The sequence below is a fragment of the Odocoileus virginianus genome, chromosome 7 (assembly GCF_023699985.2).
Source record: "Odocoileus virginianus isolate 20LAN1187 ecotype Illinois chromosome 7, Ovbor_1.2, whole genome shotgun sequence".
Taxonomy (NCBI): Eukaryota; Metazoa; Chordata; class Mammalia; order Artiodactyla; family Cervidae; genus Odocoileus; species Odocoileus virginianus.
Window position 1 is genome coordinate 34,813,531 of NC_069680.1, and position 129,113 is coordinate 34,942,643.

The following is a 129,113-nucleotide window of genomic DNA, read 5'->3' on the forward strand; positions in this document are numbered from 1 at the left end:
CTTGGAAGGAAAGCTATGACCAACCTAGACAGCATATTAAAAAGCAGAAACATTACTTTGCCAACAAAGGTCCATCTAGTCAAAGCTATGGTTTTTCCAGTAGTCATGTATGGATGTGAGAGTTGGACTATGAAGAAAGCTGAGCACTGAAGAATTGATGCTTTTGAACTGTGGTGTTGAAGAAGACTCTTGAGAATCCCTTGGACTGCAAGGAAATCCAACCAGTCCATCCTAAAGAAAATCAGTCCTGAATAATCATTGGAAGGACTGATGTTGAAGCTGAAACTCCAATTCTTTGGCTACCTGATGCGAAGAACTCACTCACTAGAAAAGACCCTGATGCTGGGAAAGATTTAAGACAGGAGGAGAAGGGGACGACAGAGGATGAGATGGTTGGATGGCATTACCGACTCTATGGACATGAATTTGAGTAAGCTCCGGGAGTTGGTGACGAACAGAGAGGCCTGGCGTGCTGCAGTCCATGGGGTTGCAAAGAGTCAGACATGACTGAGTCAGACTGGACTAAATATATGGAGAAATCCTTATTTTTTGCAGATGAGGATATTGAGTCAGAAAAATTGTAGTGTATCTGAGCTGTATTCAGAAAAACTGAATGCCTCTCTTGAGACAGAGGTGGCCAAGGAGATGTAAGTGGAAGTCAAGAGTAGAAATTCTAAGCATGCAGGTTAGAAGAGACTGACAAGTGGCCTGAGCCTCTCTTGTTCTCTTGTCTTTCCTCTTTCTAGCTGTGAGGATACAGATGTGATTGCTGGAGTTCCAGCAGCCATCACAGACCCTCAAAATGAAGTTGTGGGCTCAGGTTGACAAAAATTAGAGGACGTCTGTGTCCCTGATCTGTGAAGCTACCTACCATGTTTTCCTTGGGCACATATCTAACTGTAACCCTCTTCTATGTGACTCCAACCATTATGAAGTTTGGTCTCTGTTACTAGATGCCAAACATTGAATACATTTCCAACTGAAAAAATTCTGTTGATTTCTTTCCTCCCAAACTCCTTGCCCCTACTAAGCCTCCTTTGACAGGCCCTCCTCTCCCTTCTCTAAACAGTAGATTGATGTAGGTAGCAAATCCCACAGCTTAAAATATCATCCAGAAGCACTCAAAGTGATTTTAATAGCTTAGACTTCCCCCTCAAGCTCCAGACTCATATCCAACTGCCTGGCTGGATTTTCCAAATTGGCACATCCAAAAGAGAACCTGAATATTCCTCACCAAGTAGCCTTCCAACTCACTCCATTCCTCCTCATCAATGACCTTGTGTTATTTTCTTTGTGACTTTATCACAATCTGAAAAATCAGCTTATCAATTTCTAGTGTGTTCTTTAGAATATGTATCTCATACACTCCATGACAACATACAGGGATGGGATGGGGAGGGGGTAGGAGAGAAATTCAAGAGGGAGGAGACATATGTAACCCTATGGCTGATTTATGTTGATGTATGGCAGAAATCAACACAATATTGTAAAGCAATTATCCTCCAATTTTAAAAAAATTAATTTTTTTAAAAAAAGAATATGGACCTCATAAAAACAGAAATTCTGTCTGTCTTCACCCCTGGCTTCTAAATCATGCCAGCTCAGATATCCTGCTCAATTTACATGCACCTATCACTCAATTTACATGCACCTATCAGGCTTAGCAGGTGGCTCAGTAGTAAAAAAGATAATCCACCTGCCAGTGTAGAAGACACAGATTCAATCCCTGGGTCAGGAAGATCGCCTGGAGTAGGAAATAGCAAGCAACTCTAGTATTTCTGCCTGGAAAATTCCATGGACAGAGAAGCCTGGAGGGCTACAGGCCATGGGGTCACAAAGAGTAGGGGTTGCAATGACTGTGCAACGGAGACCATCAGGAATTCAAGAGTCAGGCCACTGTGACCAAGTGACAGTTTTTGTTTATCGTGTATCTTCAGCCTTCATTTTGATCTCTGACTTTTTCACCCAAACTGACATGCAGACATTTGTCAATTTCCCTCTCCACCCCAGAGTTCTTCCATTTGATTCTTCTTAAGTTATAACAGTACTGTGCAAGGTTTCATGTACTTTCAGAGCCCCTACATATAAAAATGTTTTTATTTCCTTAACATATAAAGTGCAAATTAGTGGTAATAAAACGTGATTTCTCTGAAAACTCAGAAGACATTTCATTGTTTTCTCATTTCCTGCTGTTAATGAATAATCTAATATTATCCTGGCTGGTGTTTTGTTCCATTCTGAGTAACATGTACTCTCAGATTGAATGCTTTTATAACTGTCTTTAAATCGCTGATTAAGTTGAAAGAGTATATCTATGCTTGTTTTTGAGCAAATTTGCCTTTAGATATCATTATTGATTATTATCTATAAAGTACACCTTTCCCAGATCAGAAAATTTTTCAAACATTATACCTTTGATCATTGCTTCTTCTGACTGCTTATATTTCTTCCTCACAATAGCCATATTATTCAAGGGTTGATGTACTTTTATTGGACTCTGTAACTACTGTATTTCTTATTTCCATCCCTTTGTCCTTTTTCAATGAATCCTAGAAAAGGAACTTAAATCTGCCCTTAACATTATAGCATGTTTTCTGATAGTTCAGTTTTTTCCTTTATTGCCACTGACAGAGATTTAAGCTCTCCTGTTGTGTGTCTTCTGGAAGCCTTTTCCTAATATCACTGTTGTCCTTTTTATCTGAGTTCACATCTCAGCCTGCTCTGTTTGTCATCAGCCTGATCTCTTCTAACAATTTCATACATTCTAATAACTCACTAAGAACATGAAATATAGATCTGTAAATTACTTTTTATTTCCTCCTAAAAAATCTTTTTTCAAAAGTTGTTTTTTCAAATGGAGTCAGTATATTTAGTTCAGAACTTTTTTCTTGGTACCCTAGTGGTTTGGTTTTTGGTTTGGTTGGGGGTTTTTGGGTTTTGTTTTGTTTTTTTGTTTTGTTTTGTTTTGTTTTTGTTGTATATTCATCTTGCACAAGATCTTGTTGACACAAGAGATGTAGCAAAATTTTACCATTTTTGCCCATCCTCTGATCCCCCAGTTCCCTGGAGAATGCCCCCTGGAGAGCTAAAGTTGGAAGGCAAAGTTGGTTCATATTCCATCCACATTGCAGGGCTTGGCGTCAGGTACTCACGTGGTGTACTGAGAATGGTCATGCTCTCCCACATAATGCCCCAGTAAACATGGGAAGGGGCTTAATTTTCTTCCACCCTGTATAAGGCACAGAAGATGAAATGGCTCTCTTTCTCCCTCAGTCTGCCAGCAGCACTGAACCTGTGAAAACCACAACTTTTAGGACTGTTGTAATATGCCTTCCTCTGTAAACTCCCCCAGATTGCAATGGGCAGGGAGGGGAGATGGGGCAGGGTACTATTCAACACCCTGCTGGGTTCAAGGGCTTCTTCAGATCTTGGTGGGGAGGGGATCACCAAGGCCTCTTCTCACTCACCTCTAGCCAACTGAGCCACTAACAATGAAAATGTCATCAATTGTGCTTCTGAATCTGTCTCATTGTTGCTGAAGATAATGGAAATCCCTCCCAAGGCTAGTGATTGTGGACGGTGTTCCTGTGAGGTTTTTTTGTGTTGTTTTTGGTCATTTTTTTGTACTTTCATGTATATTTTAAGGACAAGGTGGAAGAGAGATTACTCAGGGTTGAAACAGCCTCAGGTCACAGCTAGTCTCATTCTCCTTGACACTCTCAAAACACAGAGCCTAGAAGTTGGCGCCAGGTAGGTTTTCAGGAAGGAAAATACAAACAAATCAAGAGCTTGGACTGAAATGTTTGGGACCAGAAGCTACTCTGGAACCAGGCTGAGATCTAGGTCAGGCCTTGGGATGTAAAAAGTCCCAAGAGAGAAGGAGCAGTCAAAAGCCACGTGAAAGCACAGGCATGGTCTGTATGGAAGGCAGGAGATGAGTCCCGCACGTGAAGCAGACTGCCGTGGATGAGTCAGCTGTGGGAGTCAGGGGTCCAGGGCTCCGTGTGGCACTGATACTGGGCCATCTGAGATTCCGAGGTCTCGCACCTTCCTTCCAGGAGAAGGGAGATAAAAGCTGAGCTCAGATGTGCTGGGTAGACCTCAGGACCACAAGATGCAAGACTCAAAATACCCTAGCCAAGCCCCAAGAATCCCCCACAACATCTCCACCCATGAGGCTCTGGCCGCATGAGCTCCCGAGGCTCTTATTCTTAGCAGGACCAAAAACCTTGCCTCTGGGACGCCTGTTATTTCAGACGCTGGTCCTAGTTCTGCCTAGTTCTTCAGTTCAGAAGGGCTGAGGGCATCAGGCCTGAGGTCTAGAAGTCTCTCCATTCCCTTGTCCAGGTCATTAGGGAAAACAAGCTAGGAGAACTGACAAAACGCAGCAAAGCAAAGGATGCTCTGGGGCCACCTACCACGCCAAGAACTGGGCTGGCCTCGCTGTCTCAGCACGCATGCGCGGTCACCCCCACCCCGCCCTCCCTTTTCTGCCCTGAAGGGTAAGGCCTTGGGGGAAAAAAAACTTCCCCATCCCAGTTCTACTTCAGAAAATTGGGGACAAACCTGCCACGAGTGCAGCCAGCTCTCCAGCTCCCGGTGCATGGGTGACAGCGTCTCTCAGAGCTCAAACACTGCCCTCGTGCCACCTTCTATAGCACCTGGGACACAGGGACTCGGCATGTGTTTTCACGAAAGAATAATTCTTTCCTACAGCATTTCCAACTGCAATGAGTTATTCTGTAGCATATTCCACACACACCTTAGGGGGAGGTGAAAGCAGCGAAAGAGACTTCAGGGAGTGCCTTAAGTCCCCAGCTCAAAACGCCAGATGAAAGGTGAAGATATGGGCAGGTGGGGAGGTAGGTGGAATCACCTGCAAACACACACTTTCTGTGTTTCTCTTTCCCCTCCTTCAAGCTGCCCGCCGCATGCCAAGAATGCGCATCTACGTTAGACAAATGTTGTGACTTCCTACCTTGTCAGATATTGCAGAAGCTCCAAGACATAAGATCAAATCCATATTATCTTCAAAAGTCCCTCAGCACCCTGCACTGATCCTGGAGCCCAGACACTCAACAATTTTAAGGGTTACTGAGGCTGGGTGATTTGTAAGCACTCCAAATGTGTGATCTGGCCTCAGGAATTTGTCCTGGCACAAGGAAAGTGCTTTAACAATTTTATGATAGGAGAGAAAAGAGAAGGAAAAAAAAATGAGGAGGAGTGAAGAGGAAGGGGAAGGATGCAAAGACAGGCTTTAGAGAAACAGGTGTATTAACTCCTCACTGGTGGTTCCTAGAATCCTGGAAACTTTGAGGGAAGAGTTTCCTGAAAGGATCAACACAAGCTCTTCCCCTTCAGACTAACACCTTCCACATAAACAGTTTGAAAACAGACTCCTACCTGACTGTCAGCTTTATGTATGTATTCAGGCAGAACAAGGCACTACTCAAAATTCCTCTCTATTCAGAAAAAGAACTTCTTACTAAGCTCATGAAAGGTAAAAAGCTGAGTGTCTTGGGGAGTCTGAAGCTGGGAGGACAGTCCTGTGTGGATATGAAGGCCAGCTGTGCAGGGATATGAGAAAGAGAGCAGAAGAAGGAGCAGGTGTGGGGGGCAAGGCTGGGATGCAGACCTCCAGGCAGGTGGCCCCACAACCTTGCTGCAGGCAGCAGAAATCGAAACGTGCTTGCTGTGTGGACCTGCAGACCCCAGTGGAGAGGATTTCCCTGTCCACATCCATGGCAGAGCAGAAAAGCTCTCACAAAACCCAGAGCTGTGGCTCCAGAGGGCAGCGGGACTCACAGATGTAGCAGGGTCTATATTGCAGCCTAGAGAGTTGGGCTCTGGGTCAACTGCATCAACATATTGACAGTTTCAAGGGGGAGTAGAGGTGTCCACTTTCATTCATTTACACACACATGCACACTTAGCAGAATGCCAGGTAGTGAGCAGGTGCTCTCTGTGCTTATTTGGATCAAACTGAGTTGAGCTGAAATGACCAGCAGCTGGTGCTGCCACCAGAACCTATCAGAAGCTTCTCTAGATCACAGGGTGCCCCCCACCCATCATGTTCTGATTCCTCCCAAGCTTTACACATCACCAGGGTCCAGGGCTGGCAACTCTAAGCAGGGAGGAGGCCACCTGTGACCCAGGGAGGACTTGATTCCCAGCAGAATGGATCTGTGCCCTCACTGGGTACACCCTCTCCCGAACAGGGCCCAATATAGGCGTGCTCACAGGGAGGGCTCTGTGCCTGTCGATTTGGATCTCATGAGTCCATTTGGAGGATGATTAAAAGAGGGAGGGAAGGATGACACATTAAATAATGTAGAAAATGGAGTCTTGTTTACTTTAGAGATGGAGAAGACAGCTTGCCAATAAAACACAGCTTTCCATTTCCCTCTAGGATTCTGTTATTAAAAATAATCTGCAATGAACTCCCAGCACCTCTCTCACAAGGCCTTCCAAGAGCTTTAAAAATAATAATAATAAAGCATGCTCAAGAAGAGCAGAATGCATTCCAGCATGACAGCTGGACCAAACTGCCTCCTGCTTGGCTGGGGGGAGAGGAAAGGACGGCAGCTGGCGACTTCATAAATTAAGCACATTAAGGAAAAAATTAGTAAATGTAAGTCAAGGAATGTTGTTCCTCCAACTCTTCAGATACACCCACAAACACAGTCTAAACATAAACATCAACTCAGCTCATATATCCTCTCTTATATACACACAAGCACCACAGAGACACACATACACAAATGCAGACCCACAAAAACACACGCAGAGCACATCCTGACATGTAAAGACATGCAAAGCACACATTTCTTCACACATGGACACAACACAAAAGCAGTATGTGTACACACTTGAAAGTAAACACACGGGCACTTTTTGATTGACTTCAACTGTCAGTCTCAGGTGTGAAAGCCTGCAGGCCTCTGAGATGCATGGCAGTGGGCGGGGAGGTCAGATCCTCAACGGAATCTCATGGAGATGGATCAGGGCAGAACGAGGCTTTTATGGAATCATCTGGCCTGAAATGGTGAAACAAAAATGCCTCATTTAGATGGATGACACTGGAGCCCATTATACAGAGTGAAGTAAGCCAGAAAGATAAAGACCATTACAGTATACTAACACATATATATGGAATTTAGAAAGATGGTAACGATAACCCTATATGCAAAACAGAAAAAGAGACTCAGATGTATAGAACAGACTTGTGGACTCTGGGAGAAGGCGAGGGTGGGATGTTTCAAGAGAACAGCATTGAAACATGTATATTATCTAGGGTGAAACAGATCACCAGCCCAGGTTGGATACATGAGACAAGTGCTCGGGCCTGGTGCACTGGGAAGACCCAGAGGGATCGGGTGGAGAGGGAGGTGGGAGGGGGGACTGGGATGGGGAATACATGTAAATCCATGGCTAATTCATTTCAGTGTATGACAAAAACTACTGTAATGATGTAAAGTAATTAGCCTCCAACTAATAAAAATAAATGGAAAAAAAAAAGAAAAAAACAAACAAACAAAAAATAAAATATTGGGTCTATTTAAAAAAAAAAATGCCTCATTTATTGAGCACCACAGAAAATGAAGCCCTGTGGATTTCCCCCTCTCCTTTCCAATTCTGCTCTGAAGAATGCTCGGGTTCAAACTGTGCACAACAGTACCTAAGGTCCCTCTGGAGGGGCACACCCTGATTCCTTCTCTGAAAAGCACCCATCATTCAGACCCCCAGAGTGAGCCTGTGGTGGCCCAACCCTGTTCGGGTGGAGAAATGAGATATTTAGTAGCCTCTAGTGCTCGATTTTAAAGTTGATAATTTCACAAAATGTTCTTTGAAAAAACTGAAGAGATAACAGCCACTATGGAGAACAATATGGAGATTCCTTTAAAAACTAGAATAAACCTAACATATGGCCCAATAATCCCACTACTGGACATATACCCTTGAGGAAACCAGAATTGAAAAAGACACATGTACCCTGACATTCATTGCAGCACCATTTACAATAGCTAGAACATGGAAGCAACCTAGATGTCCATCAACAGATGAATGGATAAAGAAGCGGTGGTACATATATATGATGGAATATTACTCAGCTATAAAAAGGAATGCATTTGAGTCAGTCCTAATGAGGTGGATGAACCTAGAGCCTATTATACAGACTGAAGTGAGTCAGAAAAAGAAACACAAATATTGGATATTAACACATATATATGGAATCTAGAAAGATGGTACTGATGAACCCATCTGCAGGGCAGCAAAGGAGATGCAGATAAAAATAACAGACACATTGGAGGAAGGAGAGGGTGGGACAAATTGAGGGGCAGCATTGATATATATACATTACCATATGTAAATAGTCAGTGGGAATTTTCTGTATGATGCACGGAACTCAAATCCGATGCTCTGTGACAAGTTAGAGGGGTGGGAGAGAGGTTCAAGAGGGAGGGGACATATGTATATCTGCAGCTGACTCCTGTTGATATATGGCAGAACCAACACAATATTGTAAATTACCCTCCAATTAAAAATAAATAATTTCTTAAAAGATATTACAGAAAGCATTCATTAAAAAATAAAAGAAAAAATTGAATACCATGAGAAATAGACTTTGTAGGACGTAGCTGGCATGGCATACGTTTGTCCTTCTCTGCCCACAGCCCTACTCTCTTCCTGGTGAGGACACTTGTATTCCTTGAGGAAGGACCATTCGGGGCACATGACCAGTTTCTGCCAGGTCAGTGCCCTGGTGGGCTCAGGCCCCAGCCCAGTCAATCAGAGTCCTGCCCTTCAGGGGACAGGTTGAGACCCAAGAAAGGGACATTCTCTCTTTCCTCGAGATTTGCTAACACGGATGACAGGAGCCTGGTCATCTGCGGCCATGCTCTCCCTTCCCCACTTCAGGGAGAGGAGAAGGCGGCCAGAGGAGGAGCAGAGAGGCGGCCAAGGTGGCGGGAGCAGTGGCGCAACTCTGCTGAGGGCAGACAGCTCGAGTCAAGTGCCGGTCATCACAGATAAAGTCATGTCAAGAAAACCGACTCCATTAAACTCAAATCTTATTATCGCATTTCACATGGACATTAAAACCTCTCAGAGAGCAGCAGCTATGTGCGCTGGAGGTGAAATCGGGATTATCAGGCATTAGAGAAATTCTTTTGACAGGAGAAACCAATGTGAGGAAGGCGAAAGGGCAGACACTCAAAGTGGGGCCGGCCCCTGGGAGGTCTGAAATAGAATACAACACACTTTTCTGAAAGAGTGACAGCCAGTCCCCTCAGAGGCTGGACAGTCACATCAGCGAGGGCCTCCCGGCCATCAGCAGCTGGGTCACACGGCGGCCACGGGGCCGGCGGAGGTGGATGGGGGTGCCCATGTGGGACAGCATGGATGCCTCACAGGCTGGCAAGGCAGAGCCTCCCACTCGGCCTGTTGGGGGATTCGTTTGTGTGGGGACAGCTCCCTCTTTCTATTTCAGAATACAACCCATACTAAGATTCACATTCTAAAAGATGTGTTTTTTTTTTTTAACTAAACCATAATAGATCAATGAAATCATAGGATATGTCCACCCTGCAACGTAGAACAAACATGAAACTTTTATACATCTTTATTTCTAGATGTTTAAATCCAAAATAAATTGAAACAAAATTTTCTCAGTTTAATGTAATTCTACCAATACAATAGTTCCTTTCCTGAAATCAGTTACCATTAAATTTTATAGGAAACCCTCCTCCTATTATAAATGGAAGGAGCAAGTGTGAATGATACTATTTTTCTTTTGGAAATAATTGCTGTATTGTAGAAAAATGTGTTGAGAGCCTTCCAATTTATCTGGAATAACACAGTGAGTTAGAATTGATGTTCTCCAACGGTTTAAAGACTGAGCCTAGAGAATCAATGCCTACACACACATATACACGCACACACACATATGCACACACACACTCAGCCCTGTACTAGCCGCCATGGGGACATTAAAAATTAGTAAGATGCTGCAGCTGCTGTTGAGGCTTCCCACTGCTGGAAGAGCTAAAGTACACCCAAAAATAATTCCAGAACAGGCCTTTCTGAGGAGGGCAGAGCTGTTTCGCAGAGGAACTGAGTTCTGAGGCAGGACTTGAAGATGAGAGGACCCTACACAGTGGGGTGGGAAAGCAAGAGCCTCCTCGGGGGCAGGGACTGAAGTACGGTTTGTAACCAGATGGTGGTGGGTCCTTCAACTCCACACCTGGGAGTATGAATGCTACTTCATAAGCAAAAAGAAAGTCAGTAAAGACTTTTAAATGATGTTCTTGTGGCAATGTGCAAAGCAGACTGAATTGAGTGAGACGGGGCACATCCAAGTTATGGTTAAAGCCACTGACCTGCAAAGGTAAGGCCAACGGACAGGACAGGTTTCTCTCGGGCTGACTGAAGGACTGAGAGGAGAGGTCGATGATCTCCCAAGACAATGCCACTTACAGAAAATAAAAAACAGAGAAAGAGCCTAGGTAGCCTCAAGAAATCATTCTAAAGAGAAAAAGAGCAGCTCCCTTATCCTGGTGGGAAAGTTCTACCAGCAGAGAAAATGAGGGCCTGCAATTCTCCCTTATTGCCTTTATAGTCTCAGCTAAAGGACTTCCCTGGTGGCTCAGAGGTTAAAGCGTCTGCCTGCAATGCAGGAGACCTGGGTTTGATCCCTTGGTCGGGAAGATCTCTGAGAGAAGGAAATGGCAACCCACTCCAGTATTCTTGCCTGGAGAATCCCATGGACGGAGGAGCCTGGTGGGCTACAGTCCATGGGGTCGCAAAGAGTCGGACACGACTAAGCAACTTCACTTCACCAAAGAGCCATTATATCCAGAAAAGAAAAAGCATTAAATACAGAGTGAGTGAGAAAGGACCTCCTTCCCCACCACAGAATAGTGCCCAGATCCCAACTTTGCCATTCACTGTGCACCATTCACATACTACCATATGGGGCCTTTGGTGCATAGAATTCTCCTCCAGCAGAAAGAATCGGACTTCAGGACATGAGCATCACTTATTCAGGCTTGTCAGGCAAATGCATCACTGGTGATTCCAGAAGTTCATCAAAAACAATGCTTCCATTTCATCCTCAACCAATAAGGTTATCATATACGTTAACATCACAGGTTAAAATCCACAAAGAATGCCTTTATCTTATCGATAAGGCTTATTTTACTGACTGTTGCTTGAGGTAAATGCATATTTACCTAGAGATGAATCCATTTCATGAACCCCTATGATTGCCACACATGTGCTAGGAACCAAGGCCACTGGAGAGCTGCAAGGTCTGGCTCCCATTACTCGGGTCCTGACTCATGAAAGGCATGTGATGTGTTAGGGACAAGGGAGGCACCAAGCGTGGTGGTGACCAGCAAGTCCAGGAAGGGACACTGAGCAGGGGTTGGGAGACAGGTGGGGATTTGCTGGATGGATAGAAGGAGAAAGGCAGTTCACAGGGAGGACATGTCTCATGCGAAGGCCAAGATCTTGAAGAATTAAACTAAGGAAGAAGCAACATAAATAGAGAAAGGGGAAAAATACAGGACCTATCAAAGGAGAGTGGATTCCAAAGATCTTCCATAACAAGGGTTAAGCAGCTAAGGCATGAAGCATAACCCCAGCATGAGGGTTGAGGACCCAGAACCAAAAGTTATGCCTCTGGTTGAGACTCGCCTGAGAAATCTCATGGACAGAGAAGCCTGGTGGGCTAGAGTCCATGGGGTCTCAAAGAGTCAGACACAATGGAGCGCCTGAGCATGCACACATAGTCATCAGTAGTAGGGAGCTTTATGTCTTCCTCATCAGTCCTCCCCTGATGCTGATGCTACCTTCCCCATCCTGTAGATGAGAAAACTGAGTCTCAGATTAAAGTGACTGTAGTCACACTGTAGTCCATAGTCACACGGCTATTACATGGGTGAGCTGTGATTCCAATTTATCGCAAAGCACATGCTCTTTCCACTTTGCCCAGCAGCACCAGGATTGTTAAAGAGTGGGAGCCTCACACCTTCAGATTCTGGAAAGAGAAGAGGTGGGAAATGGACTGAAAATCTCCCATCCACTGTGGTAATCGGGGCATGGTTGCTGTCCTGGTTCCTGTGGAGCATGGGAAGTCAGAGAGAGACCGAGTCACTACAGGAGAGATGGGGAGGGAGTGACATATGCAGGGTTCTCTTGCCAGGAGCTCGACTGAGAAGATAAGACCAATTTCACACAGGCTTCGGAGCAAGAGCACTTGTGTTTTCTCCCCTTTGGGCTGCTATGGGTATTTTGAGCTTGTGCATGTTCATAATCTGTGGGGAAGGAGGCAAGAAGGAAAAGTTGAGGACTCAGGAAAGCAAGGGGATGAATACAAGAAGAAAAGAAGTATCTTAAGGAAAGGCGTGAGGCCTCAAGATTTAAGTAAGTGCTAGTCGCTTAGTCGTGCCCAACTCTTTGCGACCCCATGGACTGCAGCCCACCAGGCTCCTCTGTCCATGAGATTTTCCAGGCAAAGATACTGGAGTGGGTTGCTATTTGCTTCTCCAGGGCATCTTCTCAACCCAGGGATTGAACCCAGGTCTCCTGCACTGCAGGCAGATTCTTTACCGGCTGAGTTACAAGGGAAGCCCTCAAGATTCAAGATGAAGGAATTATCCCTGGAGAAGAGGATGATGCCTTTGCTTCCAAGACCCAAGAACCATGGGGAAGGTTGTGAGTTTGGAGGTAATGTAAGAGATGTGGAAAGAGAAGATGAAGGAGAGTGAGAATGGGTAGAATAGTCATTCTGGGAGACAGAAGAGGTTGCCAGACAGAACCCTGTGTGCAGTGGAGCATAAAGACCACACGCTAGTCGCTAAACAAATAGGACAGCTCTCCTGTATCCCTGACCAGCCCTTGGCTTCAGGTGAGCAAGAAGAGGAAGGAAAATTCATAGTTGTCTATTGGCAAAAGGTCAAGGGGGAGAGGGATCTGATAGAGCTGGAGTGACCTCAAAAAAACATTTACGAGAAGAGAGGCATGTTGCAATCTGTGTTGTAATGGGAATTGGCAAGATTTATATTACCAGGCGTCCAAGTGTTCAGTTTCGAGTTATGGTATGATAACTCTCCTTAAAGTTTTGTTTAAAGGTTTCTTAATCTTGTACCCCCACCTCTCTTTCAACACAGCAGATAAATACTAAATAGACAAACTTCCCAGTTAGCCTCAATAAACTGAAGAAAACAAAGCTGTCGGGTCGTCTAAGATGCTGGAAGGAAACATGACACATCCACGTGCACAGGCAGTGGTCACTGCCCACGCAGTGTCCACAAGGGACCCCAGGCTCCAGGGAACATAAGAATTCTGATGGTATTCTCCAGAATTGGTAGACACGATCTTCAGGAAGAAGAAATATCTTCTTCTGCGTTCTCCTTGCAGCAATATTTGTTCCTTCACCTGTAAAACAGGGTCCAGTACCTTTGGGAGCTCATGCCTCCAAAAGTCTAGCTGAACATGATCCCTTCCTTCTTATTGAGCAGTCAGTCATTTCTTCAGTGTCCTCCTAAGAACTCCTCCCCACCCCAATGCAAACAAAAAAACATTCCACTTAGTATGAGAGCTATTTAGAGAATGAGGGAGACCGATGTGGGAAAAAAGTAAGTGGACACTATCAGAAAGGGTATTCCAGGCTCCCAAGACTGGGTGTGGGCCCCTTCCTGGCTTCCAGATGGATGCCAAGCTGACCTCAGAGGCATGGGCCTGGAGCAGACAAAAGTAAAAACAAAGAAGAATGCCACTATTTGACCATCTTCCCAGAATCTTACATCTCTTAATCACAGTTTTAATAATCATCTGGTCCAAAATATTACTTTAAAAATGTGTTGAATATATGCCACTTTCAAAAAATCATGCAACTGCCACTGTGGAAAATAATATGCTGGTTCCTCAAAATATTAAACATAAAATCACCAGTGGATCTAGCAAGTCCACTTCTGCATATACACCCATAAGAACTGAAAGCTGAAGAGGTTTTTTATACCCATGTGCATAGCAGCATTATTCAAAATACCCAAAAGATAGAAATAATCCAAATGTCCATCAACAGATGAATCTATAACAAATGAATGGAAAAATGAAATGTGGCATATACATATGATGGTATATTATTCAGCCTTAAAAAAGGAAGTAAATTCTAATATATAACATGGATGAATCTTGAAGACATTATGTTAAGGGAAATAAGCCAGACAGAAAAGGACAAATATGGTATGATTTCACTAATGTGAGGTACCAATGTCTCAGTCTATTTAGGCTGCTATAACAAAAATACCACAGACTAGGTGACTTATAAAGAACAGAAACTTATTTCTCACAGTTCTAGAGGATGGAAGTCCAAGATGCTGGCTCATTTGGGGTCAGGCCAATTTCTGGTTCACAGAATTCCTTCTTCCCACTGTGTTCCCACATAGCAGAAGGGGCAAGGGAGCTCTCTGGTTTCTTTTTTAGAAGAGTGCTGCTAATCTCAGTCATGAGAACTGCACCCTCATGACCTAATCACCTCCCCAAAATTCCACCTCCGGATACCATCACATTAGGGATTAGGTTTCAACTTATGAGTTTTTGTCAGGACACAAATATTCAGTCTACAGCACTAAAGCAGTCAAATTCAGAGAGATGGAAAGTAGAATGGTGGTTGCCAGGGTCTGAGGGGTGGGATGATGAACCAATGGGAAGTTATTGCTTAATGGGTATTGAGTTTCAGTTTTGAAAGATGAAAAGAGTTGTGAAGATGGATGATGGGGATGATTGCACAACAATGAAAATGTATTTACTACTGTGGTTTATAATGGTACATTTTGAAATTTAAAAGTTTTTGACCCAGCAATCCCACTTCTGGGCATACACACCAAGGAAACCAGATCTGAAAGAGCCACATGCACCCCAATGTTCATCGCAGCACTGTTTATAATAGCCAGGACATGGAAGCAACCCAGATGCCCATCAGCAGACGAATGGATGAGGAAGCTGTGGTACATATACACCATGGAATATTACTCAGCCATTAAAAAGAATTCATTTGAATCAGTTCTAATGAGATGGATGAAACTGGAGCCCATTATACAGAGCGAAGTAAGCCAGAAAGATAAAGACCATTACAGTATACTAACACATATATATGGACTTTAGAAAGATGGTAACGATAACTCTATATGCAAAACAGAAAAAGAGACTCAGATGTATGGAACAGACTTGTGGACTCTGGGAGAAAAAAGTTTTTTAAAAGGTACATTTTGTGTCATGTACATTTTACCACAATTTGAAAAAAAAACAATTTTTTTTTTTTAGATCATGCAAATGATTCCTTTCCCTACTCCAAGACCACCAGCCATGCTTTTGCCTGAAGGACTGCGGGTTAGTAGAGAGCGCAGGGTGTTAGGATGTTACTCTCTCTGCACTTTCCTGCCTGGGATCTGACGACAGATCCCAGCAGACAGACGGGTCACAGCAGCATGGTCTGCTGCGGAGGTGTCTCCTGCTCAGGACTCAGCGAGAGAACCAGGAACCTCAACTCCTCTGGGACCAGCGCCACCTAGCACCTGGCAGCCAGCACACGCCGTGCACCAGGAGCAAGCCAGTCCACTATCTACCAGTTTCCCACCTGGGCGGCGAGCATGGCCTTGCATTTGTGATCCCTCTGCAGCCATCCTGCCCTGCATCAACCATACACATTCCCCAAATTCTGTCACTAGCTCCTGGCAGAAATGAGCAGGAGGGGCCGAACTGCTGCTCGTGGAAGGAGCCTGCGGTGTCAAGGTGAACAGAGAAACAAGGCAGGTGAATGAAGCCTGCGCAGACCCGGGCAAGGGCAAGGCAGTGGGGCCTTGACACACTGCTCTCCCACAGCGTCCCCTGCCGGCCAGAGCTGAGAGCGCAGCTCTTTCCCACAGCGACCACCAGCCAGCCGCATGTGTGAGCAACCAGGGGCGCAAAAGGCTCTTCTGGTTGACCTCCACAGGTAAATACAAACCCCAGTTCTCCAGGGGCTCTTGGCTTCCTGGTGGATATTGACTTACCTCTTCTTCAAAAGACCAGAAGTTGTAAGAGGTCTGGATACCGCATTTCTAGCGTCCCTCAATCCACAGGATGAACCTGTTTTCCCTGAAAAGAGTCCTGAACAATGAGAAAGAGTTAACTGGGCACAGTGGCAGTGAAGAAGGGCAACTGGGTGAGAGCCCCGTGAGCGCGGATGTGTGAGGAACCACACTAGGCAGAAAAGGCCTTGGATCCAGGTCTTGGTTCTCTCTTCCATGAAAAGGCTTTGTAGAAAGGAGTCAATGATTGCATATTATGCACACTCTCTGCAGACTGAAAGGAAGATGGGCCACTCAAGGGCAGGCCCACCCTTCACAGCCTGTGTGCATGCTAAGTTGCTTCAGTCATGGCCAGTTGTTTGCAATCCTGTGGGCTGTAGCCCAGCAAGCTCCTCTGTCCATGGGATTCTCCATGCAAGAATGCTAGAGTGAGTTGCCATGCCCTCCTCCAGGGAAGCTTCCCAAAGATTGAATCCATGGCTCCTGAGGTTTCTGAATTGCAGGCGGATTCTTTACCACTGAGCTACTGGGGAAGCCCCTTCGCAACCTGCACACCAATATTAACTGGAGCGAAGAGTGGACTCCAAACCTCTGCGCTTCTTCTTCCCCCAAGCTCACAGCTCGGTGACCAGGGCTGGACTGGGGCTGCGGGAGTGACTTGGGACTTCTTTCTCCTTATGGGAGTCAGCCAAGAAAAATCAAGTTGGCCAGGTCATGCTCACCTCCCAGACTTTCATCCCCTTTCATCCCTGGGTCTCAAACCCCCGTTGCCCCCGCCTCCTCGCAGGGCCCCTGACTCCAGTAGTCCTATACGCACACCCTCTTGCCCTCACCCCGGCTTGAAACTGGACTTGCTATTGAAGCACTTCCTTAATTTGCCCTGAAAGACCTCACACTCCCTCCCTCCATCAGTTCTTCACTTTCACCCATTAGTCCCACTCTGCATACTCACTGCCTGCCCCTAAGCAGCTGAATGGCACTGGGAGAGATAGATGGCATTCCAAATTAGTGACCACAGACTTCTTGAAGTGGGTCCCCAGGGCTGTTTAAAAATAAACCCTCCTGAGGTCTCTTTTCACACTTTGGACCTCCTTACTGGCTACTCACTCCCTCTCCTTGCTCATCAACCTTCCAGCACTTTTCTCAAATGCTCACTCTGTAACAGCAACCTTGTTTTTGATTTCCCTGAGAAAACAGAAGCAATGAGATGAGGTTTCCCACCCACCTGCATATGTGTCCATCTATTCTGCTGCAAATCTTGCCTCTGAGTTCTTAAGGACCATTCTCCATCTGTTGAATGTACTCTTGTCTATTCAGTCACACTCAAAAACCTTCTCGGCCTACTCTAATTTCCCCTGTCTATTAACTTATTACAGTAAAATCAAATATGGTAGAATTTATCTGTCTTAGGAAGAAACCCCCTATTAGAATTACACCTAATAGAATGGCTATTTCAAAAAAATTAAATTAAATTAAAAACAGAAAATAAGGGTTGGGAAGGAAGTAGATAAATTGGAATTTTTATGCACTGCTGGTGGGAATTTTAATGATGCAGCTGTTGTAGAAAACAGTACAGTGGTGATTCAAAAAATTAAAAATAGAATTATCTTGTAATCCAGCAGTTCTACTTCAAAAAGAACTGAAAGCAAGATTTCCAAGACATATTTGGAAATATGCATATGCATGTTCATAGCAACATTATCCACAATAAACAAAAAGTGCAAACAAGCCAAGTGTCTATCTACAAATGAATGGGAAAATAAAATATGGTATATACATACAATAGAATATTATTCAGCCTGAAAAAGGAAGAAAATTCTGACACAAGCTGCAAGATAGAGGAACCTTGAGGACATTATGCTGAGTAAAATAATCTGCTTAAAAAAGGACAAACACTGTACAGTTCCCCTTATCTGAGGTACCTAGGGAGGTCATAGAGACAGAAAGTAGAATGGTGGTTGCCTGGGGCTGTGGGGACAATGGAATAGGAGGTTACTGTGTAATGGGAACAGAGTTTCACTTTGGGAAGGTGAGTTCTGGAGATGGATGGTGGTGATAGGTACACAACAATGTGAATGTATTCAACATCAGTGAACTGCACACTTAAAACAGTAAATTTTATGTTCTGTGTATTTTACCACAATAAAAAATAAAAAAAGAAACCCCCATCTTCTTCCAGCTACTGCCCCCCTCCCCAACTCTGCACAATCAAATTTCTCTCTTGTGACATTGTGTCACATTTAACTTTTGCCCCACAATTTGACCAAAACCACTTTGACAAGGCCAGTAATGGTCACTTTTCCTTCCTCATCTTACTAGAGTTCGCAGTATTTGATACAGGTGATTACCCCACCCCCTCCCCCACTTTTCTTCAGGCCCTCTGAGTTTCTCCCTACCCCACTGGGCATGCCCACCAGGCCTCCTGTGTGTCTCCAACCCAGACATCCACTTCAGCCCTTCATCTCTGCCTATGTGCTGTCTCTGTCAACGCTCACTTCTGAGGGATCTCATCCACTCTCACAGGTTAAATATCACCTATATACTAATGATTCATAAAATACATTCCTCTCCCATTGAACTTCTCACCTCTACCCCGCCCTTACATTTCCAATAGTGTACCAGACAGCTTCTCTCAAATGTTGAAAAAGTGTTTGGAAAATCAAAAAGCAAACTCCTGGAATATTATTCAGCCATAAAAAAGAATGAAATCTTACCATTTGTGACAACATGGATGGACCTGGCAGATGTTACACCAAGTGAAATAAATCAGAGAAAGACAAATTTCACTTGTATGTGGAATCTAAAAAACAAAACAAATGAACAAACAGGACAAAACAGAAATAAACTCACAGATACAGAGAACAGGTGGTTGTCAGAGGGGAAGAGAGGGGAGTGCAAAGTAGGTAAAGGGGAATGAGAGGCACAAACTTTCAGCTATAAAATAAATAAGTCACAGGGATGTAATGTATAGCAGAGGGAATACAATGAATAATTCTGTAAAAACTCTGTATGGGGACAGATGGTAACTAAAATAATCATGGTGATCATTTCATAATGTATAAAAGTATCAAATCACTGTTGTACATCTGAAACTAACATCATATTGTATCTCAGTTATAATTTAATTTTTAAAAAAGCAAACTCCTGATTATCTTCCCCCCACCCTCCACAAAAAAACCCAGTGTCCCCTAGATCTTCTTTTCCTCAGTAAAAAGCAACTTCTTTCGGTTGCTTAGCCAAAATCTCATTCATCTTTGAAGGCCCTCTTCTCCTCCATCCCAAATTGATCTGTTGGACCTGCTTTTAGAGTAAATCCAAAACGTGGTCATTTCTCATCACCTCCATCACTCTCAGGCCCGTTCAAACCACCACAGAGTGCCACCCTCCCTTCCCTGAATCATTACATGGGCCTTTTCCCTCCTCTCCTGCTTCTGTCCTTACATTTGCTGCCCTTCCCCAAATCTCATCACAACACAACAGTCAGAACAATCTTTCTAAAGCTTAAATGAAATCATGTCACTCCTTTGTTAAAATACTTCAATGCCTTTCTTTCAAATTCCTTAAAAATGACCCAAATACTTAACTGTGGCCTGAAGTCTCTCATCACTGACACCTCCACCCCATCCCACTCCTCCTACATCTCCTGCCAGGATTCATCCCAGCTCCACCACACAAGGTCTCGGGCTCCAGTCTCGGGAGGCCTTCACAGGCTGTCCCCATTGCTTGGAACATGCTCCGGCATGTCTCCTCCTGGATATCTTATTCCTTCAGGCCTCTGCTCAGGCTACCTTCGCAGTTGGCTTTCCCTGACCACTTGATTTAAGATTGCCAGCTCGCTCCCTCCTCATTGCCCCACTACTTTCACTCTTCTCTGCTCTGTCTCCAGGGCACTGATCACTTTCTCTCATTTGATAAGTTTTTACTCGTTTATACATTTGTTTTCTTTCTCCCACCCACTCCATCCCTCACTGAACACAAGCTCCAAGCAAGCCAGGAATTTTTTTCTCTGTTTTTATTCCGTTTGTTGCCCCAAATCTGAGACCAAGAGGAGGGCCTCAACAGATCTTTGTTCAACAAATGCATGAATAAAACATGACTCTTTTTACTTTCTCTCCTTTATATCTTGTTTCCTACCATTTCCATCACCTTTTTTTTTTGTTGTTGTTCTGATTTATAAGGATCCCTCAAGTTCTACTCTTTGCCTCAGATTTCAGAGTCCATTTGTCACTCCTTACTTCTAGTGAGTTTTGTTTTAATTTGGCCCATTTGGGACTTTTTAAAAAAATTTTCCAAGAATACTTCTTTATTCTCCTACTGCTCTTTGCTTTGCCTACACTTGTGTTTAATCAAAGCAATGGCCCCTACACACCTTCTGAGACCACAGACCTGAACTGAATAGAGATGCTTCTGTTTTCTGCATTAACTGTTTGGGCTGGGGTCCTTTGATTGCCTGGCCAGACCCCTCCTTATGCACTGCTGGCTTACAGAGCTACCCAGTGGTTCTGTGTGACCCAATCACATTCATGAACAGAGGCCTTGATTGATCACTTGGAGCCAGAAACCAGACATCGGGCTCCAAGTCCTTGCTCCCACTGGGAGCCTCCCCACTGTCCACTGTGCCTCACCAGTGCCTCACAGCCCACTCGCCTGGTATGGAGGTAAAATGGATGGTCCTTTAGCTCCCTTTCCAGATTCTGCAGTTGGTGAGTCCATGAGCAACACACTTAATAGCATTAGACAGCTACTGGATAATTTTCTTGGGCTTCCCAGGTGCTCAGTGGTAAAGAATCTGCCTGTCAACGCAGGAGACACAGGAGACCCTGGGTCAGGAAGATCCCCTAGAGAAGGAAACAGCAGCCCACTCCAGTATTCTTGCCTGGGAAATCCCATGGACAGAGGAGCCTGGTGGACTACGGTCCATAGGATCGCAAAGAGTCAGACATGACTGAGGATGCACACAGATAATTTTCTTACCACCAAGATAATTGGCAAGGTAATTCAATTCCTCATCATCACCACCACACAACATTTATAAGGGACTTTGCCAAGCACAGTGTGGAAATCACAGTTTCAAAAAATAAAAATGAGCACTATATCCAAAGATTTAGGTTTGTCAAGAGATATGATCCTTGTTTCTATAAAGCTTAAATATTCATTATATAGTATTTCAGTTATTCACATCTGTGGATCAAACAAACCTAAACTTAGTGGGTAAAAACAAAAACCACTTTATTATACCCCTTGATCTCTTGGCTCAGAAATTTGGCAGTGTTACTGGGTGATTTTTGTTCCATGTGGCATAGCAGAAGTCACTTGATGGTATTCAGGTGCCAGGTGACTCTTGACAGGACCAAGTTGGTTTCACCCACACATCTATCAACTTGGAATAGATGGGGGAAAGCTCAGCTGGTATGGTCAGCCAAAGCTCCCACACCTGCCCTCTCCAGCAGAGCTGTCTCTGGGCTTCCCAAATGGTGACAGAGAATTCCAGAGTGGATGTTCTTGTTAAACAAGGCAGAATGCATGACTTTTTATGACCAGTCCCAGTCTCAGACCTAGACCTCAGTCATAGCCTCACTTCTCCTACATATTACTGTTCATAGCAGCCCACTCAGATTCAAGAAAAGGGAATGTCAGCAAGAAGAATGTCAAAGAATTTACAGCTGTCTTTTAAAATCTCAACAGGAAGCAATAATACACAGAAAGGAACCTCCTTAAAAGAACTATCTTAAAACAGAACTTCTTAAGGATAACTAGACCTATATGTGAATGTTTATAGCCATTCCATTCATAGTCACTAACAACTGGAAATAATCCAATGCTCTTCAATGGTTGAATGGATAAACAAACTCTTGTACACCCATAGAATGGAATACTACTTAGCAATAAAAGACACGCATTACTGATACACACAAAAACTTGGATGAATCTCAAAGGTATTATGTCAAGTAAACAAAACCAGTCTCAAAGGTTACATACTCTGTGATTCCATTCATACAACATTCTCAAAATGATAAAATTACAGTGACAGAGGACAGTTTGTGGGTGCCAGGAACAAGGATGAAGGAATGGTATGCCTGTAAAGGACCAGCAACAAGGAGTTTCTGGAGTGATGAACAGTTCTGCATCCTGACTGCATTGAATATATACATGTGTTAAAACTCACAGAATTGTACACTCCCCCAAAAGTCACACTTCCTGTATGTTAATTTTTTTAATAAAATAACTTTGAGTCCAGTAACAGCTACCTTGTTACACTTAAAGCATGAGCACCGAAGGAATCCTGAATCGGAGACTGATCAGTTGTGCGGGGACCTGTGTGCTGGGGAGGGGGTGTAACCCAGTCTCAAGCTCTCTGCCCTCTCAACAAGGGCTCACCCAAGTCATCCTGACCTGAGTAGCCACATCCCGCCCTGTCCAACAGGCAAGAGAAGCAGAGGCACAGAAAGATTCATGAAGCTGCAGAAGTCACAGGCCAAATTGGCAGCTCTGGTTGCCAGTAATCTCCTGCCGACCAGAGCTCTTTATGGCCATGTGAACACCTAACAGCAGGCATGGGGCCACCAGGAGAAACTCCTCCACATTCCTCCTAAAGTTTCATTTTTCGGCAATTAAAACATTTGTCAAACAGGATTTAATCCTAATATTTTAAAGTGCTATGTCAAACAGATTTGGCTCAATATTCTTAAACGTTCTGTGAAATGGCTACTCCCAACAGTAATTCAACTATGTTACCATGGCTTTAAACAAAAACAGCAACTAAAAAGATCGTATTTTGATGTACCAGGAAAAATCATTTTTGAACCACAGTCATGAATTCCCTTGCAAAAAAAAAAAAAAAAAAAATTAAGTCCAACTGTAAGAGAGCTCCCTAAAATGAAGCAAATCTGTAAGTCAGAAAACGAACAAATGCAAAGGAAAGTAAATATATGGCATTAATATGAAACTGTGAATGAGAGTGGTTTTTTGGGAAATCCTCAACTCCTTTCACCTCCATTTCTATCCACCACATTTTCTTGGGTTTCCCCTTTGGATCAGGAGTAGTCTGAAAAAATAGTGCTTATGGTAGATTCAAACTGTAGACAGGCATTTCCACAAGTCAAAATATATATGTAAACAGGATAACTTCACTGATATGAAAAAGCATTTGCTAAACATTAGAAAAAAATTGTGGGCTAAAAAAGTGTGGGGAAGAAATGGGGAAGCAATGCATAATGTTGGCAAGAGGCCAGGAGGAGAAAATGGTGCCAGGGAAACCCGGTGCCAGAGAGAACGTGTTGGTGCACGACATGGCGGGAAGCCACACAAACACACCGAAAGTGACATGCCCTTCCCTGGCCCATTCAGTCTGGTGGTCCAGACTCTTGGACATCATGCCTCGACTACACGCAGATGAGAAGATGAAAATTTCCCACCAGCCACCAAAATTGGACCACTTCATCTCAGGCTTCCCCTAAGGCCGCCCTTGCTACCTTCCCTCCCTGGGAACTCCCGGAAGCACTCACGTTACCACAACATCTGTGAGAGCTCAGGTTGGGCCTTCTCCTTGGCCTCAGGTTTTCATTTTATGTATTTGTTTGCTTGTTTATTACTGAAAAATAAAGAATAAATGAGGAATAAACAGTCTTCAAAGAAACCAAGTTGTGCCCTTTGTTCTTGGTCCCCGCCTCATCTTAGAAGAGATCTGCTTGCTACCAAAGGTATAATTAAGACTCTTCTACAAATACTTTCGGTGACCCAACACAATGTAACATTCAAGGAGGTGGGGCTGGGGGGTAGGGGAAGACAGGAAATGGCACAAGGAGGGCCATATTGTGTTGATGGGAAGCTAAATCAAGAAGAACATTTACCCTTCACTGTGGTTCCAGCCCAAATAGCATCATTAGCCAACCGGTAAAATAACTCCTATAGGAATTACAAAGATAAAATAGAACAAACTAGTGTCCTGGGTGGTTTTTTCTTTTTTTCTTTCTTTTTCTTTTGCAGCACAGCACCACAGGGATCTTAGTTGCCTGATTAGATAGCAAACCCTCACCCCCTGCATTGGAAGCAGAAGAGTCTTAACCAGTAAACTGCCAGGGAAGTCCCAGTTTGCCTTTTTTTTTTCCCCTGGAAGATTTTAATATACCTCTTCCAACATATGCTTTTAACAGATCAAATAACATAAAAATGAAGATGAAAAGGATTAAAATAACATATAATCAGTCCTTGATTCAGAAACATTTTGCCATATATTTCAGAATACTACTTTAGAGGAGCTAACAGTTAGTCATGTTTTCAATTCCAAATCTTCTTAATAAAACTCATCTCGCTGCTCAGCTTGCCTATGCCATCTCCTGGAGAGACACACAGCAATAGCCCAATAGTATCCAGGAAAATCTACACAGGGAGGCAGTGTAGTGCACAGTCCTTGGAATGGAACTGATTGCACCTGGGTCCAGCCTGTCATTAACAATGTGATCTTGGGCATCTCTCCCCACTTTGCTCAGTTGCTCAGTTGTGTCTGACTCTTTGTGTCCCTAGAGACTGTAGCCTGCCAGGCTCTTCTGTCCACGGGATTTTTCAGGCAGAAATACTGAAACAGGTTGCCATTTACTCCTCTGGGGGAACTTCCCAACTCTGGGATGGAACCCAAGTCTCCTGTGTCTCCTGCTTTGCAGGTGGATTCTTTACCACTGAGTCATTAGAGAAGCCCCCTCCCTACTTCAGTCCTATTTAAAATGTGGAAATGACAGCCTTAGCCTCAAAACATTTTAGAGTCAATTGAATGAAAGCTTCTGGTAACTGCTGTTTGAAAATACATACATAGAGTTTAAGCCTGTCCACACTGGGAATAATAGAAATATTTATTGCCAACAAAGGTCCATCTCTCTAGTCAAAGCTATGGTTTTTCCGGTAGTCATGTATGGATGTGAGAGTTGGACCATAAAGAAGGCTCAACACCAAAGAATTGATGCTTTCAAATTGTGGTGTTGCAGAAGACTCTTGACAGTCCCTTGGGCTGCAAGGAGAGCAAACTAGTCAGTCCTAAAGGAAATCAGTCCTGAATATTCATTGGAAGGACTGATGCCGAAGCTGAAACTCCAATACTTTGGCCACCTGATGCGAAGAACTGACTCACTGGAAAAGACCCTGATTCTGATTGAAGGCAGGAGGGGAAGGGGACTACAGAGGATGAGATGGTTGGATGGAATCACCAACTCGAATACATGAGTTTGAGCAAGCTCCGGAAGTTGGTGATGGACAGAGACGCCTGGCATGCTGTAGTCTATGGGGTTGCAAAGAGTTGGACATGACTGAGTGACTGAATTGAACTGATTCCTTTTGGAGAATATGTTAGAGGTAAAAGCCAAACTTTTAAAAGACAAATTACTTCTAAATTCACAAATATGAAATGCTGTACAAATAAAATATTTATGAGTGTCCAACAAAGAGTAAATGCACAGTATATATTAGTGACGATAACATGATCAGAGGCTTAAAAACACTATTTAAAAAGAAGAAATGGTTAATTTGAGAGATTTGTAATATTAAGGCTGTAAGTAAGGGGGCATCAAAAGGCAAGTAGGAAAAGTCCTACACTCAGAAGATTACAAACAGACTTCCCTGGTTAAGAATCTGCCTTGCAATGCAGGGGACAAAGGTTCAATCCCTGGTCCAGGAACTAAGACCCCACATGCTTCAGGGCAACTAAGTCCATACCTGCCACAACTACTAAACCTTCACATCACAACAAAAGATCCTACATGCCACAACTAAGACCAGAGGCAGTCAAATAAATAAATTTTTTTAAAAAAAGAAAATTATAGAGAATAATTCTCACTCTGTGTTACTTGGGAATTTTAACATGCATGTAAGAAAGCTCACCTCGACCTGGCTCAAAAACAATTAAAACACAGAAATGGAGGTCCAAGAGTTAAGACAGCCCTGGAAGTGATTGACTCAGGGACTCTCTGATGTCATGAAGATGAAGCTTGTATCTTTCTGCCACAGTGTGAGCTCCATCTCCTCCTTATGACTGCAGTCATAAGGCTGCTACATGCTTCTTCATCCTTGCCTAAAGGAGGCCCCACTATTTCAAGTATTCTATTCTAGTTTCCTGCCCCAGAGAGCATGGTCAGGCCAAGAGCTAGTGCCAGTCCACAGAAAGAACTGAGTTGGGTCCTCAGCTTCATCCCAAATGGTAGAAAACAGAAAAGGGGGAAAGTTCAAGTGATAATGTGGGCAATAGTAAATGCTGAATAGTTAACCATTGGGTCTGCTGTCTCCCTGAGTGGGTTTTTCAAGAGGCAAATACTGAATAGCTCATTAATAGTGTTCATGACACACAATTGCTAGTCCTTTGAGAAATTCACCACATCCAAGGGAATGAATTTTGCCCAAAGGATGGTCACCAAGCTCTTCTGTCAGAAACCATTTGCTGATCCACAGAGATTAACTGGCTTCTCCTGTGATCCCTTTTGGCCCAGTGTTTCTGTGCTGAGTACCACGAAGATACAGGTTTTTTATTCCACTGGGCTCAAAATGGAGATGTGGCTCAAAAGGCCGTGGACTTGCTGTGCCTGAGACCGATATGGGGTCAGAAGGTCCAATGCTGACCCACGCCTGGGCTACACTCCATCCTTTGTACTTCCTCAAATTAGCAGTCTTGATTTCATAAATTACACAGTTTTCTCAATCTATCCAAAATTCTGACAAAACTTTTTTTTTACAAGCCTGGTTTATTTCCAAAGGTGAAAAAGTCTAAATTATAAAACACTGCCAATGTCTCAACAAAAGTAAACAAGGGAGAATTAGGTGAAAAATCATGGAAGTTTATAAAAACTCCTACACAGAATGAAGACTCCCCAAGGGCACTTTGTCTGGTTTAAATTAATAACTTATGCTATGATTAAAACACCATTTGTAGGAACGCTTCAGCAATTCCACATAATGAGAAAGGTCAAGGCTTGGCCGCATGCATTGTATGGTTTGGGGCTCTGCTCACATTCTTCCACGCAGAAGGAGAGCTCTCCTAACTTTACCTGGAGGCTGTGTGCTATCAGCACAGAAGCATGTACTCCTGGATTCTCAGGAACTTCTATTCCACTTCTAGCCTGGGGTTAGCTATGGCCCCTGCACCTTTTTATTTAAAATTCACAAAAACAATATGAATATTCCCAAAATATAAATAAAGAGCTGAAGATAGAATAAGATATTTTTTAAATGACAGGCAGAATCACTCAGAGAATCAGGGCTTATGGAAAACATTAATTTAACTCCAAGGCATTTATTACCCTCTTGGGAACAATGATGGGTCATTGTCACATCTGTTTAGTGGCATCTATTTACTTTTTCAAGCAACTATGCTCAGTGGTGGCTCTCAGAGAGGAGTTTTACAGCTTCTCAAAAATGTTTTCTCTGGCATCTATCTGGGATATCACAAAGTTACTTTTTTTCCACTTTAGTTACAGGGTGAATAAAGTTAAAACAGATTTCTTTTTGTTGAACTATCCTTGCATGCCTTGAACAAACCAGTCTTCATCAGAAAGCACTATTCTTTGTTTAGATCTTTGTGGCTCCATGGACTGTAGCCCACCAGGCTATTCTTCATTGTTAGATTGGTTAACATTGCAAATGTGATTTTGCATTCTTGTTTATGAGGGAGATTAACCTATATGTTTCCCTTTTAATGCTGTTATTTAATCTAATGTAGGATGAGGGTTATGTTCACTGTTTAGAAAAAGATGAGGACTGTTTCATCTTTTTCTGGGTTCTGGAATAGATTAAATAATAGAAATTATCAATCCTTTGAAAGATAGTGACTACTTTAGTAGTACATATTTTTTTTTACATTTCTCCCCTAGTTTGGGGGAATTTCTGTACCCTTCTGGAATCAAATTTAGAAATTTAGTTTCCCAGAATTTGTTCTTTCCATCTAGATTGTTTAAAAGCTTTTATAGAGGATTCCTTCTTCTTCTTTTTTTTTTTTAATTTTGGCCATACTGCCCAACTTATGGGACCTTAGTTCCCTGATCAAGGACCAAACCCATGCCCCCTGAAGTGGAAGCATGGAGTCCTAACCACTGGACTACCAAGGAATTCCCATGGATTTCTTCTTTTTAAAATTTCTTAACTTTCACGAAGCACACTGAGTTTCTCAATCTTCACTGCTAATATTCGTCTTCTCTTTTTCTCTTGACTACTGTCAAGAGGTTGGTCTGTTTTGGTATTTTCAAAGAATCATCTTTTTTCTTTCATTTATCTTCATTAATTTGTACTTTCTGTGTTTAATTAGTCCTTCCCACTACTTTATTTTGTTAAGTTTGGCTTTTTGGTTTTGTTTTTTACCTTCTTGACTTTTCGCCTTATTTTTTTAATCTAATAAATACATTTTAAGGGAGGGGGAATTCCCTGGTGAAGCCAGTGCTTAAGACGCCACACTTCCACCGCAGGGGTCATGGGTTCAATTCTTCTTCAGGGAATTAAGATCTCATATCCTTTGTGGTGTGGCCAACGAAAAATTTTTTAATAAAAATAAAAGCAAGAACACTCTTCTTGAGTTACATTTAGACACATCATGTCATGCTGTTAGTAGTTTTCACTTTTAAATACACGCTACTTCCTAATTGATATTTTCTATAGTCAAAGTTGTTCAGAGGTATGGCCAAAATGCCTGTAGGCCTCCTACAGGCACACCAAATCACAACAACCTATAAAACAACTATTTATGAAGACAAACTGAAGTCTAGCAAAAAACATTTTCCACAATTAAAAATATAAAAAAGGAACTAGAACTAGATGAGTAAAGGGGGTAGAGACCTAGTACAGTCAAGAATCATTCCCCTGGGTGAGTGATCCACATATGGGAGATAATCACAATTGCACAGGTTCTCTCCAAGCAGTGAGGAGTCTAAGCCTCACATCAGGGTCTCCAAGCTTTGGGCCTCCTGCACCAGGAAGACAAGCCCCCAGAATGTCCAGCTTTGAAGGCCAGCAGGGCTTGTATATGTGAGCCAGAGGACTATAGGAAACAGACTCTGCTCCTAAAGGGAACACAAAAACACTCACCTACCAAATCCCAGTGCAGAGGCAGTAATATAAAAGGCGCTTAGGTCAGATCCACTTGCTGATCTTGGAAAGCCTCACAAAGGCAGACGGCAACTGGGACACCCCCTGTGGATAGATGATGGCAGCTATTTGAGGGAACTCATTCTACCATGAAGACACTGGTGTTGACAAGGGAATTTCTGTAGTCTCCCCGCTAGCCTATAGCATCAGAGGGCCAGCAACAGTCCCAAAATCCCCAGGCCAAGCAGCTAGCCTTTCAGAGACCTGGCCCCTTCTACCACTGGGCCAGCACCAGCCCAGGGACCCCCCCCCCCCAACCCCTGCAGCCAACCACCCAAGAACTGGTCCCACTCACCAGTAGGCAGGCATCAGCCTGGGGCCCCCTAAAACCCACAGCCAACCCTGGAACAAGGAGACTTCCACCAGTGGACCAGCACCACACCCAGGATCCCTCTGGCCCTGCAGCAAGCCCACACAGGGGAAACTGCTAAGAGAATATAGTTCTGATGACCAGAATAGAGAATGCTGCTGGGTCCTCTAAGAAGTCTCCTAGGGTGTGGGGGAAGATCCAAGGGTAAGGAGATGTATGTAAACATATAGCTGATTCACTTTATTGTACAGCAGAGACTAACACAACATTGTAAAGCAATTATACTCCAATTTAAAAAAATAAAGAGGGATTCCCAGGTGGCACGAGTGGTAAAGAACCTGCCTGCCAATGCAGGAGATGCAAGAGGCATGGGTTCAACCCCTGGGTCAGGAAGATCCCCTGGAGTAGGAAATGGCAACTTACTCTAGTGTTCTTGCCTGGAAAATTCCATGGACAGAGGAGCCTGGTGGGCTACAGTCCATGAAGCCACAAAGATCTAAACAAGGCCACTTCTGCAAGATCAAAAAACATAACCAACCCACCTACTATACAATAATAAACCCAGAGAATTAGGCAAAATGAGGCTACAGAGTAATATATTCCAAAGGAAGGAACAAGATAAAACCTCAGAAGAAGAACTAAGAGAAGTGGAGATAAGAAATCTACCCATAAAAAGTTCAACATAATGATCATAAAGATGCTCAGCAAACTTGGGAGAAAAATGGATGAACAGAGAGAAGCTTAACAAAGAGTTAGAAAATAGAAGAACCAAAAAGAGCTGATGAATACAATACTGAAATAAAAAATACACAAGAAGTTTTACTAAGATGATATGGAGAAATAAATCAAACTGGAAGACAGAGTGGTGGAAATCACCAAAGCAAAACAGAAAGAAGAAAAAAAATAATATTAAAAAATGAAGATCATTTAAGAGACCTCTGAGACAACATCAAGCATACTAATATTTACATTATAAGGTCCCAGAAGGAGAAGAGAGAGAGAGGCAAAGAACTTATCTGAAGAAATAATAACTAAAAAAAAAAAAAATCACATAATCTGGAAACGAGAACAGACAACCAAGTCCAGTAAGCACGGAGAGTTCCAAACAAGATGAACCCAAAGAGATCCTCACAAAGATACATAATAATTAAAATAGCAAAAATTAAAGATAAAGAGAGCCCCTTAAAAGAAGCAAGAGAAAAGCAACTAGTTACAGACAAAGGAATTCACAAAAAACTGTTCTCTAACTTTACAGCAAAAACATTGCAGGACAGAAAGGAGTGGACCAATACATCCTAATTGATGAAAGGAAAAACCTACAACCAAGAATACTCTACCCAGCAAGGCTTTCATTCAGATTTGAAGGAGAGAGAAAGAGTTTAACAGGCAAGAAAAAGACCAAAAGAGCTAAATCAACTTAACAGAAAATGTTAAAGGGACTTCTCTAAGTGGAAAAAATAGACCACAACTAATAATATAACAATTACAAAAGAAAAAATTTTATTGGTAAAGGCAAACATAGGGTAAAGGTAGTAGAACAACCACTTAAACATTAGGATGGTTAAAAGTAGTAAGACAAAAGTAGTAAGATCATCTATATAGTAATTAAGGGACACACAAAACCCAGAAATGAACCCACACTTATACATCAATTAATTTATGACAAAAGAGCAAAAGTATACAATGGGGAAAAGACAGCTTCTTCAATAAGTGGTATTGGGAAAACTGGACAGCCACATGCAAAAGAACCAAAGTGGACTACTTTCTCATACCATCTGTAAAAATAAACTCAAAATGAACCAAAGACTTATTAAATGTAAGATCTGAAACCATAAAACTTGAAGAAAACATAGGTAGTACACTCTTTGACACATCTTAGCAATATTTTTTTTTTTGACATGTCTCCGCAGGCAAGGGAAACACAAGGAAAAATAAACAAATGGACCATATCAAACGTTTGAACAGTAACATATTACCAACAACAAAATGTGTTGATAAAGAACATGGTATTGAAAACGAATATGTATCTTGTTTATTAAATATTAGAGCACATAAATTATATTAATTGTATTATTCAAATTATTTGACTTCTTCAATATTTGTTTTCACTATCCTGACAATTTTCTGAAAGATATGCAAAAATACTCATAATTAATGCATCTCAGTAGGTTTTTTAACTTTTATAATATGAACAACAGCCCCAATAACTATAAAAATGCAAAAAAGTTAAATAAGATGGATTTATAGATGGATAGCAGAAAGATGGATAGGTATTTAATAAAGCAAATAAAACAAAATGTTCATTGTAGACTCTTGATAGTTGCATATTCAGGTGTTCACTGTATAATTCTTTCAACGTTTCTGTTTGAATATTTTCATAATAAAATGTTCAAGAGAAACAAAATTTTAAAACCAACTTCACAGATGTGTACTTTAAGAATGTCCACCAGCTAAAGTGCTCAAAGCAAGTTAACTTGTCTTCATCACCCACAGGTATTATGGAATGAAGTTGATAGAAGAAAAGGTAGCACCACTGTCTTACATATAAACACTCAAACTTAAAATCTAGCTAGACCTTTTCAGGGGTGGCAGGGAGGACGGACAGAGTGCCATGAAGGCCTCAGGCACAATTCAAGAGGACAAGTTGGCGGGGCGACCCTTCCTGACTCCCAGACTCCGCAGGCCGCTTTTCTATCACATGCGCATGAAACTCTCTGCGCCTGAGCACGTTGTCGCCAGGTCCCCCTGCTGGTACTCTGCGTCTCAGCTGAGGAAGGTGAAGTCCTCAGGGGAAGCGGGCTACTGTGGACAGGAAATCCCCGCCGCCGGTGAAGAACTTGGGCATCTGCTGCACTATGACTCCCACAGCGGCACCCACGACACGTACCGAGAGTACCTGGACCTGATCACAGCTGGAACCGTCACCCATGTGCACGTGGCCCCATGCCCAGGACCACTCAGTCCAGATCATGAAGGTGGAGGAGGTCGCAGCCAGCAAGTGCCACAGACCAGCAGTTCCTCGACTGCCAGATCAGATTCCTGCTGCCCCACCCCGGCCTCCATCACCTGCACAAGCCAGGCTTTACCACCAAGAGGCTACCACCTTCTCTTAGGTGCAGGCCTTCTCTGTCCCTAGGTCAGTCCAGATAAAACTCACTGGGAAAACCGAAAAATAAAATCAAATCTAGCTGGAATGGTATCAGCAATTAACACTTATTTAACCTTTACTCTGTGCCAGAACATGTATTATCTCATTTTTATCTTCAGGACAGCCCCTATGAGGCAATAACTAATATGTCCATTTTATAGGTGAGAAAACTGAGGCTCCTAAAAGTGAAGGAGGCTTTCTAAGTCTGGACAGCCTCTCATGGGCAAAGTCAGAATTCACACTCAGATCCACGTGACTCTAGGACTAACGTTGGTCAGCCATAAGACTCTGCAGACCTGCTGTGTCAACACAGCGGCCACTATTACAAGCAGCTGCTGAGCACCAAAAGTAAAGGAAGTCTGAATTGAGATGTGCTCAGAGTATAAAAGACATACCAAATTTCTAAAACTCGAAACAGAAAAAAGAAAAAATATTTCTGATCATTTTTAATGTGTGTTGAATCAGTATTTTGTATATATTGAGTTAAATAAAATATATTTTTAAATTAATTTTAACAATTACTACTGTGAAATGGAATATCTCCTACTATATCAATAAACAAGGATGTAACAGTCATCAGTGATTTCAGGCCTCCATATGTGAATGAGGACTCCCAAAAGAGAATACAATGCCTGCAATCCAGCGGATGCCACAAACGCTCACGGTGATTGCGGAGGAGCTGGGGGTGGGGGGGATGAGAGAAATCAAAAAGACAGGACACTGGCCCCAGATAGCTGAGATGTATATGAAAGAAATGACTTCGATCATCCCAGACTCTTGCATTTTCCCATACACTAGTCAGTTCAATTCAGTTCACTTCAGTCGCTCAGTCGTGTCCGACTCTTTGCAACCCCATGAATCGCAGCACGCCAGCCCTCCCTGTCCATCATAGAAGAGCACTAAACTCCTTAACTTGATATCTGATTTTCCTTACAAAAATCTATGATGTTCAGACTGCCTGCCTCTTTTGTTGCAAACCTGTATACAGCCTGACACTGTTCTCCGCCTTCTCAGAGGACTCTCCCAGGGCTACCTGAAATGCTATTTCCAGAGCTTGGAGTCCTAACATTCCCACCAAATAAAATAATTCTCTACTTTCAGGTTGTGACTACCTTTTTAGTTGACACTAGAAATGTCTTAATTGTATTTGTAGCTCACATTAAATTTCTACTGTATGGTGTGGGTCTACACCTATCTGACTCTGAAATGAATTGTTCTGCATTTCTTTCCTCTGTTTGAATCAAGCCTCCTTGTGACAAAAATAATACAAAAGGGGTTGGTGAAAAGAATCACCTTAAGCACACATTGTGCCAGCTTGAGCTCAAAGGAAGGAGGACAGTATCGTCAAAGGAGGGGCAGGAGGAGCAGGCATGCTTGGACTGGCAGGCAGGTGACATGGAAGTACTTGTTTTAGCTATGGAGGGGTTCTCATGTGAAGATCAAATAGACCAGCACATACTAGGCCTCTCCTACATTACAAAAGACCATCCATTGTGGGGTTTGCTGTTTAGTGAATGCCTGCTACATACACATTTCTCTAATCTTGCCTAGATTCACAGAGGTTCATGGTGGTTTAATAACATTGACTTTCCCTCCACTGCACTGAAGTGTCAAAAGAGGTAAGAGTAGAACCCCAGAGCAAGTAAGATAAGGCAATGCCTCTGCTGATACACCTGGCCCCTTGTCTCTGGAGCCCCAGAGCCCTGTGGCCCCGTCACAGAAATCTGAGCTCACACTCAGGCCAAGACTGGACACGTTAAGGGAAGTAACAGTGTTAGGTATATTGGTGCCAGATTGTAAATTCCTTTGGAGTCCATCCTGAAGGAAACGGGAAACCACTGAAGGTACAGCAATGGGAGGCAAATTAACATCAGGTTGGCAAGAGGGACAGCATCATGGAATTTAATCGAAAAAGACTGAAACCTTTGCTAGTTTTCCAGGAGTGCTTGCCAAATGTGACACTTTAGCAGGATGGGAGACTGCTGCATACCACCAGAAAGGGCCTCTGGTGAGACTTCTGACTCCTTCCTCTAGACATTGAATTTCACCCTAACCCCATTTCTAATGTCCTTTCCATTCCTAAAATTCCCTGACCTTGTCATGCTGTAATGCCATGGTTGTTTTTTGTTCATTTTTCCATATGTTTTTGGAAAGGAACAAGCGATAGAATATTTAGTGTTATATGTAACCATCCAAATGCACAACGAATATTTCTGTTCCAATCATCCTAGCTACATCCTCTGTCATACAGAAAATAATATTACATCCATTCTATGTTTCAAGACAAATGAAATTGTCCAAAATTTCACAGATGTTGTGGTTGGCAACCCAAACTAAATTGCTTTTTTAATCTCTTTTTAATTGAAGTGTAACTGATTTACAATGTCGTATCAGTTTCAGGTGTACAATGCAGTGATTCCATAGATAGATACTCTCCTTCATATTCTTTTGTTATTCATTATTACAAAATATTGGGGTTTCCCTAGTAGCTCGGTCAATAAAGCATTCACCTGAAATGCAGGAGACCTAGGTTCGATCCCTGAGTCAGGAAGATCCCTTGAAGTAGGAAATGACAATCCACCCCAGTATTCTTGCCTGAAAAATTCCACAGACATAAGAGCCTGGTGGACTACAGACATGACTGAGTGCACATGCATACACACACACAAAAATACGGAATATAGTTCCCTGTGCTCTACAAAAACTAAATTGGTTTTAATGAAATAAAACAGCCAAGAGTAGAATGACAGAACACAGTATGTCCTCTAACCTAATCCTTGAAACCATTCCCACTAAGTTGCCAAAGTGGTTTTCCAGACTTGTAGATTGCCATCTTTATCACAACTGCCTCACAACTACACTCACGATAGAAGGCATTCACACGGTATGAGGAGTTCTGCTGGCTGCCTTTCATAATGACTTTCTAACACAACTCTGCAAAATGGGCCTTAGGGGGCCCTCATTACACTGACAGGAAAGCTCAAGTTCAGAGACTTTTGTCCCTCACCCTAAAATAGCATCTCTCCAGAATCTCCTGTCATCTAAGACCTCCACACAGACACCCAAATATTGAAAGAGAGTTTTCATATGCCCCACCCTCACCCTGAATTCTCTCAAAGCTGAAAACACTCTGCTCCTTCTACTATTCCCCATGATTCTGTATCCTTTCTTGATCCCAGCCACCTTCCAGTGAGCTCTCCCCGCTTATGTCCCACCCTCCACCCCTATTTCTACTATTGCTGATCTAATTGGCATCCACTCCATATCTTCATCCAATTTATTGGCAAGAACGAAGAGCAGCACACAAGGAGGACAGCATGTGTACTCAGCTGTGGAGTCTGAAATTCCCAGCTTCCGGGGTCAGTTCTGCCACCTACTAACATTGTGATTAGAATCACAGTACTGAAAACTCAGTTTCCCTGCCTGTAAAGTAGAAAAGTATCTGTACTCCGTCCCAGGAAAGTGGGGATACAGGAAGGATTCAACAAAGGAAAAAGTCAAATAGGGCAAAGGCGAGAAGTGACCTTGCCTGGAGAGAAGACAAGCTCAAATTCCAGTGCGCTGCAGGAAAGGTTGTACAGTGTAGCATTAAAGAACAGAGTCTCCAGCCAGCAACCTAGGTTCGAGTCTTAGGGCTGCCTTGGTTTCCTCTTCCGTTTAACAAGGAGAATAAGTGTATCTACCTCACTTAAAGAAGCTGCCTCATGGATCCTGACTAGGAGCCCCATTAAGACAAAACCCAAATGTTTTCAGCTAATTTGTTAGTGAAGGAGGTACCTATAATTGGAATACAAGCTTCAGTACTTGAGAAGGCTTGCTTCTCAGAATTCATTTACTTTATCAGTCAAAAAATATGAGTTTTCACTGCTACATCTAAAATGGATAACCAGCAAGGATCTACTATACAGTACATGGAACTCTGCTCAATGTTATGTGGCAGCCTGGATGGGAGGGGAGTCTGGGGGAGAACAGATACATGTACATGTATGGCTGAGTCTGTTTGCTGTTCACTTGAAACCATCACAACACTGGTAATCAGCTATAGCCCCATACAAAATAAAAAGTTTTTTTAAAAAACTATGTGTTTAGCACCTTCAATGTTCCAGATATTATTCTAAGCCAATGCAGAAAAAACAGGCCTAACCTCATGCAGTTTACATTCTAGTAAGAATAAGCAGTAGATAACAAATAGGCAAATCATATAGTACGCCAGAAGGGCTAAGTAAGCACTGTAGTATAAGAAACCAAGCGGCACAAAGCGGGTGGGAAGAAAGGTTGAGTATTAAGGAGAATCAAATTAGACCTCATGGAGAAAACGATATCTAAGCAAAAGCTTGAAGGAGTACATCTGGGGAGGAATATTCCAGCAAGAGTTACTCTAAAGCATGAACATTCTTGACGGATACATGCCTGGTGTCCCAGAGGAATAGCAAGGAGTCCCTGGGGGAGAAACAGGAGTGAGGGAGGGACCGAAGGTCGCAGAGATGCAGGAGCCAGACTTGGAAGGACATGAGGACAAAGGGATGGATTTTAGCCTCTGTTCTAAGTGAGCTGAGCAGATTTTGAACGTAAGAGGTCCTCGAGTGCTCTGACATTTTAAAAGGATCATTCCAGTTGCTCCATTGAGAGGAGGCTATAATACAGCAAGGGTGAAGGAGGGGAAGCTGTTTAGAAGCTCTTAGAATAATCCTCAGGAATGAAGTAGCAGTGTCTTGGCCTAAATGGAAGCAGAAGAGGAGGTAAATGGTTGGACTCTGGACTTCCATTTTACATTTTTTTTATCATGATAAAATACATATAACATAAAATTTACCATCTTAACCTTTTAAGTGTACAGTTTAGTGGTATTAAAAACATTCATACTGTTGTGCAACCATCACCATCATCTATTCCCAAACTCCTTTTATCTTGCAAAACTGAAATCTGGAGATCTTTTGAAAATGAAGACAGCCAGACTTTCTGACAGATGGTACATCTTTGATCCGATATTATATCTATATCGAACAGAACGTGGCCCAGGAAGTCAACCGCTGGGCTGCGGAAATTACTTTCACTGAACTGATCTGTTGAAGATTTTCTATAGAGAACCCAAGGGCTTCAAGTTTAGGTTTTCAGAGTATGGCTACCTCTTGTGTACATCCAACTCCACCTTATTATCCAGAAGGTCATGGAGGATCTCCCTCACACATTGTTAGAAATCACCTAAGAGTTTACGCAGGATTAAGACATGGTGGTACAAGAGGTAAAGAACCTGCCTGCCAATGCAGGAGACATCCCTGGGTCGAGAAGATCCCTTGGAGAAGCGAATGGCAATCCACTCCAGTATTCTTCCATGGTCAAAGGAGCCTGGCAGGCTACTGTCCATGGGGTCACAAATAGTCGAACATGACTGAAGCAACTTAGCATGCACAAGACATCAGCAGATGCTCAAATTTGTCACCAAAGGAGTTTGAAAGGCTGGATATCTTCTGCTAGGTCCAGGAATCATGGCTGGTGTATGGGCAGACAGGGATACTGAAACAAAAACCCATCTTTGCAACTAGGGCTATAGCAACTGCAGCCAGGCCTTGGGCTGAGGAGAAATCACTTTCCCCAAAAACATCGCTCCCTCTGGATAGAGTACTATGGCCTGGAATAGGACCCATAACCTCTAACTCCCAAGGTTCTCCAGAACCCACCATGCATCAGCAGCCCCTGGATCTCCCACCCCATTCTGGCCCTGACTCACCAACTGCTTAGGTATGCACACCCAAAAATACAGTGATAGCTTGGAGCCAACGCAAGTCCCAAAGGACTAATCTAGGGGTTGGGAACATTTTCCTGTAAAGGGCGAGAGAAAAATATTTGAGGTTTTGTGGCATCTGTCACGACTTCTCAGCTCTGCTACTGTAGGTCAGAAGCAGATAGAGTCAATATGTAAACAAATGAGCATGGCTGCATGCCAACAAAGCTTCATTTGTGGATACTGAAATTTGAATTTATATAGCTTTCTCAGGTATCAAAATATCATTTTCTTTTGATTTTTCTTCCAACCATTTAAAAATATAAAAACCATCCTTGTCTTTCTGGCCAAACAAAAACAGTGGCTGGACTATCTCATCAGCCATAGTTTGAGAACCTTTGGACTAAATCATGTGTCTTGAAGAGCCTTCGTGATCACCAGGACAATTCTGAGGACCAGACCTCACTGCCCTGGTCCCATCTGGCTGCAGTGGAAGGGAGGCCCCAGCACCCCACTCCCTCAGGTGCAGCCAAGCTGGGCACCAAGGTGCAGGTCTTGCTCATGGTGGCTGTCTTTCTGCTGTGGCATCAGCTCAGATGTAACAAGGGCACATCCACTGCTAATTCAGAGATGCCGCACAAATGAGAACAAGGCACCTGCTCTTCATGACACTTTCCTGCCATCTGCTGGAAAATCATTATAGTAATAAGCAGATCCACCCACATCATGAATTACAACAGCACTCACTTCAAGTTTTGCAATGATCATCTGCTCAATTTAAGCAGTGGCCCTGGGATTGGGAAATACAGAAGGGGAAGCAACTAACTCACAGGAGTCCCAGACGATGTCACACAAATGACAGAAAGATCTCTGTTCCACAGCTTTCTAGAATTTGGGGAAGGGAAGGAAGGAAGGAAAGAAGAGATCTCATTGCTGTTCTCATTCATTGTCTCAAGGATTCACCTACGATGAAGGTGTTTTACAGAATGCCCTTCTCAGGTAAATGGGAGTCCCACCAACTTGCCTCCAGAGACCCTGGAGAGACAGAGAGGGGAAGAGGCCATCAGCACCTGCCGACTCCAGCATATTGCATGACAGTCCTTCTAAGCCACAGCCAGGCCACACAGCACTGCTGCTGCTGCTGCTAAGTCGCTTCAGTCGTGTCCGACTCTGTGTGACCCCATAGACGGCAGTCCACCAGGCTCCTCTGTCCATGGGACTCTCCAGGCAAGAACACTGGAGTGGATTGCTGTTTCCTTCTCCAATGCACACAGCACTGAGGTTCTATTAATTCTGAAAAGACTTGGCGCAGAGAGCCAGAAGAACTTGAGTGAGGCTAACCTTTTCCACTGACCTTGGGCCAACACCCGGCCTCCTCCTGCCTCGGTTTTTCTGTTCCTTAGAGGACAGCACAACAAAATGTTGCTGTGTCATAGAAGTTATGTGACAGTTAAATGGACACCTTTTGCACAGCATTACCATTAGAATGTGCAATCCCCTGACCCAAAGGCTAGAGTGAGAACAGGAGGTGAAAGCAAAAGAGCTGGTTCTGCTCATGTAAAGTGTAACAGGAAAACCACGAAACACTAGAAGATAGTCGATAACATGGCTCCAGGCTTTCAGGACTTAGCAACAAATCCCCAGGTGTCAAAATGAAACGGGAAAAGGGTCAGAGAATGAGATCATGGGATATTTTCAAAGACTATAGGGTCCACCATTCCAAATTTAAAACCAAAACCTTTGCCATTTACTCTAGGGAAGCAGGAAAAGAAGAAACAGGGGGTTTCTTTTATTTCTCCCTGCCCCCCCCCCCCCCCAGTCTCTGGACATTTGGAGCGCTCCCAGGCAGGTTGGGAATCCAAGTCAAGAGTTCCCACGGCAAAACAGGTGTGCGCACGGTGAAGGCTTGGGAAGCCTAAGGTGCATGTCAGCTGGAATTCACGGGACCCGGGATGCAGAGAGCCCCTTGTCAGGCCAGGGGTAGGGGTCAAGCAGAAAGTGCAAACATCAGACCCAGATCTGGTTACTCAACTGTCCAAGGAAGAGCCAGCAGATCCTGGTGTTATGACAGCTGCACAGGGCAGTTCAGCACCAGCACGCCGCTGCAGAGACAATGGGTCTTTTGTGGGCAAAGGCCGGTGTGGGGGATGTAGTGTGAGCGGCAGGAGGCCCTAGAGTGTTCTCCAGGACCTCAGGAGGGAAATGCTGCGTGGGAAGGGCTGAGTATTGTGGCTCACCCAATCCCATGTCCACCAGGAAAGTCAAGGCCCTTGATCAGCTTTAAAAACTACTTTCCATCTCATCTCCTGACTAAACTTCCATGTTGAAGCTTCTATCTAGGAATATGAGGTTTCTCTGGGAAGACATGTTGTGAAGACTGCCTTCTTTGAGCACAGAAACCACAGGCCAGTGTTCAATCCATTCTGACCCATATAGGAAGGGAGAGCCCCCACCTGCTCACCCATCAGCACTTTCTACACAGCCGCCCCCATGGTACCACGTGTGCGGTGGTATTCAGGCCTGTTCCTTCCAGCTATCAACCCAAGGGTGAGGCAAGGGGGTGCCAGCCAGTTTTAAAATCTAAAATGGCTGAACCATCACTAACTCGGCAGAATTAACCAAGAAGTGGTTGAGTTAGGCATAAAATGGAAAGAAATTAGAATGGAATTATGGAGAATACTTACATTTCTTTCATGCCCAAGTCTAACTGGAAGCTGTGTATGGGTCACTACAAACGCATTTCCCCCTGATCTGCGAGTCTGTTTAATCAGCACCCTCAAGCGGCGGCGTCAGGAGGAATCCACTTCCACTGCCGTTTCTCACAGGCCGGACCTCACCCGCGGTGTGGATGTCAACATCCTTGTGATGAAGTTCAAAGAAAGTTGAGCAAGCAAGTTCCACTGGATCCACTTGATCGTAACACATGCTGTTTTTTAAAAGAGTTCCTTTGGGATGGAATAATTGTGCTTGGAAAGTCAATAAACTTCAGTTCATAAATAAAGATAACTGCGTTCCAAACCTTTTCAGTGATTCTGCAATGTAAAGCCCGATGCAGTCAGGAAAGAGGCTCCTAAACGTGCCTGCCCTGCCCCCTGCTGGAAGCTTCCAGGAGAGACGCGTCTCGGTCCACAGCGGGCCCTGTTGCAGTCGTCAGAGCTCCCGGCGAGCGGGGTGCTCAGAGCCCGCCAGGCGTCGGCGCTTCCGCTGCTAACGCATGTCTTTATAAAACTCTAGCTAAGCGGTCTTCTAAGTAACATCGTTCTTAATTCTTGGAAATCACTGTGTGACAGACGCTCACTTGGACTCAGCGAGCTCCTCTAGGACCCTCCACAGGGTCTACGGACTACAAGATGTCCAGGGGGTACACCAGCTTGCCAACTGTGGGTACCAAATCTGAGCCAAGGGGCTGCTCAATGAGGTGTTTTGTGTCTCTGTGTGGCAACACGGGGTCTGCTGCTTCTGGGGTCCACTGTGGCTGTCCCCTTTTCCATCCACTGACATATAAGCCGAAGAGGCTTCCAGGCAGGGAAGGGGTCCAAGGTGACTTCTGAGCCACAGGGAGTCCCTGAGACCAACTTACTGGGAGGATTCAAAATCTCTAAGTGGGCAGGAGTACCTCTAAGGGACCTCTAGAAGGGAGGGGCACCAACCGAAGCTGCTGCAACAAGAGAGAATAGTGTAAAATTATCCTAACTGGGGAGGGCGGGTAGGCTTTAGAATACCACCCAACATTAAATTGCAAATATGAAACATCTTAAATGTTCAAAAGTTTGGGAATGCTTATGTTATCATTAATAATAACCATTTGACTGAGTGGGCAATTTTTATTTACCACTATGACCACATAAGAGTTGACTCATTGGAAAAGACCCTGATGCTGAGAGGGATTGGGGGCAGGAGGAGAAGGGGATGACAGAGGATGAGATGGCTGGATGGCATCACCGACTCGATGGGCATGAGTTTGAGTAAACTCCGGGAGCTGGTGATGGACAGGGAGGCCTGGCGTGCTGCGATTCATGGGGTCGCTAAGAGTCAGACACGACTGAGCGACTGAACTAACTAACGACCACATTGTGCCTTTAACATAAATGTTCATGATGCTTTTCTCTGTTTGACAGAATTAATAACAAATTTTTCCTCTTTTTTTCAGTATTCTTCTATTGCTCTATTGTTCTTCTCCCCAAAACATCTTTTCCTGAAAACAGAAAGAACATTTGGGAAAAAGAGAGGATATATGAAAGAACAAGTCTCTCAAGCAGACAAGCAGGTTCGAGTGCTTGACCTTCTGTCTGCTTCCAAAAGAAGCGTCAGGTGGCCACACAAGGGCTCCTGTGGCAGCAGTGGGACAGAGAGCTGGGGGCTCAGACCCGCTGTGTTCACTTCCTCAGAACAGAATGGGATTCTGTACATGAAAAGAGGACAGCAAATGCCTGAAAGGAGAGCCTGAGGAGTGGCAGAGGGAGCTGAAAGGGGATATGGCAGGCAACAGGGTGTCCAGTGGTCAGAGATATGAACCTGGGGCTGGACCACAGAGGCTTTGTGGTTCCACTTCTTGCCTTGGGGGTTGTGGCATGCTCATCACCATGGCTCCCCTGATTTAACCCCCTTCCTCAGGAGGGTAATTACCTGCTTCTTAAAGCTGTGAAGGGGAAACACAAATCACCACCCATAGAGGGACTTCTCTGATGGTTAGGTAGTTAAGAGTCCCAACTCCCAGTGCAGGGTGCCAGGGTTCGATCCCAGATCAGGGAACTAGATCCCACAGGCCCCCACTAAAAGATCCTGCGTGCCGCAACTAAGACCCAGCACAACCAAATAAATAAATATTACATCACCCATAGAGCACTTGGAAGAGGGTCCACACACAGAGCAAGCACCTAGTAAGTGTTAGATGACTGTGTTTAGCTGCAGGCACCCCTGAGGAACTTTGGAACAAGCTGGGGTGTGCCGTTAAAGACATGCATTAGCCTCTGCTATGTCCTTTAGATGTATCACAGAAGTTGTGGCTTGTCTTTGCCTTCACAAATTCTGTGCTGACAAATATGAACACAGTGTTAATGAAATTTTTTTTTACTGTCTGTATTATTGTAGCTAAATATACATGCCAAAATTAACCATTTTAACCATTCTTAAAGATACAGCACAGTGGCATGGAATAAACATTCACATTGTTGTAAAACCATCAGAATTATTCATCTCCAGAATTTTTGCATCATCCCAAACTAAACTCTGTACCCATTAAACCCATTAAAACTTCCCATTTTTCCCTCCCTGAAGCTGCTGGCAACCACCATTCAAATTCGTCTCTATGAAACTGACTGCTCCAGGTACCTCACATAAATGGAATCACTCAATATTTGTCCTTTTGTGACTGGCTTCCAGGTTATCAAGGTTTACCTATGCTGTAGCATGTATTAGAATTCCTTCCTATTTAAGGCTGAATAATATTCCATTTCAGGTATATACACATCTTGCTTATCCATTCATCCATGGATTGACATGTGGGTTGTTTCTACTTTTGCCTATTGTGAATAATGCTGCCATAAACATTGGTATTCAAATGTCTGTTCAAGTCCGTGCTTTGATTCTTCTAGGTATTCACCCAGAGATGGAATTGCTATGTTGACTTTTTTGAGAAGTGCCATATCATTTCCACAATGGCAGTGCCATTTTACATTTCTACCAACAGTGCACAAGGGTTCCAATTTTGCCACATCCTCACCAAAATACTTAACATAAATGTATATATAATGGCCATCCTATTGCATGTGAAGTAGTATCTCAATGTGGTTTTGATTTTAATTCCCCTGGTGATTAGTGATGTGTGCATTTTTTGTGTGTTTAGTGGCCATCTGTAGATCATCTTTGGAGAAATGTCTATTCAAGTCCTTTTCAGTCCTTTTCCTGTTTTATAGAAATATTTTACAAAGGCTAATTTATTATTTTTTAATTATTGGTGTTTTTGTGTCCTATCTAGGAAAACTTTGCCTACTCCAAAGTCATAAAAACAATCTCCTATGTACTTTATTTTTTATTTTTAGGGCTATGATTCATCTTAATTTTTGTGTATGTAGTGAGATAGGGGTTTAGTTTCTTTTTTTTTTTTTTAAGTACAATTACTCAGTGTTAAACACTGTATTTATTAGAACTTCTTTCCCAATTGGGTTGATTTGGTACCACTGTAGAATGTTAATTGACTGTGTGAGTCTGTTTCTTGACTCTCTATTCTGTCCCATTGGTTTGTCTATTCTTGTGCCAATAAACACTCTCCTTATACCTTAGTTTATAATAACTCTTGAAATCAGGTTAGATAAGTTCTCCAACTTTGTTCCTCTTTTAAAAGATTGTTGTAATTATTCTAGATTCTTTGCCGTTCTCTGTAAATTTACATCTTAAAAAGTCTTGCTGGGGACTTCCCTGGTGGTATGAATCCAGGTGGTACGATATCCAGAGTGGATAAGAATCCCCCTGCCAATGCAGGAGACATGGATATAATCCCTGGTCTGGGAAGATTCCAAATGCCTCAGAGCAAATAAGCCTGTGCCACAACTACTGAGCCTGCACACTCTAGTTCTCCTGTTGCAACTACTGAAGTCCTCAAGCCTAGAGCCTGTGTCGGCAACCAGAGTAGCCACCACGATGAGAAGCCTGCTCTCCAAAACTAGAGAAAACCCAGGTGCAGCAACAAAGACCCAGCACAACCAAAAATAAAACAAAATTTTTAAAATAACTTAAAAAGTCTTGCTGGGACTTCCACTGAGCCTATAAATCCATTTCAAGAGAAATGCCATCTTAACTGAATCAAAAAACATAATATATTTCTCCACTTATTTAGGTCTGCCTTAATTTTTCTCAGCAGTGTTTTGCAGCTTTTAGTATAGAGATCTTGTGTGTATTTTGTTAATTTCTTCGTAGATATTTGATGTTTTGACACTATTATAAAAAGTGCTCACTTCACTTTCTAATTCTGTGTTGCCATTATGTATGAATACAGTTGTTAACTGTGTCCTGTGACCATACAAAATTCAAAGTATTTTCTAGTGATTTTATTTTTATTTTCCACAGGATTTTCTACATATACCACCATAACAGTGGCTGATGACACTTTTTTCCCAATCTGCATGCTTTGGCTACTCTAGGGTTAGAATGAAGAGGAGAGGCACTGGTATTACTGAACAAAGTTTCATGTACTCCCTTACTAAATATTCTTTGAGTATCTGCTACATGTATGACCCTGGAGGCGGAGGTGATGGAATTCCAGTTGAACTATTTCAAATCCTAAAAGATGATGCTGTGAAAGCGCTGCACTCAGTATGCCAGCAAATTTGGAAAACTCAGCAGTGGCCACAGGACTGGAAAAGTCAGTTTGCATTCCAATCCCAAAGAAAGGCAATACCAAAGAATGCTCAAACTACCGCACAATTGCACTTATTTCACACACTAAAAGTAATGCTCTCTCCAAGGCAGGCTTCAACAGTACGTGAACTGTGAGCTTCCAGATGTTCAACCTGGATTTAGAAAAGCTAGAGGAACCAGAGATCAAATTGCCAACATCCACTGGATCATCAAAAAAGCAAGAGAGTTCCAGAAGAACATCCACTTCTGCTTTATTGACTATGCCAAAGGCTTTGACTGTGTGGATCACAACAAACTTTGGAAACTTTTAAAGAAATGGGAATACCAGATCACCTGACCTGTCTCCTGAGAAATCTGTATGCAGGACAAGAAGCAACAGTTAGAACTGGACATGGAACAACAGACTGGTTCCAAATTGGGAAAGGAATACATCATGGCTGTATATTGTCACCCTGCTTATTTAACTTATATGCAGTGTACATCATGAGAAATGCTGGACTTAATGAAGCACAAGCTGGAATCAGGATTGCCAGGAGAAATATCAATAACCTTAGACATGCAGATGACACCACCCTTATGGCAGAAAGCAAAGAAAAACTAGAGAGCCTCTTGATGAAAGTGAAAGAGAAGAGTGAAAAAGTTGGCTTAAAACGAAACATTCAGGAAACTAAGATCATGGAATCCAGTCCCATCACTTCATGGCAAATAGATGGGGAAGCAATGGAAACAGAGACTGTATTTTGGGGGGGGCTCCAAAATCATTGCAGATGGTGACTGCAGCCATGAAATTAAAAGACACTTGCTCCTTGGAAGGAAAGTTATGACCAACCTAGACAGCATATTAAAAAGCAGAGACATTACTTTGCCAACAAAGGTCTGTCTAGTCAAAGCTATGGTTTTTCCAGGAGTTGTGTATGGATGTGAAAGTTGGACTATAAAGAAAGCTGAGCCCCGAAGAATTGATGCTTTTGAACTGTGGTGTTGGAGAAGACTCTAGAGTGTCGCTTGGACTGCAAGGAGATCCAACCAGTCCATCCTAAAGGAAATCAGTCCTGAATATTCATTGGAAGTACTGATGCTGAAGCTGAAGCTACAATACTATGGCCACCTGATGCAAAGAACTGACTCATTGGAAAAGACCCTGATGCTGGGAAAGATTGAAGGCAGGAGAAGAAGGGGATGACAAAGGATGAGATGGTCAGATGGCATCATTGACTTGATGGACATGAGTTTGAGTAAGCTCCAGGGGTTGGTGATGGACAGGGAAGTCTGGCGTAATGCAGTCCATAGAGTCAGACACAATTGAACAACTGAACTGAACTGAACATGTATGACGCTGCTCAGGAATGAAGAGGTTCACAAATGCCCTGGGTCAAGATCTTGCTCTCATAGTCAAGAGGAGACATGTATATAACTTGCTAATGTAGCAGAGAAAGGTGTAAGGATCATAAACTGCATACTGACAGCACTGTGGGAGGTCTAAGGGAGAGAGACTAGTTCTAGGCCCACTGGGTAACATGAAACCCTTACATACACAGACAGTCTTATGTTTTCAAAAAGTGAAACATTACTACCAGAATTAACCTTCACTGCTCCATGACACAGGCAAGATCGTTGTCATTATTTGAGTCATTGGAAGTGATCTGCCCAAAGTTGCAAAAGGATGGGTTTGTGACAGGTGTGTGACTTTTATATTGGTACACTTTCTACCATAGGGCCAAAGATGGCCCTTGGAAGTTATTTAAAGATTAAAAAATAATCTTTGGGCCGGAAAGGAACTTTGATAAATTTCTTTTCTAATTTAGCACTGCTATTCTCGAAGGATTGTTTGCCCTCTCAGGGCATGGACGAGTTAGAAGCCAGTTAATTCTGCCCTTCTGAGTCTCTGAAGCACTTTCAGCACAAAGAAGAGAAGCAAAATCCCCCCCCCGCCCACCCGATGCTCCAGGAGTGAACTTCAAATGCAACCTGAGCTAGCAGATTTTCCTGTTCAGAAATCCATTATTTTTTTCCTGGAAATTACATCCATTTGCTAATTCATGCTCTAAATTACATGTCTTTTTCTTTTCTTTTCCCACCAGGGCTTTAGGATCCTCATTTTGATGTCCCTGCAACAGAAGGTGGGCCTCCCTGATGGCTTCGCTGGTGGCTCAGACTGTGAAAAATCTGCAGGTGGCACAGTTGGTCAAGAACCCACCTGCCAATGCAGAAGTCACAAGAGACATGGGTTTGATCCCTGGGTCAGGAAGATACCCTGGAGAAGGAGATGGCAACCCACTCCAGTATTCTTGCCTGGAAAATTCCATGGACAGAGGAGCCTATTGGGCTACAGTCCATGGGGTCACAAAGAGTCAAACACGACTAAGAACTCATGCACTCGGTCCAGTGGAAGGTGGGCAAACCCAAGTCTCCTTGATCCCTTCTTTAACTAACACTTACGCAGTCTGGCTCTTCTTGCACTCCACCAGCCCCCCCACCACAAACCCCATGATGCTGCTGCTGCTGCTACTAAGTCGCTTCAGTCGTGTCCGACTCTGTGCCACCCCACAGACGGCAGCCCACCAGGCTCCGCCAATCCTGGGATTCTCCAGGCAAGAACACTGGAGTGGGCTGCCATTTCCTTCTCCAGTGCATGAAAGTGAAAAGTGAAAGTGAAGTCGCTCAGTCCTGTCCGACTCTTCGCGCCCCCATGGACTGCAGCCCACCAGGCTCCTATAGGGTCTGTCAAATAAACAGCCCAGGACTCATCCAGGACTTCTCAGCAAAGGGAGGGAAAAAAATTTTTTATGTTATTGTGCCCTCTGGTGGTCATAAGTGAAACCAAAGACCCCAAAATATCTATTCAGTTCAGTTCAGTCTTGGTTGTCTCCAACTCTTTGCGACCCCATGGACTGCAGCACGCCAGGCCTCCCTGTCCATTGCCAATTCCCGGAGATTACTCAAACTCATGTCCATTGAGTCAATGATGCCATCCGACCATCTCATCCTCTGTCGTCCCCTTCTCCTGCTTTCATTCTTTCCCAGCATCGAGGTCCTTTCAAATGAGTCAGTTCCTCAGATCAGGTGGCCATAGTATTATAGCTTCAGCTTCAGCATCAGTATTTCCAATGAATATTCAGGATTGATTTCCTTTAGGATGGACTAGTTGGATCTCCTTGCAGTCCAAGGGACTCTCAAGAGTCTTCTCCAACACCACAGTTCAAAAGCATCAATTCTTTGGCGCTCAGGTTTCTTCACCGTCCAACTCTCACATGCATACACTACTACTGGTAAAACCATAGCTTTGACTAGACAGACCTTTGTTGGCAAAGTAATGTCTCTGCTTTTTAATATGCTGTCTAGGTTGGTCATAACTTTTCTTCCAAGGAGCAAGCGTCTTTTAATTTCATGGCTGCAGTCACCATCTGCCTTGATTTTGGAGCCTCAAAAAATAGTCTTTCACTGTTTCCATTGCTTCCCCATCTATTTGCCATGAAGTGATGGGACTGGATTCCATGATCTTAGTTTTCTGAATGTTTAGTTTTAAGCCAACTTTTTTCACCCTTCTCTTTCACTTTCATCAAGAGGCTCTCTAGTTCTTTGCTTTCTGCCATAACGGTGGTGTCATCCGCATGTCTAAGGTTATTGATATTTCTCCTGGCAATCTTAATTCCAGCTTATATTATCTTTGCCATACTCTTTCCTAATTAAGTATTGTTTTTACATATTGATCTGTTTTTCTTCATCAGATTTTTTTAGTGAGTTGTGTTTTTGGGGGTTTATAACTTTTACCTTTTGTGTTATCTAAGTTATTTCTCCTTTTATTAATATTATTTTTGTCTTACACATTTTTGAGTCACCCTTTCCAAGTAATGTAAACTGAATTTTTTTCTTCCTTTCTTTTTTCTTTATCAAGGATAAAATACATTATGTGAATTTTCTCTTGAGTATTGCTTTGATAAACACTACAGAATTTTAGATAATTTTATATGTTGTTAGTTCAGTTGTTATTTAATAAACATTATGTTGCTATATTCTTTAGTTTTCCACTCTGACCAATTATTACTTAAGAAATAACTGGACAAGTTTTAAATGGCACAATTTTGTAACTTCTATAGAAGCATTCATTGTTACTAGTCTTGCTAAATTGGGAAAGGGGTCACTGCCTGTAAGATTTTTCTTCATTTTTTGTAATGTATTTATTCTTTTATATTATAACAAATTATAATACTTTGTAAAGATTTCAGACTCTGGGAAGCTCTAGAGCTCAGACTCTATCAGTTAATTCTATTTTATTGTTTTATAATCTATACCTACCTTTTGACTTAATACAAACTGATCATGGTAAACAAGTTTCTAAAGAGCATATTTTGTCAAATATTCCTTAATTCTAAATGTTATGTCTTTGTTTCAAATATAACAGATAACCTGGGCAGCTAAGCTCCCACCTGCAGTCGCATTCACATCTTAACCTTCTCGTTGCTTGGGAGGCCTCCCTACATAACGGGCTGTGCTCCCCCATTACACTTACTCAGAAGGGACATTATGAGAGGATAACACTCACACACACAACAAAGGGCGCCTCCTCTTTTTGTGTCAAGCAGCCTCTGTATCCTAAAGGGAACTTACGGCAGCCCCACTAAATAATACCAAACAAAATAATCAGCTCTATATATGAAAGGCTCAGCAGGAAATGATGGCCAGGCCCATAGCCCTGGAAACATGCAAATATATACTAAGTGCAGGGCATCAGTTCCCACTACAAAATTTCCCTCCCATCTTCTGATTTATAAGCAATTCCATCAAGAGGCTAAATGGAGAAAGGCACAGCTAGTTATATGCTAGAAATAAGTGGCAAGAATTTAAAAATATTGGAAGTGTGCATAAATAGCTCCCTTAAGGATAAACTTTGGCCACCTGATTCGAAGAACCAACTCTTTGGAAAAGACCCTGATGCTGGGAAAGACTGAAGGCAGGAGGAGAAGGGGATGACAGAGAATGAGATGGTTGGATGGCATCACCAACTCAATGTTTGAGTAGGCTCCGGGAATTGGTGATGGACAGGGAAGCCTGGCATGCTGCAGTCCATGGAGTCGCAAAGAGTCGGACACGACTGAGTGACTGAACTGAACTGAATGATAAATAGTTTCTATTTGAATAGCTGAAGGAATTTTGAGGTTACAAAAGCTAAGATGCACACACAAGGCATTATTAAGCCCAAATTATTAGTGTCCTGAATTTATAAATCAGGTAAGAGTAGTGAGATCAAACAGAAGACATAATTGTGCAAAGAGACAGCAGTAGCTGCAGAGAACAGGAATGGCTTGTCCAAGGAGAGGCCAAGATGACTTCCAGCTCTGAGAAACACCTGGCAAGTCAAGAGACTTGCATGGCTCTAATCAAGGTACTAACAACCCTCCAGAGAATTGCACTAAGTCACAGACCCCTTTCTTTCTGGGGAGTTCAGCTACTCAAGCCTGCCCACTGAGCAGGAGGGGTATAAAGCCAGCTTTCTCCCCAGCACTGGCCTCCACATTGGACCTAGTGTGATGGTTTCAGGGGGATGGGAAGACTGGTTAGTTCAGTGAATGAACGGGTGAGATGGGGACTCATTAGGGGGTTGCATTTCTCATGGGGGCTGGAGTAAACACAGACTTGAGGCATAGTGAAAATTATTCTGATAAACTCCTCCAGGAGGGCAGATCCCCATTCTACCACTATGGACCCAAGGGCTTTGTTGAGAATATGGCAGCAAAAGAAGCCCTTCCTTTCCTTGAGTATCATGCCATCTCATGAAAGCTCCTGGGGCAGCCCCTCCCTTCAAAGGAACCAGGAATCCTTTCCATGTCAATAAATCACTTTAGAATTTACTGCAGAATTCCATAGCTTTCATTTCATATTTAAGATACAATTATTTCATTTTCCCTTTTCCTAAGGAAAAAAAAAACTGTAGCAGTCAAATGTATATTTTTAGGACTTTTTGACACATATTAGCAAATATATAATCAGAACAACTGTCTCAATTAACACAGGGATGAAAAAATCTCTATTTCCCTAGTCCTCTTTGCAATACTTTGCCATTCATTAGCTATAGGGAAAAGTTTTCTTTGTTTCAATTAGCACTCCCAAAAATTAATAGGGTCTGAGTATTTTTCCTAATTCTATTTTTATGTATGTATGAATTGCTATCCTTTGCCAAATTTCCATTGAAATGTTTTCTTTCTCATTGATTTGTGCGGTCTCTTTAAATATGACAATTATTAATATTTTCCTAACATGTGTTTACTTCATTTAATGATGTTGCTGACACATAGCTATTGAATTTTAATGGAGTCAAATCCAGCAATCTTATTCTTAATTGTTTCTGCCTTTGTTACCATGGTTAAGGAAACCTTTCCTATGCCAAGATTTAAAAAATATTAAACCATACATTCTTCTGGGTCTTTTATAGGTCTGGCTTTTACATTTTACATGTAATCCATCTGAAGGATAGGAGTTACATAAACTTTTACCTTTTTTTTGCCAAATGGTTTGCCTTTTGTCATAGCATCAGTTATTGAACTGTTTGTCCTCTGTAGTGTTTTGAAATGCATGTGAAGTAAAATAATAGTTTTTTTACAATTTTTAAAATTTACATTGCTGACACCCTCACCCAGCTTCCCTCCTCCCTGTTGAGTGTGTGTCTTAAGATGCAGGCAGTGGTTGAGGACTCGGCCCCATGTAGGATCTGGGTAAAGATTGCTAAGTGTGTGTCAAGGGGATGGTGGGTGGGTCTCACATGGGTCTCATCAACTCCATTCCTAACTGCTTTCCCCTCTACATTCTATTCAATGTGTCTAATTTCCTGAGACACCTGAAGATTTGTTGAGAAAGGTGACCATTCCCCCTTTATAGTCACCTTTTCCCACAAAGATTTGTCATCTACTTTCACAATAGGAACTGAAATGTCCCAACAACTACAGCTGATCCTGACCTCAACAGAACTAACAGGACTTCTAGGTGCTGGGTGTTGTTTATCAGCAGGGAAAATGACTCCCAGGCCTGGGGGTGACACACACAGTCTTACTGACAAAGTCTTGGGAGAGAGGGGAGCAGAAACACTCATACGGCATCATTCAATCAGGTGCAAGAACTGGCCCTTGCTTTGGGCCACCTGGGCTTTGAAAATTAAGTATCTGTGGCTGTGTAGAAGGAAAAAAAAGAGCGGTGATTGTGCCAGCCCCCTAATGCTCTACCCTTTTCTCTCTCTGACACTGGAACAAGTAATGAAGGAGGCACCACAGGGAGCCCTGTGTTCATGCTAAGAGGTCTTTTGGGAGTGGGGCCTACAGGGCAGTTTCTCTGCAGAAAATTCTCTGTGAGAAAGCTGCTGGCCCAGGTTTGCAGGAAGGGGGTGCATTCTTCTCAACTAGACTGTCAGCTCCCTTCCTAGGAGAAAGGAGTCTGCCTTGTTGACATTTGTGTCCCCAAAACCCAGCACAGTACCTGACATTTAAAAAGGGCTCAGGACATCCAAGTTCAAAGAACTTAGGTAATGATGTGTTGTTAGTAATAGTAATAACTAACATTTAGGAATCAACTTATTACACTTTGTACACTGTATTAAATTAAATGTTTTGTTTAACAGGTGGCTTTTTGGTAGAGAACACGGACCTAGCAAAAGGAAGCATTCCTTGTGAAACCCCTCATTCAACAAGATAGTCTCTGAGTGGGAGCTCTGGAGCAGGGAGCCTAGAGAGAAGTACACTGAGGAGAGCTCCAGGATGAAGGAAAACAAGGGCCATTCCAAGGGGGAGGAAGCCAAGCAGTCTCAGTCACCATGAACTTTAATGCCAGTCATCCCTGTTCAAATTCCCTCTCAGAGGCCAGGATCCTATAAAAATCCATTTGAAGGTGGCCTAAAGCATTTAAGAGAGGCTTTATCTCACAGCTTCTCAAAATCAACCCTTGCCCCCTCCCGGTATCATAAAACAGGACCAAGGATTTGACTGCCTGTGCTTGAGTGGCTCGTCAGAGAAGTCCCATGAAAAGAGCTCTTGCCCCGTGTACTGAGTGATTCTTCAGTTCAGCTCAGTCATGTCCCAACTGTTTGTGACACCATGGACTGCAGCATGCCAGGCTTCCGTCTCCTTCACCAACTCCCGGAGCTTGCTCAAACTCATGTCCATTGAGTCAGTGATGCCATCCAACCATCTCATCCTCTGTCGTTCCCTTCTCCTCCTGCCTTCAATCTTTCCTAGCATCAGGGTCTTTTCCGGTGAGTCAGTTCTTTGCATTAGGGGCCAAACTATTGGAGCCTCAGCTTCAGCATCAGTTCTTCCAAAGAATATTCAGGACTGATTCCCTTTAGGATTGACTGGTTTGATCTCCTTGCAGTCCAAGGGATTCTCAACAGTCTTCTCCAGCACCACAGTTCAAAAGCATCAATCCTTCAGCACTCAGCTTTCTTTATGGTCCAACTCTCACATCGATACATGACTACTGGAGAAACCATAGCTTTGTCTAGATGGACCTTTGTCAGCAAGGTAGTCTCTGCTTTTTAATATGCTGTCTAGGTTTGTCATAACTTTCCTTCTAAGGAGCAAGCATCTTTTAATTTCATGGCTGCAGTCACCATCTGCAGTCATTTTGGAGACCAAAAAAAAAAATAAAGTCTGTCACTGTTTCCACTATTTCCCCATCTATTTGCCATGAAGTGATGGGAGCAGATGCCATGATCTTAGCTTTTTGAAAGTTGAGTTTTAAGCCAGCTTTTTCACTCTCCTCTTTCACTTTCACCAAGAGGTTCTTTAGTTTCTCTGCGCTTTCTGCCATAAGGGTAGTGTCATCTGCATATCTGAGGTTGTTGATATTTCTCCCTGCAATCTTGATTCCAGCTTGTGCTTCATCCAGTCCGGCATTTCACATGATGTACTCTGCATATAAGTTAAATAAGCAAGGTGACAACATACAGCCGTGACATGCCCTTTTCCCAATTTGGAACCAGTCCATTGTTTCAAGTCCATAACTGTTGCTTCTTCATCTGCATACAGATTTCTCAGGCAAGGTGGTCTGATATTCCCATCTCTTGAAGAATTTTCCACAGTTTGTTATGATCCACACAGTCAAAGGCTTTAGTATAGTCAATGAAACAGATGTAGATGTTTTTCTGGAATTCTCTTGATTTTTCTATGATTCAACAAATGTCAGCAATTTGATCTCTGGTTCCTCCGCATTTTCTAAATCCAGCTTGGACATTTGGAAGTTCTTGGTTCACATACTGTTGAAACCTAGCTTGGAGAATTTTGAGAATTTCTTTGCTAGCATGTGAGATGAGTGCAATTGGGTGGTAGTTTGAACATCCTTTAGCATTGCCTTTCTTTAAGATTGGAAAGAAAACTTACCGTTTCCAGTCCTGTGGCCACTGCTGTTTTCCAAACTTGCTGGTCTATTGAGTGCAGCACTTTCACAGCATCATCTTTTAGGATTTGAAACAAGAGTAATTTTTAGGGCTTACAATTCATCAATGCTTCAGACACATAGTTAATTTAAAAAAATCTATTTATTACCCTAGAAAATACTCTTTTCTCTCCATAATTCATGGGGTACATGCAGAACGATTGTTTTTTTCTGAGTTGACTCACATACTAACCTGCCTTTGCTCTGAAGCAATATGACGGGGCTGGGGGAGGAGGCTAGCCAGGACCCTGACCCTTTCAAGAAGCCTTCACCTAGCCACTGGAGCTGCCACCTGATCCTAACCTTGGTTCCCCACCAGGTAAGAAACCTGTCCAGAATCCTGCAGCTAGTCAGTGATGGAGCTGACAAGCAAATTCGAGAGAAATCCAAACCTGATCTCTTACAGGTTATTTCAGGTGCAAATTCTCACTGACAGTATCTGAAGGGCATAGCTCTCCACCAGATTGAACTACCTTCCTTTCCTACTGTTAGGTAGTCAGAACAGGAAAAAGGAGTCCAGAATGGCGGTGGTTAAAGGACAAGGAAGGGGAAAGCCCGGGAAAGAAGAACAAAGGAAGGTCTGAGGACCGGAGTGAGAACCACAGGTAAAACACACAGCCCTCCTGGCTAGCCCAGTTTACACAGGAAAGGCTCAGGGGGAGGAGAAAAAACATATAAAAAGAGGGGCCAAAATTGGGCCTGGGGGCCTCTCTTCTGTTTTTTGGGTCGGCATGGCCTCATGCCGGGAAGCTGTATTTTCCTTTACTTTCTAGATAAAACTGAGCTGTAACATGTACCTGTAACACTGGTCCATCCATCACTTCAAATTTTTGTTGCCAGGAGACAGAACCAAGGAAATTACACACTCCCCCGACACTACGTCTTGGAATTCTCCAGTGGTGTTTCAAATTCTCTTCTCCCACAGACTTCGCTTGAAATATTTGCTCCTTCCCTCAGAACTCTAATTTCAGAACACTTAGTCTTGGCTCAGGGAACTGCTCGACACAAAACCTAAGCACCCCAGGCTTTATCAACTCATTTCTTCCCAACTGTTTCCTTCCACAATGCCATTCAAGACCCCTGGCTCGGAGGGTGGCTTCACCAAGCTGCCATCCCATGCCTAGCTAATCTGAGTGGCCATTTGGCGCTCTTGGTCGTCGCTCTACGACCGCGAACAAGTCTGCGCCTCTGACTCGGTCCAAACAGGAGTGACCTGAGCGCCCAGCGCTCGCCTAGACCCGCCGAGCGGGTCGCATCGCCGAACTACGTTTCCCACAGTGCTCGGGGAAGCCGGGGCCGCCAAGGCACGGAGCTGGGGCTGGCGCGGAGCCTCCTGGGAGTTGTAGTCCGGTCCACTCGCGCCGGCGTTCCTAAGGGCTCGGTGCCGGCCTTTGTCTGTCTGCGGTCGCGCGCGGCTGTGGTGAGTGAGGCCGCTGGCTGGGTCAATACACCCAAACAAGGCAGGGCCCCGCCTTCAGGCCGCCGCCTCCGACCCCCACCCCCTCGCGTCCCTGAGCAGGCCTGACCAGCCTGGAGCCTCCCCAGAGAGGCCAGCTGCGAGGCGAGAGGTCTGCGGCCCGCAAGAAAAGGTCTAGCTGGACCGGAGAGCGGGGTGCTGAGGTCCGGCGCGGGTCCGGGTGGGGAAATCGCTGAGGCGGGGAATGGCAGTCTGTCGGGAGGAGCAGGGGCCCGTCTGCTGCAAGGCAGGGCCGGGAGTGCGGGAAGGCCCCGCACCTGGAGACGCGGGAGGGACCATAGGCAGGTGTGCCTCTGGGCCCGCGGGGAGGGCTTCAGAAGATGGAGACGGGAAATGCAGGCTCTAGGCTGGGTGAAAGAAAGAACAAATTCCTCTGAGTAGGGAAATAGGAAAGGAAAAAGTGAATTCCGGTGTGCGGGGAAAATAATCACCCCTCCCCAGAATCTCCTAGTCCTGAAACTATGCCCCGGATACAGCAGAGTTCCCCCTGTCCTGGTCCTTCACTGAGTGAGGACTCTCACCTTTAGGCCTTAAGTCTGTTAGGTCATGTCAGAGACCCTTCACGTTTGACTCTCTGATTCTCCCAGAAGCTACTTGATATTACAGCATTTATTAAGTGAGTGAGTAGGTCAGGGCTGTTTGGTTCCTTCTCCAGTGTCATTTAAGGGGAGATAGAGGGTAGGATTCGTCTCTCGTGGCCTCATTGTGAGCAGGATATAATGGCTTTCTTGATAGGAAAATATTTTCTATTATAAAGTGTCTTTCTACAGAATCTTCAGGAATTTGATTCCGCACACCTGTGGAATCTATGGAGAAAAATATGGCAATTTCCCTTCTTTAATCAGGAGGTTCTTGAAACATAGTTGAGCTGTTATTTGAATATCTCACAGCCTGTGGAGAGGCACAGCTGAAGATTCTACCCAAGGTGTTCTGAGCAAACTATTTAGGACAGGGTCCAGCCTCAGGCAGCAGGTACCCATGTACTTTTCAGTGACTCTTGGTGGATGTGTGGTTGATCTAGCACTTCCAAGTGAATGGTGCTGTGATGTCCTGACACCAATGGGGCACTGCTTTGTGGCTTGCTATGCAAACTGGAGCTGAGTCTTTCAAATAAGAGTTTTTAATGCCTCTACAGTCATCGCAACATGTAGCAGGAGGTGCAGCTGTCAAGAAGACCAGATACTTGGGTTAACAAAGAACTGTAGCATCACACTGCTAATTTCATTAAATCAGAAGGCCAGCATTTTCATGGGATATGTTAGAGGGAAACAAAGATTATACACACTGAACCACTGCATTAAGTGTAAGAATTCAGTAATTAGGGTCCTGAAATAATATTCCCCCTAAAATAGAAAATGATAATATGGAGTAGGACGATTCCTAGGATCTGGAAGAATAGTAGTCTGGTCAGGCTCTGTTCCATTCGCTTTTTAGTGATGAGAAAGTAAAGAATTGTCTAGACATAGGCTTTGGATCCAAGAAGTCTTGGATTTGAAACTTTGCTTCACCTTGACTCCGTACTCACTCTGGGACTTGGGGCAAGTTACTTGGATTTGGAATCTGAAGTAGTTCTTTTTCCAAGAATTGACAGGTAGTACGCTTCCTCAGAACTAGTATTCTCATATTTTGAAGAGCCTCCAAAGAAGAGCTGAAAGGAAACATGAAAGCTCTTGTTCTGTCCTAATAATCTAGAGGGGACTGGAGAGGAAAGTCAGAGACATTTCAATCACAGAACCAATTATTAAGGCTGAAATGTTTTTTATAGTCTGAATTCCTCTGGAAGCTTGGAGGATAAAATAGCAGGCAGTTAGGCGGGGGAAGGAAGTGGAAGATTCCAATCCCATGCAAAAGCTAAGGTACACATAGTAAGGACCATTTTTTGGCATTGGCAGGAAGACAAACATGTTTGGCTTTTTGTCTTCTCTACTTTTGCACCTCTTGCTTCCTCCTGGACTCATTTATAAGTAGCTATGGTACCTCTTGGCCCATTTTGCAATTATGTTATAGATGACTGGTATTACATCAGGCAAACAAGATTTCCTCCATTCACTCATACCCCAAACCAGAGCTCCTGTTGACTGTTCTCACTTATCAATTCTTACCCATTCCTGTTTTTGTTGTTCTGTTTTTGTTTTTCCCTCCCTAGGTACTCAAGTACAGCCCATGGAAGAATCATACGAAGAGGTGGCGATTAAGCTCATACAGCAGGAGTGGACATGTTTGGATTTCCAACAGCTACCCTGCTGGACTGTCATGGAAGATATGCCCAGAATGTAGCCTTTTTCAGTGAGTCTGTTGATTGCTGGGATACCCTCAAGTCACAGTAGTCAGTGTCCCTGTTCTCACCACTGGACAACAGGCTGGGGATGCAGAGAAGATGTTCCTTTGGTGAAACTCACTATTTTTAGGGGTTACAGAGAAAGCCTACAAGCTCGAGTTAGAAACAGCAAGGGAACAGTTTTGATATGGAGGTAGTATCTGAGAAAATGAATGAGCAGTTTTAAATCTCAGCACAATCACTGAATGAGCAATGGTAAGACAGAGGAACAAGTTGAAATCTACCTAGGATGACTCCAAGAAAACTATTACTAGTGATGAATGGACTCATTTAAAGTGCAGTAGGAGGCTCATATACAGGGCAATATTGGGAAATACTGTCAATATCTGCATAGGAAGGATTGAGAAAAACTTCCAAACCAAAACTGACTTCAGTTTCACCATAGCTTAGCAGATTGAAACAGCATGGATTTTAAAGGGAAAAATTCCTTGGATCAAATTCTATGATTGCCATGACTGGATCTGTGGTATCAGACAAGTTATTTAAACTTCTTGAGCTTCAGGCTCTTCATCTGGAAAATGGGACAATAAGTTCTATCTTGCAGGTTTGCAGTGATTAAAATTAATAGATGTAAAGTATCCAGGATTCTGCTACATATATCCTGAGAGGACAGGCCTACTCTACCCCACTGTTAAGGAGAGCAGACTGGAGCAGAGGTGGATTTCTCATGAAGCCTACAAAACTTAAGCTTCAGGAGCTTTCCCTTACACTGGTCTCTTTAAGGTCCTACCCCTACTTTTATATTGCTTTTTAATGGGAATCTCTCCAAAATTTAAAACGTTAGGCCCCATACAACCTGGATCCGCGCCTGTCTTGGTGTCAGATAAAACTTCAGTATGGGACTAAATGTGATCTTATATAGTTTTATTTTTCTGGCTTGTTTTCTTATCTGTAAAATGGAGATAATCATGTCTATACACAAGACTATTTGGGAAGCTAAATTAAACTAAATTTAGAGGCAGTACACTGCTACAGAGTGTGCCTGTGTCTGAGTCCTAATTCTGTGCTTACCTAGAAGTGATCTTTGATAACCTCCCTATACATTCATTTCTTAACTGTAACAAAAGATTGTTTTCAGGATTAAATTATCTATGCAAAGTTTATAGTATAATATTTGGCACATAATAAGCACTCAAAGCATTGTTTCTTTTTTCCCTGTTCTTCTCACTCAGCATATTGGTGCATCTTACATGACTTCCCTCTCATTTTACCAGATGTGATGACAGAAGCCCACCAAAAATATGATCACTCTGAGGCCACAGGATCCTCAAGCTGGGATTTCCAGAATTCTTTCAGAAGAGAGAAGCTGGAACAAAAATCCCCAGATTCTAAGACACTACAGGAAGATTCACCTGGAGTGAGACAGAGGGTCTATGAGTGCCAGGAATGTGGAAAATCCTTCAGGCAGAAGGGTAGTCTAACATTACATGAGAGAATCCACACTGGTCAGAAGCCCTTTGAGTGCACCCATTGTGGAAAAAGCTTTAGGGCCAAAGGCAATCTTGTTACACATCAACGAATACACACAGGAGAGAAGCCCTATCAGTGCAAGGAGTGTGGGAAAAGCTTTAGTCAACGAGGTAGTCTGGCCGTTCATGAAAGACTCCACACGGGACAGAAACCCTATGAGTGTGCTATTTGTCAGAGAAGCTTCAGGAATCAAAGTAACCTTGCTGTTCACAGAAGAGTTCATAGTGGTGAGAAGCCCTATAGATGTGATCAGTGTGGAAAAGCCTTCAGTCAGAAAGGAAGCTTAATTGTTCATATCAGAGTCCACACAGGCCTGAAACCCTATGCCTGTGCACAATGCAGGAAGAGTTTCCACACCAGGGGGAACTGTGTTCTGCATGGCAAAATCCACACAGGAGAGACGCCCTATCTGTGCGGCCAGTGTGGGAAAAGCTTCACTCAGAGAGGGAGTCTGGCTGTGCACCAGCGGAGCTGCTCACAAAGGCTCACCTTGTAACCGCTCTCTCCAGAGGAAGTTCTCTTCATGAATTAACAGCATAAAATCACCTGAGATTAAACAGCCTATCCAGTTTTATGGAATGAATGGAGACTCCTTCAGAAAGACCATCACTGGGTAGAGCAAACTGAGTTTTCTTTTTTCCCCCCAAATGAGTATGAAAAATAAATGTCTTATTATCATTATCACGTACGGTTCATAATTTCTGTCCATTTATTTCGACTTGATTTCCTAAGGTACTTCCATTAATTTAGTACACAATTGGAGATGTATGTAGCAGATACAGGTTTTATATTTGCAATTGACACCATCGGCCTATTCAAAAAATCCAGCCCCTTACCAATCCCAAGATTCTTTTCTTCTCTACATATTCAAATTAATTTTGTTTTACATTCAAGACCAGTGGGCAGAATTTATGAGGCAAATCTAATAATCTCTCATATTCAACACTGTATTATCTGGATGATAGCCTCAAGAGCATATTCTAACAAATCACCCATGTTCGTAGCAGAGACCCTAACCTTTCCTTGCAAAACAGAATCCTTTCCAAGTCTGCACTGTGGTTCATTTCAGTCTTCCACTCCTAACTAGGATAGAGATTACTTGCTTATAGCCAAAGAGCAGAAAAGTATCTACAGTTTGGGAAGACATATGATGACTTTCATTCCCTTTTGGCAGCAGTAGCAATATCTCAGAATCACCCAGTAAGGGCATGTGTGTGTGCACTTAGTTGCTCAGTTGTGTCCGACTCTGCGACCCCTGGGACTGTACCTGCCAGGCTCCTCTGTACTTGGAATTTTCCAAGCAAGAATACTGGAGCGGGTTGCCATTTCCTCCTCTGGGGGATCTTCCAAACCTAGGGATCAAAACTATTTTGCATCTCCCGCATTGGCAGGCAGATTCTTTCCAACTAGGCCACCTGGGAAGCCCAGTAAGGGCATAAGTGTTCTCATTACTGAACTGATTTGTAGTCAATAATGAAGATCCAGTCCTCCAACAACACAGTCCTCTTCCTGCACACATGCATGGACACACTGGAAGAAAATTTGGAAGGATAATCTATTAACTTTTTTTTAACCTCTAGTAGATGAGATTTGAGGAATATTAGAGAAAAGAAGTTACTTTTAAGAGAGAATTTCCGTTTCTGTTTTTTAACTTTAGCTATCTCTACATTTTCATTGTGAGCTTTTATGTAATTAAAATGATGATGTAAATAGAATGGTTTTCTTGATAAGATTCTCATTCTTTCTTTATCCTATAAACTGTAGGTTCTTATAAACCACAGGTTCCCTCTGCTGCTGCTAAGTCACTTCAGTCATGTCCGACTGTGTGACCCCATAGATGGCAGCCCGCCAGGCTCCCCTGTCCCTGAGATTCTCCAGGCAAGAATACTGGAGTGGGTTGCCATTTCCTTCTCCAATAGGTTCCCTCTAGTAGATCCTAATAGGCTGGAGGCTCCTATTCTTGGAGGATCCCAAGAAACTTGACAGAAAATAAGTAAATTTTATCAAAAGATCTTTGAACATAGAAACACTACGGGTTTGAATTGTTGTTTAGTCACTCAGTCATGTCCAACTCTCCTGCGACCCTAAGGACTGCAGCCCACCAGGCTCCCCTGTCCATGGAATTTCCCAAGCAAGAATGCCATTGCCATTTCCTTTTCTAGGGGATCTGCCCCATCCAGGGATCAAACCCACATCTCCTGCACTGGCAGGCGGATTCTTTACCACTGAGTCACCAGGGACACCCCTTGGGTTTCAACAGTAATACAATATTGCTCCTAAAGTACCCTGATAATATTTGAAGATGCATATAAAAATGTTCATATCATCCTCATTTATTTATAACTGAAAACAGCCCAAAGGTCCAATAACAGGCGAGGTAATAAACGATGGTACAGTCATAATAAAATACCACTCGGCAATTTTAAAACTGATAAATGCAATAACATAGAAAAAAAATCTCAACAATTTGTGTTGAGTAAAAGAACCCAAACATACACATACAAATATATGATTCCATTTATATGATTTCACAGAACAGAAAAAACTAATCTGTGTTAAAACATGTCAAACAGTGGTTGCCTCTATGGACAGGGATGGAGGGGCCTTACTTGAAAGAAGCACAAGACAAGCTCACAAAGAAAAAATATTCTATTCTTTCTTCAGGTGATAGATGCATGGGTATATACAGCTGTCAAAAGTGATTGAACTTAACACTTAGAATCTATGCATGCATGTAGGTATGTAAAATACACTTTATATATATATATAGTGGATGTAAAGTTTAACAATGAAGTAATTTTAAAACACTGCCCAGTTCTTTGATACCCATCTCATGTCCATATCATCTCCCTTTAAATCCAGGTAGGCCTGTGACAGCTTCAAACAATGAAACATGGTAGAAGTGATGCTACATGACTTCTCAGAATAGGTCTAAAAGCCCTTTAAAAGTCTGAAAAGTTCTGCATGATTCTCAGGACACCTACTCTGGAGACAACCAGGTGCTAAGTAAAAAACTCCAACTATCTCAAGGCCACTCTGCTGGACAAACAGTATGTAAGTGCTCCAGTGGACAGGTTCACCTTACTTCCCAACAGTCAGCATAAACTCTCAGTCATGTCAGTGAGCCATAGTAGATGCCTAGCCCAGGAGAATCTACAGATTGACTAAAGCCCCAGATGACACCTCATGAAAACTAGATGAGAAACCCGCTAGTTAGAACTTTCTTGCCAACTTCCAAACACACAAAATCATGCAAAAAATTAAAGGTTATATTTTTACACCACTAAATTTTCAGGTTATTTGCTATACAGCAGTATTGGTTAAGATATCTATGGAGAAACCCCTGTAGTTTTTACCTGCTGATGCTGTCTGTTGGAGAATAAATTTTGAATGGTTAAAAAAAAAAAAAAAAAGATATTTCTTAAGGATAAACTATTTTGAAAAAATGAAAAATCTGGGGAGCAACTTAATACTGATAAAAAAGGTAACTATGATTTATGGTTCACAGGAAAGCTTAAGGTTTAAAAATAAACATTCCCTTTGACAAAATAGGAGGTAAGGTTTAGATCAGCTAACACAGATGCAATCCAAGTTATAAAGAAGTTTTTGAGTTGGCCAAAATGTTTGGTTTTTCCCACAAGATGGATCTAGTAGTGCTTGTCTGTAACTTCATTCAAAACAATTTTATTAGACTGTATAGTGATAGCTGTCATATCAGTATGCATTTTTTAAAAACTTGTCAACATCAGTGAGTTTTTGTGTAAACATTTTAATATTGAAGACAGAAGAAAAAAGCAATGTTTTTCAGCATTTTATGCTTTATTATTTCAAGAATGGTAAAAATGAAACTGAAATGCAAAAAAAAATTGTAGTGTTTGGAGATGTTGTGACCAACTGTGTCAAAAATGGTTTGCAAAGTTTCATGCTAGAGATTTCCTGCTTTGTACAACAAAAGTGATTCACTTATCACATATATATGTATATACAGTATTTTTGATTTGCATTTCTCCAATAAATGGCAATGCTGAGCATCTTTTCATGTGCCTGTTGACCATCTAGATGTCTTCTCTGGAGAAATATATATTTTGGTTTCCTACCCACTTTTTGATTGGGCTTTTACTTTTTATTGAGCTGTATGAACTGTTCATATATTTTGGAAATTAAGCACTTATTGGTCATATCATTTGCAAATATTTTCTCCCAGTCCATAGATTGTTTTTCCTTTTGTTTAGTTTCCTTTACTGTGCAGTTTGATTAGATCCCATTTGCTTGTTTTTCCTTTTATTTATTTTTCCTTGGGAGACTGACCTAAGAAAATATTGCTGTATCAGAGAATGTTTTGTCTATGTTCTTTTCTGGGATTTTTATGATGTTATGTCTTACACTGAAGTCTCTAAGCAATTTTGAGTTTATTATTGTGTATAGTATGAGGGAGTGTTCTAACTTCATTGATTTGCATGCAACTGTGCAGCTTGCTCAACACCACTTGCTAAACAGACTCTTTTCTTCACTGTACATTCTTATTTCCTTTGATAAAGGTTAATTGACAATAGTTGTGTTTATTTCCAGGCTTACTAGTCTGTTCCACTGATCCCTGTTTTTGTGCCAACACCATTCTGTTCTGATTACTGTAGCTTTGTAGTACTGTATGAAGTCTGGGAGAGTTATGCCTCCAACTTTGTTCTTTTTCCTCAAGATTGCTTTCACAATTCTGAGTCTGTTGTGGTTGTATGTAAATTTTAGGATTACTTGTCTAGTTCTGTGAAAAATGTCATGGGTAATTTGGTAGAGATTGCATTAAATCTGTAGACTGCTTTGGGTAATATGGCCATTTATACAATATAATTCTTTGCAACTTGCTTTTTTAGCTTAAGGTATCATGTAGATATTTCTGATTGTAAATAGAGCTCTGCCTCATTCTTTTCACGTGCTACATAGCATTCTGTAGTAAATGTTCTCATATAGACATTTAAGTTCTTCAAATATTTCACTAGTATAAACCAGACAGTAGTATAAACTACAATGAGTATCATCACTAGTGAGACATTTTCCAGGACAGTGGGTCACAGAATATATTTGTTAAGTATGTAATTTATTGAATGTCTCCTCTTTCATGGTCAAAAAGGAATAAACTATCTCTGCATGATTTACCAAACTACATTTGATGGCTCAAATTCTGAATTTTACTATGAATTTTCTTATATCATCTGAGGCCTGAATTCTGAGGGAAAGCCTTCCCACATTCATTACATTCATAAGGTTTTTCTCCAGGATGGATTTTCAGATATTCAACAAGGCCAGAGTTATGCCTGAAGGACTTCTTATATTTCTTACAGTGATAGGGTTTTTCTTTAGTATGAATTCTCCAATGTTCAATAAGGGCTGAGCTCTTCATGAAGGCTTTTCCACGATCATTATATTGATAGGATTTATTCCCACTATGAGTTTTCTGATGTCCAGCAAGGATAAACTGTACCTCAAAGATTTTCCACATTTATTACAGTGATAGTTTCTCTCCTGTTTGCATTTTTGATGACTAATAAGTCTTGGAATTTTCCTAAAGGATTTTCCATATTCATTACATGGATATGGTTTCTCACCAGTATGTATTCCCTGATGTTCCAAGACAGCTGAGTTATCCCTGAAAGCTTTCACACATTCATTACATTTAAGGCTTCTCTCCACTATATATTTTCACATGACAAACAAGGCCTGAATTCTGAGCAAAGGCTTTCCCACAATCTTTATATTTGTAGAGTTTCTGACTAATATAATGAAGTCTTTGGTGACTTAAAAGGACAGAATTATTTCTGAAAGCTATTCCACATTCATTGCATTTATGTGTTTTCTCTTTAAAATGAATTTTCTGATGATTAACAAATGTTGCATGATTCTTGAGGAACTGCCCACAATTAACCCATCTGTAAGACTTCCTGCCTATGAATTTTATGATTTAAAAGGGACGAGCTGCTCTTAAGGGCTATCCCACATTCTTTACATTTATGAGGTTTCTCATCATTATTTCTCTAATAGATAATATTTGAAGTCTTTCTCACTTTCCTCTCATTTATAGTGTATCTTCTCTGTGCAGCTGCTGCCTTCCCAGTACAGGATGCTTACCATCATGACACTCTGTTTGTTCTCCCAAATCACATCTCTCAGTATTTTGCTTTAGGGCTGACATCTTTGTTTCAAATACACACTCTTGAACCAAAAAAAAAAAAAATTTTAATTTCAATGTTATATTGAAATACTGAAAATGAGAGCTGCACATGGATAATAATGTTCTGGTCTATACAGCTAAAGGTTATGTAAAATTAATTCATCCCACTTGTGATTCTTGCTAAGAAAAGATGGCAAGATTAAAGACTGGAGAAGCAAGTAGGACCCAAACAAATACAAAGTGTTAGTTGCTCCACTGTATCCAACTCTTTGCAATCCCATGGACTGTAGTCTGCCAGGCTCCTCTGTCCATGGAATTCTCCAGGCAAGAATACTGGAGTGGGTTGCCATTCCCTTCTCCAGGGGATCTTCCTGACCCAGGGATTGAACCCAGGTCTCCTGCATTGCAGGAAGATTCTTTACCATCTGAGCCACCAGGGAAGTCCCAAGGAAACAGAAGGAACGCATATGATAAATACTGTATTTACGACTTCCCTGGTGGTCCAGTGATTAAGAATCCACATGCCAAAGCAGGGGAGACAGGTTTGAGCCCTGGTCCAGGAAGATTCCACATGCTATGGGGTAACTAAGCCCATATACCACAACTACTGAGGCCACGCTCTTCAGCCTACAAGCCACAACTACTGAGCCCCCACGCCACAACTACAGAAGCCAAAGTGCCCTAGAGCCCATGCTCCACAACAAGACACTGCAATGAGAAGCCCAAGCACTGCAACTAGAAAGCAGCCTCTGCTCCCCACAACTAGAAAAAGCTCTCATGTAGCAATGAAGACCCAGCACAGCTGAAAATAAAATTAATTAATTTTAAAAGCATATATTGTATTTAAAGAATGTAAGGAGCATCTAAGAAGTTGCAAAGTTAGGAAGGTAACATTGGAAAACACCAAAACAGAAAAAAGATTAAAATGTAAGGATAGGGACTTCCTTGCCGGTCCAGTGATTAAGATTCTGCCCTTCCACTGCAGGGGGCATGGGTTCGATCCCTGGTCAGGGAACTAAGATTTCACATGCCACACTACACAGCCTGAAAAGAAAAAAAAATAAAATATGAGGATAAACACAACTTTGGGGAGAAAACCATACATCACAAAGCCAGGATTACTAGGACACATTCCAAAAGGGTGGTACATTTGAGAACATTATAATGTAACACTGTGCATCTCCAAGAATTTCAGAATAACATTCCTCTGCAAGAATTTAGCAGCAAAGCAACATTTAATGGCTCAGAGATAAAGATACACATACACATATATACACACACCTTTATTTATATATATATGTTTGTATTCATTAGCCTGAGAAGAAATTCCATGCATCAAATACTAGAGCTGAGATTTATTTTTTTAAGTAAATGCAAGTTGGAGGTGAAGTCTGGTAATAAGCAGCCCAAATGGCCTTTGATGAGATATGTATTTAATGTGTGATTAAGGTCGAGAAAATTTCAAGATACTGATTGTAAAGGTTAAATGGAGGCAAACTAGTCATATGAAGAAAAAGGCACTCTTAAGGACCCATGTTCTATGATGAAAGAGCATTGCAAAGCAGTGATGAAAAGGAACTTACATTGGCATATTGAGGAGGAGGAAGGCGTAAACACGAATCCTACCTCATAGCACGCATGAAAATCAATTGTAAGAGCATGAAAAATCTAAATGTAAAAGACAAGCAATAAAGCTTCTAAAAGTTAACACAGAAGACTATCTTCATGACTTGAGGAAAGGCAAGATTTATTAAAACGGTACACAAGACACAATGTCAAGAAAGGAAATGAGCTCATTAAAATTAAAAGCTTCTATTCATCAAAAGGCCACTATTAGTGAAAAGCAAGCTACAGGGAGAAGGGGAATACACATATATAATCAACAAAGTTTTTTGAATAAATTCTTCATAAAAGATGGCATATAATGGCCAAAAAACATTTGACAAGTCCTCCACTTCATTAGACATCAGGGATATGAATATTAAGATACAATGAGATACACAATAGACTTTAAGAACAATTAACTTCAAAGGACTGACAATATTAAAAGTTGACAAGGATATGGAACAATGAGTACTCTCACACACTGATGGTGAAAATGCAAACTAGTACAAAACTTTGAAAAACTATCTGGCAATATGTGCTAAAGTTGGATACATACATATCCTATAAACTAGAAATCCCACTTCGAGGTAGAATCATGCCCCCCAAAAATGTATCTACATATGAACCAAGCAATAATATATATGACAGTTCATAGCATTAAAAGCTAGAAACATCCCAAACATCCATCTAAAATATGATAATGAAATATGCTATTGCATATTTTTTACAAGACCAGTAGTAGACTAGTTTTACAAGATGAGTCTCCAGATCAATAACATCACCATCACCTAAGAACCTGTAGAGACTTTTAGTCCACACTTCAGACCTAATGAATAAAATATTCTGAGGGTAGGGCCCAGCAATTATGCTTAAACATGCATAATAATGTTGTAATAATCCACAACAAAGACAATGTATGAAAATGGATGAATCTCAGAAATTGCTATGCATAAAAAGCCACACCATATACATATATATATATATATATACATATATATATATATATGTATAGTTTCATTCACATAAAGTTAAAGAAACAGGCCAAAATAAATTATGGTGTTAGTTCAAGGGGTGGAGGAGAATGTGGCTATGACTGGAAGGGATCGAATATGATTTAGCACAGTACTGGCAGTGTTCTATTTCTTGACCTGAGTGCTGATTACATGAATATTCATTTCAAAAATACCAATTTAGACCGTATGTACATAAAATCAACTCTTCTATAAGACTTAAGAAAGAAAAAAGTTAGCTTATGACTTCCTGAATACTTGGATCAAAGAAATGCAAATTGAAAAATATCTAAAAAATAATGATAATAAAAGCTACAATACAATCAAAACACTACACAAACAAGTTTACAGCTTTAAGTATTTACATTACATAAACAAGAAGGAAAATCTATGAATTGATTAAAGAATCAACTACAAAAGTTTAGAAAAAGGAAATAAACCTAAGGAAGAGAAAAGAAAAAGGAATTAAAGATTTTTTAAAAAGGAAAATAGTAACACTAATAAATACATCTAAGAGTTCTTTAAAAAATAAAACAGAGCTAATGAAGGGGGTGAAATGGAAAAAAACCCAAATACTGTAAGAAATTATAAGTAACCATGAATACGGAAGATAAAAGTAACCATAAATATAAAGGATAAATGTAGAAACAAAAAGTATATGCAGACAAACTTGAGAACTTTAATTACTGGATATTTTTTAGGAAATTGGAAATTATCAAAACTGTTTCGAGAGAGAGCAAGAATTTCAGTTGGCCAAATCACTGTATAAGAGAGAATACTGTTAAGAACTATCCCCCAATTCCTCTGTCCTACTCCCTGTATCACAAAAAGTTTTTTTTTAAAAAAAGCACCCAAACCTTCATGGAACCACCTACCACGTAAATTAAAGTATGACCAAGTGAGGTTCTACTAAGAATGCAAAGCCATTAAATAAATTCATCGTATTAACAGATCAAAAGGGAAAAGAAAAATATCTTCATATATGTTGAAAAGGCATTTGATAAAATTCATTGTCCATGCTTAATTTGAAAGAACAAAACTTTCTTAACAAAAAGAAGTGAGCAGGAAGAAGGCACGGAACACCTGCCTGGAGTCAAGCCTTGCAGCAAGCTCCAGGCCAAGCTCTGTGAGTTACTCGGGCACTTTCGCCAACAGGGGTGGAAAGCCTCGTCGGAGGTTCAATCCCTGGACCTCAGCGCAAGGCTTTAATCCTGCTGGGACACCACGGCTCCAGGCGTTCCACCGCCACCACCGCCCGCACCGCCCTACTACTTGCCCGGCCTCCTAGCTCGCTCCTTCCTCAACCTGCCCCTCGAGGAAAGGGGGAGCGCAGCGGTCTGTGTCCCTGCCCGGCAGCAGCCATTCTCGACCGAGCTGGGAGGGCGCTGCTGCAAAGCTCCGCACAGAACAGCCACAAGAACACCAAACTGTATTTACCGCCGAAACCCAGAAGCAAGCGGATGCCGCGCTCCACTCAAACGAAGACTGACGAGGCCGGAAACGGAAGTGTCCGTTGAGGTTTCTGGGAAATGTAGTCTGGGATACAATCCAGTGGCTTAGGGTCTTCATCCCACGTGCAGGTTGGCATCACCTGGGGAGCCTGGAAAAGTAGTTATGCCTTGGTCCCAGCTCTACAGATTTTGCGTTAATGCTCTGGATGTGATCCCGGCATCGGGATTTTTTAAAGTTCCTAAACGATTTTAATATTCAGCCAAGACTGCACCCACTGCTAGAAACTGATTTGGATCTGCAAAGCAGGTTCTAAGTTTTCCTTTGGGTGAGCTATTTATGGTTTGCTTCCAAATAATCCTGCTTTGATTTCAAACAAAGAAAAGGTGTGAACACTAAAAATATTTTCTCACCATTAACTGACATAGAACATGGAACAAGATTTAATCAATTTTAACAAATGTATTATTTTCTAGAGGAAAAAAATCTACGTATGAAATTCAGCAATCTGACAGCTAGGAAGGAAAAATACATCTCTTTAATTCAATTAGGACTTTTTATTTCAAAGAAAATTTCTCAGAATGGGGCATGCATTCACCAACCTACCAAGGATTATTGGCTCCCACTATATGCCACTCACTGTTTTAGATGCTAAGGATAAAGCAGATGTCAATGATTCCTTCCCTGACCAAACTTCAGTCAGGATCCTATGGATCCTCTTCTCCTCTAGACCTTGTCTTTGGCCTGATGGGTCCAATTTCAGCAAAGAATTCTGCTAAGCCAATTCATCCAAGAATCCCAACCTCCCTTCCCCCCTCCCGCAACCCTTGATATTGTCAACTCAAATTGGCAGTTGCCCTGGGCACTGCCATCTACCTCTATAAGGATTAAATCATGTGCTGCTGCAGCTGCTGACCTTCAACTCACCATGAAAGGAGAACAAGAGTGTTGAATATTGTCTTTGCAGGTTTCAACAAATGTCAGAATAATTTTTAACATAGTGAACAAAATAAATAATGTTCCTCCCCTCAAAGACCCTACATTCAAATAGGGGTCAGGAAGAGAGAGATTAAACAAAAACAAAGGAAAAACAGATGGGAGAAGGATTCCTCTTCAACATAGAGCTGTAAAAACTGCCCTCTTTGATTAGAGATCATTTGAGCTGAGTCTGAAGGAAGTGAGGTAACAAGGAATGTATCTGTGGGAAGTCTGTTCCAGGCAGAGAAAAAAGCAGATCCAAAGACACTGCAGAGAGTGTGCTTGGTTTATTTGAAAACAGCAAGGCTGGAATACTAAAAATATAAGAAAAAGTCAGAGGTTTGTGATGGCTAATTTTTTTGTGTCACTATGATTGAGCTGAGTGATACCCAGATAGTTTGTAAGTATTATTTCTGGGTCCACCTGTGAGGGTGTTTCCAGAGAGGTCAACATATGAATTGGTGAAGTGTGTAAAACAGATTGTTCTCCTCAATGTGAGTGGGCAACATCCAACCTATTGAGGGCCTGAATACAATTTAAAAAATGGAGAAAGGGAGAATTTGGTCTCTCCCCTTGAGCTAAGACATCCATTTTCTCCTGCCCTCAGACCTCAGAGCTTCTAGTTGTCAGACCTTAAGATTCAGGAACTTAAACCAGCATACCATTCTTTCCTTCTCTTGCCTTTGGCCCCCAACTGGGAGTTACATCATTGGTTCCCATAGTTTTAGGTCTTCAGATACAGACCAGATCACACCACTGGCTTTCCTAGTTTTCCAGCTTGAAGGTGGCAAATCACTGAACTTCTTAGTCTCCATAACCATAGGAGTCAACTAATTAATTAATTACACACACTATTGGTTCTGTTTCTCTTAAGAACTCTGACTCCTCACTTGTTAACAGGATACAAGTTTTTGTGTGGATGTGTACTTTCATTGCTCTTTGTTAGCTATCTAGGAATGGAATCAAGGAGTGATATGGTAATTTTATATTTATCATTTTGAGGAAGTGCCAGGATTTTGAGAATCCTATGGACAAAGGAGTCCATGGGGTCACAAAGAGTTGGACACGACTGAGTGACTAACACACACACACACACACAACAAATAAGGATCCCAATTTCTCCACATTCTGACAGCTTCTTACTCAGTTGAAATAAAAGCCTGTGTCTTTATAGTGGACTAAAAGGACCAACATTGTATTAGTCTGATTGATTCTGAAGCCCAGGAAAATAAAATTTGTCACTGCATCCACTTTTTCCGCTTCTATTTGCCATGAAGTGATGGGACTGGATGCCATGATCTTAGCTGATTGAATGTTGAGTTTCAAGCCAGCTTTTTCACTCTCTTCTTTCACCCTTATCAAAAGGCTCTTTATTTCCTCTTCACTTTCTGCCATTAGAATGAGAGTGGTATCATCTGCATACGTGAGGTTGTTGATATTTCTCGTGGCAATCTTGATTTCAGCTTGTGATCCATCCAGCCTTGCATTTCACATGATGCACGCAGCACAGAACTTAAATAAGCATGGTGACAATATACAGCCTTAACATACTCCTTTCCCAATTTGGAACCAGTCTGTTGTTCCATATCCGATTCTAACTGTTGCTTCTTGCCCTGCATACAGGTTTCTCACAAGACATGTAAGGTGGTCTGGTTCTCCCATCTCTTTAAGAATTTTCCACAGTTTGCTGTGATCCACACAGTCAAAGGCTTTAGCTAGTCTGAAGCAGAAGTAGATGTTTTTCTGGAAATCCTCTGCTTTCTCCATGATTCAGTGAATGTTGGCAATTTGATCTCTGGGTTCTTCTGCCTCTTTGAAACCCAGGTTGTAACTGTGGAAGTTCTTGGTTCACTTATCGCTGAAGCCTAGCTTGAAGGATTTTGAGCATAACCTCACGAGCACGTGAAATAAGCGCAACTGTATGGTAATTTGGACATTCTAGAGAGGGTAAAAATGTAGCCTCAGTTCACTCATGTACAAAACTGTTAATAATCTCCGCTTGCCTACTTCCTAGGATTGTTATGAGAATGAACTGAGATAACAGAAATGAAAAGTTAGAGATCCAAGGAGAGAGACACCAGAGGGCAAGCACAATGGCAGACATACCTGGAGTAGGTGCAGAACATCCAAGGGCATGTCCCTAGTGACTGCTGCCACCTGGAGGCCAACAATGAGAATAGTACAGCTAACTTTTCCTGTCAAGCTTGTTGATAAGCGGGATTCCCAGGTGGTGCTAATAGTAAAGAACCCGCCCGCCAATGCAGGAGACATAAAAGACACAGGTTCAATCCCTGGGTTGGGAAGATTCCCCTGGAGAAGGGCGTGACAATCCACTCCAGTATTCTTGCCTGGAGAATCCCCAGGGACAGAGGAGTCCGCTGGGTAACAGTTCATGGAATTGCAAAGAGCGAACTGAAGTGACTGAGCACGCATGTTGATAAGTACCTTACACTTTATTTTATGCGGTCCTCACCACAGCCAAAAAGGCGAGTATTGTGAGCCTCATTTTAAAGAGGAAGAAATCAGGGCTTGGTGACTGTGAACTTGTTCATGATGGTGCAGTTTTCTGTTGGCAGAACCTGTATTTGAACCCAGACTGTTTCATCCACAGCCCCTCCCTTTAGCTGCTCTGGGTTGGCTCTTGAAATGAAGGTGTGAATTTTCACTAAATATGAAGACAGGACAGAGAACAGGGTGAGCCAGAAGAGGCTGGTTAGGTCTCCTCCTGTTGAGGGGCTTTGGGCAGCTAGCCTCAGATCCTCTTTCTCTGTAGCAGGTGACTGAGTTGAAGGCAGGACTTAGCACATCTTTTGGGTTGGCTTACAGGAGGTCAATTACCTACTTAGTCTTTCCAGGAGTTCTGGGAAGCATACCGCTCCTCTAGAGTTGACAGATGAAATACAGGACACCCAGTAGCATTTGAATTTCGGAAAAATACTGCAGGGGACACATATTTTCCTAAAAATTGCTCATTGTTTATCTGAAATTCAAATTTACCTAGGCATAGTGTATTCTTATTTGCTAAATCTGGCAACCCAACCCTACTCATTCCATATAGATCTTTTCTAAAAAACATCTCTCTTATCCTAATACAACACCTAAAAAGCCACAGTTTTTTGGTTTTAAGATTTCTAGATATTTTGGGATACCCTATGATACATTTAACCTTGGATTGAGGGGGACACCCTTTAAGTTGTTACCTACTTATTAGTGTAATTAGTTGGCTGTGCCCAACATCTTTCAAAAAGTGGACAGGTGGAGTATGAATAAAGGCGAGAAATGAAGCAATAGCACAGTCAGGGAGAAGAGGCTGACGGGGGAGGAGAGAGGATTCATAAAGCTGAAAACCACTGAAACTCTCATCCCCACTGCTGGTGGAGCCCTGTGGAGAGCCAGCCTTTCACGTGACTAGGTACGCTGAATATACTCACTGAGTGCGTTTGAATGAGTAAATGCGGGAGTGATGCTGAGCTCCTTCTCGTAGCCTGTACACTATAACAATGGGCTTCGACAGCCCGGAGGCCATCTTCCCTGGACTCCTCGCAGGACAGCACCAAGACCCTTCATTACTGGGCAAGATTAACTTCTCCCCTGCTGCCCCTGCTGCTTGCCTGGGTGCCCTTGAACAAGTCTCTTCTGTTCTTTGGGCTTCAGTTTTCAGTCTGAAAGATGTCTAGATGAGACCCTCCTTATCACCCTCCCCATTTCCATGGCTCTTGAGGACATCCTGACAACAGTTTGGGTACTAGAGCTGGAGACATTCTTTGAACTCACAAAGATCTGGAAGGAGAGAGCTCTGTGTGGCCTTGCTCCAGTCAGGGCCAGCCTGCTGGGGACAGGGCTCATATCTACATAGGAAACCTGGACTCCCTTTTCCAGTTCCAATTGTGGTTTCTCCAGCTTTCCAGGCAGACCAGCATGGCCAGACTTGCATCTGCCACCACCCACCTTCATCTGGTGCTTTTCTGTGCTGGAGTGATCCCCCCAGCAGGTTGGACTGGAGGCAGGGCCCAAGGGGTCTAACATAAACTCCTTTCTTCATCTCTCACCTGGCCTGTTCCAATTGTGATACCCTGAAAAGATGAGGTGATAGTCATGTTATAGTGAAAGTGACCCCAGTTCAATACTCAATATGCTGAGTTTGGTCCCTGGCTTTGGCCATTTGCCAGAAGCAGAATCCTGGGCAAGTCACTGCCTCTCTTTCTCTCATCCTCTGTGACTTCATCTTAAGAAGAGTGAGGAAGAACCCTTACTCCACAGTGCTGCTCAAAGGCAAGGATGAACACTGATGAGCTCAGACTAGGTCACCCAGAAGGAAATGGATGTGTCTCCACCTTTCTTTCTGTGTATCACCCAAGGGCTCCCCAGATAAGACCTAAAGCCTCAGGTGCTCCCTAAATAGTGCTTCTCCGGATCCCAAGACCTTAACATGCAGAAGATGTAGGCCACAAATGAAGAACTCCCAAATTTCTGTAGAATGAAAACTGTATTTAATATAGATGAGAGAGGAGAATGCCTTCATGTGTTAAAAAAAGGGATAAGATTCAGGATACAAACAGAGGGTTTTCTTAAACAGAAATGGGGGCTGTTCATTCAGAATGGAAAGTAGAGCATACAGGCTCCAATGGAGAGAAGTGGGTAAATGCACTTGTGTGAGGGTATAAAATTCTCTTTTCCCATAGAAAGCAAAAGTCATCACTTGTGAGTGAGATGGAAGAAGCAGTTGTTGGAGGTGTGAAGAAAGAGGAAAAACTGTGAGATCGTCAGTGAGGAGGATGGATGGACTGAAAAAATGTAATAGGATAGTTTGACAGCATTAAGGGCCCCCTTGACTTTAGCACTCATAAACTGAAAGCAAGAATCATCAGAGTCTTGCATTTTTCTGAGACCACGTCTGCTACACAGATACAAGTATGGAACAGGCAGGGAGGTGGATTCAAGTAGATCTGGTGTTTTATCAGGAGAATAAAACCAGGTAAGATGGGGCAAAAGACTGATCATAATGATGAGCCATTATCTTTAAACTGGGTTAGGAGGGAAGTGAGAACATGAAGGCATGAGCATCAGAGCAAGAGTGATAGAATCAATGAATCAGCAAGCAGTGAGTCCTGGGGAGATAGTTTGTGTTCCTCAGACAAAAGGTAGGAGAGTATCCCTGAGGAGGAGCCTCTCCAAATGTCATGGGCCTCCCAAAAGTGTCTCCATGTCCTAATCCCCAGAAACTATTGTTACCTTATAGGCAAAAGGAACTTTGCAAATGTGATTAAAGGTTGTAAAGTGGAGAGATTTATCTTGAATTGACCAGGTGGGCCTAATATAAATCACATCAGTCCTCAAAAGAGAGACACAGGAACAATTAGCACCAAAGATAATATGTTGACAGAAGCAGAGACTGGAGTCATGTGCTTTGAAGATGGAGAAAGAGGCCACAAGCCAAGGAATATAGGCCACAACATATCTTGAAAGAGGCAAGGAAACAGATCCTCCTCTGGAGCCTCCAGGAGCCAACATGCCCACATCTTGACTTTAGCTCAGTGAAATTGATTTCAGACGTCTGACCTCCAGAACCGTTAAGAGAATAAACTTGTGTTTGTCATACATCACTGTGTGGTAACTTATTACACTAGCAATTGGAAGCTAATACACCAAGAAGGGGAAAGGTATAGAGGAGAGGTCTAGGAAACAGCTCTTTCACCCCCAGGATAAATCTGAAGAGAAAGTATTCTGGAGAGACTGAGAGGTCCTGTGTCACTCAGTGAGGAGTGAAAATAATGGAGAGAATTATGGCGCCATTCCTTTGAAGGCATTAACTAAAAGGGTCTCAGGAAGCAAGGTTTCCATGTAAATCAATGATAGTGCCATGTACTACCATACACGGTATGACCCCATTTTTGTTTAAAAAGTGTATCTGTTTGTACAGTCATGTCTGTGTACATTTAGGAAAGAGTTCGAACCCCTGAGTATTGCATGACTGACTGATTCCCTCCTCTCCTCAGTCTTTGTTCCAGCATGTCCCAATCCACACATACCCAACACCTTCAATCCCCCGACTCAACTCTTTTTCCGTAACACATATAACTTTTATAACACACTACACCTTTTATCAAAATCGTATACTGCTCTAATGAAAGATCTCACTAGAATTTAACATCCACGTGATTTTTTTTTTTTTTTTTTTTTTTTTGCGTAAGCGTCTTGGACAGTTCCTGGAATATAGCAGGACCTCAGATGTTTGCTAAATGAACGAACTTCAGAGGTGAGAAGGGGATACTCATCTCAGAATGTTTTTAAAAAGAAACAGAAATTACGGGTGATATTTCCGTTCTTTTCCCCCAGTAGCACTTTAACAAAATGAAAAGCATGTTAATGGGTATTCCTAAAATAAATACAAGAAAGAAATAAAGAAAATACCACACATGAGGATAACTTGAAGGAACTGGTTGCGAATTTCAAAGAACACTTCGCACGGAACTGGACCATACTCTCTAGCGCAGCTTCTGGCTAAGCCCGGGGAATGGCGCCGGAAGTGGGCGTGGCCCTCCCGCGGCTTTCTGGTACTCGTAGTTCGGGGCCCTAGGCGCTGGCGCAGGTCAGTATCACGAATCCTGCGCTTCCAGGTATTGGATTCCACGTGAGAGGTGAGAAAGGCCTGGCAAGCAACGCAGCCTGCGCAGCCGGCTGAGAGGCGTCTGGCGTTTGAGTTGTGGGAGTGTCGCCGGGGGAGGCGCTGGGCTGCGGGGGCCCGGAAGCCTGGCGGGTGGCCGGGGGAGGGCGCGCGTCCTGGCGGAGGTGCGATCGAGGGCCGCACGTGTGTCCGCGCGCCGCGGCCGGCGCTGCGTTCACCAGACCTAGCGGTGATCAACTGAGACCAGGCGGACCCAAGCGCTGAGCCGGCGGTGGCTCCGAGCCGTCCTCTCTACTGCCTGAACTCCGGCCTTGGCCGGCCTGGGAGCTTCGCAGTTGGCCACACCGGCCTTTTACACGCCGATGACTGCCCTTATTCGAAGGAGGTTTTCGGTGGATGTTAGGGGATCTAGAGGGGCTTCTGGGAGGGACCAACCCGCCCGGCCTCACAGTCCTATCGTCGCTGAAAAGAGATTGCGTCAGAGCCCCTGCCTCCCAGATAGAGTCTGACTTTTCAGGCGTCTCGGGCAGCAGAATTATCTCCGAGAGGCGACACATTCATCCGGAGAGCTACTGCTCTAACTAGAACTTTAGGGCAAATGCTGGGGAAATGGGCACATCTTAGAGCTGCTGGGGGCAGTGGGATTTTCTTGCTTTCATGGGTTTGCGAGGGAGGCTTGGCCTATTTGATCCAAAGCCCCGTGGAGAGAGGTGAGGGAGGCGCCGCGTGAAGAGACAGCAGAAGCATCCCAGGAGAGGGTGTGTAAAGGTAACAGGACCTGATAACACTTTTGCCCCAACAGTCTTGCTGGACTAGCTAGTCTGTGTCCAGCAAAGTCAACCTGATTTTCACGGCTTTTTCGCTTCCCTTAACTCCACTTTTCCAGAAATCTGTCCTTCCTGAAAGAAGAAAATGACCAAGTTCCAGGTGAGTTGGAGTTTCTCTTCTCTGAGAATGGGAATATCCTATCTTTTGGGGGAAGGACATCAGCATTAACTGAGTGTGTATCTGGTGTCAGGTCCTGTCTTGGTTCTGTGTGTTTTTTTTTACCTTGTCAGACTTCAGCGTGAGACATATAGTGTTTATAAATGTGAGTATAGGAACATTAAGATACTAAGAGCATATAGCTATCCAATGATGTCACCAGGGTCTGCACAATCTGTTGACTTTAAATTCTACCCCTGTTTTCACTGAACTACCCTGCCTCCTTGAGTTTGACTCACTCCTCAGAGGACTGGGCTATGCTCCTTTATTGAAAGACTTCACACAGCATGTTTGGTCCAATCTCTGGAAGAATGCCTTTTCCTGCCAGACATTTCACTCACACTGAAAGTCATCCAAAGCTATTACATGCTCAATCCAGTGCTAAGTGGTCTCAGGAAAGCAACAGAATTATAAACTGCAGTGCTTTTCTTCATGAGCATGTGATGCGTGTGGGAAAAAGTATGCACATTAACAATAATAATTTACTAAACTTGAGATAAAGACATGAGAAAATTTGTTACATAACAGTTCAGTAATTACCATGTCACTCCCAGAAATCCTCCTCAGCCAGTCTGTGCATCAGAATTATCTGTGGTGCTCTTTAAGAATTAAATGTTCCTAAGCAACATTCCCCTCGACCTACTGAAAGGGGAAGTTCACTCCTTTTTTATCTCTTTGATGTTTACAATCCAAAGATTTATTGCATTTAAAATGTGAAGTATTTCTCTGGATACTTGACGTGAGCATCACTAAAGTAGATAGGATAGGTTGCTCATCTTTTGTGTTCTGCTTATTTTGTTCCCTTTATCAACGTATCTACATTTTAATTGGTACATTGAATTGTTGAATTACCATGTAAGCTTTTTTAAAAAGCTTGTCATTTGTCTGCACAAAACCACTTCTAGAAAGCTACCTCAAGACTAACACTTAGTATCATAGAATGTTTGAAAAGAAAGGGATTAGCCAGCCACCAGGGATGCCCCTCTTAAATCTCTGCCTTGGTGCCATCGTCTTACAGAGGAGAGCTCTAATTCTGAGGGAGCAGAAGGGAAGTACCATGTGTTTATTGCAGAGAACAGCAAAGTCAGAAGTCAACCCCATGTTTTCTAACTTTATGCTGTTTCTTCTCTAACTAAACAGGTCATCACACCAGGATTTATTTGAATAAAATATCAGGCTGGGTTTTTTTTTTTATATTGGATGATTTTTTAAAAATTGAAGTATAGTTGATTTACAGTGTTTCAGGCGTATAGGCTGGATTTTAAGTGGGGGAAGAAAATGAACTAATTCTTAACAGCGCCACCAGCAAGACCATCTTTTTGGTTGGCAAAAACCATCCTCACATCCACATCCATAGAAAGATACCATGAGTTCTTATAAAAATCAGTTTGTTTAGAGGACAGTAAGCTGCCTCAAATTATTAAAAGCGTGACATCTTTGTGCCTTGAATATGATTGAGAACTTCAGCAAAGATTGACATAAGAAAGAACCTGTGCTCTTTTTTTTTCCTTCTATCTCTTTCCTAATGATTATGCACTGTGATGAAGTTGGGGATTGCTAGAACAGTGACATTTTGAGATCCTGGCATATGTTAATAATTTTTTGAATTTAAAAAAAGGACTTCATTCCATCAGTACTTACTGTTTTCTATATACCAGACCTTGTCCTTGAGTCTGCTGAAAGGTAGGAGTCCCACTTAACCCTTCTCTTCCTCTGTGACTTTGAATGAATCACTTTGTGGTTATGAACCTTAGTTTTCTCATCTATAAATTGAGTGCCGAGTTGGAGGATCTCGAGATTTCTCTTTTCTTGTATCATTTCATTATTTTAAATTGTGAATTTATAAATAAATATTTGTCATTTAGATTTGGAGTCAGGTGTGCTGTTTGCTGAGGATTTAAAGATTAGTTGAGTGTGGTTACAGAAGCCAGGTGAAATGTAAGGGGGGAAGGACTCAGGCTGAGCTTGAAGAATTGACAGGACCCCGGTCTGTAAAGCCTTGCAGGCCAGAATGAAGAGTCTGGATTTTACTCCATGTGCATGGAAAAGCCTTTGGAGAGTTTCATGCTTGGCATGGTACGTGTTTTAAAAGATCACCCTCTCTGCTCTGTGGAAGATTCATCATGTGGGGGAACAAAAAAGACAAATTTAGGAGGTTGGTGTAGGTGGAAAGTTAATGACAGCTGGGACTTGTAATGATAATAGTGCAAGCTGGAAAGAAGTGGGTGGCTTCAGATATGTTTTAAAGGCAGAGTTGAGATGACTTGGTGATGAATAAAATGTGAGGAAGTGAGAAGAAAATCAAAAGGACTTCTGGGATTTGGGCTTGAGCAATTTAGTAGGTTGTGTGGCACTTGGGGGACAACAAGGGAAGAGCAGATACTGATGGAGATTGTGGGAGCAAGAATTCTGTTGGGGTGACTTACCTGGTGGTCCAGTGGTTAGGTCCAGTGGTTAAGACTCCGAACTGCAGAAGCAGGGGGCATGGGTTTGATCCCATGTCAGGGAACTAAGATACCTACATGCTATGCAGCACAGCCAAAAGATTAAAAAAAAAAATTCTATTGGGGCTTGATATGTTTTAAGTGCCTTTTAGACATCCAAGTGTAGATGTAGGTGGGAAGTTGGAGCCTGGAATTGAGAAGTAAGGTTAGGACTAGAGATAAATGTTTGGGAATACCTAAGAGTGTTTTATGGTTGTGGGTAAATGTGCTATTTTATTTTTTCTAGGAATGTTCAACTTCTTAGTTTAGAACAAGAAAGGACATATGATTTATATGATTAGGGGAAAAATTGATATCAGAAGTATACTTTGGCTGAGAGGAAAAAGAGGAAGGATTAAAGGATGATGATCTTGGTAAAACAGATGTGAGGGAGGAAAAAGAGAAGAAAAATAGGAAGATGTTTTTAAGGTGTGAGTTTTGAGGTAGTCTTTCAAAAACAGAGTGATCCAAGTAGTGAAATGGCCCTAATTGTGGTTCCTGAGTTTGAAATGAGGCAAAGATCGTTGGCATTAAAGAGATTAAGAAATGTGAGGTTAGCATGTTGGGTAAATCGTTCTCCTGAGTGTTAAGGTTATCAGGATAATAGTAGGAATGGGGCAAAAGGACAGCTCAGCAAGGAAATGAGAAAGGAAAGGTTCTCCATCCAAACTAGACTGAGATCAGCCTGAACCGCACACTTCCTCTGTATCCTTCTCCCCTCTTCCAGTGCTCCCAACCTCACCTTCCTTATGGGGCATTTGTTCAGATGGTTGTCAGTTGAGGAGGAATGTGCTTAATGTTTTAGGAACCAGTAGCATTCACGGATGCCTCTGTGGCCTTCACCAAGAAAGACTGGGGCTGCTGGACTCTGTTCAGAGGAAGCTGCACGGAGCTGTGATGCTGGAGAACTCCCGCCCCTTGGTCTCAGTGGTGAGAACATGCATGTGAACACCAGTGCCCTGGAGTCTGCTTCTTCAGTTTTAAATATCCATGGGGCCCCAGGAACTATAGTTGAGGAATCACTTTCTTAATTTCTTTTTTGGCAGCAAAGGATGTTTTTGATTATTCTGAGCAGCTAAAGAACTCTTTGTGTGTATGCTCAGTCATGTCCAGCTTTTTGTGACCCCATGGACTGTAGCTCACCAGGCTCCTCTGTCCGTGGAATTTTCCAGGCAAGAATACTGGAGTGGGTTGCCATTTCCTGCCCCAGGGGTCGAACCCATGTCTCTGTCATCTGCCTTGGCAGGTGAGTTCTTCACCACTGCGCCACCTGGAAAGTCCGAAAGAACTTTATTTGGTGAGAACTGGAAAATGGTAGCCTTACTTGGAGAATTGTCCAAGAAATCGTACGTGGTCCATCCTTTATAAGCCAGAGTTTGAGACTGCTTTTTTGTTTGTTTTTTTGCATAGTCACCCACACCTGTGTGTCTCAGATGTGCTCTCTCAGTTGGAGCAAGTTGAGGATTATAGTATAATGGAGAATTCTCCATGCCCATTACCTTTAATTGCCGGTGTAGAGCCTCTAAACTCCCCCCTCGATTTCGGAGCCTTTCGAGCTCTACTTCTACTACAGAGCATTATTCTCTGCTGCCCCAGGGTCACCCTCCTTTCCAACTAAACCTGTTTTCCTGAGGTCCTCCATGCTTCCTTGCTCTGGGGCCCTTGATTACCATGCTCTGGTTTCTTGTTAATTTTGTCTGTTAAGATTTTATTTGAGGTACTTTACCTGTGTGAGATCTTCGACCACCCCTCCCATTCAATCTCCTTCCCTTTTCCTCTTTTTTTTTAATCTTATCTATCTTTGGCTGTGCTGGCTCTTCATTGCTGTGTGCCAGCTTTTCTCTAGTTGCAGAGAGCGGGAACTACTCTTCATTGCGGTGAGTAGGCTTCTCATTGCCGTGGCTTCTCTTGTTGTGGCGCACAGGCCCAAGAGCACATGGGCTTCAGTAGTTGTGGTGCATGGCTTAATTGCTCCGTGGCATGTGGAATCTTCCTGGACCAGGGATCAAACCCATATCACCTGCATTGGCAGGCAGATTCATATCCACTGTGCCAAACAGGGAAGTCCTCAATCTCCTTTTCTCAGAACTTTCAGTTTATGTCTCATAGGCTCAGACCTGATTACATATTTTTTTGTATACTTTTATTTTAACCCTTAGATCTGCAAGTCTGATTTATTTTCTTTGGTTCCAGCCAGGTTTCTGGAGGGAAAGCAATGTATCTAATACTCCACTGCTTTATGTACATGTGTGTGTGTGAGTTGCTCAGTCGTGATCGATGCTTTGCAACCCCATGCACTATAGCTCTCCAGGCTCTTCTGCCCATGGAATTCTCCAGGCAGGAATACTGGAGAGGGTTGCCGTTCCCTTCTCCAGAGGATCTTCCCAACCCAGGGATTGAACCCAGGTCTTCCACATTGCGGGCAGATTCTTTACAGTCTGAGCCACCAGGGAATCAGGATTTAAAAATTGACTGCTGTGGAGTTTAGCAGCAAAGAAATATAGTCTTGTAAAAGAGACATTATAGTCAACACAGTGTGTTACTGTGAATTCATTAAGTCCTGTGAAAGATGGAGAATTGTGTTCTGAGAAAATGAGGGCATGATATGGGATGAGAGTGATAAATGTATTGTTGAGAGGTTCAAGGAAAGCCTCTGAAGTGATGTTTAAACTGAGACCTAAAGCGTTAATGGGTATCAAACAGGTGACTGGGTAGGGGAAGAATATTCCAGGCAAGAGAATAGTTCACGAGAAGACCCGGACACCTTAAAGGAGTGTGGCTAGAATACAGGAAGCATCTGGGAAGAATAGAGTGGGGGTTGACTCATTCGTGGCATTGAGGGCATTGGTAAAAAAATGTGAATTTGTGTTGAGTTCAGTGGGAAGCCATTGGGACAATAAAATGGTATGAACTGATTTACCCAGTATCACTGGGACTGCTTGATAGAGACTGGTTTGCGGAGAGGCAAAAGTGAAGGTAAGATCTATATTTAGAATTCTGATCATTCGCTGTCACAAGCCGTCTGCAGTGAATAAATCTTGTGCAAGTAGCACTCACAACTGTGCCAAGAAATCTGAAGAATAAAACCCCTGAGATGGACTGCTGAGTACATACATTTGTGATTTTGACACATAATTGTTAAAATGTCCTTCTTGAGGGGTGATACCAATTTACATTCACAAGCAACATGTGTCAGCGGGCTTTGGGTTTTTAACCAGTGTTAACAGGTAGTTTTAATTTTAATTTATTACATTATGATATACTGCTATTTTTTCAGTTTATTAATATTTGATATTTTGTATTGACTTCATTATTTCCAACATGCCCATCATCCCAAGAGTTTACGGCAGAGTTACTTCAGTGATTAATACTTACATTGCTTTGACTTCATAACTCTTGTTCCTGCAGAGTCAAATAGTATACATATACAGTTCCTTTTTTTGTTTTTTCCTTTTCCTACAACTAATTTTTGCTTTTCAAAATATATTTGAGGTTTTTCCCTTTCCATTCCGTTTCTAGAGCATTTTGGTTGATTTGGTTAATTACTGTTTCCTTTTATATATCAACACTTCATTCATCTTGTCTGTTTTATTGATTTCTTAATGCTCACTGCTATTTCTTGTATGTCATCTTTTTCTTAATTTAAAAATTTTTACTACAGTACACTGCTGAATAATTGTTTCAGTAATTTTTTAAATCCTTTCTTACCTGAAAAAGTGTCTAGCTAGTCTACTGATTGACTTGGGTATGAGATAGAAGGCTAATTTTACAATCAGTTTACTTCCTAAATTAGAAGATATTGCTCATTTATCTTCAGTATACAATACTGCTGTTCCGTAGTTCACTGTCAATATAATTCTCATTTGTATTTGCACGTAACCTGGCTTTTCTGTCTAGATGGTTTTAGCATTTTCTGGGGTTGTATTTTTTTAGTTTTTTTGTTTTTTTGAAGTCCTGAGGTTTCACAGACAATTCTTTATTTTCCACAGACAATTTTTAACATTTAGTGAGCCCTGACTCGTAAATTCTAAGAAAACTTTTTTCCCTGTTGATTCTTTGATCATTTCTCTTCATTCTACCTCCACTATATTTATCGAACTCCCACAACATAGGCTTTTATCATTCCATCTGTCTACCTTTACTTTGCATTCCTTGAGTACCCCTCAGTCTTCATTTTAGGTGGATATTCATTTAGCTATTCAACCCATCTACATTGCAGACCTTAAAATCAGACTGCCTGACAGTAGCTATGACACATATTACTTGATCATTTTAACCTTGGTTCTTCCAGTGTAGGATGAGTGTCCTAATAGTTTTTCTCACATAGAATCATACATCTGCTGTCTGAGTGCTCCAGATGAGGACAGTAAATCTTAAATGTTGGATGGCATCACCAACTCAATGGACATGAGTTTAAGCAAACTCTGGGGGATAGTGAAGGACAGGGAAACCTGGCATGCTGCAGTCCATGGGTTGTAAGGAGACAAACACAACTCGGTGTCTGAACAACAAGTCTCAAATATTATGATTGCATTGTTTTCAATCTTTTTATTAATGTAGAAAAATTCTAATTATTCTTTATAGCAGTGTGTTTATATTTTATTATTAGGTCATAGTTTTTTTAGATGTGATAGCCCCTCAGATTTCTCTGGGATTTTCATTATGAACCTTTTCAATTCTGTTACCTCTGTTTACTGTTTCATGAGTTTGCACCTCTCTTTATTGATGTTAGTTTCTACTTTTTTTGTTTGTTTCCTTATGTTTATTGTCTCTCTCTCTCTTTTTTTCCAAAAGTCTTCTGTTCGCAGCATGATACTGGAGTGTGCCACCCTCAGCTGACGCTCCGTCCTTTTTTGGTGCATGTGTATTCAGCTTACAGGGGACATCTCTGCTGACTGGGCTTGGGATGAATCTAATAAGAACCCAGATGGTGAGTGATGTAGACCCTTTTTTTGAAATTGCCTCTTAAGGGCAGTATGTTATCTGGGACATGCCCTGCTTCAGTTTCCAGCTCTGGGATGTCCTTCTGGTCAGAAATTCCACCTCACAGATTAGCTTGAGGCTTTATCCTGGGCACATGTGGAGTTGGTTGCTTCTTTTTGTACCTCAGTCCTGTCATTGTACAGGTTTGGCATTACCTCAACTTATGCTGCTGTCTTCAGCCCAAATCATACTATTAGGAGTCCTTCTTTGCAAACAATTTGTTTTTGAAGCTTTATATGGGGCCACTACCCTTAACCTCCTAGTTTTTCATTTTTTTGTGGGGAAGAGGGTAGTTGGGACAGTGACACTGCTAATGGCAACAACTAGTCAAGACATTAGAAATGCCCAACGTGATATAATAAACCTATTTCCAGAATAAACCTCTCTTACTTCAGAATAGTTGATTCTGAGCTTGGAATTTTAGTTTCTTGGACTTCTTCAGATGTTCTCCTGCTTCTTCAGGAGCCTTTTTCTGTATGTAATTTGAGCTGTGCATTTGTTTTTTGTTTGTTTGTGTGTTTCCCCATTAGATCTCATCCATCTGCACTTTATCACAAGGAGTTCCCTAGTAATTTTATTCTAGTAATGGCAGTCTTTCTTTTTTTTCCAAGATCATTGTGGATTTTTTTATTTTGGTCATTTCAGTGTAATATAAGGATCTTTACCCTAATTGTTTTGACTAACATACATACTACAAATCTTCCTTAACTTATTGTTGGGTTTTATCCCCATAAACTGATTGTAAATTGAAAAATACTTTTAATTCAAAAATGCCTTTAATACACCTAATCTACTGAACATCATAACTTTGCCTAACCTGCCTTAATTATGCTCAGAACACTTCCACTGGCCTACAGTTGGGCAACATCATCTAACACAAAGCCTGTTTTATAATAGTGTTGACTATCTCATGCAGTTCATTGAATACTGTACTGAAAGTGAAAGACAGAATGGTTGTAAACATACTGTGTGGAGCTGCAGCTGCTCCATTGCCCAGCATCACGAGGGAGGTTTGTCCAGCATATTGCTAGCCCAGGAAAAGACCAAAATTCAAAGGCATATCACTGTCACACCACCATAAAGTCGAAAATTTGTAAGTGAAGCTATCGTAAGTCAGGGACCATCTATAGTAAGTCTAAATATTCCTAGCACAGTTCTTTCTCAGGAGCTCCAGGTCCACATATTTTACTTACTGATCAGAATATTCCACCAGGACCACAAATTTAAAAAGTCAGATCCCGAGTTTGCTTTCTGTTCCCCTTCCCTACTCTAGCCTTGGAGATTAAGATCCCCTATCTTATGATATTGTAACACATACCTAATCACTAATTCAAGGGACTTGAGAGTCATGCTTGGGGCCTTCTTTCCCTTTTGAGTTTAGTCAGTCATCATGTGATTTAGAACAAATCTCTCCCTTTCTCTCCATAACCATCCTCCTCATCACTCTTCTGATTTGCTACAGCAGCTCTCTCTCTGCCTTAAAGTCTTGCTCATTTATGATGGTATTTATAATCACAGAGTCAGTCATTTCACTCACAACTGTAATCCTTAGTAGCTTTACATCTCTGAGGGGATCTCCAACTGCACACTGAGCCCTTTGTTCTGGCTCTTGTCTTCGTCTCCAGGCATAGTCTACCACTGTTACCTGTTTTATTTCCTTCACAAGAAACTACTTATACTTTTCCAGAACATGTCATATTTTCTCACCACATCCCACTTTTTTTCCCTTTACATTTGCTCCCAGAAATCTTCCCCAAGGTTTGCATCAACTGCCCCTCCCTTTGTGTTCCCATGGCTAGCTGTGCATGTGTCTATACAGTAGCACTTACATGGCATTATTGTTGACCTATTTGGCTTTCTTCCCAGGAGATTCTAGCTTATCAAGCAAAAGGATTTGTATTTTCTTCCTTGTATCCCAAGCACTTATTAAAGTCAGGTACTTCATTTTATTTTAATTGACATTTAATTGGTAAAATGGAATGAAATGTTAATTGTGGAATAACAAGGATGTGGGATTCATAACCTTCTACAAGGCTAGTGTACAAATACTTTTATTGGCAGTACTTAAAAGCAGAGACAAGATTTCTGTCTTATGTACCCAAGCCCTCTCCCTTCCTGACATTAACCCAAAGGACATGAGTATAAGGACAAGATTGAACTTTTTGCTAGTTACCTTAGGCAGCTCTGAAATCTTGAAGTTTCATTTGTTATCACTAAATTCCCTTTGTTCCCTAGGAGACTTGAATGAAAATTTTGTGGATAATGAAGATAAAGTACTTACATTATCTATTACCTCAAGAGCTTTCCTGCTGGCAAATTTTGGACCAGGTGGCTTAGTACAGTAATGAGGAGTCAGAATTAAATTGTGAATATTCAAAGGGAGGTGTAAGTAACCCTGAACTGGATCTTTCTACTTGTCAGAGTGGAGAAAAGTATCTTCTCATATTTCCAGGAACCCACAAGCAGGGTGGTGACTCTTCAGAGTGATGATTTAAAAAAAACATGGAGAGTGAAGAATATTCATCTTTGAAAGTCCCAATCCAAATGGCCAGCCAGTACTCCTCATTCTGTAAAAATGAGCCCCAGGATCCTCAGGAAAGCAAAAGTCTGTTTGTAACTGAAGAAAGCACTGAGAGGAAAGTGACAGAGGGAAAAAGTCCTCCCATTGAGCACTGTTCAGAGAACCTTCAAGATAAACTTGTGGCTGATGTAAAAGAAGTGGTCTTGCCATTGTTCAAAGGGGAGACAATTTGCCATATTGGCCAGTTGAAAGAATCCTTGGAGCCCTTTGACTATAACCACAGAGACGTTTGCGGTTGGAAATCCTAGGTGGCCAGCCATCATCATCAGAGAGCTCATACAGAGGAGAAGCCCTGTAGCCATCAAGACTGTGGGAAAACACGTACCGCCAGCCCAGGTGGTCACCCTGGTGAGAAAATCCGCCCTTCAGAGAAGGTGTACAGATGTAGTCAGTGTGGTAGGGACTTCAGTGAGCGTTCAGAGCTAGTCCTTCATCAGAGGGACCACACTGAAGAAAAGCCCTACAGATGTGATCAGTGCGGGAAGGGCTTCACAAGGAGCTCGAGTCTCCTCATCCACCGTGAAGTCCACGCAGATGAGAAGCCTTACAAGTGCGATAAGTGTGGGAAGGGCTTCACCAGGAGTTCAAGTCTGCTCATTCATCACTCAGTCCACACAGGTGAGAAGCCTTATAAATGTGACAAGTGCGGGAAGGGCTTTACTCAGAGCTCCAAACTGCACATCCACCAGCGAGTGCACACCGGCGAGAAGCCCTACGAGTGTGGGGAGTGCGGTATGAGCTTCAGTCAGCGCTCCAACCTGCACATCCACCAGCGCATCCACACAGGGGAGAGGCCCTACAAGTGTGGGGAGTGCGGAAAGGGCTTCAGTCAGAGCTCAAACCTTCACATCCACCGCTGTTCACACACGGGGGAGAAGCCTTACCAGTGCTACGAGTGCGGGAAGGGCTTCAGCCAGAGCTCAGACCTCCGCATCCACCTGCGAGTCCACACTGGGGAGAAGCCCTATCACTGCGGCAAATGTGGGAAGGGCTTCAGCCAGAGCTCCAAACTCCTCATCCACCAGAGAGTCCACACCGGAGAGAAGCCCTACGAGTGCAACAAATGTGGGAAGGGCTTCAGCCAGAGCTCCAACCTCCATATCCACCAGCGGGTCCACAGGAAAGATCCCCATTAAATGAGGTTTTCAATCATATGCTCTTACTCCAAAGACTCCAATATTTCTAACATCACTCTTACTTTCACATTCTCAGGATATAGTAAGAGTTATTCAGATATGTTCCCTCACTGAAAGTCATTCACTTAAGGTATTTAAGTACCAAGCACTTTGTTATGCTACACAGTGAATTGATTGTTCTTGTTGCTCAGATGGGTAGAGTGAAAATGTCTGTACTTTGCCATTCAGCCAGTGTTACTAGAGCTACATATCCTACCCAGCATTTCTAAGTGCAAGAACCTTATATTTGTCTAAGCAGAACGTGTTTCCTTTGTTAACACTCTCTGAGAATCTGGAACTTTGGCTTTCTCTTCAAATCGTGTGCCTTGTGTTTTTCATATTTCCTTCCAGCCCTGAGTAGCCCTCTTTAAATTATGATTGCACAGTATGTTTTAATATTTGCTATAACCCCCAAAAGTCATTTGCTTTTGCAGCATTGTTACTGAGCCAGACTTGGGTCTTCTTGGCCAAGCAGAGTAAAGCCAATCTACTGACACTGGCTTGTAAAGGAAGTGCACCATTTATTGCGGGGCACCATAGGAGTCCAAGCAGCTAGTGCTCTTCAGACCCAAACTGATGGCTTTCAGGGAAATGTAAGGTGAGGAACAGGGGACTCTGGGGTACATGATCAGCTCATGGACATTCTTCTCATTGGCTGATGGTGAGGCAATTAGGAGTCAACATCATCAACCTTCTGTTTCTAACCCATCTGGGGTCTGCTTGCAAACAATTAACCTCTTGCATCTGGTGGCAGTTTCAGTATCTGCAAAACAGCTCAAAGGACATGGCTCAGAATATTATCCATATTCTGGAGGAATTACCAGTCCTTGCTTCACTTAATAGCTAAACTATTATTGTTTTGTTTTGCTTAACGTTTTCCCTTTCTGTCTGCATTTTCTCTCTTCTCTGATTAAATTTACACTTTGGAACTTGGGGAAGGCTTGGAGAGTATGTTTTGAGATGACAAGGCTTAAAATATGTACTCTATTACACATAATTCAATTGGGGTATGGAGCTAGGACACCTCAGAGGGTTAAGGATCATCTCCTAGAAGTTAAAACAAGAAGCTTGTAAAATTGTTGAGAGAAAATTGATTGTTTTTTAGTGAATACATAAGTAAAGCAGAAGTTACTATACAATGAACTAATTGCAACCCTGATTTTCTAAACAATGACTGATTCCCCAAGTGGTACTTAAGAGGCTCCCTAGTCACCTATATTTTAGTTAGTCACCAGTGACTAGTATCCATACATGAAAAAATGGTGGGGAAAATATAGATGCAATATTTATTACCTTGAGGAGGTGGGGTTATAACTGGTACATCCTGATCAAAGGTAACCTGAAGCAGTTAACTGGACTTGGATAACAGGAAAGTGACATGTTAAATTTAGAGGAAGTGTAGCTAATGTCTAATAAGAAATGGAGGAAGGTGACAGATTGAGACTTGCTTTCCTTCAAGAGACAATCCCAGAATATTTGACTCCAACTCAGAGGCACCCACATAAAATGATTAGGGTAGTGACTGAGCATCTGCACTTTGGCACTGCAACATACCCTCACTAGTTTGGAAACCATAAGATGGTATCACAACTGATGTGATTCTGCTTTGGTGATCTCTAGAATTACGAATCCCTCCAAGTTCCTCCTGGTCTCATAAGATTATGTGTGAACATTTCTTCTGGATTTGACTCTTGTTTGTCACATATGTCTTCTAATTGGCTGATAGATATAATCTGTTTGGGGCTTAGAGCCAAATATGATCATAAGAATCCATGTGTAGTGAGTCCAGAGAGTAGATATAAAGTCCAAGTCTCATATGGTTATAAACTAGCCTGTTTTCCAAGTCTCCTTTTATACATACCTTGATTTAGCAATGTTTTTTAACTCTGTTTAGCTTTTATTGTTCTCTTTTAAGCACTAGCTTTCTTAATACAACTGAAATGTGGTCAGAGTCCCTGGGAAGCATTTTGCTGACTGTGGTAAGGAAGTTTGGAGGGAAAGTCAGAAAAAGGAACTTGTGCATGAAAATGCAGGAAAAGGAGCCTTCCTGATGACTCAGTGATAGAGAATCCGCCTGCCAATGCAGGAGACATAAGTTCAATCCCTGATCGGAAAATATCCCACATGGCTTGAACCAACTGAGCCTGTGCTCTAGAGCCCAGGAGCCCCAACTACTAAGCCCACAACTACTGAAGCCTGCATGCCCTATTGCCTGTGTTCTGTAACAAGAGAAGCCACAGCAAATGAGAAACCTTCAAACTGCAACTAGAGAGTAGCCTCTACTCACTGCAACTAGAGAAAAGTTCACACAGCAAGGAAGACCCAGCACAGCCAAAAATAAACAAAATTATTTTTTTAAAAATGCAGGAAGAACAACAGGGCATGTCTCACATTTCATCAAGTCCTAAAGATGCCATAGATTGACAAAGAGAAAACACTTTGTTAATTTTTAAGACATCCCAACTTCAGACATGTGAAAATGAAAAAAAAACAGATGTGTTACAAAATGGTTCTTTTTCAGAACTCAAAGGTTGTCCTAAGATTGATCCTTTACTGGTACCTGAACAAAGACCTTTGGAAAATCTCAGCAATTGTATTCGATTGATAATTCCATCACAAATTTGGCAAAGAATCTAGGTTACAGATTAAATTCTTAAAATTCTTACCTACTCAGTAGGTGCTGTTTACTTTCTATATGGATTGTTTAAGATCTTAAGGTCAAAATACTGGTGAATATATGATCACTACTTGCAGTTACACTTCTAAATTATAATATTTTAACCCACTGACAGCCAGAGTTAGGGGATAAAAAGAAATGGGGTACTTCCCTGGTGATCCAGTGGTTAAGAATCTGCCCACCAATGTAGGGGACAGGGTTTGATCCCTGGTCTGGGAAGATTCCACATGCTGAGGGGCAGTTAAGCGCATATACCACAACTACTGAAGTCCACTCTCTCTCAAGCCTGTGCCCTGCAACAAGAAAAGCCACAACGAGAAGCCCGCGCACCACAACTAGAGAAAGACTGGGCAGCAACAAAGACCCAGCACAGCCAGGAAGAAATCGGGAAGTTCATCTGCAGCTTCATGACCTTTCTTACTGTACTTCCATTGGCAAAAAAAGGGTCATGACTGAGCATGAAGGCAAGGTAGGTAATGAGAGCCAGGGAAAGTCCAAAGCAATATGCCCAAAGTAGTTGTGAGAGTAAAACTGGCATTGGAGTGGTACCTGAGAGTAGGTGATACTGACAAGCAGGTTCAAGATATAGAGCTGGGAAAAGCTAATACACAGGGAGTATGAGGCAGCTGATTGCGGTCACTACAGAAATCATTCAGGGTTTGGTCAGCTAAGCAAAAGGGTAAGGGGAAAGGACTAGAAAATGTGCTGTGTTGAACATCTCTCTGGATAGCATTAAAATGCTAGAAACTTTTTACATTTATAAAACCACAGCAATGAGAACAAGAGAAAAACCACCAGTAAACAGGAGGTCTCGATGAAAATTTGAAATATGAAGGACAACTATTGTATCAGAGCAGAAGCAGGGGCCATTTATACTGCTTGCATTAAGGACAAAAAGGAACCAGTTTGGCTGCAGGCTCAGAAATGCATAATACTATAAACATGAGACATGAAAGGGAAAGCAGTGAACTTAATGTTCAGTTGTATTTGAGACATTCCCCTCATTCCAAACACACTTCTCCTCCCCTAAACCATGTGCACTGTCAACCAGGGACCTACCCTCCAGCAAAAGATGAGAAATTTCTTCTCTGTAGAAATCAAATGGCCCTTAGGGACAGAGCTGCATTCTGCTTTTGTAAGTCCAATAGGAAACAGTTATCTTCTAGCTCCAGTACATTTATAACAGAACTTCAAAATGCATGAAATAAAAACAATTGAAATAGCTTTAGGCAAATTATCAGTCTCAACACTTGGGTAATTGATAGCACAAATGGACAGAAAATCAGGTAAGATAAATAAGATTATCAACTAACTTAACATTTATAGAATACTCCAACAACAGCATAATACACATTCTTTCCAAGTGCACATATTACGGGAAAAAAAAAGTTGCAAACAATTTAAAGTGGAAATCATACAAGATACACTGACCAGAATAGAATTGAATTAGAAATTGCTAACAGATATCTATAGAGTCACCAAACATTTGAAAGTTACTGACTTCTAAATAAGCCATGGGATAAAGAGAAAATAACAATGAAAAACTAAAAATATTTTGAATGAATATAACAATGTGTGGGGTGTGGCTAAAGTAGCATAAAATTTTATTAATTATGCCAATAAATCCAACAACTTAGTTGAAACAGAAAAAGTTGTTGAAAGGTACAAACTACCAAAGCTCACTCAAGAAGAAAGAGAAAACTGAATAGCCCTATTAAACTAACAATTTGTAGCTGACAACCTTCCCACACAAAGTACAGGCCAGATGGTACAAGTGAATTCTACCAAACATTTATGGAAGACATAGTAACAATTCTATATGAACTCTTCTAGAAATAAACTCATTCCAACTTATTTTAGGAGCCAACATTGCCTACATACCAAAACCAAAGAGGTCTGCAAGACCACAGTCTTGCATCCCCTAGAAACATGAACTGACTGAATTCTTCAGCCAAAGTGCTGCTTCCCTGAGGAGCAATTGCAGGCAGCTGGTTGCACCCATTTCCTATAGTCACTGAAAGATTATTTACTGTGATACCCACAGGAAGATTAGGAAACTTTAGGATTCTTACTGTCTCATGAGAAATTAGCATGATGATTTCTTTAAGGGCCAACACAAATCATGTAACAACATTTGCATTTTTGCTATGGCTATGAGAAAATGCAAACTGGGTCAACAATAGCACAGAATAGTAATAGCATAGAACCTGCATATTATTTCATCCTGGTACTGATATGTTCCTGTATATTACCCTTGAAGTTGGTTTTCATCTATTTCTGTATTTCCATTCTAACTTACTAACCCTAAAAAGTCTCATATAAGACACTCAACAAAGGAGGGAAAGAATAACTCACTTGAGATCTGTTATTTTCTGTGGGATCAAGGACACTACATGTAGAGAACTACAAGAGTGGGGCTGGAGGAGAAAGAATAGATCACAAGAGATCTGATCTGCCTTGCATTTCCTGGTTTTCTTACCTATACGCTCCATACACTAGCTAGATGAAATGTCCTCCTGTAGAACATCTTTTGGTCCTTAACTACCTTGGCAGTAGTTTCTCAGTCTTTTGATAGAAACTAGGTTTGACTTAACTGTGTCTGAAAATCTGACTATTGGGTAGGCTGCTAAAAATGGCATGGCCTGGACATTCATCGTCTGGGGCTGAGTTTTCTTCATCTTTAGTGCTAGGCAGAAACAAGTAATCCAGGAAGCTCTTTCCTTCACTCACTTCCCGTGTCTGTGAAGTGAGGATAAAGGAAGCACACACAGCTCTCAGTTGCCCCCAAGGGGCATGTTGTGAGGCCTCCTCAGGAACTGGAAAGAGTGGAGAATCTGAAATAAGTCAAAGGCTTTTAGGAATGTCTGAGATAACATTTTCTTAGTGGTACGTGGTATATCTTCCCCCCATCCTATGCTCTCTCAAACCCTCAAAAGTGTAATGTCCTGGGCAAATTTGCCCCTTGCCTTAGCCCAGCTCATCTCTTCTCTCCAGTTCAAACAAGTTGTCACAGTCTGAAGAGAGGCTTGCAGAACACAAGGGTTACTTTGTGCTATCAGCCATGCAAATCTAGGATCTGCTCTTTCTTGGCCTTGTTGTTTATGGGTTCTGCGGTCCTGGTGGGAGGTCTCCACTCAGATGAGCCACTTTCCAGGTGAGATTCCTCTTAACCTTACAAGATCGGCTTTGTTCCTGGGAACCAGGAGCTGAACCTAGGGGACAAAATCATTTTAGTTGGAACCTACATGAAGATTCCAACTTCCAGAGCCCCCAAATCTCAGGTAGGTCTTTCAATAAACTCAAATCAGGACTTCTGAAAAAACACAGGCTGGACACATCAGGCCAGGCCCATAACTCGTTATGAATTGTGATCCCAGAGCCCTTAAGGAACACCAAGAAACCCAGAAATACAAGTGTCCCGTGGTGAGAGTCCACATTATACTGCGAGCGATGTCTTCCGGCCCAGTGCAGGGACGGATGTAACGCCAGACTAGGCAGACGGTTTTGTGGGGACGAAGCTAACGTGGATGTGCATCCTCGCGCCGTCTCCCGCTGCCGGCGCGGTTTTGAGGCACTAGCTGGCCTCTCTGAATCTGTTTCCTGACCTATGAGTGGATGGGCGAGGACTCCCTGCGGGCCTCACGGATTGCGCAAAGGCCTCAGAGCAGTGGCCCCCAGCAATACATTGGCTTTCCCTGTGGCTCGAAGGCGCCCACAGGACCTCAAGGACGGGACCGAACCTTTCAATCTCCCAGTGCTCCCGCCAGCAGTAAGAGAGGGCCGAAGCAAGCCCTCACGCAAGCTCGACCTGCCGTTCGCACCGGCCACGCCCCAAGAACGCTTCAGTCCCGCCGCACCCGACTGAGGCTGCGCGCCACGTGGCGCATGCGCCAGAGCGCCTGCCCGACTAGAAGGGCGATTCCCCATCTGGCCTACAGGCGGTATCCTGGCCACAAGCAGGCAGTAAGACCTAAGCCGTCGGTCAGAATATGGAAGGGGATGTGAGGTGGCTGTTCCGCTAGCTGGGTTCCCGACGCAGGTGGAAGAGATGATGGGAGAAGAGACCTAGAGTGCAAAGTTTGAAAACCTGTTGACAATAAGGCTTCTCCCAGGAGGCACAGCAGTTCAGTGTGGTGGTGTTGGCAATTGTAGTAATCATGATAAAATACCAGCTTCTCAGAATTACTAGTGAGAAATGGAACACTGCCTGCCATATCAGTAAACAAAGGATGTCATAGTCATCACTGGTTGTGGCCACCTTTGAGGATGAATTGGTGAGCCCTAAGGGAACTCAGACGGAGAAGGCAATGGCACCCCACTCCAGTACTCTCGCCTGGAAATCCCATGAATGGAGGAGACTGGTAGGCTGCAGTCCATGGGGTCGCTAGGAGTCGGTAACGACTGAGCGACTTCACTTTCACTTTCATGCACTGGAGAAGGAAATGGCAACCCACTCCAGTGTTCTTGCCTTGAGAATCCCAGGGACGGGGGAGCCTGGTGGGCTGCAGTCTATGGGGTCGCACAAAGTCGGACACGACTGAAGCGACTTAGCAGCAGCAGAAGCAGCAAGGGCACTCAGAAAGGTAACAAGGAATACCTGCCTTCTGGCAGCCTTCAGATTGCAACCACTCCCCATGGTGCGCCCTGAGGAAGCTCAGGATACTGGCCATAGCTGAGGTGCGTATCAAAGGATTGGTTCGAGTCCAGACTCATGTATCTTCCCATGTGTAGAAAAGTGCTAAATTCCTTGAGATGTTTGGTTTTCCTTTAATTTACAATAATTTTGTGTCATTCAGACTATCTACCCTTTATTGCAAAACCCCTGTATATCCTAGCTAACCCCTCGCCTCTTTGGAGCAATTTTCCCAAGGTTACTTGAGAGGCTGCCTCCGAAGCCTGAAGTCTTAATGTCTGTTGTATAAAACAACTTTCAACGTTTAGGTTGTACATTCTTTTTCGTTTGACATTGGCGATACACAAAATTGTTAGAGTGAAAATGCACACCAACTGAAAAAAAGTATCTCTCTTAGATAACGTGCACAACCATTTGACGTTTTACTCAAATGGAATTTTCAAGCCATAAGAATTTCAGTAAGCAATATAAACATTTTCTTGGTCAATAGATTTCCCAATATATTTTAAATTGTTCAAATATTTTGACAATTTCAAACAAATTTTCCAAGAGTCAGTGAGCAGGCGTACTTCGTTTGGAATCAACAGATGTATCTTTCCATGGCTTTATCTAGATGGCTTTATCTTTATCCAAGCTATTATCAATGCAACTAAACAATGCATCAGAATTAAATTTTATTACAAACATGATTCTGTTCCAGAGTTACTAGTTTTTAGAAATGTTTTACAGCACAAGCATTACCACTCCTAAATGAGTATTTGGGTTAGTTGATTTTTTTTTTTTTTAACTTTTTGGATTATAACAACACTGAATATTAAAATAGCAGTACAAGTCAGCAGATCATTTACAAAACTTTCAAAGCACATACACTACATATATAGAAACTGACACATGATAAATTTTGTGTTAAAGGTGACTGCATATAGTAATATCAAACACTGCCCTCACTTTGCTGTTCAAGAGTGTTTTGAAATTCTATGACTCCCAGCCATTTTTAAAAATTTTAAGATTGCACTATTTTAAATGTCATGCATAATATACAACTTTCAAATATTTATTCATATTATTTTAAATTCACATAATTTTCCCATAAAATGTGACAGCACTGTACTCAACAGGCAATCCTTTGCAGGGCTCAGAGGTGGATGAATTTCATGACACAGTTTGGTATCTAACCATTTCATCCTCTACCACCCCCTTCTCCTTTTGCTTTCAATTTTTTCCAGCATCAGGGTCTTTTCCAATGAGTCAGGTCTTCACATCAGGTGGCCGAAGTATTGGAGCTTTAGCTTCAGCATCAGTACTTCCAATGAATATTCAGGGTTGATTTCCTTTAGGATTGACTGATTTGATCTCCTTGCATTCCAAGGGACTCTCAAGAGTCTTCTCCAGGGTCACAGTTCGAAAGCATCAATTCCTCACTGCTCAGCCTCCTTTATGGTCCAGCTCTCACTTCTGTACCTGACTACTGGGAAAATATCCTTGACTATACAGACTTTTGTCAGCAAAGTAATGTCTCTGCTTTTTAATACACTGTCTAGGTTTGTCATAGCTTTCCTTCCAAGGAGTAAGTGTCTTTTAATTTCATGGCTGTAGTCACCATCCACAGTGATTTTGGAACCCAAGAAAATAACATGTCACTGCTTCCAATTTTTCCCCTTCTATTTGCCGTAAAGTGATGGGAACAGATGCAATGACCTTACTTTTTTGAATGTTGAGTTTCAAGCCAGCTTTTTCACTCTCCTCTTTCACCTCCAAGAGGCTCTTTAGTTCTTTACTTTCTGCCATTAGGGTAATTTTAAAATGTTTAGCCTATTTAAAACTTTTGTTTACAGTCAATTTTAAGTATGCAGTTTCTTAGCCAGTAAAAATTTTTTAAAGTATTTTTAATGTGCTAGAAGATGGTTTCATGTATTTTCCATCAAATATAATCAATGATTTAATTACCAAAAATATTTTATTTGTGAACAATGTGACAGAATGATGATCCTTTGTACAGTTTTACTATTTGGAAAATTTTATAAATTCAAAATAATAATATGTTCATTTTTTATTCTTCCCAAAAGTTCAATTTAAAAGAGTATTACTGCTTTAAAATTTCAAAACATATTATCTGCACTTATAACATTTTCAAATTTGTCTGTAAGAGCTTGGTGCTTTGAAAAGTAAGAGGAATAGTGGCTGTGAGGAAAGAAAAGGAAGGAAGAGAGTATTCTTTTTTTGTTGGAGTAGTCTTACAGTAAAAAGATTGGTAAAATTAAGAGAAATAATGGAAATTAATTACTTACCTATATAAGTTCCTACTGCTTTAGCACAATCTGGTGGTGATTAATTTTAGGTACCGTTAATATCAGAAATATTAATAAAATTTTCTAGTTACTTTAACTCCATTTTAATTCAGCAATGTAAATATACACATTCATGGCAAACTATTTAAAAAAGCATATATCTTATTTAAAAAAATGCATTTCCAAAAAAGGAGTTAGCCAAAAGCAGTAGCAAAATTACATGATTACAGTAGGCTGAATCTGCACATATCCCTTAAACATCGGAAAATAATTACACACACACCCTTGTCAAATTATTTTGTAAAATCTAATACTGGTACTCTAGTGAACATAAGCATCTCTGTGATTGACTGCTCAGACAGCATAAACACTGTTTTCACTTAAGCATCTTTTCCCTGGTCACAATTCTTTAGCTTTTAGTTTCTTGTTCAGTCAATTTAAGAATGGCGACTGGTTATACACCTAGCCACTGGTTATTGATATAAGCTCTCATTCTTCATAACAGAGTATTTGTATATACTGTTAAATTGGATGGCATTTAATACATTGTATGGAGAAGGAAATGGCAACTCACTCCAGTATTCTTGCCTGGAGAATCCCACGGACAAAGGAGCCTGGTGGGTTACAGTCCATGGGGTCGCAAAGAATCAGACACGACTGAGCGACTAACACATCCCATGTACTGAGGTTTATTAAGAAAGGTGTGAAGTCAGATTATCCTAATATTTAAAGTATTAACAATGACACTCTTTTAGAAACAAAATGGTTTTGCTATAGCTCCTTTCACTGTTTCATACCTTTCCTCCCTATATTAAGAAGTATATACGTGAGAACTTAGTAGACACTGAACTTCCCAGTATATTCAGGAAGATATTTGAATGTGTTTGGTATAAAACAGTATAGGCAGCTAAATCCTAGAGCTCAGAAGGTAGGTACAAAGATGTGTTTTATACATTTGTGCTACAGGAGTTTATAATTCATTTCTCTTCCTCACCCATTCTATAATATTTATTATAAACACTGACTCCCATATGCTCCCTAGGCTCGTCTGAAGCACAGAACACAGTAAATTATCTGACTGATTATTTTCTCCATTCTCCTAAGGATGGTACAAAATCAGTACCATTCTAGATGCCATAGGGAATTAAGGCTTAATTCTTTCCTGGAAACCTAATTGAGAAAGCTTGCAACAGACACTAGCAAATGTCCTTTTCTTCCCTATGTCTTCCTCCCCAGAATACTCTACCCTCAGACCAAGGGTCATTTACATAATGGCAGACTTTGTCCTGCATTACCATTCACGGAGGAAAGTTGTTTGAAAACTTCAAACAACTTCATATATTTAAATCTTAGGCTAGTCCTCTTAAGCTGTATTTTTCTCTACAGTCCCGACCTTTGCCAAGTTCAGTACGTAACAAGTCATTTTTTAGTGATTCTTTTACTTATTTTCTATCCACAAACTACAAAAATCTTTCTGGAGATCTAGAATACACACTTTTTGCATATGTTGCAAAATACAAAGTAAATATATAAAATTTGAGTTATAAATTCATGTGAACTGATGATGACAGTTGAGTATTTTGCTCAAAAAGATGGTGTGGATTTTGAAGACCTTTTATACTTATTAAGAAGATAATCAAATGCTAGAAGATGGTATGGTTTAAATGCTAACTGGAAAACTGTTAAGATGTGTTTTACTGAGCCATAGCAAGTAACTTAAGAGCATCTCATTCCACACTACATGGGTTGGTCTTTGCAGGCTACACATCTCTGTAGCAACTAGTCAACTGCACTGTTGTACAAAAACAGCCATGAACAATGAGTGTGGCTGTGTTCCAATAAAACTTTTTTTTATGGACACTGAATTTCATATTAATTTTCTGTGTCTTGAAGTATGCTTTTTTTTTTTGACTATTTAAAACTGTGAACAATTCGTAGTTGACAAGGCCAAGAAAAGCAGGCAGTGGGCTGGATATGGGCATCAGGCTAGAACTGGCTATTATTATACAGGCTTTTATATGTTATGCAAATGTTTAAATATTATAGGTTCCAATTTAAGAGACTTTGGAGACATGATTTTTTTAGATCTCTCATCTTAAAACTTACACCAAACAAGTTCTCTACTTTCTGGATAAATATATTTACATAAGAGAAAAAATAATTCAGTATACAAACTCCTACTTTAAAAAAACAAACAAAAATCCCAGAAAGCTATAAAATGAATGTTTCACCTTAAAACATAATTAGGAAACATAGTTTTTATTCTATGCAATATAAAACAATATGCATAGATTTGGTACATAATTTTTTAGTTTTTAATTTAGGAAAAAGATAATGAGGAAAAGGTTTATAAATCTCTCTATCCCTTTTATAAAAGTTGCAACTGACACCAGAAATTCCTCACATGTACAACCATCAACTCTGATTACAATATGAATTATACCCAGGATTTGGAATTTACCAGCATGAGTTCTGGATGCTCTTTTAAAAATGTAGTTATATCATAGAACACTATGGCTTCTACAAACTTTGAGATACTTATGAATAGGAAACTCCTGCTTCCATAATATAAGGAAACAAGAATATTTTTTCCATAATCATCAAGTATAAAAAAACTTCACAGTCTTGATTTACCTTTATCAAAGGTGAAATGATTCACTGCTACATTTCATGGATTATTTTGATGCTCAGTAGTTTCTAAACACAAAATAAATTCCACATGAACTCTCATCTGTGTGGGTTTTCAAAAGCAAGACACCAATACAAGATGTATTGAATTGGCTGGCAGAAGTCCATGGGCTACAGAAAAGAAATTAAATATAAATGTTCACCAACTTTATCCATTCTAATTTTACAACAGTTTCGGGTATTGAGACCTAGTTGGTTTCTTGTGTCTATCCATTATGAACAGAACTCAATCTTAAAACTCCTCAGGGTCATTTTTTGCTGGGTATTTCATCGAGCGACGTATAAGATCTTCTCGTCCAACTTCCATCATTTGTTCCTCCCAAGATTTCATTTCGTTATAATAACGAATTTTATCATCTTTAGCAAGTTGAACATATACCTGAGAAAGAGTGTAACTGTTAAAATGATTTCTTTAGAGGAATCTTTGCAATTAATTTCTGGGATGCTCTCCAAAAATATTCTAGAAATTATCTTACTAGTCTATATGTTAAAGGGGGGTTGGAAAGAAATATTCTTGAGAGATAAAAATTAGATGAGAAACACGTAAGAGATAAAGATTTTTAAGTATTAATGAAGTTGCTACAATTTCAGGGTTTGGAGTGTGGAAAAGCAACAGGGGCAGGGTGTGATCATCACTGGATATGATGACACTAAGTTAACGAGTGACACTGTTTTAAATACCAGTTTTATATGGAATCAAAAACTACCAAAAGAAAAAAGCCAAACTGGTTCCAAGAATAGGACAATAATTTAAAAACACTGTGTAATATAGGGTTGTTGTCACATGAATCAAGCCTTGCCCTAATATATTCTCACAGATATTCTAACTAGGCACTTGGGATGAAAACCATACTACTTACTTGCTTTTGAGAATTAGAGAGATTTTTCCAGTGTTCATTTATAGCTTTCAGCTTTACCTGTAAAAACAATATACATTTAAGTACCGGATATAGGGACTTCAGTGATTAAAGAAAGATGCTGTTTTATTATTCATTCCAACAACAAACACTCAGATATCAAGAATCACAGGCAAAGACTCCTCAAAAATCTGAGACATAACTGACATAGAACAACACTTTCAGGTGTACAACACAATGATTACTGAAGTCTGTACCTTTTGACCACCTTTAATTACCAACGTGTTATTTGTGTCTATGTGCTCTTTTTTTTTTTGACTTAAGTGTTTTAGCACAAGGGTTCCCCTTCTAACGCATCCTCAGTAATACTTGTTTTTTTTATAATAGCCATTCTAACAAATATAAGGTACTATTTCATTGTAGTTTTGATTTACATTTCCCTGATGATGATGTTGAGCACCTTTTCACATACTTGTTAGCCATCCCTATGTCTTCTTTGGGAAAATATCTATTCAGATCCTTTGCCCATTTTTTAATCAGATTTTTTTCTTCTGGGGTGGGGGAATGAGTCATATGAGTTCTCTAAATTATTTGCAAATATTTTCTCCCATTTGGTAGGATTACTTTTCATTTTGTTGATGGTTCCTTTGTGCAGATATTTATCTTTCTGAATTCAAAAATATTAATATTCAAATATAAGTTACTCCGTCATAGACTAGCTCCAAATACTGTTTTATTTCCTCTGTGGCTTAAATGCTTACTTAATTCTAATATTTGTGCCACCGTGTTTTAGTTGTTGTCATAGGAACAATACAACACCAATTCTTCTTCTACATAGCTGAACTTAATTATGTGACCCAGAAAAAAGTTCTATGACCTCCCTTAGGCTTGGGAGGTTCAATCTATAAAGTGAAAGGGATGCAGGAATCCTACAGTTGAAGGAGAGGCAGAGAGACAGTGAGTACACTTCACACAGCCTGTGGTGTTGCTACCAGAGATCAAAGACTGAAGAGGAACATGGATGGCTGGAGAATACGGAGCAGAGAAGCAGCGGAGAGACAGGAGGAGAACGGAATACGGACAGGAGGGAAGGAGGAATACGAAAAGTACCTATTAAAGGCAGGAGGATATCATCAGTGATTTTAAGAAGTAGAGTTAAAACGATTAGCTTTACTATTCTGACCAGAACTTTCACTGAATTTTGTTTTCCTATCAACAAAAAGTGAGGTACCCAGATAGTATCTGAGCTTGTCTTGAATATTTTAAGCTTACCTTTATAAATACATTTAGTATATTCAGGGAGAGTTAACTCATTAAATAACTGCTCTCTTAGCTTTGGAAAGAATTGCTTTCATGCTTTTAGTTCTTTCATAATGTATCTTTTTACTTATGTTTAATCCATAAAGTTTCATATTCAGTGTGTTAAACAATAATTTATGAAGCTGCATGCATAAATAATCTTTCACCTAAAAAACTAATTCATGGAAAAAAAACTAAAGGGATGGGAAGGTATTTACTTCTGGTGCTATCTAAAATCACATTAAATGAGCACTCGCACCATGTGGGGACAGTGAGAGAAGGTGCCAGCTATGAACCAGAAGAGGGCCCTCACCATGATGTTGCCTTGATCGTGGACTTTTAACCTTCAGAACTATAAGCAATTCATTTCTGTGATTTATTTTTTTAAATTAAACAACTAAAATTTCTAAAGGCATAAAAACCACATAGACAAAGAACAGGAGAAGACACTACCAACACAGCATTTGGGGAGCAGAAAAGCAGAGCTAATCCCAAGCTCTAAATGCAGAAAGTGTTGGTCGCTCAGTCGTGTCTGACTCTGCAACCCTATGGATCAAAGTCTTCCAGGCTCCTCTGTCCATGGGATTCTCCAGGCAAGAATACTGGGGTAGGCAGCCATTCCTTTCCCCAGGGGATTCTTCCTGACCCAGGGATTTTACCCGGCTCTCCTCTCAGATTCTTAACTGGCTGAGCCATTGAGCTTCCCAGATGGGGCCAGTGGTAAAGAATCCCAATGCAGGAGATTTAAGAGACACTGGTTTGATCCATGGGTCAGGAAGATACCCTGGAGGAGGGCATGGCAACCCACTCCAGTATTGTTGCCTGGAGAATCCCATGGACAGAGGAGCTTGGAAGGCTACGGTCCATAGGGTCACAAAGAGTCAGATATGACTGAAGCAAATTAGCATGCATGCATAATAGTATTAAGTACTCAATACTGATCTAACCAAAATTATGGTAACTATCTTGGGAGGTAGGTTGATAGAAAAGTGAACAGTGGAATGAGGTAGAGATAAACGTTCATCTTACATAGTGAGAGATAATGCCTAAAATATAGGTAATGCTTAGAATTTTAGAAAAATCAGGAAGTAACAATATAAGAACATTATTTAGAGATATGGAGGTAAATACCACAAGAATCAACTAAAATAGAATGTATCTGCTTCTGGAGCAGACTATGACTGCACAGTAAAACCTGTATCTTTCATAACAAGCCTTATTTTCATTCTTTAAAACTATGAGTATGTATTTTTTTACATGAATAAAAATTATATAATTAAACTAATTTTAATTTTCAGGGATAAAGGCCAGCCATGAAGCTTCTGAGGTGATTCCAAGATGCAGTCAGAGTTGAGAACTACTGACTCAGAAGGATTCTCTAACACAAAACCTTATACTAATAAAACTAAATCCAACGTAGGTTAGTGACTGAGCAAATTCCAACTAAAAAAATAAACAGGCTTGCTGTTTTAGTAATGTAGGGCCATGGAAGCTAAATTTATAACCCAGGGCTTCCCTGGTGGCTCAGTGGTAAGAATGCGCCTGCCAATGCAGGAGACATGGGTTCAATCCCTGATCCAAGAAGATCCCCTTTTTGTTTTTCAGAAGTAAACTAAAATTTCCTACAACACTAAATAAAATGGTACTACTTTTAAAAGAAAAATAAAATCCCCAGGGAAGTAATCAGTGAAATCATATATAGCCAGAAAAATACATTACATATACACATCATTTAATCATATGTCCAACAGGATTTGTGATCCTACAGATCTAAATAACCCAAAGAATCAGAGTGGCAAAAACCTTCAAGAATTAGGAATCTGAGCAGACTTCTCTTACCATGGCATATTAGAAGAATAATACAACTGACAATTTGGAGCCTCTGAAAAGGAAATAAAGGTAAGACTAAGCCACAGCAAGAATGACAAGCTTTTTTCTTCTTTCCGCAGTCATAGATGCCATTCATATGTGTAATATAATACATCCCCATGGGTATAACCAACAATTTTTAAAGGACGTAACATGAGGCCGCAGGTTGCACTCAAACCCCAGCATGAAACATTACGCCTCTGCTCTCATTCTTCCCCAGTGACTGTAAAACCACTCAGAACTGCCAGGTAAGAGAAGTCTCCAGAACTTGAACACGCCTATAAAGGTGAAAATTTTGTTTTTTAATTTAAAAAGTTGATGATGTATATACATAGCTGAATATGTATATATACACATTCAAATTTTAAACATTTTATGTGTTAAGAAAAAGGATTTTTAGGTCTTATTTATATATACTATTTCTTTATAATAATTTATCACTTTTTTTCACCATTTTACAGGTTGCACCCCTAAAGTTTCCTGTCTATGTTATATTAAAAATTAGAATAAACATTTTTGAAACATACAGAGTTCTGTTTTACCTGTGATGTGCCATTCCTAGCTTCCTGAAAACGTTCAGCTATAAAAATGTTATAAGCCGAGCGAGGTCTTTTCGGTTTTCCAAGCATTGTTAACTCCTAAGTAAAAAAAATTTAAGATGAGATAAAGTTTTAAACTCTATGATACTTACCTTTACCTAGAGAAACTTCATTCACTACCATGAATTACAGAATGTTCTTTAAAATGAATGTTATCAGTATGCGATTGTTCCCTCTTGGGGTCAGAATTTTTGATAGTACTGTTTTGAAAATTCTAATAGATTTTATGAGTTACTTTTCATACAGAAACATTTCCTTTACATATTATTTTCATGGTCTCCATGAACTGAATAAGTGAGCAGTATGTACAAAATCTTTTTAAACATTAAAAAAGAAGTTTTATCCTTGTAAGGCACCACTTCTCCTTGGACAAAGCATTACGTACCTCCACTTGACAATTTAAGAACATAAGGTATTTGCTGCATAATCTAATGAAGGACACTGCATCATCCTAACCTACTGAGCTTCTGAACTTAGACAGAGATTTATAAAATGATGGGGATTTTAATGGCAATTTGGTTTACAGTCAATAACAAACCCAACTTTCATTCATAAGTAGGGCTCCTCTGATTTACATATAGAGATCACTTTCTCGGCCCTGAGCCTCTCAGGAAAGGAGGCATTTTACATCTTAACTCTGCATTTCCCCTTTTGTTTCTAGAGCTACCGCTAGGGATTTCTTCTAGGTGCTTCACTTGCAACTTACTGGTCCCCACACCTCTCACCTAATCTTTAAGTAGTTGGAACTGGGAATCTAATGGGAAGAAAAATTCCAACAAGGAGAGCAAATGGAAGTCTTAGGGAAAAATCACTCAGACTTTCAAGTTTCTGGTTCTACATGTAAGGAGTTTGGAAGTCATCACTCCATCCTAATAAGGATAAAGCTGATCAGACTGCAAAATCAACAACTCTCAGATCCATAGAAGAGGGGACACAGGGTGAATTGCTGCTCCCAAGATTGGAGAGAGACACAGACACGTGAACACAAGGAGTCGAGACTTACTGGAACAGATAGAGGAATGGAAACCAGTGGTGTGCAAGAAACTGAACCACAGCAGACTAACTGCTGGAAGCTCCATGTGGACAACTCTGAGAGTTACTACCACTCATAGGAAAGCCTCGTAATACTGTGAGGTTTTTCTCCAGGAACTTGACCAGATTCCCACAGTAAAAATCAAGGGGAAAAAACCCCTCTTGCTTCCAGAAGAAAGAAAAGAATCATTTCGAAATGCCAGAGTACGTTATTATTCTCAACAAGGCCTGCCTTCAAAGGAAACTAGTTAATCAGAACCTAATCTGCTAGGACTTCCCTGGTGGTTTACCGGTTAAGACTGTGCTCCCAATGCAGGGGGATGGGGTTCAATCTATGGTTGGGGAACTAGATCCCACGTGCTGCAACTAATGATCTGGTGCAGTCAAATAAAAAATAAACACATTTATTTTCAATGAATAGACTTCATTGAAAAGACTTCAATGAAAAGAAATACTAGACTACAGCTTACTTTAGCCATCCTGTACCACCTAAGCACAAAGCCACAGGCTCATTAAAGGTTTTTTTTGTGTTTTAATTGCTAACTCATATCTGACTCTTTTGCAACCCCATGGACTGTAGCCCACCAGGCTCCTCTGTCTATGGGATTTCCCAGGCACGAATACTACAGTGGGTAGCCATTTCCTTCTCCAGGGGATCTTCCCGACTGATCATCTGCATTGGCAGGTGGATTCTTTACCACTGAGTCACCTAGGAAACCCTTGTTAAAGGACCAAGACCTAATCATAAGACTGTAGAATGCTTCCCCTGTCCCATGCCTTACCACATTATGAAGGCCCATATACAGTTCCTTTTACCCAGCACATCATATGCCTAACTATCAAGAAAAAATTCCAAGGTGTACTAAAAGACAAAAAGCCTAAAGTAAAGAAACAAAACAAGCATCAAAACAGGCCGGGATACAAAATTATCAGACCAGGATTTTAAAACAACTGTGATTAATATGGTAAGGAATCTAGAGAGCTTGCAAGAATAGGCATTGTAAGCAGAGAGGGAAAACCAAAAGAATGAACTGAAAAGAAGTGCTAGAGATAAAGGGAACTCCCTGGCAGTCCAATGGTTAGGACTCCAAGCTTCCACTGCAGGGGGCACACATTCAATCCCTGGTCAAGGGACTAAGACCCCAAAAGCCACACAGCACAGCTTAAAAAAAAAAAACAAACCTCGAAAATCCAAAAGTAAAGAGAACAAAGACTGAAGAAGAAAAAAAAAAGACCAACCAACCACTATGGGACAACTACAATATGCATAGTACACATGGAAGACAAACACTGGGCTGGATGAAGCACAAACTGGAATCAAGATGCTGGGAGAAGTATCAATAACTTCAGATATGCCAATGACACCACCCTTATGGCAGAAAGTAAAGAACTAAAGAGTCTCTTGATGAAAGTGAAAGAGGAGAGGGAAAAAGTTGACTTAAAACTCAACATTCAGAAAACTAAGATCATGGCATATGGTCCCATCACTTCATGGCAAATAGATGGGGAAACAGTGGAAACAGTGACAAACTTTATTTTTGGGGGCTCCAAAATCACTGCAGATGGTGACTGCAGCCATGAAATTAAAAGATGGTTGCTCCTTGGAAGAAAAGTTATGACCAACCTAGAGAGCATATTAAAAAGTAGAGACATTACTTTGCCAACAAAGGTCTGTCTAGTCAAAGCTACGGTTTTTCCAGTAGTCATATATGAATGTGAGTTGGACTATAAAGAAAGCTGAGCACTGAAGAATTGATGTCTTGAACTGTGGTGTTGGAGAAGACTCTTGAGAGTCCCTTGGACTGCAAGGAGAGCCAACCAGTCCATCCTAAAGGAAATCAGTACTGAATAGTCATTGGAAAGACGGATGCCGAAGCTGAAACTCCAATACTTTGGCCATCTGATATGAAGAACTGACTCATTAGAAAAGACCCTAATTGAAGGTAGGAGAAGGGGATGACAGAGGATGAAATGGTTGGATGGCAACACCAACTCAATGGACATGAGTCTGAGTAACCTCCAGGAGTTGGTATTGGACAGGGAGGCCTGGTGTGCTGCATTCCATGGGGCTGCAAAGAGTTGGACACAACTGAGCAACTGAACTGAACTGGAATAGAGGAGAACAGAGAAAGGAACAGAAATACCTGAATAAGAAACTCCTTATATCTGCTCAATCCTCATTTCTGGTCCTCCCCACTCAAAGTACTAGTGAGGTGCATTAAAGAGCAAGGAAGAGCTCAGGAGAGAGAGTAAATCCTAATTTTCCACCCTCCAAATACCACCCCTATCTTTTCTGACTTCCTTTTACTAATTGGATTAGCAGTCTTAGATTACTATAATTGACTTGAAATTGGGCGAGTCCTCAACCCAAGAGATAGGAGGGCTTAAGACACAGGGATCAGGAAGAGAGATACCATCACTTCACATTAAAGGCTGGAATCTACTTTTCCAGAGAAGTAAGTTTTTGCTCTGACGACCATTTTCTGTGGTATATATACTGGATCACCAAGTTCACCACCTCACACCTAATACTATGGAAAGATGTAGTCTATCAAACAACAGAATTTATATGGACTAATACCTTAAACTGGAAGCCACTAATTTTGAACCATGTGGGATTTTTGATGAGGAAAAATCGAATTTCATCCTAAAGGTACTTTAACTTTATTAGCTACAATAGGCACTTTTAAAACATTGATAAGTTAATGAATTCAGTCTATTCGGCAATATTCAGAATGAAATTCACCATCATCTATAGAACAATTCAAATCAGTAAGTTACTCTAGAAAAGACCCAGAAGCAAGACTTTTGCTATTCCTGTTTTTCCTGTTTCATAACTCTGTTCCTACAGCTTTCACACCAGTCCTAATTATGTATTTCAAACTCAGACACATCCAAAAGGAGCAAAAACAGTTTACAATATACTCAAAGGCAAGTGGTCCTAGTGGCAGAAGGAAACTATCCTATATTTTCCTAACTGAAGTATATTCTCTACCATATCATCAAAATAAGGGGAAAAAAAAAACCAAACCTGTATTTACAGATATATAAATTTCAGTTTTTTGCCAAAGAAAAAGACTATTGCAACCATACTCACTCTCTTTTTTATTAGCGCTTTCTTTTTTAAACGTTTCTGCATGATTTCTTTTTCCAAAGATACCATTTGACTTGGAGTTAGTTGTTCTTGAATTCTGTTTATCTCTTCCTTGTATATCTGCCAGTCTGCCCTGTAAGCATCTTCATATATCTATAAATGTAAAACCCAAATAAGAATTTAATAAACTACTGCTGGCTAATTAAACATAGCACACCTGACAGGGAAGGACAACTGCATAACTTCAGGAAACTGACTGAACCAAGTGGAAAATGTACTCTGAAATCCCACTTATAAATCATGTGTTCTTCAAATATGTTATCCAAGGCCTAGCAACTGGCCTCCAACTTCAAATTGCTTCAAAAACCAACCCTTCATCACCACTGCCATTTATCCATATTCTCATCATTTATGTGGATGAGAAAGTATGACATTCCTTTGAGATAACAAATGTAAAAAAATAAAAACAAACGCTGGGTCATCTGGCTCCTTAAAGGACATGACAGTTGTCCTTAGCTGCAAAATAACTGGTCAGCAATGCTGAAAATTTATATGCTTACCTTTTTCTCTGAATCAGGAAGTTCCCGCCATAGCTTAGCGATTTTTCTAATTAGTTCTGAATTTTTTGCATCTATGAAATGAAATAAAAATTGATGTCACCATTTTACATCTCAGGATCAATTTCTAAAGACTTTCAGGAAAGTATAATCCATTAGCTCTAAAATTAAGTATTTTTACAGACATTTTCCCATACACAACTTAAAATGATTTAGTTTTTAACCAACTAATTTAAGTACAACAAATAATTTAATATTTTATCTAACATTGTTAAAGTCTATTATCTAATAATTAAATTAAGGAATAGTATCACTTACCACCAAAATGGTCCTCAGGAATTGATTACTAAGTTAAAGCAACTGGGGAATCAGTGTCTACAAGTTTTCTACTTCATATTTCAATCAAAAACATTTTTTTCAAGTCTCTCAGGAATCATCAAGTTCATAAAACCTGACTAAACAACAAAATATAGTCTTGATTCATATAACACCACCCTGTATTTCGATTACAGAAATATTGTTTGCAAACAAGCTAAATTATTCTAAAACCAATTCATTATTCTCCATTTCCTGCCTCATCTTAACTGGAATGACAAGGTATAAATGATTTAACAAACCACTTGTTAGTTTCAACTCCTACATTTTAAAAGATGTGAGTACTGAAGCATGTCTCTTAAACCAGTTCTTTACGTGACTATTACAGCTCATATGATTTTCATTAAGTGCCCTGTGATGTAATGCATATGAAAAAGCTTTAGAAATTATAAGACAAGCTCAGCAATTACTAATTTGGTCACTACCTTTACACTATAGCCCCAGTAAGGACCCAGTCTTTCTAGAGAGTCAACAAATCTAACTGGAAATCTTTCAGAAATTCAAGAACTGGCTTTCAGTCAAAAACCTCTTAAAATTAACAATCTGTATTCAGCTTTAAAGTTTATGCAACACATCCACAGAAATTATTTCACTGCGACTTTATTAATAATTCCCAGTGGCAGCAGTAGGAGCTAAGCAAGAGGTAAAATGATTCATCAGTGGTCCTCTGGGCCAATGGCCACAAGGCCCCAAATTCAGCTTTTTCATCCTCTTTCCTGGGTACTTTCCATTCTACATGCTATTTTTAAAATACCTTTCACTAGTTCTCAATTACATTTAAAGCATTTTTATTTGGTAAAAATTACCTTACTGCTGTGCTTACACTGATTTCTTATGCATGCCTGCTAGGTCGCTTTAGTCGTGTCTGAGTCTGCAAATCCATGGACTGTGGCCTGCCAGACTCCTCTGTCCAGTTTTCCAGGCAAGAATAAAGGAATGGGTCACCATTCCCTTTTCCAGGGGATATTCCCCACCCAGGGATTGAACCCATGACTCCAATGTCTCCTGCACTGGCAGGTGGCTTCTTTACCACTAGCACCACATAGAAAGCCCATGTTATATCTATTTTACAGGCCATCAAACAGAATGGTTATGTTTCTGCATTCAACAGATGCCTGATACTGAAAATCAAGTCTGCAATTTAACTGCTTAGTGGCATCTTTACTACATTAGAGAAGAGTATATAACCCAAACTCCTTACCTGGGTTCTGAGCTTTAAATATGGGCAGCTGTTCTTTAGAAAATCGAACGTATGAAGTCATAGGCTTCTTTGGATAACCACTCAAGTTGGATGAAAACCATTTTGGAACATACGCAAAACTACATACAAATAAAAAGAAAATAACCAGTGTTAAACATTTAAGTACCCGTATTCATAATTATGTGAACACAGATGCCAAACAAGATATCAAGATGCTACATATCTGACACCTAACACTTCGACAAGAACACTAATGATATTTAAAATCCTGTCCTATCCAGGGGAAAGAGCTTGCAAAACTGAAGTTTCAAAGCCCTAACCTCCTAGCAAGGGCAGAGAGTGAAGGAAAGCATGTATCTACAGCTCCTGGGCCCTGCCTCAATGCCTAATGAAGGCAGGAGACTCCTGGAGCGACTTTGCAGGGGACGCCGAAACAGGTGCTCCAAGGTACGAGAGTGAGAAGGGATGGGACGAGGGGAAAGGTGGCCGGAAGGAAGGCCAGGGGTACTGATGGAGTAAGGCCTGGTCTCAAAGCCACCATCCCCGTGGCAAGGTCGAGGTCGGAATCACAGGGCCAAGTCAGTCCTGACCATTTTAGGGGGGACAGAAAGCGGGGAACAGCGTCTACATTCCAACCCCAAGGCGTCCTGAACCCTTCTGCCTCCTAAGGTGCAGGCGAGCAGGCTTACCTAAAGGGAGAGCGCAGTCGACTGCCACAGCCCGCGCAGAGATCCGCTCCTGACTTTCCCAGTGCATTCAGCACACCCCACATGCCCCGGAGAAGCGCCATTGCATCCGCTGACAAAGCACCGACCAGGCCCCAATTCCCTACAGCGCCCTGGCACAAAAGAAACCTCAACAAAGCCGACTTAAACCCGCGAGAGCGCCTACCAAATTTACTATCACACCCGCCACTCTCAAGGGTCTATGGGAAATCGGCTAACTTCCGGTTTAGCTAGGAGGCGGGGCAAGGTAGAAGGCGCAGGCGTAGTAGTGGCTTCCTTGGTGGGCGGGACTACGAAGAAATAGGAGGAGCTCGGAGGCGGAGAAGGGAAACTATAACCCGGCTAGTTTACGGAGAGACCTGGCCTCTAGGGGGCGAAGCTGAGCCGCCTCTGTCCCAATCCCACCCCCCCACCCCCCCGCTGCCTGCTCAGCCGCCGGGCCAGGAGGCTAATGGAGGCACGGCGGTGTCCTCACACGGATAGGGCACTGGCTGGCCTGTGACGACTGGAAGGGCTAGTACGTAACAGACAGTTTACGACTAGGACGGTGGTAGCTGTGCCGCCCACGTTGCTGTGAGGTCAGGTTACTGGGTGCTATGCGCCCAGCAGAGTCCCTCAGTTCAAGTAGGAGCGCATAGTCCAAAATTACCGTAGAGGAGGTCGGGTGGATCACGGTTTCTAACCTTAAAATGCAGATTCCCGGGCCTTGCCGCAGAGCCTGATTCAGTATGTTTGTGTGGGTCCCATGTCTCAGCTTTTTAAACAAGTTCCTCAAGGTTTAACAAGCTCTGATGCCAGTGGTTATGGGACCACATTTAAAGCAACACCGATCCAGACCATGGCCCCATCCACTGAGACTATCGCTGACCTAATCTTCAAGCTTGACATCCAACCCTACTTACTTTGTGGGGAGGAGACTGGCTAGTTATTTGTCCGGAGGCTAGAGTTCTAGCCCCATCATTTACATTAACGTCTTGATCTGGGAATGTCACTTCCCCACTGTAAGATTTAATTTCCCCCACTGCAGACGAGGATGTTGGACCAGATCAGTCTTCCCAACCAAATCTCTGAGTACGTGTGACAAGTATGCCTTGAGATATTAATCGATGTGCAGTACGGCCATTTTCCATGTGGACAATGACATGAAAAAAGATTGGGAAAACCCAAACTAAAGCTATCTAAGGACCCTTCTAGCTCTCAGGTTCCATTTATTTCAAAGAGCCACATCCTGAAACAGCTTTTTCTCTGTTGGATAGCTTTGTAAGAAAATTCTTACTAGTGTCATATTGAGCTGAGAGTCTTTATCTTTGAAACACTGGCCCTTTGGTGCTACTACTAAACCCACTTCTTTTAAGTGGTAAGCAACTATCACTTCCTTTTCAAAAATTCTCAGGATTGAAAGGGACCTTTTAGGTCATCTGTTCAAATCTCTCACTCTGTCATGGAAGAAACAGGGTTGGATTTTGTTTGTTAGCTTATTTTCTGAGTACACATTATGTACAAGGCCACAAACTTAGATAAAAAACAGCCTTCTCAGGCCAGTGAACTCTAGTGGCAAGAGGCAAAGAAATGAACAGTTACATTACAATGTTAAGCTAAACGTATCAGATAGAATTCCTTATAATTACATTTTAGCTGATTTCTGCAACAACTTTTCTTTACATTTTTCTAGAGTGTTTTTATTCTTTCAGATGTTTGATAGATATAAAGTTAAACTTTTTTGAATAAAGTCTTTTTGTTGTTCTAAAGTGTCATTTTGATAAATCTTGCTATAAAGTTCTTATAAATCTGATCTATAAATCTGTTCTCATCAGATGTGAATATTCTTTGACTCATATACATTGCTGTGATGATTTTATTCCAAATTCAGTATTTACACAGAAAATATAATTCTACCTACTCACCCAAACTGTCTTTGTACAAAAAAGCATGTGGCTTTATGTATATTTACTTTATAAAACTTGAAGACTTACCACAGTGTTTTTCAGGGTTCTGTCCCTTTATTTTGCTTTAAAAGTTCACCTACTCCCAGTGTTTCAGTTCCAACTGATTTCCACTATCAGTTACATCCTCATGGTTCCCATATTTCATATTGAATCCATACCTCTCCTTTTACTTTCACATCTATATAGCCACTGTCTTCTGGACATCTTTACTGTCATGTTTCACAAATACCTCAGTTTTTCCTGAACAGAATTCACTATCTTTTGCCTATCTTGAACTCCTCTTCTTGGTAAGAGGCACCAGTATCCTATTGGAATCATGCTACCCAATATCCTGATAAACCATTGTGTAGTCTCCCTCACTGACCCTCCTCACCCATCAACCAACTAATGATAAGTATTGCTGATTATACTTCATTAACCCCTCTAGTAAGTATTTCTTCCTCTTCTGTCCCATTGCTGTAGCTTTTGTTTAGGCCAGTAGTGTGTTGGTAAATCTGCTCTCCAAAAAGAGAACCCTAATTTGTAGTGTTTGCTGAGATCTGTGGTGTAGATAACCCCACCAGGGCTGGTTTCAAACCATCCAACTGAATGTCACTGAATCTGAAGTTGGGAAGAAGTATACATGATTGCCTCTTCAAACCAGTACTGGTCAGCTCCAGTACAGCTCTGCTATCTTTTCCCAAACTTTTACAGGAGCTGTTCTACTTTCAGTCTTAGTTCCCTCCAAACCATATTTCACAATGTCATTAGGTCAGTCTTTCTAAAAGGCAAATTCCATTCATTGATTTGTTCATGAAGTGTGTATGGAGCACCAACGCTATGCCAGGCAGGCAGTGATCACATTTCTGTACTTAAAACATTCTGTCCCTCCTTTTTATCCACAGAATCAAGTTTAAATTGTCATACATGGCAAATTAGGTCCTCTATGCACTGGCCTTTCTCTTCCTTCTAAAGCTTCATTCCTCACTTCACCTTTGCTTGTAATAATTTATTAAATATCCATTTCTTATCTGGCTTAACAAATACATCAAAGCACTTCAATTTGGTTCTGACTTTATCACTGTGTTTTGTGTGACATGCCAAAGTTATGGAAATTACTAGATAAGAATACAGGCTTAGGGCTTCCCTGGTGGCTCAGTGATAAAGAATCCACCTGCCAATGCAGGAGTCATGGGTTCAATCCCTGATCTAGGAAGATCCCACATTCCACAGAGCTGCTGAGCCTGTGTGCCACAACTATTGAGCCTGTGCTGTAGATTCAGGGAGCCGCAACTATCGAGCCCACCTTCCACATCTATTGAAACCCTCACCCTCGAGCAACATGAGACACCCCCAGCCACAGCTAGAGAGAAGCCCATGCAGCAACAAAGACCCAGCACAGCCAAAACTAAATAAAAGTTTTTTTAAAAAAATAGAGGCTTAGAAGTTAGACAGATCTAGATTCAAACCCTGTGCTTGTTATTCGCTGTGTGACTTTGCCAAATGAAAACCTCTCTGACCCAGGGTTTCCCCCTCTGTGAAATGGGAACAATGATGATAGATTCTTAGGATTGTTATGAAGATTAAATTAGAGAATACATAAAAAGTTATTAGCACAGCCCCTGGCACATAGTAGAAGTTCAGTAAGTGTTGCCTATTATTATCCCCACATTATTCATAACAGTTGTTAGCTTTTAATTAAGTATAGGTATAGAATGGATTATACCTAAAAAAGTCATATTTGTATCACAGCCCTGTCTTTTATTTTATCATTTTTCTCTCCCGATTAAATAACATACATATCAGCATTGCTCCCCTCTTCCTATTGAGCTTTTAACATTTCTTAATTATTAGTGATGTTTGAACATAAACACTATGGTAGGTGATGAAAAATTAAAACAACACACCCTTAGGTTGGAGTTTTTTTAATGTTTTCAGAACTTCTTTATATAACCATATTTGACTGTATGATTCACAAATTGAAGTAGAAGAGAAGTATTATTATAATCATGGTTCCCAACTTACAGATGAGAGAAATTAAGTTCAGGTTACGATAGTGAGCTGTGGAAGTGAACACCTGGTCTTCCAATTCATTGTGCTTTTCCCTTTATATAAAACTATTCCTCAGACTCAGTCAACACATCACATCATTCCAGCCCCAGATATCTTCCTTGGATCTTCTAGACTATATGAATTTGTGCTGGTTACTTGTGATATATCATACAGCATTCTGGTTGTTGATCTTTTATGTGCACATATGCACATTTTTTTCCTCAATAGATGGTAAGCTATACTTTTAAAAATTATTTGTTTTGGCTGCAGATCTTAGTTGCAGCATGTAGGATCTTTTTAGTTGCAGAATATAGGGTGTTTTTTTTTTTTTTTCTTTCAGTTGTGGCATGCAGGACCTAGTTCCTTAAAGAGAGACGGAACCTGAGACCACTGCATTGCGAGCATGGAGTCTTAGCCACTGGACCACCAAGGAAGTCCCAATGGTAAACTATGCTTGAGGACAAGATTAAGTCTTATGCTTCTTTCTGTTCCCTATAGTATTAGCATAGTATTGATACAATGAACATGACTGATGGACAGATGGAGGGAGGGAGAAAAAAAAAGGAGATAAAAAATGTAAAAAGATTAGCTCTGCACAAATTATTTATATACAAATTTGACCCCATAGAAAAAATCAACTACCTGTTAAAAGTGTCATTTGCCAATAGAAAGGACAGTTATGTGTGGAAGGGACAGTTACATGAGAACCATGTAAAATTTGGGAACATTTATGTGATGTTCATCATGCAGTGATCATGGTTTATTGATGCTTGCACAGTGGTGAAGCTGAAGGTAGCACCAATAAACAGCAGCAGCAGTCAGAGACCAAGATAATTCTGTGAATAACAGAGGTAGATATATAGATATCACTTGGAGAAAAAAATATTCCTAAGAGAAAGCAGTGTTGCTTTTTTAATTATGGTGGATAAATAATATAGCTATGACAGGAGCAATCATCAAATAGGTTTATTACGAGGAATAGATGTAATTCTGGACTCCTAAACACACACAAATTATAGAAGTATAACAATTAATTGAGCAATACAATAAAGAAATTATAATCTGACTATCTCCTAGCTTATCTTTCCTGTAAATCAAGATTTTAATGAGTTATATATAAAGAAAGCTACATGTGTCATTTTTTCCTTCAAACCATTTTCATTTACGTAGGGTCTGTTATCACTTCACAAGGTTTTGCCTTTTAAAACAGTATACAAAAGGATGAAAGGGAGAGAAAAAGAACAAAGAAGGATCTATTACATGTTATTAGTTCCCAGATATCCAAATTAGTTTATAAATTACTTCTCAATTAGAACAAGGTATGCAGCCTTAATTATTAAGAGCATAACAGAGTTATTTTTAGCCATTGCTGTAGCAGTATTATGCAAAATAAATATAGCTCTTCTATTTTACTGATTCTGTGACTCAGCAGGAGGAAGGACAAGTAAAAAGGACAGGTGTAATTGTATGCAAATTTATAAAACCAAAATTCATATTGTTGGATATTCCTAAAAGCTGACTTAAAGAGTAGAAGAAATTCAGCATGATTATATTGAGGGAATAATGTTATTAGTAAACAAGATAACCTACATTGCCTGCCCTCACATTATTGTAAAACACTCTATCGATACAAATGATAATAATTATAATTTATTGCTAGACTGCATGGCAAACATGTTAATATATTTTATCCCTAATCCTTTCATAAGCCCTACAAATTGGGATTACTTGTGTTGTACAGGTATGAAAACTGGTATTCAGAGAGATATATAAGAAGGATTATCTTCCTTGTTGCATCTTGTTAAAAATTCCCACCTATGAATCCACAATTTGCAGCTTTGAAATTATATTTGATTCTATGTTAAGTGTAACACAGGCAACTCAGTCATCAAGTTGCAATAGTTTTTTTATTTTTTTGTTTTTGGCTTTTTGGCCACCCCTTGTGGCTTGCAGGATCTTAGTTCCCAGACAAGGGATGGAACCTGTGTCCCCTGCAGTGGAAGTGTTGAGTCCTAACCACTGGACCACCAGGGAATTCCCTGGTTTTTTTTGTTTTTCCTTTCAATACTCCTTCACAGTCTATTGTTTCTTTTCTATCCTCATAAAATTCTTTCTTGACTTCAATTAGTGGATTGTTATAAGTAACATCTGAAGTTCTTTTATTTGCTCATCCATTCAGTCGTTCAAAAACAGGCTTGAATTTTTAAAAACTATACACACATAAGTGTGTAAAATAATACACACAAAATCCAATTTAATGGTGATTATACCTCAGTATTGCAGGTGTGAGTAGATGGTTTTTACTTTACTCAGTTTTTACTTTATATAGGTCTGTATTGTTTTGCATTTTTCCAGAATACAACAATAATATTTATCATTAAACATTTTTAAAACTCTGTTTCTAGTAGAAGCCACTGCTATGCTAAATATTGCAATGAGTTCTAAAAATACAAAAGTGACTAAGGCATGATCCACCTGTTTAAATCTGCTGGGAGAATAGGGAATGGCTTCATAGAGTAGCTGACATTTGAACTATTTTTTTTCAAGCAAGGAAGGGTAGAAGTGCTTTCCAGAAAAGGGAAATAATATGTGCAAGTCACAGATGCACAAGGATATGGTGTCCTCAGAAAGATAAAATGTATGTGAAATGGAGTGGTCTGAGACAACCAAAAAGCATTAGTTTGTGAAAGGCTGTGTGTGATATGCTAAGGAATTTGTTAGTAAAAGATGAACAAATAGCTTTTTAAGTAGCTTAAACTCATTTTTAGAAATATCTCTTTGGTAGCACATGGAGAGTGATGAAAATGAGACTGAAAAGAAGGGGATGAATTAGGAGCCTATTGCTCTAACCTAGGAAAGAGGTTAAGATCCTGAGCTAAGATTCTGCCATGGCTCACACTCCAAAGGCAGGTCTAAGTACAATCAGCAGGATTTCATTAATAGGTGGAAGCCAAGAATGATTCTGAGGATTCTAGTATGACAAACTAATCTAATTCCAGTTCTGCACTCTGCTAAGTAAGTAGCCCTAAACAAACACTTTTATTACATCATTTTGCTGGTTAAAAACTTACATTGATTTCTTGTGCATGTGTGCTAAGTACATCAGTCATGTCTGACTCTCTGTGACCCCACAGACTGTACCCCACCAGACTCCCTTGTCCATGGGTTTTCCAGGCAAGAATACTGGAGTGGGTTGCCATACCCTCCAGGGGATCTTCCCAACCCAGGGATCGAACCCAGGTCTCCTGTGTCCATCTCCTGCATTGGCAGGTGGATTCTTTACCTAGGAAGCCCCATTGATCTCTTACAGGCCATCAAATCAAGGTTTTACATTGTTAATCTGCCTTCTCCACCTAAGCTTTTCTGTCATTAATTGCACACAGACTTACCAAGGCCATTTTTACTTGTTTTTACTTTATTATCTCTGTTTGGTTTCTCTTATTTGAATGAATGTCTTCCGCACTAAAATATGCCATTTAAAATCCTAAGTATCATCTGAGACTCAGTTCACTCATTTGTTTACTCAATAAATGTTTGAGCTCTTGTGTGCCAGATACTGTGCTAGGTCCCAAGGAATAAAAAATGAGAAACACTAAGGCTCTCATGGTTAATGACACTGATAATACAGCATGGTAATACAGTACCTTTATGAGGGTACTCATAAAGATACACATTGGGGATAGAATGATGTCAGCACTATAGCTGGGTAAGTTGACCCTTGCTTGTGCCCCACCCCTAACAAAAATTTAGCATCTCTCCACAGACAAAGTGCCTTTGTGGGAGCTATAAGTGTCTATGATGAGGGATCTGGGAGGAATCTTGCCCAAATGTGCACTGGGTAATAGACATATAAACCACGGTCTTGGTCCCGGCTTTGGACCCTTCAGTGGCCCATGAACTGGCTCCACCACTTCATGTCCTCAGTTCAAGAACTCCTGCAAAACACTGTCTTAGACAACCACTTACAGATGAAAGAGCCATTGTGGAACTCCAGGTTTCCAGCAGAGAACTTCCAGGACAATATTGAAGCAAAAGAATTACAAGTTTGGACATATCAAAAAGGGTTAAAAAAAAAAAAACATGATTTTACCACGTCGACCTTCCCCCACACAGCACAGCTTAGGGCCAAGAGCTATCTTCTGAGCCTGTGATATCTCCAAGAAGGGAAAGTTATAGTGTGTGAGTGACCACCTGGCCTCCCCAGCTGTGTGGAACGCAGAAAGGAGCTCATTTCCTTTCCAGCCCATCCATGAACTGAATCACGAACTTCAGGACTGGGGATTGGGAAGAGTCTGGGACACCAGAGAGAGTTCTTGGAGGGTGTTGAAGGAACATGGTTCATACTGTGCTGTGGAGTCCATCAAGAAACCATAAGCTGCTGGGGATGCCTCACTCAGGATCTCCCCAGCTGGTCCACAAGCACCCCCAGCTCTTGGCACAACTAATATACACACATGCCCCCACCCTGTGTCCAGCTCCCTGTGTGCACTTCTGACAACAGTAGTGGTGAGACTGAGTGGGGCCCCCGGGCACAGAGGCCTCATTTTGATTCCTATTTCTTTAGGCAAGACTCCAGCCTTCATGACCTTCCCTGAATTCCAAAGGGCAGATTCAAACACACCCATGTTAGTGCATGTAGATATCTCTCATTCTATTTAATGGTTGCATAGCAGTAAAGAATCGTCCTGCCAATGCAGGTGATGCAGGAGACACAGCTTCGATCCCTGGGTCAGGAAGATCCCCTGGAGTAAGAAGTAAAAACCCATTCCAGGATTCTTGCCTGGAAAACTCCATAGACAGAGGAGCATAGTGGGTTACAATCCGTGGGGTCACAAAGAGTCAGATACGACTGAGCACACACAGAAAGCCAGCCAGAATCTGCAGGCCAGAGAGAAAACCATAAACTAGAGCTTTAGCACCACCTTTGGGAAAACAAAAGGGAAACTATCAGCACTTGGCGATGTAGTTAAAGGATTGAAGATGGCATTTTAGGCACCATAAACAGATTGACGAAGTGCGAGATTGAGAAGCACCACTATACTAGTGGAAGAGGTTGGTGGCCAATGGGAAATGCAGGAAGTTTGGCAGGTGGCAGGGAGTGGAAAATGAGTCTGGAGATGCAAGCCACATCAGATCATGACAGTCCAGTTTTAAGGGCTTAGTACTTTAATTCTGCTGGTTGAAATTGGAAATGAATGTGTGAGCCATAGGACACATATAAATCTGATAAAAATGAGCTTCAAAGCGGAAGTGTAGGATTCAAAGGCTAACCCATTAGTATCTCCATTCTCTCTTTCCCAGACTCCTCTCCAAAACCTCTGAGGCTGTGGGGAACTATTATTAAACCCTTTTTTTTTTTTTGGCTGCACCATGCAGCATGCAGGATCTTAGCTCCTCCACTAGGGATCAAACCCTCAACCTGCAATGAAAGCAGAGTCTTAACCATTGAACTGCCAGGGAAGTCTCTCAACATTTTTCAAAATGATAACCCACAAGATCAAATTTCAGTTATTAATAGATGGAATACTTTGACTTTCTGAGGATGGTTAATCTGAGGATGGGGGAAAGATAGGAGGTTGTACCAGTACTGCATTTAAAGAGTGCAGAAATAGGGATAGCAGTCTCCAGATAGGTGGTCCTACTGAAAACCTGAATGAGATGAAATACAACGAAAGTAATCTCTGAATGTGTGTGGTCATTCTTCTCCTGGAATACAGGCTAGAGCTGAGAATTTGGCCTTAGCACAGGCAGCAGGCCGCTGCTGGGGCAGAGAAACTAACAGAGCTTTCTGTGGTCGCACAGTGCTAGAGTGAAAAAGCTAGAAAATTAAAGGACCTCAACATGCAACTTGTTTTCTCTGAATCTTGAGCTATGTTGGTCAAGAAGCTAAAGTAATAAACTTTTGAAAACATAGTATAAATTTTTGCAGTCTCATAGCATTGAGTAGACAAAGGCTTGCCAGAGGACAGGGGCTCCAAAGTATGTACTAGGAGTTAAAAGACTGATGTGGAGATCTGACACTAATGATCTACAACCTCCCTTTTAACCTGGGGCACTTAATCTGGATGTGGCATAAGGCTGAGAATTCAGGCTGGATCTCTGAGAGTGGCTGTTCATAACAGAAAAACTAGTAGTACTTTTGATGATTGTACTGAGCGGAAGTGACAAAATGGTGGATTTGACAGACTTCAAACATGGTTAGTCCTCCATCAAGATGTTTGCCATATTCTGTAACTCTAAGAAGCAAGAGGCTAAACCTGTGAATCAAAAATACTATTGAAAAGCAGAATGGAATTTCCTGTAATTTCTCTGGTCTGAGGAAACCAAGAAACTCCTAGAGGGTTGTGCACTACACACAAGAGTAAACCCGACATAGACTGAATCTCATAAAACTGCAACCAGCTTCAACTAAGCACAGACCCTGACTGCCTTACAGTGATCATCTTTGCACACTAGTTGTCTGGCAGAGAGGGTGAGCCCTCTCTTGTGGAAGAGAATAGCGTCTAGAGACTCTACAGTTGCTATACACAGTAAATGGCTTTCAATAAAAGCGTGAAAGCACATTCACCCAGGTGATTCATTTCCTTCAAGTTAACAAAGACTTAAAATGACAGTAATTAAGGGCTTCAAAAATAGAAAGAAACATGGACAAAATAAACAATTTTGGAACAAAATGGAAAACTAAAATATGTTAAAAAAATCAAATGATAGTTCTAGAACTGAGAAAGACAATCTGCAGTTAACTACAATATCTGAAATTGAAGGGATAGTTTTATAAGCAGATTGATATGCAGAAGACAGGATTAGTGAATTGGAAAAGAAAAGATGAATACAAAATTTCCAAACAGAAGCTCAAAGGAAGAAAAAGATAAAAACATAGGGAAAAGGTTAGGAGACATATCTAGTACACTTTATACTGGAGTCCTCAAGGAGAAAAACAGAACGGGACAGAGGCAATATTTGATGAAATAAGGGCCAAGATTTTCCAAAACTCATGAAAATGTATCAACCTATAGATCAAGAAGCTCTGTGAACCTCAAGCAGAATAAGATGATGAAAATTATACCTTGTAACATCACAGTAAAACTCTTAAGTAAAAAAAATATAATCTTAAAAGCAGTCAGAGAAACTAGATACTTTTTAAAGCAGAAACAATAAAAATAAACCTAATAGCAGATTTCTCAACAGAATTGTGGGATCTAAAGACAATGGAATGATATCTTTAAAGTGCTGAAAGAAAATAGCAAGCTAAATTCTACTTCCAGAGAAAATATCCTATATAAATGATAGCAAAACAAAAAAAGAAAGAAAAAGAGTATTTGTCACCAGAAAACTTGCACTAAAAGCAACACTAAATGAAGTTCTTCAGTCAGAAGGCAAATGATCTCAGATAGAAACATGAAAATTCAAGAAGCAATGAGGACCACTGGAAAAGTATATATGGAGATCAGTATACTGGCAATAACACACACAATAAGACTGTCTTGTGGAATTTAACATATATGTAGAATCAAACTTCATAATGATCATGCAAAATGTGGGAAAGGAGTCAACAGGGCCCAAATAGTTCCTACATTATGGGAAAATGGTATAAGTAATAATTTACATTAAACTGAGATAAGACAAAGATGGATTTTTTAATTCAGGGTAATTAAAAAAATATATAAGGATGTCTAATAAGTTATTAGAGGGGGAAATGGGACTATTATAAAAACTGAAACAAAAGAGGACAAGAAAGGAGGAAAAAATAAAACATGATTTTTAAACATATCAGGAATATGGGAATTCCCTGGCCGTCCAGTGGTTAGGACTGGGTGCTTTCACTGCTGTGGCCAGGGTTCAATCCCTGGTAGGGAAGCTAAGATCCCACAAACTGAACAGCATGGCCAAAATATTAATTAATTTTAAAAAATCAGTAATAGAGTAGGTAGAACCCAAACTATATCAGTAATTCCATTAAATGCAAAGGACTAAATACTCCAATTAAAATACTAAAATTGTCATGTTGGATTAAAAACCAAATCAGAGAAAACCAAACTATAATTAGTACAGGAGACACATGTTTTTTTAAAAAGACACAAAAAGGCCCCAAATTAAACAACATAGAGATATACTACAATACTAGCCAAAAAGAAAGCTGTATTAATATTAAGTAGACCTTAAGCTAAAAGCATTATTAGAGATAAAGACATTTCTTAATGAGAAAGGGATCACTCTGTCAGTAAAATATCATGATTTCACCTGTGAGTGTAGTGTGTGTGTGTTTACAACAACATGACTTCAAAATCTTTACAGCAAATATAAACTAAAAAATAGACAATTTCACAATCATAAAGGGGACACTTGGGACTTCCCTGGTTAAGAATCTGCCTTCTAACTTGGGGGACGTGGGTTCAATCCCTGGTAGATGAACTAAGATCCCACCTTGCATGGGATAACTAAGCCTTCGCTCCACAACTAGAGAGAAGCAACCAAAACCTGATGCAGCCAAATAAGTATTTTTTAAAAGAGGGGGGAAACTTGCACACATCACCCATATGGCTGTGAGAACAAACAAATATTATAAGCACAATTAACAAACTTGATCTTTCAAGAGGAAAGAACAGTCCTGGCAACAAATGGTGCACCAGGTTGGCCCTCACCTGGCATGCAGGAACACTGCTTCTGAAAGTCTTCCTGTGCAATGTGAGGTTGTATCTGCTGTGCTGGCATCATTTCAGTGAACACCTGCTTACCTTCTGGGAGCCTAGAATTTTGGTGGGCCACGTACGCCTACATGGTTTAGCCCCCAGTAAAGCCCTTGAACACTGTGCCCGTGTTCCTGCATTCACTGCTGGAGGAAGACTGCACTCTGTGTGGCCCCTTCAGAGGAAGCTTCACGGTTTCCTCCAGACTCTGATCTGTCTTTTCCCCTTACAGATGCAGCTGCATACCTCTTCTGTGTTGCTGAAACAAATCAACAAATCTTAGCTGTGAGTATGAGCATATGCTTCATCTTGTGAATTCTTCTATTGACACATTGAATGTGTGGATGGTCATGGGACCAAGACGAGTGTATTGGAAGTGCTTACAGAAGTGGCATCACAACTGTTCCCCAAAATGTATATTAAGAGTTTACAATAAAATACTGTACACACAACTCATAGTGTTCTTTTGCACTAAAAAGATTTCAACAAAAGCAAGCAAAAGATATGAGGAAAGCATAGCTCAGAACTTGGACACATGCCAGCATAATAAAAACAACTTCCTCCTGGGGTGAGAAAGTCATGCCTCTCCCTCTGCAACCGCAGAACCTAAGAGAGTGCTGAAAGTAAGTTTTTTAAAGAAACGTATCCTATTATAGGAAAATGCCTTCAACTGCTAGAACTTAGGTGAATATTCCCTCTTCCTATTACTGCAAAACCACATTCTTACATATATAATGAGAGCAGAAATTTAAATGTAACATGATACAAATAAGTGATGGAACACTACTTTAGGCTATCACCAAGACACTATGGCATCACAAATTACTTCCAGAACCAAAAATGTCAGCTGTTCACAAATTTTCTACTAATCTCTACTGCAAAGTTATTACTATTAATGAAACAACTCCTGGTCAAAGTGTGTCAATATGCAGTTTAGGAATTTGCACATCTCTGTACAAAGACATTTTTTTAGAAATGGCTAGTTATTATGGGCTTTCTTGGTGGCTCAGGTGGTAAGGAATCTGCCTGCAATGCAGGAGAGCTGGGTTCGATCCCAGGGTCAGGAAGATCCCCTAGAGAAGGGAATGGCAATGCACTCCAGTATTCTCACCTAGAGGACCCATGGACAGAGGAGCCTGGTGGGCTAAGGTCCATAAGGTCACAGAGTCAGACATGACTGAGACTAAGCAGCAGCAGTTATCTATACACAGGAATTTTACTAGTGAAATTAGATGAACCTCTACCTGCTACCTTGTCTGTACAACACAACTGTCAGAGCAGTCAGAGAAGTACTATAAAAAATGAGAACTGTCACAAATAATCAGCATCACATCTTAGGGCCATTAAACTGCAATTAAACTTCTGCTTTAAGAAAAATTTTTGGAAGTCATAGTTAACAGTCGATAGAGTGATGGAAATAAACTTTTAAAATCTGGATTTGCCATTATTTTATTATATTAATAGTCACTTCAATAGCTTCACCAAGAATTTCTCTTAATCCAAGGGGAAAATAAATTTCCCTAATCTTTCCACATTAAAAATACAGAACTGTGACAGAGCAGGATTCTGCAAAACATCAATGACTGAATCATGTACAAAGCAGGTCACTGTGATAAAACAATAAAGGAAATGAAAAACTACATATGGTCATGTTTTTATCATTTTTTAAAAAGTTACTCTTTCGAATACTAACTCAGCACAAGTTACCCTGGTGCTGTTTGTGTTTCTCACCTAACCCATTTTGATTCTTTTGAAATTGACAAAGTAACTTTAGAAATTTCCCTAACAGAATTCATGCAGGGGTAGCAAAAATGAATAATCATATATGGTTTACACAAGCATGTGTAAAACTTGTTCAGGAATCATATGCTTTTGAGATAGTTGGGGGATAAGGGTTATGTTATCCTGCATAGCCTGTATCATGGATTTATTGTATATGGCAGTTATCAGTGTCCAGAATCCAATCTCAATACAGTTTCTGTCTCAAAGCACTGAGGACCTAGTGGGATCCAAAAGACTACCCATTTTCCTCATTCCCAAGAGGTCCTTAAATTAATGGCTAATCTATGAAAGAAGGTCCTTGTCTTCAGATTTA

General features: G+C 41.4%; 3 protein-coding genes and 1 pseudogene across 7 annotated transcripts; 2 read left to right on the forward strand and 2 right to left on the reverse strand.

Moving 5' to 3' along the window:
• Positions 1-32,107: 32,107 nt before the first annotated feature.
• On the forward strand, positions 32,108-32,609 carry LOC139035885 (large ribosomal subunit protein eL20 pseudogene; annotated as a pseudogene).
• A 23,857-nt stretch (positions 32,610-56,466) lies between these two features.
• ZNF32 (zinc finger protein 32) lies at positions 56,467-91,603 on the forward strand. 5 transcript variants are annotated; one of them, XM_020903677.2, is made up of 5 exons: positions 56,467-56,559; positions 58,763-58,902; positions 60,127-60,693; positions 83,179-83,190; positions 89,706-91,603. In XM_020903677.2, exons 2-5 carry the CDS (start codon positions 58,833-58,835, stop codon positions 90,419-90,421), a joined length of 1,365 nt encoding a protein of 454 aa, XP_020759336.2. In that variant the 5' UTR covers positions 56,467-56,559; positions 58,763-58,832; the 3' UTR covers positions 90,422-91,603. The 5 variants fall into 5 exon arrangements, with proteins under 5 accessions (XP_020759336.2, XP_020759350.1, XP_020759342.1 ...); XM_020903691.2 differs by lacking the exons at positions 83,179-83,190; positions 89,706-91,603 and having other exon boundaries at positions 56,473-56,559; positions 60,169-61,105; XM_020903683.2 differs by lacking the exons at positions 56,467-56,559; positions 83,179-83,190; positions 89,706-91,603 and adding an exon at positions 56,566-56,759 and having other exon boundaries at positions 60,127-61,105.
• Positions 65,580-78,378, reverse strand: ZNF485 (zinc finger protein 485). The gene is given in 8 exon segments (XM_070469872.1): positions 65,580-65,887; positions 65,890-66,095; positions 66,097-66,363; positions 66,365-66,460; positions 66,462-66,557; positions 66,559-67,631; positions 70,640-70,802; positions 78,041-78,378. Coding segments are annotated over 6 exon segments (1,113 nt in total). The 5' UTR covers positions 66,699-67,631; positions 70,640-70,802; positions 78,041-78,378.
• Positions 91,604-98,427: 6,824 nt separating the features above from the next.
• TFAM (transcription factor A, mitochondrial) lies at positions 98,428-114,779 on the reverse strand. Its single transcript, XM_020903712.2, has 7 exons — positions 114,319-114,779; positions 113,630-113,748; positions 112,057-112,127; positions 111,500-111,649; positions 107,314-107,409; positions 103,607-103,663; positions 98,428-103,125 (listed from the first exon to the last, which is right to left on the reverse strand). The coding sequence occupies exons 1-7, from the start codon at positions 114,417-114,419 to the stop codon at positions 102,979-102,981; spliced, it is 741 nt and encodes a 246-aa protein (XP_020759371.1). The 5' UTR covers positions 114,420-114,779; the 3' UTR covers positions 98,428-102,978.
• Between the last annotated feature and the right edge of the window lie 14,334 nt (positions 114,780-129,113).

What these genes read in the sequence shown, in the direction of transcription:
- ZNF32 (XM_020903677.2), top strand. Translation starts at nt 58,833, where the DNA reads ATGTTTGGATTTCCAACAGCTACCCTGCTGGACTGTCATGGAAGATAT. An exon ending in CCAGAATGTAGCCTTTTTCA is followed by an intron (nt 58,903 to 60,126) that starts GTGAGTCTGTTG and finishes CTTCTCACTCAG; the next exon opens with CATATTGGTGCATCTTACAT.
- TFAM (XM_020903712.2), bottom strand. Translation starts at nt 114,419, where the DNA reads ATGGCGCTTCTCCGGGGCATGTGGGGTGTGCTGAATGCACTGGGAAAG. An exon ending in ATTTAAAGCTCAGAACCCAG is followed by an intron (nt 112,128 to 113,629) that starts GTAAGGAGTTTG and finishes TTCATTTCATAG; the next exon opens with ATGCAAAAAATTCAGAACTA. An exon ending in CTAGGAATGGCACATCACAG is followed by an intron (nt 103,664 to 107,313) that starts GTAAAACAGAAC and finishes TTGTTTTTACAG; the next exon opens with GTAAAGCTGAAAGCTATAAA.